General features: G+C 45.0%; 1 protein-coding gene and 1 long non-coding RNA gene across 5 annotated transcripts; both read left to right on the top strand.

Moving 5' to 3' along the window:
• The first annotated feature begins 43825 nt into the window (after nucleotides 1–43825).
• On the top strand, nucleotides 43826–126820 carry GCNT2 (glucosaminyl (N-acetyl) transferase 2 (I blood group)). 4 transcript variants are annotated; one of them, XM_030314864.1, is made up of 4 exons: nucleotides 43826–45730; nucleotides 71418–72176; nucleotides 120408–120500; nucleotides 125614–126820. In XM_030314864.1, exons 1-4 carry the CDS (start codon nucleotides 44806–44808, stop codon nucleotides 125802–125804), a joined length of 1968 nt encoding a protein of 655 aa, XP_030170724.1. In that variant the 5' UTR covers nucleotides 43826–44805; the 3' UTR covers nucleotides 125805–126820. The 4 variants fall into 4 exon arrangements, with proteins under 4 accessions (XP_030170724.1, XP_030170727.1, XP_030170725.1 ...); XM_030314865.1 differs by lacking the exon at nucleotides 71418–72176 and having other exon boundaries at nucleotides 44051–45730; XM_030314866.1 differs by lacking the exons at nucleotides 43826–45730; nucleotides 71418–72176 and adding an exon at nucleotides 95294–96914.
• Nucleotides 52546–71411, top strand: LOC115513602. The gene is made up of 3 exons (XR_003968757.1): nucleotides 52546–52556; nucleotides 58422–58427; nucleotides 70153–71411. It is a non-coding gene; the product is annotated as an uncharacterized LOC115513602 (long non-coding RNA).
• Nucleotides 126821–144179: the final 17359 nt, after the last annotated feature.

Raw genomic sequence — 144179 nt, 5'->3', positions numbered from 1 at the left:
TAACCTTTATTTATTTTTTTTAGAGACAGAGAGAGACAGAGCATGAACGGGGGAGGGGCAGAGAGAGAGGGAGACGCAGAATCAGAAGCAGGCTCCAGGCTCCCAGCCGTCAGCCCAGAGCCCGACGCGGGGCTCGAACTCAGAGACCGCGAGATCCTGACCTGAGCCGAAGTCGGACGCTTAACCGATTGAGCCACCCAGGCGCCCCTGTTAAGAGCAACTTTAGAGTTACAATGCGTTTGAGAGGAAGGAACAGAGACTTCCCACCCACCCCCTGTGCACATACCTCGTGGCCTCCTCCGTCACCGCCATCACTCCTCGGCGTGCTACACTTTTCACCAAGGATAAGCCTATATTAACCCATCATGATCACCTAACGTCCGTAGTTACGTCTTGGTGTTGTACATTCTTTGGGTTTGGACAAATGTACAGTGACATATATCCATCCTTAGAGTATCATACACAGTATCTTCACGGCCCTAAAAAGGATACGTGTTCTTAGCCAGCCATTTCTTTCCAGACGTATGCATCTCCTAACGCTGACCTACCGTTGGAACATAGATAATAGTATTTTCTTTCTCCAAGATGCATTTTTTCTGTCTTCTCTTTTACTTTTTATGTTTACAGTTTTATTTATTAATTTTGAGAGAGTGAGAGTGCGGAGAGGGGAGGGGCAGAGAGAGAAAGGGAGAGGGAGAAAAATCCCAAGCAGCCTCTGCACTGTCAGTGCTGAGCCCGATGTGGGGCTCGAAGCCACGAACCGCGAGATCATGACCTGAGCCAAAACCAAGAGTTAGTTCCCTGACCGAGCCATACAGGCACCCTTCCGTGATGCGGTTTTTAAATGAGTGGATTTTATTTGGTAATATGTTGAAATAACATTTCTCTTATGTCTATATTCTTTATAAGAGTCCTAGAAATCTTACATGCAACCAACCTTTTTTAGCTCTCTAAGTGAAACATACGTATTCATTAAAGAAGCTTTTTATTAAACAATTATGTGCTTGGCATGTTGCTAGAGATATAGCCCCAAGGAGGTCACTCAATGATCCTGGTTGTTAGCACAAATAATGTAACATGTGGCGTGTGTAATAATGGAAGAATAAAGTGATTTTGGAACAGAGTCTGGAGCAACTGGGAGCGAGGGAGTCAGGAAAAGACTTTACGGAGGAGAAAACGTGAATGTTCAGGAATCAAGATGGTGGGAAGGAAGGGTGACATGGGAGGAACCCAGAACAGGAGTTTGTGTTTGGCAGGTTTGGGGAGCAGTAAGACATTTCACTGTGTCTAGAATTGGTGTTTTAAGTGCATCTGGGGAAGGGGGCTGGGAGGTGATGTTTAGTTCCTAGCTGCTACCCCCAAAACTTCTCTAACAGTTTTCTCATATTTTGTAGAATTCCAGTGGAGAAGAGAATTTCAACCCACTTAAACGATTCTCTAGCGTGTTCAGTGGCGGCCCGGGAGACACGTTGGCTCCAGGCTTTGTCCTCATCCTACAGGGCTTCCAGCCCCTCAGAAGGGCGCTTTTGTGTTCCTAGGTGGGACTCTGGCATCACGTGACTACCACCTCTTGTATCTCCCGGTAGTTGCTCAAACTGGTTTCTCAGCGAGGAAAGGGATTTTTTTTTTTGCAGGCCTGGGAAGCATGTGAGTCAGCCCCTGGTGTTGTGTGACTGTGGACTGAAGGGAAAGCCCCAGCTGGGTGGTTTCGGCCAGACCGACTCCCCTTGGCTTCCTGTAGCACGCGAGCTATAATAATGACAGCTGCCTTCCACGGAGCACCTTTAAGTGGGCGCTTTACACACGCCATCTTGCTTTGTCCTCAACACGGGTAGTGCGAGGCGATGGTCTCATCCTCATTTGGATGATGACGCAATGGAAACTCAGATGTTAAGTAGTCTATTCGGTGCCTAAGAGCCAGAAAATGGTACTGCGTTATGCATTTGTGTCTTTCCGTGAGTAAGAATTGGAAGGGCTGCTTTAGTAGACATCTAACGAGACAGTTCAGCGGCCCTTTACCAGTTGATAGCTCCAAAGGAGGAGAAGTTCTGGCCCCTGTTCGATACTCCATAGAGAACACGTTTATCCGTAGCCCTGGTGGTAAAGGGGAGTCCCTCAGGTAGGTGGCAAATGGAGATTAATCACCTATGGAGAGATGCTTCCTCACAAAAACTCTGTGAAGTAGTCCCTTATCCCCATCTTGCAGATAGAAAGACCAAGGACACACAGCCAGTAGGCGCTAGAGTTGGAATTCTAACCCAGGACTGGGGGACTCCAACGTCTCCTGCGCATAACCACTCCGCTAGAAGGCCAGCAGGGAAACTTGGTGTTCCTGCTACCAGCTGGCTGAGCAGAGCCACTGACGAATCACGGAGGGAGCAAAACGTGTTTTAGTCACCCTCCCGCCTTCTAGCAGGCTCCACACCCCTGTTTCCACCTCCTGTGCCTGAGCACCCAATAGTGTCGCGTTACTCTTTGGCCGGCCGGAGGGGAACGCTGTGCCCCAACTGAGTATATCAGACAGGTTGGCCTGTATTTTGAAAGGAATCTCTACTTAAAATTGACAACCCCCACAACCTATCCACCAGAAAGTTCCTCTTGTCTCTATTTTCTTTTTTTTTTATTTAAAAAAAATTTTTTTTAACGTTTATTTTTGAGACAGAGAGAGACAGAGCATGAACGGGGAAGGGTCAGAGAGAGGGAGACACAGAATCCGAAACAGGCTCCAGGCTCTGAGCTGTCAGCACAGAGCCCGACGCGAGGCTCCAACTCGCGGACCGCGAGATCGTGACCTGAGCCGAAGTCGGCCGCCCAACCGACTGAGCCACCCAGGCGCCCCTCTTTTTTTTTTTATTTTTAACATTATTTTTTGTTTTGAGAGACGGAAAGAGAGAGTGAGAAAGAGAGAGCAGGGGAGGGGCAGAGAGAGAGGGAGACACAGAATGGGAAGCAGGCTCCAGGCTCCGAGCTGTCAGCACAGAGCCCGACGCGGGGCTCGAACTCACGAGCCGTGGGATCATGACCTGAGTGGACGTTGGGCGCCCAACCAGCCGAGTCACCCAGGTGCCCCTCTTGTCCCCATTTTCAAAATGTATCCAGAAATTGACAACCCCTTACTGCCTCGGTCACTGCCAGTTTGGTCCATCGTCTCACACCTGGATTAATACGATGGTCTCCTCGCCGGTCTCCCACTTCACTTCCGCCTTTGCTCCTGCACGGAAAATGTCTGCAGTCCCTCTGGCTGCATTTCAGAGGCTCGACAGCCACGTGTGACAAATGGCTTTCCTATCGTCTTTTATCATTACAGCGGACAGAGTGATCCTTTTAAAATCAGAATCAGGTCGCGTCTGCTCCAGGCTTCTCGTGGCTCGTTTCAGAGTAAAAGTGAAATTTACAACGGCGTGCACGTGCCTGCTGATGTGGCCCCAGTTACCTCTCCTTGTTGCCCTTCTCTTCTCCTCATCCCCTCCCTTTCTGTCCTTCACTCATGTGTCTCCACACTGCCACGTGCTGTTATTTGATAGTGCCGAGCATAATCCCACCTCAGGACCTTTGCACGTGCTATGGTCTCTGTTGAAGAGCTTTTTCTCCAGAGATGCTTAGGGCTTCCTTATTCACCTCATTCAATTCTCTGTTCAATTCTCTGTTGCACCTTAATGAAGAAGCCCCTCTGACCACTCGATTTAAATAGTCCATAGTCCCCATTGCTGCCTCACACTCTCTATTCCTCTTCCCTACTTTGACTATCTCCATAGCAACTGAAGGGTTATATATAAGTTTGCTTATGTGTATATTTAGCTTTATGAATGTAGGAAATCTGTGTTAGTTTCTGAAGCATTTCCTGAATAACAACAACAACAACAAAAACTAGGCCACATCTCCAGCATGTGGCTACACGTTGGATGCTCAACAAATATTTGCTAAAAGAATAGTGAAGTCGCAGATGAAATAAGGTGTCGATGGCTATATCGTATTGCTGAGATATTTGCGTTTTATTTAAAGTTTACACAGAGGCACTTTCATCTGAAGAAATGGATGATGAACACTCAGATACTTTCTTTTGTAAGTCAAGAAAATATTTTTGGTGGGGAGGCCTCTCAAATTACAGCGTGCCAGAGAAGTTCTTTTCTTGTTACCTGCCAGCTGGACTCAGCGTGTGAATCAGCGATGGAATCTTAGATCTAATGGTGCTGTCCGATGGAACTTCCTGTGACAAGAGAGAGATTTTTTACTTGCACTTTTTTTTTTAACCTTTATTTATTTTTGAGACAGAGAGAGACAGAGCATGAACGGGGGAGGGTCAGAGAGAGGGAGACACAGAATCCGAAACGGGCTCCAGGCTCCGAGCGGTCAGCACAGAGCCCGACGCGGGGCTCGAACTCACGGACCGCGAGATCGTGACCTGAGCCGAAGTCGGCCACTTAACCGACCGAGCCACCCAGGCGCCCCTTTACTTGCACTTTTTAACAGGGTAGCCACAAGCCACATGTAACTGTTGAGCACTTGAAATACGGCTAGTGTGACCAAGAAACTGAATTTTCTATTTTATTTTTTAACAACTCGGGGAGCTGAGTCTAGATGATGGCCAGAAGTGGGCTCTGAAGAGAAGAACCAGGGGCCTCCCTGCAGGCTTTGTGAGAAACCTCAGCCCCAGCTTCCCTGATGGTATACACCAGGACAGTAACATTGACCTTGCAGCTTCCACCAAGGTCTAAGAGGAACTGAGACGACAGGATTCCTTTTTCTTTTTTTTTTTTTCAATTTTTTTAAATGTTCATTTATTTTTGAGAGAGAGAGACAGGGAGTGAGCAGGGGAGGGGCAGAGACAGAGGGAGACACAGAATCCAAAGCGGGCTCCAGGCTCTGAGCCATCAGCGCAGAGCCCGACGCGGGGCTCGAACCATGAGATCGTGACCTGAGCTGAAGTCGGGTGCTTAACCGACTGAGCCACCCAGGCGCCCCATTTTCTTTAACTGACTAGTCGTCTCATATCAAGTTCTGGAAGCTCAGTATATACTCTCCAAGAGTCTCACGACCCCATTAGATAGCATCTTCTCTCTGTTGTCAAGAATAGGAAACTGATTCACAGCATGACTGTCATGAGCTGAAGCCTCAAAATGATTCATAGAAGATGTAAGGCTAGACTTAGCAAGATACCAACCCTTGCTCCCTTAGCAGGTGAGTGGGTCAGTGACTCAAGTTCAAACCTACAAGAACCTGGGGGTAATAATTAGAGCATTGATGGTTGGGTGGGGGTGGAGCCTCGGTGGCTCAGTCAGTTAAGCATCCAACTCTTGATTTTGGATCGGGTCACAATCTCACGGTTCGTGGGATTGAACTCCACATCGGTCTCTGTGCTGATAGCTCTGAGCCTGCTTGGGATTCTCTCTTCCCTCCCCCTTCTCTGCCCCTCCCCTGCCCCCTCTCTCTCAAAATAAATCAATAAACTTAAAAAAAAATTAAAAAGAGCACTGATGATGTGCTATAGAGTGTTCCAAGTGGTTTACATCGTGAAGTACATCCCGGCATTTCCTCTTTCACAAGTTAAGAGATTGAGATACAGAGAAGTCAGGTTTGCCAAAGATGACACGCACTGTGGAAAAATAATAAATGTTGTTGTTTTAAAAGCTGTTACATTCCGGACAGCTTTGTTAGGCAGCACTAGCTAACTGATACTGGAGCTTTCGGGACTCCGGCCGTGGCAGGATCTTTCACCAAAGATGACCCAGAAGGTAAAGGCTGAGTGAGGACTTAAACCCAGCAGTAGGATGGCCGAGCCAGTGAGCCTGCCCAGGGCGCTCCGTTACGTCTCATGTGGCACCATCTGGGAGGGCACACGTGGCCTCTATTCCCCCTCCTGTCATCCACCTTGCGCAGCTTCGACCACGCGCTCGTTCCCACTCACAGCCTCGCAGTGTGTCGTACACCCAGAGCAAGTCTTTCTTCTTTTTCTGCCATCAATACCTGCCCTTCTTCCTGCCAGTAAGTGGCTCAAAGAAGAATCACAGAATGTCGAAATGTGCCAAGGCCATTAGCGTACAAGAAAGAGTTGTGGTTTTCTCAGTGGGAAGATCACCACCAGACTGGGCTGATGGCGACTGAGGGGCAGTTGGAAGACGTGTAGTCTAAAGATGGCCATTAGATCATGAGATAGCAGATCTTATCGAGACTGGGACCCTGACCTTGGAGCCAAAGGATTGGATGAGAAGCAGGATGCTACAGGGTCCCCCCAGAAGGCGTCAGCATCAGGAAGCTTCTGCATAGCAGAACACCCAAAAGCTTAGCAGCTTTGTTGTTTTGCACAGTTCTGAGGGTTGACTGGGTGGCTCTTGTCTGGGCTTGCCCAGGCTAGGGTGGTCTCACTCATACGTCTGGGGCCTCGGCTGGAAGAGTTGAGATGATGGAGGCCTTTCTCCACACGGTTTCTCATTCTCAAGGAAGCAAGCCAAGACTTGCTAACAGGCAAGCTGCTGACAGCAGCAAGAGAAGGTGAATCTCGATGTACGAGCACTTTTCAAACCTCTGCTTGGATCACGTGTGCTAATGTCCAATTGGCTAACGCAAGTCACCAGGCCAAGTCCAGATTCCAGGGATGGAGACACAGTCTCTTGATGGGAGGGAGGCGCTGCAAAGCCACACTGCAAAAAAAAAAAAAAGGGGGGGGGGGCCCACAGTGTCCCCGGGGGAAAGAATGTGCAGGCAGCTTGCAATCTACCGCGGTTTCTGAGCTCAATGGTCATATACGAGTACTACCCAGGACGTGTTGGAGATGTTGTCACCTTCTGATTTCTTTACCGTGGAACCATTTTCGCCTAAAGGGGAAAATAGAAATCACACCTCAAATCTGAAATACAGCAACTCTGGAATGATAGCTCAGCTTGATGGGAGAAGGTTTTGGTGGAGGTATAGAGAAAGGCGCTGCATTGTGGTAGTCTTAGAGAAAATTCCAAAGAATCCCAAATTCGGTAAACTTGGCAAGACCAGTTCCTAGTAGTATCTTTTATTTCGAATGTTTATTTATTTTTGAGACACAGAGAGAGAGACAGAGTGCCAGCAGGGGAGAGGCAGAGAGAGACAGAGACACAGAATCCGAAGCAGGCTCCAGGCTCCGAGCTGTCAGCACAGAGCCTGACGTGGGGCTCGAACCCACGAGCCGTGAGATCATGACCTGAGCCGAAGGCAGACGCCTACCCGTCGGAGCCACCCAGGCGCCCCTAATTGCTAGTAGTAACTCTAAGAATTGCGATAGTTCAGGGGTACCTGACTGGTTCAGTTGATATAGCCTGTAGGTCTTGTTCTGTGGGTCATGAGTTTGAGCCCCATGTTGGGTGTATAGATTGCTTAAATAAATAAATGTAAAAAAAATACAACAGTTCAGTCCTCTGGGTTGAAAGAGAATGAAATCCCTGAGTGAGCCTGCTGATTGGGTTATGATGAACATTTCAGTTAACTTATCTGTGAGGCCAAACCCCCTCTTCTTACCTAACTTCTCCTGACCCTATAACCCCTGTAGCGCTCTAGGGACTATGTGACCCCATCTCCCCATCCGTAGCTGACTGAGTGTCAGAGGTAGATGCCTGATACACAGCCTGGTCCATATGCGGCTGAGCAACGAAGAAACTGAACCAAGAAACACAGAAGTTTGGGCATATAAGAGGGACATTTGAATGACAGTGGTGGAGAGCTCCGTCGGGACCATGGCAAGAAAAGTGTAGGCAAACTCAAATGATATGAAGGCAGAAACCACACACAAGCACGACGAGAGTATTCAGAGGGGAAAATGCACTGTCCGTGCAGAAATGAGCATGTCCGGATGTTTTCTTATGTCCTGTCTCCCGACCAGCTCCTCTTAGCTTTACCTTGAACATGGCTATAACGATTTATTTGTTTTTAGGTTTATTTATTTTGGGAGAGACAGAGAGACAGTGGCGGAGGGACAGAGGGAGAGAGAGAGAGAGAGAGAGAGAGAGAGAGAGAGAGAGAGAATCCCAAGCAGGCTCCTTGCTGTCAGCGGGGATCCCAGTGCGGGGCTCAAGTTCTCGAACCTCGAGATCATGACCTGAGTGGAAATCAACAGTCAGACGCTTCACCAGCTAAGCCACCTGGGCACCCCGGCTATAATGATTTGATTCTAGATTCATTAGCTTTTCCGACTCTAGCACTTATGACATTGATCTGCTGTCTCAATACCCCTGTTCCAATGTTTCAAAAGACCTTGACTGGTCCAGCTCACCTTTCAAGCCAAGCCGCACAACAACATAGCTGTTGGAAAGCCAGTCGTGGCTCCTGTCGGCCCACACGGGCGAAGCACGGTCCCTCCTCAAAGATGCTGCTGCTGAACAGGTGAAGGCAGCCATGTCTGGTATATAACCCGGCTCACAATTTTATGCTCATGTATGCATTCACCCATACATGCATGTCTGCAAGAAGCATTTATTGAGCACCCCCTCCGCCCCAGATCCTTCTCTGAATTTCCAAACACCCACAACATCATGATGGACTGGTAACTTCTGTCACTGGGCATGATTCCTTTCGTACAAGCAGAGCCAAGGAGAAGCATTTGTGTGCCCCCAAACTCCCAGCTCTCTCTGATGTAGTTCCCCTCTATAGGCAGAAAGTACATTTTATAAACTGGCTGGTTGCCTCATCCTCCAACTCATGGTATCTCGGCCTGTGTCCCGGGCCGTCACGTTAACAGCCAACTGGCGCCCATGCCCATGAGGTGGGGTTCTGGAGCCCCTTCACTTTGGCAGGCAGCTCATGGGAGCTTCCGTGGAGCCTGGAAAGAGGAACCAGAGATTCTAGCCGCTGTGCCAAGTCTGTGTTACTCCTCCTTGCCGTGGCCTGCCTCAGTGCTGCTGTCGTCATTTCTTCTGTGTCTGCTCTCTCTTGCTCATTGGTGTGAGTGACGGCTTCTGGAACAACTTCATCAGCGAAAAGAAGTCAGGAAGGGAGTGAGCTCAGTCGGGCTGGGGTCGGAGTGCTACACAGCACTCTGGGTTGCACTTAGTGCCATCCGTTCTAAACCTGCCCAGGGAGTACATTCTGGAGCCGAAGCTTCCCTAGTGTGCTGTGATGGGCAGACTAATGGTCCCCCTTAAAATGTCCACGTCCTAATTCCTGAAACCTTTGAATAGCTTACCTTATGTGGCAAAAGGGACCTTGAGACTATGCCGAAGTTAAGGAACTTCAGGTAGGGAAGATTATCCTGGATTGTCCGGGTGGCCAATGTCATCACGTGGGTCCTTACGAGAGGGAAACAGGAGGGTCAGAGTCAGGAAGGAGGTGCAATAAGGTTGGGGTGATGCTCTTTGAAGATGGAGAAGGGGTCCAGGACCCAAGGAATACAGGTGGAAAAGGCAAGGGAACAGTCTTTTCTAGAACCTATAGGAGGAACTGACACCTTGATTTTAGCCTGTAAGGCCCATTTCAGACATCTGACCTCAAGACGGTCAGATAATAAGTTGGTGCTGTTTGAAGTCATTAACGTTTGTGGGGATTTGTTACAGCAGCAACGGGAAACTAATGTGTCAGCAAAGGTGGCCGGCTGGGCACGAACACAGACATCTTTCCTCTGGTTGTGTGAGCTGAGATCTTGGTGGCCAGCAACAGAAAACAATGCTTGCGAACACACACAGAGAAAGAACTGGTTGATAGACTACCAGGGAGTTCACGGAATGGATGGGAAATCTGCGGATCCAGGCTTAAAACTAGACAGGACCCGAGGGAGGCCAGCCAACAGGGGTCACAGCCAAGGCTACACGACAGAGACGATTGGGTAAGCGCATTGGCCCAGGACATCACTGCTGTTGCCGTGAATGACTTCTGAATTGTCTTGGAGTCATTGCGTCACTTCCTTAGAATTCAAGCACTTGGCCGCAGCATCTAGATGGCAGAGCTTGGATCACTTGCTTGGGCTCTGGCTGATGGAGTGGGAGTCCGATCCCCCCACTTTCGTTTCCACAGCAGGAGGCAGGGCACTGAATCCTGATAGTGCCAGAGAGTTTGCAGAGGCAGAGGGAAGTTTGCCCAAACATCTGATCAATTCTGAATACAGCAGCCTTCCTGAGCTGCTCTCCTATCTTCAACGCACCCCAAAGAGGTGCATTGAATTCTGAGGGTGGAAACGTAACCAGGTTCTGATGTCCAAGGGACTGAGAGCCCAGGCAGAGGGCAGATCTAAGTGGGAGACAGTGGGGGAGTGAGGTGGACACCAACGGCGGATGGGGGACAGGCACATTATAACAGTCCCTTGTGGGGTGCCTGGGTGGCTCAGTCGGTTGAGCGTCCAACTCCTGATCTCGGTTCAGGTCATGATCTCATGGTTTGTGGGATCGGGCCCTAAGTCAGGCTCTGTGCTGACAGCGTGGAGCCTGCTTGGGATTCTCTCTCTCCCTCTTTCTCTGCCCCTCTCCCACTCATGCTCATTCTCGCTCTCACTCGCTCTCTCTCTCTCTCTCTCTCTCTCAAAAATAAATAAATTTCATTTCCCTTCCATTGGTTCTTAATATAGCCCCTGATGATTCAATCGGACCCTGCTGAAACCACAGTAAGGGCTCTTGCCCACATCCTGCCCACTCCCTCCACTCCCTCTTCCTCCTGAGGAACCTTGGTGATTCCCTGTGCGCCCACTACCCCGTGCGTGACGTGTCCCCTCCACTTGTGAACCCTGAGTAATAAACCATCTTTCCAATGGCCATTGTCTGAGCTGTTGGCCTCACCACACTCGAATGATCATAAAATTCATACTTCAGGACGTTGAGTCACATTTCTGTGGGCGTTGGATGAGTAAAATTTTGGTGCTGATTGAATGGTGTGCAGGTATCAGTTTTATCTGTGGCTCTGCCGATCTTGGGAAATCACAGGACAAGGGGTCCGTCTAACTAGCTCCAAAGAGGTTTGCCGTCAGGCATTCCAAGTTACCGTGGGGTTTATTTCTGAGGAAGCACCAGCCTTCCAGGGAGAACCAGCACCCCTACGGAGGTAACTTCTGGTAGCAGTCTCCACCAACCAGTGGCATGGGCATCACCTGGGCACTTCTCCTGAATCAGAATGTACATGCTACCTCTGCCCCCAACAGGTGATTCTTCTCCATTCAATAGTGATCTATTAATCTGTGTTCCATGAATCCGTGATCACGTCTACAGCGTCCAGAGCAAGATGCTTGTGCATCTGACCACCCTCCTCACCAGCAAGGTTTGTTCTTTCTCCTGTGCTACTCTCTGAGCTCCAAATCTATGTCCCTGAACTCCACATCACTGCCCCATTTTGCTACAAAGGATAACAGTTACACGGTTCAGGATTTAGTGGGGTGACCCCGGTGTGTGGTCTAAGATGTTTCCTCCGGGGCAGAAGCCCCACCCATTCCCTTGTGACTTTCTTTGTCTTCTCCTTTTTATTGTGGTAGAGTATACACAACACAAAATTTTTCATTTTAACCATTTGTAAATACATAGTTCAGTGGCACTTACGTATGGTCACATTGTGGTGCAAATATCCCCGCCGTCTATCTCCAGATCCCATGTTCTTTACCCTTCTAGCTAGAACATGACAGAGATGAATATCTCCATAGGTGGTAACGCCACAGAGGGGTTCCTGCTTTCTCTGTGACTTCTAAGATCCTTGCAGAAATCTCTAATGGGCATGGGAAGCCTAGCCTAGGCCACGCCAAGAAGGTATTTCCCGAGAGATTTAACAGGAGGGTCTTCTCCTCCGATCCAGAATCTGTTCTTCAGCCGTGCCAATGCAGAATCAAATTTGTCAGAAAGTCGAGAGCAAATCTGTCTGTCGGGAATAGACATTTATCAAACCCTCGAGACTGATGGGAGATCAGAACACCGCATACCTACCCTGTGCATGAGAACTGCAAATTCTTCCCGGCCGGGGCAGGTAGACTGAAATACCACATGGAAAATGAAACGTAACCAGGAGGTGATTTGATGAGCCCATCATCAAATCAAGAGGCATTGCTAGATCTGAACATCTAATGTCCCAGCCTGCTGCTCTGTCTCCTCACGCTGACCCCGTCCTTGACCAAGCACTGGTTCCCCAGGACAATTCTCAGATGTCTTTTCCAAGACTTTGCCACCCTCTCTTCTCTCCTTGGGAACATTAATATCAGCAGTTAGGGTCAAGTTCTGTCTCTTGCCGCCTAGGCTGGTTTCACAGTCTCTCTCTCTCTCTCTCAGGGAAATATTTTATTTCCCAGTTCTTGGGAGAAGCTCATGGAAACTGATACCAGCCCTATTATTCAATGGCTTCTTTCTTTCCTTTCTGTGGTTTTATTTTTCACTTCCTGGGCTCCATTAGTGCCTCTACTGAGGCTTTCATTATTAATGTACTTTTGCTATGAATTGGGTTTGCTGGGGGAAGGGCATGTTCAGCATTGCTCAACCTTTGGCCTTTTGACATCAAGGCTATTTTTCAGAGCTCTGTGAAAGTCTCTGCCTCCCACAATACCGTTCCACACCATCTGTGTCGTCACCACTCCTTCCCTTATGCGCATGCTCATTATTTCACATCTAGTGATTTTCAACCAGAGCTCCGCTTTCCACGTTTGGGTTCTGTTTCCTGTTTTCTTCGACACCGTCCTGCTCCTCCTGCCCTGTAGACGTTGCTCCTGTCCCTCGCCTGATCCTTGGAACCTTTTCTCCTAATACCTTAGATCTCAGCTCTGGCTGCACTGTTCACAACCACCCGGGGGGAGTTCTGACAGTCCAGATGCCCGGGCTTCATCCAGACCAATCTGTTCAGACATTCCAGGGTGGGGCCCCAGCTTGGGTACTTTTCCAGCCCCCCCAGACGTTAGTCTCCAGATGATTCCAGTGGGTGGCCCAGGTGGAGTCATACGGTGACCCAAGGGACTGTCTCCACCAGCTGCCTCCAAGCTCCCTCTCAAATAGGGTTTGTGTGTGCGTGTGTGTGTGTGTGTGTGTGTGTTTTAATTGAAGTATGTTTGATGTATACTGTTGTGTCTGTTTAAGGTGCACAACACATTGATGAGATACATTCATATATTGCAATATGATTGCTCAGAGAATTATTTCTTTTTCATTTTTCTGCTTTTTTTCCTTTTTGAATTTAAATCCAAGGCAGTTAACGTGGAGTGTGATAATGGTTTCGGGAATAGAATTTAGTGATTCATCACTTACGTATAACATCCAGTGCTCAGCCCAACGAGTGCCCTCCTTAATGCCCACCACCCATTTAGCCCATCCCCCCACCCAACACCCCTCCAGCAACCCTCAGTTTATGCTCTGTATTTAAGAGTCTCTTATGATTTGCCTCCCTCTCTGTTTTTATCTTACTTTTGCTTCCCTTCCCTCGTGGTCATCTGTTTTGTCTCTTAAATTCCACATAGGAGTGAAATCATAGATTTGTCTTTCTCTGACCTATTTCGCTTAGCATAATGCCTTCTAGTTCTGAGAAGGAACTAGATTGTTGCAAATGGCAAGATTTCACTCTTTTTGATTGCTGAGTAATAGTCCTATATATATATATATATATATACACACACACACATCTTCTTTATCTTTTTTTTTAATATATGAAATTTATTGTCAAATTGGTTTCCATACAACACATATTCTTTATCCATTCATCTGTCAAAGGACATTTAAGCTGTTTCCATACTTTGGCTATTGTCGATAGTGTTGCTATAAACACGGGGGTGCATGTGCCCCTTTGAAATAGCACTCTTGTATCCTTTGGATAAATGCCTAGTAGTGCAATTGCTGGGTCGTGGGGTAGGTCTATTTTTAATTTTTTGAGCAACCTCCGTACTGTTTTCCAGAGTGGCTGCACCAGCTTGCATTCCCACCAGCCGTGCAAGAGGGATCCTCTTTCTCTGCATCCTCGCCAACACCTGTTGTTGCCTGAGTTGTGAATTTTGGCCAGAACTGTTTCTTTCTTATGGTGGGAATAAGGGATCCTTTGCTTGGCTCTCCAGAGATAAACTTTGAGAAGCCCATGAACCCCTAAACATGTTTGGTTTTAAAGGGAGGGCTCACAGCTTTCAACCAATTCTGAAAGGGAGCTGTGTCTCAAAAAAAAAAAAAAAAAAAGGAAATTGCCTCGAATACCCTTTATTCCCAGACGAGATCTTAGCCCAGGAGCTTTCCAGCTTTTCTGGCACAGAAGCCCTTGCTTCTCTCCTATAAGCATGGTGGACAGCAGGTGGCAAGGCCGGTCACAGCAGGTGCTTTGCCTCCGTGATCCCTCGATGCTCACAATTCTTCCGAAGTCCTTGTTGGTAATTTGTTGCTCTCATGTTTGCTGCTGAATCTCCTGCACTGCGGGTCTGTATATCTGCTGGCCCAAACTTTCCCCGTGGTGTCATAATGCTTTCTTAATTCAACCTGTATGGGCAGGGATTTTTCATTCTAGACTTCTTATTAGGTATAAATGAATGTTTCTGGGTTTGGCCCTTGTCATTGTTTCTGATATTTGTATTGTACGGGGTGGATTTCTACAAGAGGCCATACCTTGAACTTTTTCACGGAAGAGAAAATCCTTCTGTGCCCTTTCTCTCTGTCATCCCCCCAGAGGTAGGGGACAGGAGGGTCAGTGATGTTTATTGAGTGCTTAGGCGTAACTGGGGGCTGGGCTTCAGCTACTTGCTCAGGTTTGATGACCCTCTGAGGAAGCCAACAGTATTTGCTAATGTGGAAGTTCCCCTTAATTTTTTTTTTTAATTCATGCTGATAAGTCATTTTCAAGGGAGGATGAGCTCCATTCTGTCCCATCCCCCGACACACCAATCCCATATACACCATCTCACCTGCTTCCCTATTCAGGAGTGAAGCTCTCTGCACTAAGACTCCTGTTCCTTGGTATGTTGTTAAACTCTACCCTTGTCCTGATTCTGCCTTATCCCTGTGGGGCCCAGCAAAGTACCTATATGGGGTAGGTGCTCAGTCAGTATTTGTGGAATGATTGTTAACCTCCAAGTACTGCCTCTTTAAGAACAGAAAAGGTACACTCGTGGGACATGGGCTCTGGACTTTCTTCTTCTTTTTTTTTTAATGTTTATTTATTTTTGAGAGAGAGAGAGAGAGAGTGAGCAGGGGAGGGGTAGAGAGAAGAGGCGACAAAAGATCCAAAGCGGGCTCCTTGCTAAGGCAGCGAGCTGATGTGGGGCTCGAACTCATGGACCGTGAGATCATGACCTGAGCCAAAGTCAGCCGTTCAACTGACCGAGCCACCCAGGTATCCCGGGCCCTGGGCTTTCCAAACAGTCCCTGAAAACCAGTGCTTGGCTAATACTGTTGGTACAGCCTCCTCATTTCCATACCTTTTCCTTTTCTCCACCCGGTTTCAAATGGCTTTAAGATTCTGGATCTTGGGGCGCCTGGGTGGCTCAGTCGGTTGGGCGACCGACTTCGGCTCAGGTCATGATCTCATACTCCGTGGGTTCAAGCCCCGCATCGGGCTCTGTGCTGACAGCTTGGAGCCTGGAGCCTGTTTCAGATTCTGTGTCTCCCTCTCTCTCTGACCCTCCCCCGTTCATGCTCTGTCTCTCTAAGTCTCAAAAATAAATAAACGTCAAAAAAAAAAAAAAAAAAGATTCTGGATCTTTCTTGGTGACCCCTTTTGCTGATCCCCGGTGCTTGATCTCAGGAAAAAAAAAAAAACCCTCGAGATTCTCATGCACTCTGCTCATGCCTGATGTGGGTGTTCCATCTCCGTTCCTGCTGTGTGACAGCTTCCTGAGCCAATTTCCAATCTGTGGTCTCATGGTTGCTTCTGCCATTCTGAAAGGGCTCTGTGTGAAGCCTTTTCCGTTTGATGTGTTAATGAGGTAGCGAGTGTGCTCCTTGCTAAGCCGGAAGAATTCATAAAGGAGATTCCCCCCCACCAGTGGCCAGAGTACGGAAAGGTCAGTAAACGACAGCCGCGATTGCAGGGCTCCAGGCTCCAAAGGAGTGCAGTGTTGGAAAAGTTTTATGACTGATGTTTGTCCAGTGATGAAAATGCCGGAAGATGTGTGAGACGGGATACGACTTAATGAGGAGCACCCATGTTCTGGGAGAAATCAGCACTGTCTCCCGGGATATATGACATTCGATGAGGATAAGGGATATAAGCATTTATCAAGTGCTTTCTACTTGCCAGGCACTGTGCTAAGTGCATGATCTTATGAACTCTCACGGTAATCCAGGAAGGTAGGCACTCTTTTGGTCCCTATATTAGTGTGGTTTTAAAAGTTTTCTTTGTCACATTTATTTATTTTTGAGAGACAGAGTGAGACAGAGCGCAAGCGGGGGAGGGGCAGAGAGAGAAGGAGACACAGAATCCTGAGCGGGCTCCAGGCTCTGGGCGGTCAGCACAGAGCCGGACGTGGGGCTCGAACCCACGAACCATGAGATCGTGACCTGAGCTGAAGTCGGACACTTAACCGACTGAGCCACCCAGGCGCCCCTGGTCCCTATATTCGTGTTTTCAGGCTGCCATAGCAAAATGCCACAGACCAACTCGCTTAAACAACGGAAATTTACTTTCTCACAGCTCCGGACGCTGAGAAGTCCAAGGTCAAGGTGCCAGCAAGGTTGGTTTCTGGTGAAACCTCTCTTCCTGGCTCACAGATGGCCGCCTTCTCACTGTGTCCTCACATGGCTTTTTCTCTTTGCACGCGCGCACACACACACACTCATACACACACACACACACACACACACACTCATTCTTGGTGTCTCTTCCTCTTCTCATAAGGACACTGGTCATACAGGATTAGGGCCATACCCTTATGACCTCTTTAACCTTAATTATCTCTTGAAAGGCTCTATCTCCAAATATCATTATATTGGGAGTGAAGTTCTTCAACATGAATTTTGGGGGGCCCAGTATAATCCATGACAGTCCCTCTCCTGGGGATAGTGAAAGTGAGATGGAGAGAGGATAAACCCCTTCCTTGCCCAAGGTCACAGCGAAGATGAGAAAAACAGAGATTTGAAACCACATCTGTTTGTCCTCAAAACCCACACTCCTGGCCACCCCACCACACTGCCACGGGTGTCAGAACAGAGGTGGCCTCACCGACCGCCTGAGGGTAGCACACACTGCCTGCTGCCGTGCTGTCTTCTGGGCCTGCGTCATTTTGTGCGGGGCCGAGGCACTCTCTCTCTGTGTTCTGACCGGCTTAGTGAAGCAGGTTCTAAGCATGACGACTGTCCACCCGTGGACATGCGTCAGGAAGAGAAGCCTTTCCATCCCTGGAAGAGAAGCCTGGTTGCAGCGGGCACAGAGGCCAAGGTTCCCCGGGTTCATCTCGTCCTCCAGGTGTTCATCATCAAGTGTCTCCATATATCGGCGGAGGGGGACACGCTTGTGCGTGAGTTAGTATTTCTAGCCACAACTTCCTAGACCCACAGTGACATCGGTGTGGCCTATTGTTGCCGGTGGGGACTTCCACCAGGATTTCCAGTTACTCTGAGTTCTTTGAAAGGCCCTTCTGGGGCGCCCGGGTGGCTCAGTCGGTTGGGTGTCCGACTTTGGCTCAGGTCATGATCTCACGGTCTGTGAGTTCGAGCCCCACGTCGGGCTCTGTGCTGACAGCAAGAACAAGCTGGTGGGGGGGGGGTGGTAGAGAGAGAGGGGGACAGAGGATCCGAAGCAGGCTCTGTGCTGACAGCAGCCAGTCTGAAGGGGGGCTCGAACTCACGAACTGTGAGATCATGACCTGAGCCGAAGTTGGATGCTCAACCGACTGAGCCACCCAGGATCCCTAAATGTTTCTTTTTTTTTTTTTTTAACATTTTTATTATTTTATTTTCGAGAGAGACAGAGTGTGAGCAGAGGAGGGGCAGAGAGAGAGGAAGACACAGAATCCGAAGCAGGCTCCAGGCTCTGAGCTGTCAGCACAGAGACCGTGGGCTCGAACTCATGAACCATGAAATCATGACCTGAGGCAAAGCTGGATGCTTAAACCGCTGAGTCATCCAGGCGCCCCTAAATGTTTTTTTTTTTTTTAATTATTTTTATTTTGAGAGAGAGACAGAGAGAGAGTGCGAGGGGAAGGAACAGAGAGAGCGAGAGAGAGAGAATCCCAACCAGGCTCTGCACTGTCGGCATGGAACCTGACGTGGGGCTCAAATTCCGGAAGCGTGAGATCACAACCTGAGCCAAAATCGAGAATCAGATTCTTAACCCACTGAGCCAGCCAGGTGCCCCTTCCTAATGTTTTCACTGTCCATAATTCCACCAAACAAACAAACGAAAAATCTGAGAATTTACTTTGTGAAACAACTTCTTGGTAAATTACCTTTTAATTACATGATCTTGTAAATCTGTGTTTTCACAGACGATGGCTACTTAAAACAGCACACACTGGTTAGGGTGATCCGTCAGCTGGACTGCACGAGCCAGAGGGCGTATTAGAAAGGTAAAGCTTTTCACCAAGACCGCACAGAGGAAGGAGGTTGAGGAAACACTGGCGAAGGTGACCTTTAGCCAGGACTTGAAGAATGCGTCCTAGCTCACCAGGCAGGGAGGTGAGGAGAGCAAGATAGTTGCAGGAAGGAGGGATTCCTTCATAGGTCTCCATTCTCCTTTCTTCTTTTTGCCCTTGGACTTTCCACTTTGCTTAATACGCCTTCAGGATTTCTTGGTCATTGGTAGAAACTCTCAGAGCTGAAGATCTGGGTAACTCTGTACATAATAGATGAATAAGGGCGCTTGCTCCGGTCTTCTTGGGAAAGGGGTGAGAATCCAATAAATACAACTAGTGTCTGTAGGGTGACCCTAGTCCTGTTACTTCCACAGTTGAATGAAAACGGAGGCTTTGACAAGGTACCGTGGTGGGGTCTCAGTGTCTGTTTTTACATACTATTGAAGTACATGATAAAAATATGTGCATCATAATAGCAAGGTTAGGGGCGCCTGGATGGCTCTGTTGGTGGAACCGGCCACTCTTGATCTCTTGATCTTGGGGTTGTAAATTCAAGCCCCACACTGGGTACAAAGATAACTTAAAATTTTTTTAAAAATCAGGATTAAGGGGTGCCTGGGTGGCTCAGTCGGTTAAGCATCCGACTTTGGCTCAGGTCATGATCTTACGGTCTGTGAGTTCGAGCCCCGCATCGGGCTCTGTGCTGACAGCTCAGAGCCTGGAGCCTGTTTCAGATTCTGTATCTTCCTCTCTCTCTGCCCCTCCCCCACTTGCACTCTGTCTCTCTCTGTCTCAAAAATAAATAAACATTAAAAATTTTTTTTTAAAAATCAGGATTAAAAGTGAGATAAAGGCAAAAAAAAAAAGTTTCTAAGGTGTAAGTAGACAATTACTTTAATGATGTTTCCAACACAGGGACAGGCTATTGGGGTAAAAAAAGAAAAGTTATTCATGAAAGCAGAGGCGAGCTGGTCTGGGGTGGCCCCACAGCCCCAGTCCTGATCAGGCTTAGTCTAGAATGCAATGGCTAATCCTAATGGGGAATTCCAATTAATTAGCCAACTAAATGGATTCTGAGGCAGTCTGGTGCGGCTAATAGGTTAACATGTTCACATCGATCTCAGGAGCACTAGGACCTTGGTTCCCTATCACTGTATGGATGGATGGGACCTCTACTTGCCTCTGGGATCTCTGGAGGCACCTGGAAAGGAAGGTACATTCCTCAAGTGTGTTCTCACCACACCCACCTCCCAGGGTGGGTTCTCTAGAACCAACCTCAACTGCCTTCTTGGAATGCAAACAAAGTTGAAGGGCAGAATGGTCAGACAAGTTTGATCTTGCCCCAACTTGAACTTTGGCTTGAGAAAATTGTGGTCATTTACACTCCCTCCTTTCAAAATGGCCGAGAGATTGTCTCCTGTCTCTTAGGGCTGGGCAGCCATGGCCGAGAGATTGTCTCCTGTCTCTTAGGGCTGGGCAGCCGTTGTGGAATCCTGGCTCTCCCCGTCTACCGGCGACGTGAGGAAGGAGTGTCACAAAGGACTCTCAAAGCTTCACCAGTCCTATTCTCCATTGCCATTAGTTCTGGAAGCATTGATCTTACTTCTCATAAATGTCAAGTGAAAAAGGGGCCCTCCTGACACCTGCATCGATAAAGGGAAAAGACTGAGCCTGACTGGATCCACTCAGGGCTTTTGCTGCCCCAGCGGCTCAGTTGAGCCTCCCAAGGGCTGGAAAGCTTCAGGGCTGCTGCATTGACTTCTTCGCTGGAAAAACGTGCAGAGGCCCGTGCCCAATCCTTCAAGAAAAGCAAGAAAGTGGCATCGAGAGTCACAGCCTTCCTCGCTGCCCAGTGAGCACCTGACAGGAAAGGCAGAAAGGGCATCATAGTGCTCTGAATCACGGTGGGTCACTAGAGAAGCCTGCTCTGAACCATTTGTATGGATTCTGAACATTTTATGCTGCCTAGGTCTTGCTTTAAGATTTACGTATATACAAATAAAAAAATAAAAAAGATTTACGTATATACATATGTATACACACACACACATATACGTATATATATAGGTATGACTCTTAGGGTTGGGTGCCATATATATATATATACGTATATGTGTGTGGGTATACGTATATATATGTATATATACATCAGGTGTTTATTTGGCTCTCCGCATGAAAGCGTCAGTCGTGGAATAGGAAGTTTAATTGAATGAAATGAAATGGTAACTCAATTTACAGTAGCTTCTCCTAGGAGCGTCTTGATTATCATTAAGGTCTCTGGCCAGCCTTAGAAAGTGCCTACGGAGCAGCGGTCACCTATTTGTGAAGTCACGTCCTGGCAGCTGAAAGCCAGGCGGCTCCTCACATTTGCTCATTACTTGGCTGCTTTCGAATCACCATACACATGGCTCGAGTCCTGTGATCTCATCGCCGGGGCTAGTTGGCTCCATCAGGCTGGTACCAAACGTGTTAGGCTAGCGCTAATGAATTCTCGCAGGCGACGTTCGCCGGTAGCAATCACTTGCGCTTTCTGGCAATGAAAGCAAGAAATATCTGGAATCCTTAGACTACGAAAAAGCCATGTTTTCTCCAGAGCATACATACATACATATTTCTCTGTCTCTGTGTGTGCTATGAGGTGCATATGATCTGCTCCAGAGCCTGGTCTGAAGTGGGTTGTTTTTGTCATTGTATTGCACGCTTTTGAGATGAATTACATCTCCACGGCATCGGACAGGGAGCCCACCCCCAAGCACACACAGCCCTCATTGACCTACTCACCCAAACTTACGTTTATTTGGAGCTCTACAACCTGTCTCCTGTTCTGAGAAGGACAACTGTTATTAGCATAGAATAATGCCGCTTACATTTTTTTTTAAGTTTATTCATTCATTTTGAGAGAGAGAGAGAAAGAGAGCATGAGTAGGGGAGAGGCAGGGAAAGAGAGGGAGGGAGAGAGAATCCCAAGCAGGCTCCACAGTGTCAGCGCGGAGCCTTCGCAGGGCTTGAACCCACAAATGTGAGATCTTGATCTGAGCCAAAAATCCAGAGTCAGACGCTTCGTCTACTGAGTTACCCAGGCACCCCAGAACTCTGCCCTTCTTACGAGAGCAGCAACCCAATAAAGCCGAGACAGTTTTTTTGTACTTTATTCCAAACTTTTCTAGAATGTTATCAAATCAGATTATCAATGGATGCCACGATTAATGAAAGAACACCCATCCTTATTCTCTTTATGGACTCAAAAGACCTCACGACAATTTTCTACTTAGAAGCTGTCAATGTTTAAGCTGCCCCAACAGAATGTTAAATGTCAGCCAATTGGCATTCTCTGGACTTGGGGCTTGACCTTGGAGACCTGAGTGCGGGACCAGAGGATCTGTCAGCGGTGCTGGATCGTGTCTGAAAGCCATGCTGCATCCACAGTGCCCCTAAATATCTCACTGTGCAACAAGGGTCCGAGCTCTGCTTTTGCCTGAATAAGAGCTACTAATCCAATTTTTTTAAAAAATAAATTCTATTTTGGAATGACCTTAAATTTACAGAATAGTTATAAAGAAAGTACAGAGAGTTCCTATATACCAGTCACCTGGTTTTAGTTTTCCACTAATGTTACAATCGCACGTTACTTTGGTAGTACCTTTGTCAAAACTAAGAAATTAACACTGATACATTGCTACCGAACTCCAGACTTTATTTGATTCCACCCAGAGTCCCACCCATCATACCTTCATCGCATTGAGTTGTCCGTGTCTCCTTGGTCCCCTCTGGTCTCAGAGTTACTGTTCTGCCATGTTTTCGTGACCTTGATAATTTTGAGGAATACTGGCCGGGTATTTTCTAGAATGTCCCTCAATTTGGATTTGTCTGATGTATCGTCTCTAAATTATCCCGCAATTCTGAGTTTTGGGGGGAAGGTTGAAGTGAAACGCCCTTCTCATCACAGCTTATCAGGGAGTCCCCGACATCCATACAATGACACTGAGGTGTTAATTTTGATCACTTGGCCAAGGTAATGTTTGCCAGATTTCTCCACAGTAATGATTTTTCTCTTTCCATACTCCATAATTTGGAAATGAGTTACTCAATCCAGCTTACCCTCGGGAATGGGGTTTTGAACTTAAGCTCCTGAGGTGGGAATAATTAGATTGGGTTTTTTTCGAGAAGTGGGGATCACTCTCCTCAATCCTACTCTCTGTATAATTTGCCACTTATCTGTATTACGTGACAGAGGATGTGTCTAATATAACACAGCTGATTTAGGGAAGAAATTGGGCCTGTAGGACATGAAGGAGAACAGGAAATAGACTAGTGAGCATTCGTATTATATCCACTTTTTTTTTGCTGTTACAACTAAAGATGCCCTGCTCAGCCATACCCTGAACAGACTATGCATGAAGATATGCCTTGATTTCTCTTCATTATTTTTTTTTAATGTTCATTTATTTTTGAGAGAGAGAGAGAGAGAGAAAGAGAGAGAGAGACAGCACAAGTAGGGGAAGGGCAGAGGGAGAAGGAGACACAGAGTCCGAAGCAGGTTCCGGGCTCCAAGCTGTCAGCACAGAGGCCGACACGGGGCTCGAACCCATGAACCGTGAGATCATGACCCGAGCCAAAGTCGGACGCTTAACTGACTGAGCCACCCAGGCGCCCCTGATTTCTCTTCCTTATTAATGGGTTTGATACTTGCAAATTCACCTACTCACTAACATTTGTAACCCCAAATCAGTACCCGTGGTCATCTGCCCACATGTGCAGAGCAAAAAAAAAAAGTGAGTCTCCAGACTTGCACATTCCCAGCCAGAGTCAAACAAGGCAACACTCTGATGCTCTGCCTTCTCGTTTCTTCTGTCAAACAGAGACGACCAGACTGTTCAGAGGTGTATGTAAAGCTCCAGACCCTGGGGTCAGTTGAATAGGGATTGAATCCCCACTCGGGCACCTGTTAGGGGGGTAGCCTCAGTCTGTTCACTTAACATTTCTGAACTTTGTTTTCTTTTTTGTAAAATAAAATAGAACCTACTGGGATGAGTTGTCTTTAAGATTTAAGACAATAATCTATGTGACATATATATACACATATGATATGTATCTCTTTATATCTTTTATGTATGATACATGTATCTCTTCGAGGAGCAGTGATTCACTGTTAGCTAATTCAGACTTGGTGGTGCCTTTATAGAAATAACTCCCTCCAATAATTAGAATCTGCTGTATGGTACTACTGGAGTGGGTGGGTCTTACAGATGTTATATATTTAACATTTGAAGAAACTCCCAGGGCGCCTGACGGGCTCAGTGTGATCAGTTTTGTTTTGTTTTGTTTTGTTTTGTTTTAACAAAACGAGACTCTGACATCAATGATTTTTTTTTTCTATTTTCCCATAGACCTCCTCTGTTTTTGTTTTCTGTTTCTACTTTAGTGGTTTCTGCAGGTATTGTTGACAATAGGCAAAAGTTTGAAACAACCCAAGTGTCTATCAACAGATGAATGAAGAGACAAAACATGTAACATACATACAACGCAATACTATTGTGCCAAAATAGAGTGAGATTCTGACACATGCCTCAACATGGATGAGCTTTGAAAACATTATGCAGAGTGAAAGAAGCCAACCCCCAAAGGACAAAGATCATTTGGTTGCACTCATATGAGGTATCTAGAATGGGCAAATTCATAAAGACAGAAAGCAGAATAGAGGTTAGCAGGGGCTTGGATGGAGATGGGGAGATATTGTTTAATGAGTACAGAATTTCTGTTCGGGATGATCAGAAAGTTCTGGAAATGGTGGTGATGGTTGAACAACATTTTGAGTGTATTTAATGCCATCAGATTATACATTTTAATCTTATGTATATTTTACACAATAAAATAAAAACTAGATTGTTAAAAAAAAAATGAGGTTGGACAACACTGAATCGAATACCACATGGCATCTCAGAATCTTTTTTTATTTTATTTTCTCTTTATTTAGAGAGACAAAGTGTGAGCAGGGGAAGGGCAGAGACAGAGAGGGAGACACAGAATCAGAAGCAGGCTCCAGGCTCTGAGCTGTTGGCACAGAGCCGGATACAGGGCTTGAACTCACAAACCACGAGGCCATGACCTGAGGACGTTTAATCAACTGAGCCACGCAGGACCCCTGGCATCTCAGAATTTGTTAGAATTGTCAGTCTTGGAGAAGGGGAGTTAGCACGTCTCAAATCACCTGTTTTTGCAGAAGTAATCCACAATAAAAGTTGATAAATAACTTTTAGGCATTTAAATTTGAAATATAAGACAGCAGAACAAAATAGAACAAGCATTGATCTTGAGCACTGTTTTCATTAATCAGTCCAGGGTTCCACTCTATAAGCATTTGGCCAGGAAGGATATAACAGGCGGCCTGCGTGCCGCACTCTGTGGCCCAGAGGTCAAAGTCAAGGAGAGGGCAGATGGAAGAACTAAAGGAAATGAATGCTTCTACCCACCCTCCCCCACCCCAGCAATCTTTCTCGGCTCTGGAAAGACTATGTAGAAAGAAAGACAGTGTTTTATTTCTTCCTGACTAATCTCTTAATTTCATTAAACTGAATCAAATTATCCAGGACACAGAAAAGAGCTTAATAAAAAAATCAGATACTATTTCTTTTTCTTCTCATTGATATATGCCACCAGAAGTCTCTGGGCAGTTCTCTTAGGAATTTCAGATCCACAGTCATTTTGAAACAGGAGGCCCACACTTAGTGCTCCGCGAAACTCGCCTCCACTTTGATATTTCTGGATTCCAGTATTTACCTCTTAAAGACGAGACGAAACAAAATGCTTCCCCCCCTGAATAAAAGCAACGCATACTCCGGAATAGAGTGAAAGTAACAAAGCTAAAACTGTAGATGGGCAACAGACCATTATTGCCTGTATTGAAAGCCACCAGTTGCAGCCTAAAAACTTCCGGAATGGTCGTTGGAGATCAGAGCGGAAGTTCACCACCACACCACCTACAGCCCAGGTGGTCGGAGTACTTAAGATTCAGGTTCACTGTGGGGCGCCTGGGTGGCTCAGTCGGTTAAGCATCCGACTTCGGTTCAGGTCATGATCTCACGGTCTGTGGGTTCGAGCCCCGCGTCGGGCTCTGTGCTGACCGCTCAGAGCCTGGAGCCTGTTTCAGATTCTGTGTCTCCCTCTCTCTGACCCTCCCCCGTTCATGCTCTGTCTCTCTCTGTCTCAAAAATAAATAAAACATTAAAAAAAAAAAAAAAAAAGATTCAGGTTCACTGTGACCAAGATGGCAATGTTCAGTCGGTTAGTCAGGAAGATGTGCAGGATGCAGGAACTGTTTCGAATGCAGTCCGAACTCCCAAGGGGTTTCTTCACATCATAGAGCATGCAGAAAATGAATGTCAGACAGCAATTAGTGAAAACTATCAAAACAACGTCAGACGCCGCATTCAAGGCCTTGAGCCGGCTACCCGCACCGAAATCGACTGGAACGAGATCCTCAGCTACAGGACTGGCAAAGAAATGCAGAATGCTTAAAGGCTGAATGTAGGATTCTTCAGTCTGTGGAAAGAAAGGATTCAACATGCAGTCCTAGGATAATAAGTGATTTATAAACAAGAATGATATTTTGCTAGGGCTTTCAAAGTTAACAGGTTTTCTAGCTTCCTGGAATACTGTTGAACGTTATAGCATCATCTTGATTCTTTTGTGTTCTCTGCCTTGTAATTTTCAGTTTTCACTATACCCACTTGTACTTGTTTTTTTTTTAATTCTGTCACGTTTAACAATGGAGAGAGAGAGAGAGCTATACTGGAGTCATTTTACTGTTTAGAAAATTTTCCTAGCCATGAAGCCCTGTTATTGAAGTCGACAGTTAACAAGCTCGCTACTTTTCTACCCCTATCCTTCAAAGCAATTCCGGTACTTTAGTGCTTTCTCCTGATCCACCAACAGCTAAAGAGGTTATGCTACAGGGGCTCCTGAGTGGCTCAGTCGGTTGAGAGTCCGACTTCAGCTCAGGTCACGATCTCGCAGTTTGTGAGTTCGAGCCCCGAGTGCTCTGTGCTGATGGCTCAGAGCCTGGAGCCTGCTTTGGATTCTGTGTCTCCCCGTCTCTCTGCCCCTCCCACGCTCATTCTCTGTCTCTCTCTCTCAACAATAAACATTAAAAAAAAAAAATTTTGGGGGCGCCTGGGTGGCGCAGTCGGTTAAGCGTCCGACTTCAGCCAGGTCACGATCTCACGGTCCGTGAGTTCGAGCCCCGCGTCGGGCTCTGGGCTGATGGCTCAGAGCCTGGAGCCTGTTTCCAATTCTGTGTCTCCCTCTCTCTCTGCCCCTCCCCTGTTCATGCTCTGTCTCTCTCTGTCCCCCAAAAAATAAATAAACGTTGAAAAAAAAAATTAAAAAAAAAATTTTTTTTTAAAGGCTATGCTACAATGGAAGACACATTCATCCTTCTCCCTCTGACTGCTTTGATCATCATTTACAGCATCTCATAACTACTTTTCAATAGTTTGGATTGGGCTTTTCAGGTCCTTTTGTGGGGGCAGAGGAAGTTTTCTGGAAATTCCATTATAGCCAGCTTCTCTGGAGAAGTTGTTTTAAATCCAAGGACTTGAACCACATTCCCTGCGCGTGAACGTGTTTGCTTTTTTCTCTTCCCTCATTGTCTCCTTCCCACCTGGTACCATCATAGTTATAGACATCTGCATTTTTAGAAGAGTTTTACCCATTTATTATTATTATTATTATTATTATTATTATTTTATTATTCAAGAGCTGCTGACATACTAGGGATGTAGTACAGTATAAAACTTGAAAAATGCAGATGTTGAAGCGCTGACAGTATCTTGTGCGTTAATACTTTGTGGCGGGATTGTACTACAGGCAGATGCTTCAAACAACTACGTAAATCACAAAAGCCAAAAACAAAGCCAAGTGAAAAGGATACGCTCCAGGCTTTCTCTTGTAACCTGTTATTTAAGGGAATACAAGTGATTTGTTCTAAAGAGGATGTAAAACTTGTTCCAAGTTACTCTTCCTCCTTCCTGCCCTGCCAAGAACTTAAATGTAACCGTGATACAGCAACCCTTCCCGGGTATATTGGCAGGTGTATGTGTGATCTCAGAATACACAGGTGACATAGATATGCTATGACAGCTGGTCATGGTGGATTCATTTACACTGTTTACACTTCTATGACCCGGCCTTAAGGGAAGCTGAGTTTTTTAAAAAAACAAGCAGTGGCTTACCTACCTATCCAAATACATGTCAAAAAAGAAAGGTGTTTGTGTTTCAGCTTTGTTTTTGCTCAGTACTACAGTCAAACAAGTTTGTTTCCAAGGGACCTGGTGAGCTGTGTAAGCATTTTTGTTTATTTCAAATAAACTATGTTTGTATATTGAAAAAAACCTGTAATCCTATAACTTAGAGATGACCACTATTCACAAACCAATGTACATGTGTGTGTGTGTGTGTGTGTGTGTGTGTCTAGAAAGAATCTATCACTCACCCTTGTCTCCCAAGCACTGAACCTATTGAGCTCAATCCCTGTTATGCAGAAGTTATCCAATAAATCGAACTAAATATTCCTGCATAAATGATGGTAAAATTATACACATTCAATTTTATATCATACTCCCTTTGTATCACACCTTGAGAATAAGCAAATCTATAGAATCAGGAAGTAGATTAGTGGCTGTTGGGCTCTGAGTTGGGGGAAGGTTAGAGCAGTGACTGTTAACAGGCATATGATTTCTCTGGGAGATAATAAAAATGTTATCGAATCAGATAGCGATGATGGTTGTACACTTCAAATGGGGGGATTCTATGGTGTGCGCACAACATCGCCTTAAAAACATTACAAAAAACACATCGTAATGGCAATGACCTGTATTTGTAGTAAGTTTAAATTTTCAAAGTCCCTTCCTTTTCGTATATAATTTTAATCTCATTATAATCTTATGAAGGACACGGGGCAAGTTTATCTAATCTCCTTAACAGGAGGTGGGATTGAGACCCAGAGGGACTGACTCGGTGATTTTGCCAACATCACACAGCAAATTAGAAATAGAGCCCAATTAGATGTAGAATAAAAATATGGCAGTTCCCGTCCAGTGAACTTCTATTGTCCAATGTCATAGTAATGAGTCATAATCAATATCCGGCTAATCATTTTTATCTCTTTTATATAACATTGTTATTAAATGATGACTCATTTCTTAGGTGTTTGCTGCTTGCCAGGTGGCTTCATTCAGTATTGACTAGTCATTATACGAATCTCGTGAAGTAGGTAACATTAGCTCCATTTCATGGCTTTTAGAAATTAGCTTACTGGGGGTGCCTGGGTGGCTCGGTCGGTTGAGCGTCCAACTTCGGCTCAGGTCATAATTTCACAGCTGGTGAGTTCGAGCCCCAGGTTGGGCTCTGTGCTGACGGCTCGGAGCCTGGAGCCTGCTTCGGATTCTGTATCTCCCTCTCTCTCTGCCCCTCCCCGACTTACACTCTCTCTCTCTCCCTCTCTGCCCCTCTCAAAAATGAATAAATATTACAAAAAAAAAAAAAAAGAAAGAAAGAAATTAGCATACTTGTCCAAGGTGCCTCACAGAGGACATTTGACAATGTCCGGGAATATCTTTGGTTATCACAGCTGGGGGTGTGCTACTTGTATCTAGTGGATGGGCCAGAATTAAAAAAAAAAAAAAATGTTTTTTAAATGTTTATTTATTTTTGAGAGACAGAGAGAGACGGAGAATGAGCAGGGGAGGAACAGAGAGAGAGACACAGAATCTGAAGCAGGGCTCCAGGCTCTGAGCCGTCAGCACAGAGCCCGACGTGGGGCTTAACCCACGAACCATGAGATCGTGACCTGAGCCAAAGTCGTTTGCTTAACCGAATGAGCCACCTGGGTGGCTCTTCTTTTTTCTTTTTTCTTTTTTTTCCTAATGTTTATTTATTTTTGAGAGACAGAGACAGAGAATGAGCAGGGGAGGCACAGAGAGAGAGGGAGATACAGAATGGATGGGCCGGAATTTTTATGCTAAACTTCCTGCAGTGTATAGGACAGCCCCACAACATAGAATTATCCAGCCCCAAACATCAACAGAGCTGAGACCGAGATACCCTGCTTGAAATGATACAATGGCATAATATATGTGAAAACACTGTATAAATACAAACTACTCTGTTTGTTGTTTTACTCTCTAGTATGATAGTAATTCCCGGGAACATTCGCCAACACCAGGCCCTCACCTGGTGATTGCTGGATAGAGCGGTGCCTGCTAAAATGTTTTGGTGAACATTACCTGATCAAAAAAAGTCAGTCACAAGAAGACAGAGACTGCGAGATATCACTTACATGCGGTAGCTAAAGTAGTCACATTCATAGAAACAAAAAGCAGAATGTGGTTACCAGAGGCGGTGGGGGGGGGGGGGCGATTTGGAAAGTGTTCCGTGGGTACAGAGTTTCAGTTACGTAAGATGAAAGTTCTAGACCTTTGTTGCACAATAGATGTATGGTTCACGCTCTGTACTGTGCGCTTAAAGGTGGTGAAGAAAGGAAGTTTTATGTTGTGTGTTTTTATATCGCGAAGGAAAATGATTTGGCGAGTCGTCAACGTCAGTGACTAGGGACAGAATTTGAATCTTACAGGTTTCGGACCTCAGTACTAGGGGTTAGAAAACGATTCTGTGTCAGATTTTCCTGGGGCAGTAGGCACACCTGTTCCAGCCAATCAGACAGAAATGCAAGCATTTGTCAGCCGTGGAAGGACGGAGTGCTGGTGACGGAGGGAAGAGGGGTGAAAAGATCCGCAGTGGGACCTCATGGTGGAGACATCAAATGTATGCTTGGAAGTGGGCTCGTGTGCTGGGTTCGTTCTTGTTTTTACCAGAAATATTCTACTGACAAGATTGGGCACCTGGGTGGCTCGGTCGGTTGAGTGCCGGACTTCGGCTCGGGTCATGATCTCGCAGTTCGTTGATTCAAGCCCCATGTCGGGCTCTGTGCTGACAGCTCGGAGCCTGGAGCCTGTTTCAGATTCCGTGTCTCCCTCTCTCTGACCCTCCCCTGTCCATGCTCTGTCTCTCTCTGTCTCAAAAATAAATAAACGTTAAAAAAAAAATTAAAAAAAAATAAAAGCACAAATGTTACCTTTGGCTTGGGTTCTGAGGATAGAAACTGAATATAAGAACAAATCTTATGAAGATCATCTCAGCCCTTGTTCAATTGTCTTTCCGTTGGGGGGTGAGCTGGGATAGGCAAGCGCTTGTGAAATGTTGTTTTCTGAAGTCTTCTCTGTCGGACAGAGGAAGGAAACACTTTGGAAAGTGGCTGACTGCATTGGCCAGCTGGTACTCTTGGGGCCGGCGTTCGATAGCCCTGTGAATTGAGGCAGATCCCTTCTTTCTCAGGACGGCACCTTGCTTTCCCGTGTAAAGCGGCAGCATGGGATAAGATGACCCTGCCTTCCTTCTTATTCTCTTCTGTAGCCGTTTAACTTTCCTAGAAAGGACTAGAATTGAAAATGTAATAGTCAAACGACACGAAAATAATTACGACCAAACTTGAATTTCGAGGCGAGCGGGCCTAGGACGTTAGGGGAAGACTGCATGTTTAAGGCATCTCTAATTCCGAACATGATAACGTAAGTGATGGTGCATGACCCCAGACTTCATCTTCCTGCTTTCGTACTCCCTCCTGCCTTCCCTTCCTGCCAGCACACTATGAAGGATGCCCGATAGCACCCCACACCCCAGAGCTCGCTTGCTTTTCTTCCAGCTAAGCCAAACTGCCGCTCGTCCCATTTTCTCAGACCCTCTGTTGAGTGGCATTGGTTGCTAATGGCTTAATGAGATGGAGAAAGGGAAGCTGTGTCACCCTTCTTGGCGAAATCACTTAAATCATGGGCTTCCTAATGAGACCTCTTCAATAGCATTCTGGACCCCTTGGCTGGCTGGTGGGACTGAGACCTTGAGGGAGACACGCTTTCCAGAGCCCCGCCGATGCCCCATTGAGCACTGTTCCTATGTCTTTGAAGACATGTTCTTTCCTCCAAGTTATGCCCACTCTAAGGGGGAACGCAATGCTATAATGGCCTGAAAATTCTTTTGTCCTCTCATTCACGAGATTTTCAACAACAGAGAGGAAAGGAAAGACATGTCAAGCTACATGGTACAGGGCCATTGTGTGGCAACACCACATCTTGTCGATGTCTGTGAACGACAGAGTCAGGCAGAGTGCTGTCCTATGAATTTCCCATTCTCTAGGGGTGCTGGGAGACTTTAAAAGTGACCATATGCAGATAATAATAACCAGTAGTTGGAGAATATTTTCCATGTGTCAGAGTCTGCACAAAGTGCATGCCACTTATGAACTCATTAACTCACAAAAAACCCCTACTGGTATCGTCTTTATTTTACAGAGGCTAAAACTGAAACAGAAAGGTAAAGCAGCTTGCTCAAGGTCACCCAGCGAGGAACCAGCACAGCCACATAAGCCTCTCTTGAAAACCCGTGCCCTGCTATTAAATATGATGTTATTCTAGCATTCACAAGGAAAAAGAGTAAAGCAAGGGAAGTAATCCAAAAGTTGTAAAATTGTACGAAGTCCACAACAATCATCTTGACGTGAAAAAAATACGACTTCTAGAGACGTCAGTAATTAACAGGGGAGGGATCAGCAAAATTTTCTGGTCAAAAGCCAGAGAGTAAGTGTCTTAGGCATTGGTGGTCAGATGGCTTGTGTTACAACCAGTCAACTCTGTGCTTGCAACGGGAAGGCAGCCAGAGCCGATTTGTGAACAAACGAGTATGTATGAGTTCCAATAAAACTCTGCTGATGGACCCTAAAAGGTGAACTTCCTATCATGTCCATCCATCACAAAGCAGTTTTTTCTTCAGATTTTCTTGCAACAGCTTAAGAATGTAAAGCCATTCTTAGCTCACGGGCTGTAAAAAAGCACATGGAAGCCTGCATTGAGGCCCCGTCCCCACCCCCTGCCATAGTCTGTGTAGAGGGAAAAGGAGACACCAGACTTAATTCAATGATGAGTGTCTACTATAAGGTAGGTGCTGAAAATACAGTGATCAGTAGACAGAAGGACCTTCCATGGGCTAATGGTGGAGCAAACAAGCAATTAGAAGGATACAAAGTCCTATACGGAAGGTGGAAGTTCTTCTAACCCAGACTGGGGAGAATAGGGAAGGGACACCAGGGAAGTAGAGCCCCACGGGGACCTGATGGGTGGGTAGGACTCAACAGGAAAAGGTAGGGGAAGAGAATATTCCTGGAGGAAGACCCATGTAGTCAGAAGAGTTAGACTTGAGAATCGATGCTGCCATTAACTCATTATTGGCTACCAGGCAAGTCAATGTACATGTGGGCTTCCATTGGTGCCTACTGGTGTGCCAAATGGGTATAATGTCGATGCTTACCTCACCAGTTATCAGTGAGAAAATGGAGACCAGAGTGTGAAAGAATATTAGCTACAGTTCATTGTCAGTGTTCCCCGTGAATTGAATGAGTTGGTCTGAATAATCTGCAACACTCCCTCCAGTCCGGAAGTTCTATGAATTCCTGATTTTTATTTTTTATTTTTATTTATTTTTTTAGTGTTTATTTATTTGAGAGAGAGAGAGCGAGAGAGAGAGAGAGAGAGAGAGAGAGAGAGCGCATGCACATGAGTGGGGGAGGGGCCGAGAAAGAGGGAAACAGAATCTGAAGCAGGCTCCAGGCTCTGAACTGACAACACAGAGCCCGTTGTGGGGCTCGGACTCACGAACCGTGAGATCATGACCTGAGCTGAAGTCGGATGCATCCAGGTAACCCCTTGATGTTTATTTATTTATTTAAAAAAAATTTTTTTTTAATGTTTATTCATTTTTGAGAGAGAGACAGAGCAGAGACAGAGCATGAGCGGGGGAAGGGCAGAGAGAGAGGGAGACACAGAATGTGAAGCAGGCTCCAGGCTCCAAACTGTCAGCACAGAGCCTGAGGTGGGGCTCGAACTCACGGACCACGAGATCATGACCTGAGCCGAAGTAAGACGTTACACCGACTGAGCCACCCAGGCACCCCCTCCTTGATATTTATTTTTAAATAAAGATAAACACTGCTATTGAGCAATTCTGGATGCCGTCAACGTTAATGTCAATAGTGACCTGCCTTACCATAGCTGAAACTGCCCAAAGTTGAAGAAATATACTGTCCCTTGTATTCAGAGATGACATCAGTGATTGTGATGGTGGCCCTGGAGTAAAAGGGCTGCAAGATGGACAAACGACCCCCCACATGGGAAAACCCCCTGGAATGGGCAGCTGTGACAGATTCGTCAGGGTCTTCACTGGAGGTTGACCTGGACGAAGGTAGTCAACACTGCCCGGCTCTTGCTCTGTCAGCCCCAGTGGCTCATGTTCTCAGATCTGCTCCCCACCTTCCTTGTAAGAGAGGAGCTACAGACTTGCGGTTGATCCCCTTCAGTGAGTGGCACCATTTCTCCTCTTGCTCAAAATCACAAGTGGGAGTAGATTTCCCAACAATCTCAGGATAAACGTGAAGACTGACGTCAGCAGCGGTATGAAGTCCAGCAAGGGAAAAATAAAAAGAGATGATGGGGAAAATGAAGGTGAAGGTGTTTGGGTTTGTTGAAGGGCTTCTAGCCATTTCTGTAACTGTTGTGTTCCTGTATGCCAATTTAGTTTCACAAAAATACCCACGAATGAGGAAAACCTCAAACTTCAAAATTTCTCCAGTGTTTGCAGAAGTCCATGACAGGATGGTGACAGGAAAGGAAAACTTCTGGGATGAAAATATACCGGCGACACTGCAGGGGAGAGGAAAACTTTCCCCTCTTCCCTTCTAGGTGCTTTGGCTGGTCGAATAATTAAATTGACATAAGAGAGATGAACAAGGAGAAAAACAACTTTAATTTCAGAGGTGCGGGAGCTCATAGAAATTTGATACTCAAAGAAGTGACCCATGGAGGCAGCTTTTATATCTTTTAGACAAAGAAATAATGAATGCGTGAAGAATTCAGAAGATGAAGTTTGGGCTGGGGTAGTAAATTAGTGACAAAGATACAAGGTTTGCTTATATGGCCTTCCTTCTTGGCCCTAAATTCCTTATCTCTGGTGATAAGAATGTCTCCCCTTCTCCTGGTACAAGGAGGGTAACTTTCGCATGAGAGATTTATCTTCTGCTTTCAGGGGAAAAAGGAGAGTCAGTGCATTCCTCTTGAACTACCTTTTTTCAATCTTAATTCAAAATAATCAATATGCCCAAGAGGCATATTTGGGGCAGGCTGTTCTGAATCCCATCAACACCACTGAGAAACCTAACTTGTCAACAATACTGGATCCCAAATCACTACCTACTGAAGCCTCTGCCTGAAGGTGAAGCTGAGTTCTCTTTGGTATAGGTCGTGGTTATCCCCAAAGGCTTGAATATATTTGAAAGGCTCTTTGAGACTATTTGCACACCTCAAAATTTCTACTATGTTCATGCAGATGGGAAAGTCATCTCCACTTTCAAAGATGCAGTGGGAAGGCTATCGAGCTCTGCTAACCGTGGATATTCCTGTGTGTTTCTTTTTAAAAGCTATTTGAATTAGGGGCGCCTGGGTGGCTCAGTCATTTAAGCGTCCGACTTCGGCTCAGGTCGTGATCTCACTGTCCATGAGTTCAAGCCCCACATCGGGCTCTGTGCTGACAGCTCAGAGCCTGGAACCTGCTTCCCATTCTGTGTCTCCCTCTCTCTCTGCCCCTCCCCTGCTCGCACACTGTCTCCCTCTCTCTCTCTCTCTCTCAAAAATAAACAAACATTAAAACAAAAATTTTTTAAGCTATTTGAATTAAAGAGCAAAGGAGTTGCATTATTGTTTTTCTTTGCAATTCAGCGGAGGTGAATTTTTAATGCATATTAGCCATTTTTCCGTGTCTGAGTTACCAGTTTTCTCCATGGTGGGCGTGGAATTTAAATGTTGTCTTGCTAATTATGGAGAAAAGTAGGTTAGGTGGGTCCCTAGAAGAAATGATAAGGGTATTTAGAGGAGAGAATGCAGCTCCTAACGAGCAGGGAAGGCCTGAAGTTATTTGAATGGGCGGGACCTGTTAAGGAGTATGGTGAAGTAATTAGGTCATCGCCAAGGAATGGAAAATCCCTTCGGCTGACATCATTTGGCTTGACTGGCTCTTTAAAATGAGAGGACCCAATCCTTAGCCCTCAGAAGAGCGACTTCTTCCCCTCTTCCATCTTCATAGGCTGGAAGGGTCTGAAAAACTCCGATGTATACGAATACAGATATCTGGTGACTTTATTCCTTTGTTGGTAAAAGATGTAGACTCCCATAAAGCATTTTATTTACCTCTGGAGCAAGAGTCCTACGGAGTGGGCTCTGTTTTTTATACTTTTGCAAGTGGTACAGAATGCCAGGCTGTGAAGAAGTTAATGAGGAAGTTGAATACAAATAAGGAAGTTGAACTGTAGATCTGTGTCTACACAGAGCACAGTGTAGGATGAGGGAAAAGATAACCAACCAAAGCAGTTACAATTTTTCTCTTCAGATTAGAAAAATAATCCATGACTATAAACATGGAAAACAGGAATAAGTATATAAGGACAATAATTTCTCATTATCCTTACACTCAAGAGAAAATTCTATTAAAACAGTTGGGCTTCTTGGGGCATCTGGGAGGCTCAGTCGGTTCAGCATCTGACTTCGGCTCAGGCCATGATCTCCCAGTTCCTGGATTCGAGTCTCATGTCAGGCTTTGTGCTGACAGCTCAGAGCCTGGAGCCTGCTTCCCATTCTATGTCCCCCTCTCTCTCTGCCCCTCCCCCTCTCATTCTCCCTCCCTCTCTCTCTCTCTCTCTCTCTCTCTCTCTTTCTCTTTCTCTCTCTCTCTCTCTGTCAAAAATAAATAAACATTAAACACACACACACATACACACACGGTTGGGCTGCTTTTAGTCTTTTCAGGAGAAAGTTGTTTTAAGAATTGCTGGGGCCCCTGGGTGACTCAGTGGGTCAAGCATCTGACCCTTGATTTCAGCTCAGGTCATGATCTCACAGTTTGAGATTGAGCCCCGAGTCAGGCACGGAGCCTGCTTGGGATTCTCACTCTCCCTCGCTCTCTGCCCCTCCCCCAACTCCCCCTCTCAAAATAAATAAATACACTTAAAAAAAAGAAAGAATTGCTGATTTGCTATTCCTTTAGCTTCTGTTGACTCTACTACAAATTTTGAGTTTGAAAACCTATTGGATTTTATAAGTTGCTTCTAACCATTAATGGGAAAAGAGGAACTTGGGTAAAAGCGTAATAACACCTAGCCTGTTCCCTGGAACGTGAATCATAATTCATTCCTGGAAGAGTACCTTAAGAGCACATAGGCCCTCCTGTTTGCCTGGCCTGAGGCTCGGAGTGAAGAAGTAACTTGTTCAGGTACAATTTGCATTGTGGATGGTAGAATCTTCCCTCCTAACTCCTAATCTGGGGCATTTCCTATGAATTGCCTCCTTGTGATTCCCCTTCCTTCAGTGGGCTGATGTGTGTGAGGAGAACGGATCTAAATTCCTTAGAACTCACTCTGGATCTGAGACTATAGGATTTCCCAACGGAACTAAATTTAGGGGGGAATCTTCAGCACAAATGATCTGTGAAGAGAACCCCAAAATCCCTTCTCTGGCAAAAGCGAACTTTGAGTGGGGGAAATGGAGGGTAGTCTCTGAAAAATACCAGAGAATAATGCTTATGCATCCTACCTCAGGGAGCCCTCGTGGGAGCTCCGGTTATATCAAGGACGACTATTTCCCTATGCAACTTCTTATAACCTCTCTCGGGTTGGAAGCCTTAGATTCAAAGCCCTTCGGGATTCTGTAGGGAAGGGATCAGCTGGTAGTAACCCGATTACAGTAACTTGAGACATCAAAACTCCAGCCACAGTTCCTTCTTGTGTTCCCAGGCCAGCCCTTTGAGGGTGGGACTAAAGGCGAACAAAACTTTGTGCGGCCACGTTCCAGCTTTTATTATTCTACTTCTAAACACCAAGGGTAATTTGGTTAGGCTGCCTTTAACTTAAAGAGAACAGGTATTTTCTGTAGGGTGTTTCTGGGCAACTTTATCCTCCTGGGAAGGAGTGAGAGAGAGAGAGAGAGAGAGAGAGATTAGTTTGGGGAAAATGACCAGAGAGAAGAGATTGAAGGAAGAGGCACACTGCACTACCTCTATTTAAATTTTTTCAAATATTTTTTTAATTATTTATTTTTGGGAGAGAGAGCATGAGTGGGGGCGGGGGATAAGGACAGAGGCAGGGGCAGGGGGAAGAGAAGGTCCAAAGCAACTCTACGCTGAGCAGCAAGCCCGACAAAGGGCTCGAACTCACAACCCACGAGATCGTGATCTGAGCCGAAGTCTAAGCGCAACCGACCGAGCCACCCAGGAGCCCCGAGTTAACCTCGATTTAATCCTGAGAGCCGTGTACGATCCCATACGATTGTACTCGTGTGGGCTGCCTTTACGTTGTAAATTTCCAGAACCTAGCATCCGGCCTGGCCTAAAGGAAATCCACAAAACATGTTGAACAAGTGAATGAGCCCTTTGATAGTGGTACATGGGATTTCCATGCCTCAGGGTTTCTCAAAGAACAGCTCGGGTTAGCGTGGTGTTTCATTATGTGATGTTCTTCCTGGGGACTGTGATTTTTCATTTGTCTTGGTAAATCGTTGGTGTCCATATATGTTTAATTACAACTTTAAAGTTTTTATTAAAGGACAACATTCATTTCTAATTTAATGGTTTACATTATGTTCCCCGGTTTCCTTGAGGCAAGGGGAAAGTGTTTCCAGAATTTAATAAAATGCTTGGCACCGTCTGGTGGTTAAAACGTACTTTACTTAATCAGTCCCCACAACATTCCTGTGAGGTATGAACTTCAGCTGAGAATAAGGATCACTGAAATGGAACGCTGGACCAGCTAGAAAAAGCACGTAGTTTTGCAAGTGATTTCTACGACAATCCATCTCGCAGAACTACAGACGGATCCACTCAGTAAGTTGGGGTTTTGCCAAACGGGGAGCTACTGTTCTATTTTTCTTATTTTTGCAAGCTGGGCCCTTGGCGAGCGCGTTAGGAAGGCGCGTCCTGAGGTTGTCGTCTTTCTACAACGTTGGCTTTATTCAATCCTGAGGCGAGGTGAACATACTTGTAAAGCAGGTTGGGGATTCTAAACTCCCGGACGTCTCACCGCGCATTTGACTTGGCTTCCACCCCAGCACACGAAACAAAGCACAGCACAAAGTCACGCAACAAACAGGATGCAATACGGAATACGACGCAAACGAACCACACGCGAAGTCAATCCGCGGGCGCGCCGTTGGGGTGACCCCTTGGTCTGGTCTGGGTCAGCTCTCGGTGTGTACCACAGCGGAGGATCTCTGTCGTGTTCAGAGATCGACCAGGCACATAGCCTGTGGTGGCAGTTGCCTTTCAAACGCGGTCAGACGTGTAAGAGCCGACGTGTGGAGCATTGGGCAATTTGCCGCGAGAGTCCTTCCTTTTTAAGAGTTTAATCAGGCCTTTGCAGGCCTCTTCTGATCCTATTGATGATCAGCTCTGGTTCTTCCAGGTTCGTGTAGCCTTACGAATTAACCGTCCTTCGTCCTGTCAGTCTGTGCTGCACGGGGGGGTATCTGGTCTTAGCTGCAGCACCCTTGGCTGCTTTCCTGATCGCCTCACTACTTGACGTGAGTGACTCCATCTTGCTCTCTACAAAGCCTTTGACCTCTTGTAAAGAAGATTTTTGTTTTTCGAGCGAGAGCACGCACACGAGCAGGGGAGAGGGGCAAAGAGAGAGAAGGAGAGAATCATAAGCAGGTTCCACGCTCAGCGCGGAGCCCGACGCAGGGCTCAATCCCCCGACCTGGAATCATGACCCGAGCGGAAATCAGGAGTCAGATGCTCAACCGACTGAGCCACTCAGATGCCCCAAGAAGGTTTTTCCCATCCAGTGGGGTATTGGCCAAAGAGGGAATAGGCATTAAGAGTTTCTTGTAGACTGTGGGCTTTGGGAATTAAAAATGGGGATGCTGTAACTCCAGTGTCTGGGCGTCCTACAGATGAGGGGCTCACTTCTTTGCACTCTGTTCTGATCGAACAGCATATTGCAGTCGGAAGAAGGGAGGCTATGCTCTTTCAGCCTGTTATTCTCAGTGATCAGAAGCACAGGGTCTCCCCTGTCGTAGGATCACTTGCTGCAGCAGAGGCCTTACGTTCCTCTAACTTCAAAATCAAATTGACGACTTTCTGAGGAGAATAGAGCAGAAAAGAGAAAGCAGAGAAATCTAGAAAGGCACCAGGATTGGACGGACCCCTGTTCTATTTTCTCTCCTGACACCCAACCTCTAAAATCCAACCAGAACCCAAACCTGAGGATTTTCTGAACTGGGGGGAGGTCCGCTGTTCAAACATCCGAAGTCCGTGGGCTCAGACTCCTCCGTTGGCCCTTGGCATTGAAACTGAGGGTTGCCCATTATCTCTTCGTGTGTAAATGAGCTGGAAAGTGTTTGGGCTCAGAGACTCAACTTGACACTATTGAAGTGCTGTTCACTTTCAACATGTTTCCTCAGCTCTGCATCGTCCCAGTGATGTTTAATTGAGTGCTTGAAAAGAACCAGCTTTTCCGTGCCTTTCCACACTATCCTATGTCCAGGTATTCTGTGTTAAACTACCACAGCCTTCCTCATTTCCTCTCTGCACCCTGCTTTTCCAAGCCTTTCCCTCAAGGTCTGATGCCTCCGGCCAGCCCCAAGCTGGGTGCTGTATTCCTTCTAGAATCCTCTCAGCTCCACCAGGAGGTTGATGTTGCCTAGATTTGGGATATGAAAAACCAAGACTCGGAGGTGTGGGTGACATGGCTAGGAAGGAAACAGCCGTTGGGAGTTAGAACAGCTACAAGGGTGTTTTCTCAAATTTACCCACAAGGAAGCTGTGAAGTGTGAGACTAAATGTGTCGTTCAGGGGCTCCAAGCTGTCCACGTTGGCGTTGGTCCAACTGGAGACTTTCTGACACGCGAACCCGGGCTCTTTTTGTCTATTTAAAGCCCTGTTGCTTCAGGCTATTTCCTGTGGTTAGAAAAAAGCACCGATGAGGATTAAACAGGGTCCTGAATTTAACGATAGTAAATACAGAAATAAATAGAGGAAGACAGAAGAGGAAGAGAGGAGAGCCAAGGCAGGGCAAGAGCTGGAAGAGTGAAAAAGGGCAAAATGTCAACTGCATGTAAAACCAACTTAATCCAAGACGCTTGTTTCCTGCGACCTCACCCAGGCTTTCGTAGATTCCGAGCAAGTCTCCATGTGGCTTCCCTGGTTTTGCTCACTTGGGCGCAGAGGTGATGTCACGACGATACTACGCAGAAAGCGCTTTGGGCATCATGTGGCCCCCAAAACAAGTAAGGTGAAGATCACGACAGCTTATCCACCTCCGTAGAAACGAAGCCCTTCTGCTCCCTTCTACAGACAGTTGTTGAGATTACACTCTAAGTGCAGTTTTCTTAGAGGAACAGAAATTCATTGATGTCCAGGGGTGAGAATTTATAGTACGTGTAATACTAACAAAGCAAGCATAGGTTGAACTGTGGGACATAAATATGCACCCTGCAATTTATTGAGTGACCAAGCCACAGGTCTGTACTGGTTCCCACATTTTTCAGAACTCCATCCCACCCAGTCGCTGCCTCCAACTTAGAATTTGGGACACGAACGTCGATCTAATGCTCAAGCTGGGATGGAGAATCATCTGTTCTTTTTGGTCACCCATTACCACTCCCTTCTATTATTTCGCACAAACGCAAATGCATCAGAGCTCAGGACTTAAGAGAATGAATGGTGCACAAGAGAGAGTATGTGAACGAGAGGGGAAGGGGCAGAGAGTGGGAGAGAGCGAATCCCGAGCAGGCTCTGTGCTGGAAGCACAGAGTCCCACACGGGGCCCAAACTCACAAACCATGAGATCAGGACCTGAGCCGAAATCAAGAGGCGGATGCTTAGCCAACTGAGCCACCCAGGAGCCCTGATACTAGTCTTTAAAAATGTTTAGCGTTGTTGAAGATTCTATTTGACATAACTGTGAATGCTTCTCTGGCGTCAGCGGGCTTTGTAACAGTGCCAAAAAGTTCAGGTGAGGTGCAATTAAGGATTCAACTGCAGCAAAGCACTAAATTATAAGTGGTCTTCGCTCTGCAACTAAAAATTCAGGGAGCTGTAGATTCAGAGAAAAGTCAGCCAGCCGTTAGAGATGCATTTCCGTACAAATCCAAACCACAATGAGATACCACCTCACCCCTGTCAGAATGGCTAACATTAACAACTCCGGCAACAACAGATGTCGGTGAGAATGCAGAGAAAGGGTCTCTTTTGCACCTCTGGTGGGAATGCAAGCTGGTGCAGCCACTCCGGAAAACAGTATGGAGGTTGCTCAAAAAATTAAAAATAGAACTACCCTACGACCCAGCAATTGCACTGCTAGGCATTTATCCACGGGATACAGGTGTGCTGTTTCGAAGGGACACCTGCACCCCCATGTTTATAGCAGCACTATCAACAATAGCCAAAGTATGGAAAGAGCCCAAATGTCTATCAATGGATGAATGGATAAAGAAAATGTGGTATATATATACCATGGAGTATTACTCAGCAATCAAAAAGAATGAAATCTTGCCATTTGCAACTATGTGGATAGACCTGGAGGGTATTATGTTAAGTGAAATTAGTCAGAGAAAAACAAAAATCATATGACTTCACTCATAGGAGGACTTTAAGAGACAAAACAGGTGAATATAAGGGAAGGGAAACAAAAATAATGTAAAAACAGGGAGGGGGACACAACAGAAGAGACTCATAAATATGGAGAACAGAGGGTTGCTAGAGGGGTTGTGGGCTAAACAGATAAGGGGTATTCTCGAATCTACTCCTGAAATCATTGTTGCACTGTATGCTAACTAACTTGGATGTAAATTAAACAATAAATAAAGTAATTAATAAAAAAAAACCATTTTTTCATACAAGTTTTCAGTGAATAAAACTTAAAAGGGCACATCGAAGGAAACACGAGCCAATAAAATTTTTGAAGAACAGAAAAGAAAAAACAAAAGGAAAGAAAAGACATGCATTTCCCGGGGCGGTGCCTGGGTGGCTTAGGCCATTAAGCACACAAGAAATATTATGTAAACAGGTATTTGGGTTGATCCAATTCTATTTTGGGTCCTATTGACAAGACTGTATGCATCTGAATCATGCTCTAGAACTGGATTTAGAAAACAAGTAAGACTTGACTCACCTAGTTCTGGAGAATTTCCACAAGAATGGCCCTATCATCGTTTCCTGCTCCTGAGGCTTACAAAATAAAATTGACAATCACCTCACCAACGCGTCAGCTCTCAACTGGGGTGGGAAAAACTACACGAGATACTAACTCCAGTCTTGTGTTCTAAGGTGATGATTGGGAAGACAATGCCCAATGAGGACCCCGTGGCCCCGTGGCAATGATAATAAACGCAAGACACGGGCTGCACACGGGCATCGCCCTGGTGTTCTCGGGAAAAGTCAGAACGTGTCTGTCTATGGGCAAGAGGTAAATAGATTTCCCAACATGAAAACACTGTGTTTACAAAGTAGTCTAAAATATTATGTTGTCTTTTAGAAAAAAAATTTTTTTTAATGTTTATTTATTTTTAAGAGACAGAGAGGGAGATACAGAATCCAAAGCAGGCTCCAGGCTCTGAGCTGTCAGCACAGAGCCCGATGCGGGGCTTGAACCCACCGGCCGTGCGATCGTGACCCGAGCCGAAGTTGGGCGCTTAACCGACTGAGCCACCCAGGCGCCCCTATTATGTGGTATTTATAACGAAGATGCATTGAGAAAATAGAGACGTCGGCTGTACCCACGTGTACATACACAAAGATGAGAAATCCTTAATACTTGGAATCTCACACTAATGTGATCAGGGAAACAAGGGAAATGAAAACTAGAGCTCTCTCGATCAATAAATATTTGATCGTCTAGCCCGGGCAGACAATGGTGGGAGCCAGAAACAGACAAGAGAGATGTGAGTGCAGCGCTAACTTCTGTGAGTGGGCGCAGCACGCTCTCACCGCCACATGCATCAAGCTACCAAATAAAGTAAAAGTGATCCATGCTGTCTTTGACAGATCATCTAACTGGCATAGACTCACGGAGCAAAGAATAAGGGAAGTGTAAAAAAGGTTGCAAAGGAGAAGTGATGATTGTGTCATTTTCTTGACTCATGATGGGGGAGGGGGCTTTTGTTCCCTCTCCTCTCTGCAGCCCTGGGTGTCGCTGGGCGTGGCCATGAACTCTTTATATGTTATCTCATGACTGATCTATGAAGGCGGTAAAATTCATTTTTTTTACGCAGGGATACTCCTTTGGAAGCACTCGTACGTTTGTAAAGCCTCTCTCCTTGAGTTCTGGAACCTCCCAGACCGAGACAACCTTTCTCTCCTACCTCTCGGGGTCAGTCTACTCCAAGGGTACCCAACTTGGGCCGGGTGTGAAATCAACCTGACATTTCACTAACTTCAGTTTTAGCCTTTATACAATTTCTGGGTAACCACAGCTGTTCCTTTTGGGGGTGGCTTTTTTTTTTCTTAATTAACCTTTATTCACCAAGTCCCCCCAGTCGCTTTGTGTAGTAAGTTAGGCGGTGACGTAAGTTTGCTAATGTACCTTTTAAAGGACCTCACCTCGCCGCAGAGAAAATTAAGCCCTGGAAAGAATTTGGCTCAGCAGCCGGCCAATATAGGGAGGAGGGTGTGTGTGTGGAAAAAGACAGGGTTAAGCAATTAATTTTTAAGCACTAAATATTTATTGACAGAGTGTCTCTCCAGGCAGTGTTCACATGCTTAGAGCTGAAGCTTTTAACTTGGCAGTGCTGTTTAAGCAAACAAAGTCAGTCAGTTGAACGCAATGATTAACAGGAAGTTGGGGAGCTGACACAGTGGGCAACCTTTGGCCGGGAGAAGAAGCTACGGTAGAAATCTTAGAGGGATCACTTGCGGAATGGTGACCTCACCCTTCGGTGATTTTAATGTGGGGACGGGGGGACACATTAGAATCAGAATCTTCCCGAGGCGGCTGGTTTTCGTGTGGTAACAGGTGGCAGGTTCACCGGAGAGAGAGCAGAGCAGATGTCCCCAGGAGCTACTTCAGAAATGTGTCATAGAGAGGTTGAAATGAAACACAGCCGCGAATGAGCCGGAAAGGAAGAAAGAAAAAGGACAAAACCGTCGCCTGGAAGGGCCCAGAGCAGTCGATCAGAATTGCGAGTCCCCAGAGGATGATTTATGGATTCCGGAGGCAATGTAAGTTAAATATATCTACACTCTGATCCGATCTCAAGAGGCGTTTACTCACTTTCTGGCTTTGAATGATGGTCTCTTCGAAGCATTGTCTTTTTAGTGTGTCTCTTATCATGGCCCTGATCTTTGTATTTGTTTATAAGAACGAGTTAAGGGAGGATAAGCGTTTTCTGAGGGCATCTCTGTCCAATGCCTCGCTGTTAGCAGAAGTCTGTCATCAGATTTTTAAGGGGAAGGTTTTTTACCCAACAGAGAATGCCCTGAAAACTACCCTCCGTGAATCTACCTGCTATGACTACATGGCTCAAAGTCACTATATAACAGAAACGCTCTCTAAGGAAGAAGCGGGGTTCCCTTTGGCTTACACAGTGACCATCCACAAAGACTTTGGCACTTTTGAGAGACTCTTTAGGGCGATTTACATGCCCCAAAACGTCTACTGTGTTCACGTGGATGAAAAGGCGACGGACACATTTAAAAATGCGGTGAAGCAATTACTAAACTGCTTCCCAAATGCTTTTCTGGCTTCTAAAATGGAGCCAGTGGTCTATGGTGGGATTTCCAGGCTCCAGGCCGATCTGAACTGCATCAAAGATCTCGCGGCCTCCGAGGTGCCATGGAGGTACGCCATCAACATGTGTGGGCAAGATTTCCCCCTGAAAACCAACAAGGAGATAGTTCAGTATCTGAAAGGATTTAAAGGGAAAAACATTACCCCGGGGGTGCTGCCCCCCAGTCATGCTATCGGACGGACTAAATATGTCCACCAAGAGCTATTACACCAAAAAAACTCCTACGTGATTAAAACGACAAAATTAAAACCTCCACCTCCCCACAACATGACCATTTACTTCGGCACTGCCTATGTGGCCCTCACGAGGGAATTCGCCAACTTTGTCCTCCAAGATCAGCACGCACTCGACTTGCTTTCCTGGTCCAAGGACACCTATAGCCCCGATGAACATTTCTGGGTGACGCTCAATAGGATTCCAGGTACGTGTGTGTCTCTTAACTTTTGTTCTTGTGAGTAAACGTTGCACGATCCGTACTGAATAAACCGCTTTCAAAAATAGTAAAAAAAAAACAAACCAAAAATGTTGAATGGGGAAGACCGTTACCGTTTTAAATGTTAATCAAAAAATCTTTCCAGCAGTTCTGCTCCCAGATGTAACTCATGATCCGACTCATCTCCATGCCACAGATGAGGAAACTGAGACACAGTGATGAGCAGGGCAGAGCTAGAGCTCAACCGTCTGACTTGATTTTGCTGCTATGCCTCGCTGCCTTTTGGGTTGAGGGGAAAGCTGGCTGTGCCTATAAAAGATCAAACCCAATTCTCCTTTAAGGGTGATGTTATTTACAATCGGGAGTAAAGCTCATAAAGTAAATTTGAATGGCAGTTCGGACACTTTTTTTTTTTTTAATTTTTAACGTTTATTTATTATTGACAGACAGACACGGAGTGTGAGCAGGGGAGGGGGCAGAGAGAGGGGGAGACACAGAATCCGAAGCAGGCTCCAGGCTCTGAGCTGTCGGCACAGAGCCCGACGCGGGGCTGGAACTCACAAACTGTGAGATCGTGACCTGAGCCGAAGTCGGTCGCCTAACCAACTGAGCCACCCAGGCGCCCTCGGACATTTTAAGAATACTTTTGCTCCTGTTGCAAATTCCCATCCTTTCAACATGGGAGCAGGGGACGACTTCAAAAATTTTTATTTGCAAGTTCTTTCCTGGAATCAAACCAGACATTTAGAGGGCCTTAAAGGAATGTGATTGCATGAATGTGCTCAAGGTACCCAGCTAGCACGCGATCCTGCCAATTGTATAAACCAGGTCTCGTAAGCCTGGTATTCCTTTAACTTGATTTCAATTAGCTCTCCGTGGTTACTAAATTAACGGTACCTTCCCTTTGGTCCACGTTCTAAATGAGTTGAATGATCTTAAGTTGTTTACACTGAACTGATTCAGTCCTGCTAGTTCAAATCAAAATAGGCATTCAGATTCACAGCCAAGGGAAAAGCAACTGGAATCAATATGATGATCAGATTCACGGTTACTTGAGCTTGTTGCTTCATTAAGGCCAAGTACCATTTCCCAAAGGGCCTGACCACCTGGGTGGACCTTGCCTTAAGTGTTCATTCATTCCGTGTCCAGGTAATTCTTAGAGATGCCCAGGGCTGCGAACCAGGTGCCTGTTTTAGATGTTGGTATACAAAACTTCATAGACCTAGAAACCTGTTTTTTCTCCCCAACCACTTGAAAACAACCTCTTTATTTATTTTTAAGATTTTTTAAAATTTTTATTTAAAAGAAAAATTTTTTTCAATGTTTATTTAGTTTTGAGAGACAGAGACAGAGTGTGAGCGGGGGAGGGGCAGAGAGAGAAGGAGACACAGAGTCCGAAGCAGGCTCCAGGCTCTGAGCTGTCGGCACAGAGCCTGATGTGGGGTTTGAACTCACGAACCGTGAGATCACGACCTGAGCCGAAGTCAGACACTTAACCAACTGAGCCACCCAGGTGCCCCTAAGATTTATTTTTAATTGAGGTATAATTGATATATAACCTATTAGTTTCGGCTGTAAAGCATGGCTTACTGTTTGTAGATATTGCAAAATGGTTACCACTATAAATTTTATTTTTCCCGTGATGAGAACTTGTTTGTATGTGTGATGAGAACTTTTAAGAGCTTTCTGAATAGCAATTTTCAAATATATTGTCAGAGAGGAAAAAATTTACCTCTTCTCTTCAAAGTTCTTCTGGCTGGTCTAAAAATTCATTTGACATGAGAGGAATTAATGGGAAGGGGGGAAAAAAAACCCAAAATTTAATTACGGCATGAAGAGACCCAGTAATGAAAGTGAGACCCAGAGAAATGACGAGGACATCCAGCTTTTATCCATTTTAGACAAAGAGACAATAAATCTGTGAGGAATTGACAGGACAAAGAAAACTTATTTTGGGGAGCTTCAATCAGTAAGAAATTCTAAACAGGATTTGGGCTGAGGTAGTGAATTAATAGAAGTACCAAGGTTTGTTTATATATTCTTCTCAGCTCTGAATTTCCTACCTCTGTTGATAAGGATGTGTCTTCATCTCCTGATACAGGGAAAGTAGCTTTCACATGGGAGATTTACTTCCTGCTTTCTGGACACAAAGGGGAGAGGGGAGGATCAGGATGTTGTTTTTGCACTGACTCTTTCTTAAGTAACTTTTATTCAAAATAATCAAAATGCCAAAATGGCACATTTTGAAGTGGACTGTCCTTGGCCCCCACAATACAAAATGCTGTCATTAACCACAGTCACCATGCTGAACACGCTCCAAACTTATTTATTTTAAAACTGGAAGTTTGCAACTTTTGACCACCTTTACCCATTTTGCCTACCCGCCCCCCCCCCCATCTCTGGAAACCATAAATCTGGTCTCTGTATCTGTGACTGTTGTCTTGGTGGGGGTGGTGTTGTTTTTTCCAGATTCCACATATAAGTGAGATTATATGGTATTTGTCTTTCTTTGTCTGACTTACTTCATTTAGCATAATGTCTTCAAGGTCCATCCATGTTGTCAAGAATGGCAAGATTTCTTTCTTTTCTATTTTTTTTATGGCTGAGTAACATTTATATATAAAAAAATACTAATATATATAAAAATTTAAATATATATTTAAAAATATGTTATTTATATTTTTATATAATATATAAATATATATAAGTAATAACTATATTGTTTATATATTATTCATATATTTACATAAAAATATAATGTATATTTAAATATATTAATATATAAATATAATCTATGTATTATAAATATATTTTATATACATTAAATATATATTTAAATATATATTTTTATATGTAAATGTTACTCAGCCATAAAAAAATAGAAAAGAATGACATCTTGCCATTCGTGACAACATGGATGGACCTCGACGACATTTATTTATTTGTCCATGCACCCACTTACGGATACTTAGGTTGTTTCCATGTCTTGGCTATCGTAAATAATGCTGCAGTGAACATGGACTGCCATATCTTTTTCATTTAGTGTTTTTGTTTTTTCAGATAAATATCTAGAAGTGGATTGCTGGATCATAGGATAGTTTTATTTTTAATTTTTGGAGGAACCTCCATATTGTTTTCCCTGGTGGCTGCACCAACTTACAGTCTTACCGACAGTACAAGAAGTTTCCCTTTTCTCCACATCCTCGTCAAGACTTGGTATTTCTTGTCCTTTGATAAACAGCCATTCTAGCAGGTGTGAGGTGATATCACATAGAATGCTTTTTAAAATGTGGTTTTCCAAAAGCTGGAAGACGTGACGTTGTAGAGATAAAAGAAATCAGGACTCAAGAAAGTGTGGTGGGGGAGTCATGACCATATGGTTGTCTATGTGGAATTCAGTGTCCAGAATGAAGGAGGTAAAAGCCCCACTTCTCTCTTACATGTTGCTAGGATCAAGTATGATGCAGACTGTTCAGGTGTAATCACCATGCTTTAAGGGAGGCATTGACAAAGCAGCTTCCAAAGATAGCTTTGGAAAGAGGCCAAACCCCATTTTTTCTCTACAGAGGACCGAGACAAACAAAAAGCATATTCGATCTGAAAAAGATTTGAAGAAGAATCGCTATCTTCACATAATGAAAAGATTTGTGCATTTGGGAGAAGAATCCAGGGTTAGTGGTGGGAGATATAAAAACCCATCAGTCTGGGATTAGAATGGGTAGTTTCCTCAGTGGTGCACAAGCCCAAGGGACATGGAGACACAGAGAAGGAGAAATGCCGTAAAGGCGCCTCATTTATCAAGTGTTAGACAAGATGGCCTTGTCTTTTCCACTCCGAGGATCTGCGATTCTAAAGGAGGATTCTAATCAGACGCCCCAGCTTCTCAACCTGATTTATCTGTTGGAAATGGACTTTTACACCTCTGGTTAGCAGTTACAGATCAGTGAAACAATGGAAAACAAATGTGCTCCTCCATGCTTTTCAAAAATGTAGAAGAGTGAGCCCTTGAAGTCGTTTCTGTCTTATGTGTATGTCGGATCCTTTCTGGAAGCCAGTGTCCCTTCCCTGGGGCGGGCCTGAGTATAGTGCTTGGTCATGAGGAGGGAAGGGAACCAAAAACTTAAGTGGCTGTCTTGTTTAACTACTGCTCTTGCTGTGTGGAAATCTGAGTCCGTTCTATTTTGAGGGCACTTCTAGTTGACATACGAATTGGTGGTTGGTTGTTTGGGACATTTTAAGATTATTGTAGTTGACTGTAGCGATTGGGGGCTTATTAGGCTTCTCAAAGGAGTCATAGGTCAGGGGAAAGAAATCTCACAGACAAAATGGCCTCATGGGGAACTAGAGCAACGCCACCCAGTAGAAATATACTGTGAGCCATAAATGTAATTTTATTTTATTTTTATTTTTTAATGTTTATTTTTAAGAGAGAGAGAGAGAGAGAGCGAGGAGGGGAGAGGCAGAGAGAGACGGGAGATGTAGAATCCGAAGCAGGCTCCAGGCTCCGAGCTGTCAGCACAGAGCCCGATGGGAGGGGTGGCTCGAACCCACGAACCATGAGATCATGACCTGAGCCGAAGTCGGACGCCTAACTGACTGAGCCAGCCAGGTGCCCCCATAAATGTAGTTTTAGATTTTCCAGCAGCCACATTAGAGAGCAAGAAAAATCAACAGGTGCCATTAATTTAAGTAATATATTCTATTTAACCCTGTATACCCCAAATATCATTTGGACATGTGGCTGGGAGCTACGGTAACGGGTGTACATGTACCAGGCGCCCTCCCCACTCTGGGTAAAATGGTCGGATGATAGCAACGCCATCGCAGCAACGTTGAGGAGTCAGCCACGCTTGTGTCCCAGCGTCTTCATCCCTGTTCCCTTCCTTTGCTTTGCCTGCTTCTTTTTCCTTATCTGAAATTCCTACCCCTGCCTCAGAGCTTCCACTCGTCTCTGGTGCCCCCTGCCCCATGGCTTATACTTTCTGCGTCTTTCCACTCTGCTGCCAGAGTCTGTGCCGTTCTGTTTACACCAATTTCTCGCTGTGTCCCCTTCAGATACACCCAGAGTCTCGCTTTGCGTCACGTGGGAACGGCACGGGTGAGCATCTTTGTTCTCATTTCGCGTCACTTCGTAGGGTGCCCCGGCCTTCTCTATAGATGACTGACCTTCATCTGGGTCCCAAGTTGCTGCAGTCATCGTGACCAGGGTGGCCGGGTCATGTGGCTTAAAGCACAAAACGAGACGTGGCCCCCCCTGTCCATATAGTAAGTTTCCTCTGGAAAGCCTCAGAAGGGAAGAACTTGTGCCTCGTCCAGAGGAGAAGGTGCTCAGGAGGACAAAAGGGGCACAGAAAGGGGGTTCGCGTGTGGTCTTGAAGTGATTGCTCCCCACCCGCCACCCCCAATAAATAGAAATTTTAAAAAATAAAGAAGTTGCCTAATAAATTTCACAAGCTGTTGTGAAGTCAGGGCTTCCTGCCCTTCCTGCTTCCTCTCTCTACCTCCATCTCCCGCCCCCCTCTAAACTCTCTCCTCCCCCACCTCTTCTCTTTACTCCAGTCCGCAACAAGATGGCACCCTCTTAATCCTCTGACATAGCTGAGCATGGTTTCCAGTTCCGGAAAAGATCCATCTGTAGACACCTCCACTTTCCTTGTGAATTACTTCTGAGTTGCTCACCTGGGTTGCGTGGTTTTGCCTGGGTTAGGGACTTTTAGGGGGTGTTGTGCTGGTCGAATGTTCCTTGGATTTAAAGATTTAAAAACTGACCAATGATTTCTGCCTCACTTGCTACAAAGGAGCATTCGTAATATGATTCCGTGGGAGTTTCTTTGGAATTCACATTAAAATCTGAATGAGTGAAAAAAAGAAACCTGACAGCAGGTTTTGTTGGAGATGGGGTGGGGGGTGGGGGTCGGAAAGGAATGTCATGGTGCCTGGGGGGATGAAACAGAGAAAGGAAGAAAACTGGAGATCATGGACCTGGAAGGCAGACTCCCTGCTTCTCATTTTTCTCTCCCCCTGGAGCCAGCCTATGGACCAGAGCTGATGGTTTTCTGTGTCATCCATGTACCCCAATGCCCTTGGTAGGGGAGGCCTGTTGCTGTAGATTCCATACTAGTTTGACTCTACCATTATCTGAGATTGACTGACCTCTTTAGTTCCAGTCTTTATAGAAGTGCGATGTTGAGATGCCAAGCTCTTGAGTCAGGGAAGAGCGGATCTGAGTCACAATGGTCCTGGGAACTCATGCTTGTGGCCCCAGTGACTGGGCTGATATCTTCTAGACCCAGACCGAATTCATGTTCCTCAAACGCATTATGTTCACGGAGCTTCCAAGATCCACTGGGCGTAAGGGGTGGGCTTGCAGGGGGAGGAAAGTTTGGGGAGGTAAGCCTTACAGGTAGCTTGAACAATCTCTTCATGTATCTGTTAGAAAATACCAATTTTTGTCAACTTCCAGGAAAGGGAATCGGTGAATGGGGAATCGGTTCTTTTCAAGGAAATGTGGTCCTTGAGAAGAGGATAAATGGTGTGACAGACTTCACCTTTATGTAGATAATCAAGGAAATGCTAGTATTAGGGTTTTTTTTCTCCAGAAGAGATGGGGGCACGTCAGGGGGAAGTAGTTTGTAACCTGTGAATGGTCCCATCTGTGCTGCATTTTTGTCTGCCCTCCTTCCCTGATCAATGGATTTGTTCTTGGGGTGTTCTGTGGTTCATATTCTCTCCTGAATTTTTTATTTATCCTTCCTCATGAAGTTAGGCTATTTTTTCCCGGTTCTTTTCTCTGAAAAGGATAATTCAGACCTGTGTCATCTTGCCAATTTCACCCTGATAGGAACAGGGCACCTAGAAATACAGTGTCTTCTATGTTATAAGTTATGGAATAACAAGCTTACTTGCTTCTGATGACCCAACGGAACCAAGGACCGCTGGAGATTTTGACTGGCTTTTTTTTTTTTTTTTTGAGTTTTTAAAAAGATTATAATTTCTGCAAATCAGAAATTGCCCTACGATGTAGTTTAGTTGATTAATGTGCATTTTACATAGCCCCAAGTATTACTCTCAAAAATGGTTGGCCTAATAATGATGATGTACATGAACAAGTTTGCTTTGTTAATTATGCCATCTTCTGGGATTTCTGAGGAAGAACCAGAGACATGACCCTAACTTCATTAAATTAAGATACTAATATTTGGACTTAATCAATGTAATGAAAATATTATGGATACTTAATGTTCAGAAATGACATCTCTTTCTTCGGCGACTCATCTCAATTTTATACCGAGGAAGATCAAAGTCGATTGAAGAGAAAGAAAAAGTAAGGGCCATCAGGCCTCACGGAACTGGAGTCAGGGGTCAATTAGAATGCATTCCAGACTGAAGAGGTCTGTGAAGTGCGTTGAATAAATGATCTAAAGATCTGTTTACCCCGGGGAGTCAGAGGTGGCTGCTATTTGCTGGTGGGATTTAAAGCAGACATCTTGGCTCCTTGTCAGCCTGTTGGAAGGATCTGGCACATTGTAGGAGCTCGGTGTTCAAAAAGAGGGGACACAGACTAACTTCTTAGATACTGATTTTTTGAAGGTTGAGTGTTACTATTCCAAAACTTCTGTGTGTGACAACAAACAAAGAAACAAATTAAAAAAAAAATACCAAAAACCATGAACGTTTGGTTTGGAAGGTGCAGGGATATTTTGCTAGAAATGGGGTCTGTGGCCCACGAGGTGACCCTCCCGCTCCCCCAGCTGTAGCTTTTCTTAGCCATGTCAAATGTGTAGAGCCTTAAGAAGTTGGTTTCTCTTTCCTCTTATTAGGAAGGAGGGTTCCGTGACTGGTTGAAAGCCTCCCACTCTGCTAGGCTTCTGTCATCCAGATTGGTCCAAAGACAAATGGTCTCTCCACCCTTGCTGGGTACCATCCCCTTGTTCTAGAATGTTCTTCACTCTCCCTATTCGTGCTCGGCACTTCTTAAGATTCAGCTGATATGTCACTTCCTCAGAGAAGTTTCCCTTCTCCTTTCCTCCCCCACAGAGGCAGTCACCCTCCCCACCAACTCTACTCCTGGGTGGATTCTAATGTCTCCTCCCTGCATTTTAACTAAATGCGTGGATCTCAGGCTCCCACCTACCACACGTGCCCCAGATGCGAGAACGTGAACTCAATGATTGGCACCAGGACTGAGACATGTGCCTAGCCTTATCATTCTGCAGAGTTCCCGTATAATGTTGACTGAGGAGCGGATGAGTCGGACAGAGGAGCCCTGTTGAGCTTGTCTAATACAAGATTTTCTACAGATGAGGACAATCCTTTTTTTTTTTCACATTTTTTTTCCGTTTCTTAATTTAATTTTATTTTTTAAATTTACATCCAAATTAGTTAGCATCTAGTGCAACAATGATTTCAGGAGTAGATTCCTTAGTGCCCCTTAGTGTCCCCTTTAGCCCATCCCCTTTCCCACTCCCCCCACCCGCCGCCAGTAACCCTCTGTTTGTTCTCCATATTTACGAGTCTCTTCTGTTTTGTCCCCCTCCCTGTTTTTATATTATTTTTGCTTCCCTTCCCTTATGTTCATCTGTTTAGTCTCTTAAAGTCCTCATATGAGTGAAGCCGTAGGATATTTGTCTTTCTCTGACTAATTTCACTGAGCATAATACCCTCCAGTTCCATCCACGTAGTTGCAAATGGCAAGATTTCATTCTTTTTGCTTGCCGAGTAATACTCCATTGTACATATGTACCACACCTTTATCCATTCATCCACCGATGGACATCTGGGCTCTTTCCATACTTTGGCTATTGTCGATAGTGCTGCTATAAATATGGGGTGCATGTGTCCCTTCGAAACAGCACACCTGTGTCCCGTGGACAAATGCTTAGTAGTGCAATTGCTGGGTCGTAGGGTAGTTCTATTTTTTAGTTTTTTGAGGAACCTCCACACTGTTTCCCAGAGTGGCTGCCCCAGCTTGCATCGCCACCAACAACGCAAAAGAGATCCTCTTTCTCTGCATCCACACCAACATCTGTTGTTGCCTGAGTTGTTAATGGTAGCCATAAAAGGTATAATGTGGTATCAGATGACGACAATTCTTAAGCTTTGCAGAAAGTTTATTTTCTTTTCACTTCTGGTTCAGCTGTTAAGCGGTCCACAAGGCAAGGGTCCTGTCCCCCAACTTCCCATCTCCTTTTCCAAAGGATAAGCCTATGCTGAATCCGCTGGAAAACACTCTTGGGAGTGCAGTTGGCCTGTGGGAGTTCTTAGCCATTGGATTGCTAAGGTCAGCATAATTTACCCTCTTTATGCATTTTGGAGATGGAAGTTGTACCTTTCAGTTTGGGTCTGGAAAAGTGAAATCAACAATGAAGGGAATTCGCCAGACTCATTTTGGCCTTGAGAGGCTTTGTTTTAAAATATCCAGAAAATAAGGGCGCCTGGGTGGCTTAGTCGGTTAAGCTTCTGACTTCGGCTCAGGCCGTAATCTCCGGGTTTGTGAGTTCGAGCCCTGCATTGTGCTCTGTGCTGTCAGTGTGGAGCCCACTTGGGATCCTCTCTCCTCCTCTCTCTCTGCCCCTCCTGTGCTCTCTCTCTTAAAAATAAACTTTATATAAAAAATAAATAAAATATCCAGAAAATATAGTCAAAGATATTTGACTACAACTTGAATTCTCTGTGTAATTGTAAGGCCCCAAACAGGCCCCTTGGCCTTTATGCCAGATCTTCCCCTGGGCCCTTCTTTGCCTGGAAAAATCCTGATTTTCTTTGAAGGGTGGAGCTGAGTTGTACGGTCGCTGTGAACCTTTGACAAGCCCCAGCCCCAGGCCGAATCCACCTTTGTCCTCTGTGCCCCGGCTGCTCTGTTTTTGCCAAATAGATAGCCCTTATCTTTGGTTTTGTCATTTTAGCAGCTGCCTGGCCTCATGGAATGCAGGCCTGGAGGGTCCTGAGGGCTTTACCTTTTTGCCAGCCTCAACCCACACAAAGCTGGGTGTCAGATTGAATTTAATTCACCTTATGTTGTCACTACGAAATAAATAGGGTGTTGCTTTCAGGCAAATCCAGAAGTTTCCTACTGTCCATGTCTGGACAGCCTACAAGAGGCTGATGGAAATTGCCAGCTGCTTTGTCAACCCTGGGTTTAGGTGCTGTAAAGCCTTTCCAGAAGCCATGAGTCCTGACAATGTCAGGCACTGGACAGATAACCTTTTCTCTTCCCCTAAATTCACAGCTTCTTTGAGGCAGTGTTTACATATCGCAAAATTGAGGTATGCAATTCAGCCATCGGGTTCACGCACCTCGAAGCACCAAATTCCCCCATTTCAAGTCTTCAACTCAATGAATTTTAGGATATTTATAGAGAAGTGCAACCATGACCCCAGCCTAATTTAAATCATTTTCGTCACCTCGTGTGCATTTACGGCCACTTTCTATTTCCACACCCAAACCCCACTTTTCTGTCTGCCTGGGTGTGCCTTTTTTGGACATTAAATATAAATCAAATGATATGTGTTTTGTCATGTCTGGCCCTTTCTACTTTGTGTGCTATTTTGAATCAGTACTTTACTCCTTTTTTTTTTTTTTTTTAATTTTTTTTTTCAACGTTTTTATTTATTTTTGGGACAGAGAGAGACAGAGCATGAACGGGGGAGGGGCAGAGAGAGAGGGAGACACAGAATCGGAAACAGGCTCCAGGCTCGGAGCCATCAGCCCAGAGCCTGACGCGGGGCTCAAACTCACGGACCGCGAGATCGTGACCTGGCTGAAGTCGGACGCTTAACCGACTGCGCCACCCAGGCGCCCCTGTACTTTACTCCTTTATATGGACGACCTACTATTCCATAATATGGTTATAACACATTCTGTGTATTCATCCGTTGATAGAACATTTGGGTTGTGTCCACCCTTTGGCCCCTAGGAATGATGCTACTGTGAACATTCCCGAAAGAGTCTTTGTATAGACACGTGCTTTCTTTTCTCCTGGATAGATTCCAAGAGTGAGATTGCCGATCCATATGGTAACTCTCTGTTTGGCACTTTGAGGAGCTGTCAAGCTGGTTTCCAAAGCAGGTGCAACCTCTCACGTTCCCAAGGGCGGTCGGTGAGGGTTCCAATTACTCCACAGCGTCACCAGCCCTTGTTGCCGCCTGTCTTTTTTATTTACACCATTCTAGAGGGTGTGAAATTGTATCTGCGGTGTAGGTTTGCCCCACTCAAACGAACAACAACGTTGAACGCCTTTACACGTGCTTGGTGGCCTTTGGTGTATCTTCTTCGGAGAGGATGAACTCCCTTTTGGACATTATTTCTTTGAATCTTGGTATTATTGCAATCCTATTTTATAGACGGAGAAACAGAGGTATGGAGAATTTGCAGTACTTGCCCAAGGACACCTGGCGTGGAAGTACCAGAGCCAAGGTGGCTAAATTCATTTTGAAGATGGTGTGGATTAAGAGATGAATTTGTCCAACACTGAGTTAAGGACACATTGCATGGCCAGAGCGTTAGGGTTTCTGCCTCTTGAATCCTCTGACTAAACAATCGGCTAAGACTCTTTTAAAAAATAAATATGGCGGGGGACCTGGCTGGCTCCACTGGTGGAGTCATGTTGATCCCCTGGTCGTGAGTTCGAGCCCCATGTTGGGTGTAGAGACTGCTTAAATAAATACGTTTAAAAAAAAGAAAATCTTTAAAAAGTAAGTAAAGCAACCCTTGTAATTGAGACGCTCTTCGAATACGTGGTTGCGGTGATATGACCCTTTTTCTCTGGGTTTATGCATACCATAATTCCTCCTCTTTTTAAGAACCGAATGGCTGCAATTCCTTCCTTTTTAATTTTTTTTTTTCAACGTTTATTTATTTTTGGGACAGAGAGAGAGACAGAGCATGAATGGGCGAGGGGCAGAGAGAGAGGGAGACACAGAATCGGAAACAGGCTCCAGGCTCTGAGCCATCAGCCCAGAGCCCGACGCGGGGCTCGAACTCACGGACCGCGAGATCGTGACCTGGCTGAAGTCGGACGCTTAACCGACTGTGCCACCCAGGCGCCCCAATTCCTTCCTTTCTAATAAAACCCTGTTGGCTATTTCAGTCCACGTCCTTATCTTTGCTCTTCTCTAGAAGTGAGAAGAAGGGTTTGTGCGGGAGTCCTGGTTAGAGTTTCTACAGCTTTGAGTCTTTGTTCCTTTCATTTCTCAAGAGTCACCCGATGGCTGTGGTCTCCATTTTGGGGTGTGTTCACTGTCATTTGAACACCAAGAAAAGCAGGAGAGGGGTTTGTTTAAAGCCACATCGGTCTACTGCTTCCAATACTAATTCTTGTGTTACTGAGCTTGACAAATTTAGGGCAGTGTCTGACAGGGTTTCGTAACCATTTTTTACCTCAGAGGATTTGTAAATGTGTCTCTGTGTGTAGTTTTCTCCTTATTAGGAACGAAGTGAACTTCAGATTCCTGCAATGCATACAATCCTGCCTCACCCCCTTCTTGCCTTGGTGAAAAATCGTAACAATTTTTATGGAAGGTAAAGCCACCCTTGTAGAATTTTCCATTCACATGCTGAGCCGTGTGCAGCTGTTTTTAGCAGCTCTTGGGACTTTACAGGGCTCAGTCCTGTTTTGTCTGACTCCAGTGTCTTCGGTCTCATGAATCAGGCAAAAGCCAGGCGAGGGATGAGGCTTGAGGCTCTGGTTGTTTACTCTCTCTGAAGCCATAAAAGGGAAGGTTGAGACAGGAGGGGAAAGGAAATCAATGACAAAGCAGCACTGGGGATGAAAGAACTCGCAATGATAGGTCGCTATTGACAAAATGAGAGAGTAGAGACCTTGACTTGTTCTGAAGGTCATAGTACCCAGCACAGCCGAATGCACAGTGCAGCTGGAAACAGCTGGGCCTTTTTCCAAAGTGTGAGCGTGCTTTTAGCTTCTTCCCGAACTGTCTCCTGTAACAGCAACCTCTTTCCTGGTTATGGTTTGTGCTCGCAGCTGTGCCTGTGTGTGCCAGTGGGCTGGCGGTTGTAACAGACAAGCTGCATGTTGATATATATATATATATATATATATATATATATATATGTGTGTGTGTGTGTGTATATACACATATATTTTTAAACTGGTGCCAGACAAATCATTGTTTTCAATATATGTCATGGGGTAAAAACTGCGGAAAAGTATTCCCTTAATAAAGCATCCTGCAGTAGATCCTACATTTCAGAATCTCAGAGGGGCAACATTTCCAGTTGCTCGTAAAATGTAGGGAAGAACTGAATCCAGTAACGGAGCGTCAATCTTCAGGTAGCATCATTATCCTCTGTTAATTCCACAAAATGGGGATATTTCCACATTCTGGACAGCCCCAACATTGGCAGTTTTGTTGACGTCAGTAATGCACATTGTATCAAAGAAGAAATTCTGTAGACCAAATGCTTTCTCAAGGAGAAAGCAGAAAGACTTGACATTGAGGCTTCATTGAGGGAATCATTTAAGTGCCACAAAAATCCTCTGAGGGAGGTAGATATCATTACTTGCAACTTGCAGATGTGGAAACTGAGGCCTCGGAAGGTAAAGTGATTTAATCTAGGTTTGTTTGACTTTTAATTCAGGATCGGTCTAATCCGCCATGCTGCCCTGTAAGAGCTCCCACAGCTGAAGCAGGGTATTTAAAATTTGTTTTTTTAACGTTTATGTATTATTGAGAGAGACAGAGCGTGAGCAGGGGAGGGGCAGAGGGAGAGGGAGACACTGAATCCGAAGCAGGCTCCAGGCTCTGAGCTGTCAGCACAGAGCCCGACGCGGGGCTCAAACTCACAAACCGCGAGATCATGACCTGAGCTGAAGTCAGATGCTTAACCGACTGAGCCACCCAGGCGCCCCTGAAGCAGGGTATTTAATGGAAACATGACTGGGGGAAAGAAAGAGAGAGAGAGAGAGAGAGAGAGAGAGAGAGAGAGAGAGGAACCAAAAACCAAACTCTTAGTTAAAGAGAACTGATGGTCACCAGAGGGAAGGTGGATGGGAGAATGGGTGTGGGTGAAACGGGTGATGGGGATTAAGGAGTGCACCTGCGATGAGCGCTGGGTAAAACCGTTGAATCGTTGAATCGCTCTATTGTGCACCTGAAACTAATACAACACTGTATGTGAACTCCACTGGAATTAAAACCTTTTTTTAAAAAAAAAAACCTAACCAAAAGATACTCTCCTACGTGCTCTAGCACAATGATCCAATGACACATCACCACTCTTTCAACCACAGACCCTATTCCAGTCTTACTGGTTATCCTAAAAATGTCCTTCATAAACCTGGCATCTGATCAACACTCTCAAGCTGCCCTAGCGGTCCTACCTCTTTAGTCTCCCCAAATTTGAAACAATTTCTCCGTCTGTCGGTGTCCTCTCACATCTTTCATTTTCGAAGAGTGCAGTCCTGATGTTTCCTCATGATTAGATTCAAGTTATGCCTCTTGGGTAGAGATACCAAAGAAACGATGCTGTGGAAACACGTTAGTTGACATTCATCTATAAGGTAGAGCCTTCTCTTCTTCCCGTGTGTTTGTTTGTTCATATCCCTGTAAACATGGATTCCAATTTCACTCACTGGGTTCCAATCCATTACAACTTGTAGTTATCTTTCTGCTGAAATTATCCCAGGCTTAGCCAACGGGGGCTCCTTCAAGCTGGCTGTTGTGTCCCTTCAACACCGTGATTCTTTGAGAACTTCTTTCCTTGCATTTAACCTGTCTTGGAACCAGTCATTTTCTTCAAGGAACCCAGTTCCATTTCACAGAGAACGATATTTAGAAGCCACGGTCTGGGCCCTCAAGCGCATGATTACTTCTACGTCCTTTCAGGGCTCTGAGCTAGAAAAAAATACACATGTGTGTGTAGGCATAACATCTGTCTACGCACATGACACACACTCATGCGTGTGCATTCTCGAACAGGTACTCCAAGTCAGTCACGTATTCACACACACATGCCCGTCTGTAGTTTAGGTTTCCAAATACATATTACAACCACAAGTTCACACTGAGATCTCCGGTTCCAATCCAACAACACGGGGTTTCTTCCCTCCACTTCCTTCCCTGGCAGTGAGGAACCCAGCCCTGGTTCGCCTCAGTGCCTTCACGGATTTCCTTGCTCCCGCCCTATGAAATCAGTCCTCCTCAGGGTGCTTAGCTGAAATGCCCACCCCACAACGTGCTCCCAGGATCCTCCTCCCCCTGGCTGTAGCTTTAGCCCCTGGGAGAGACCGGGAGCTCGGAATGAGTTTTGATACTTTCATAAACTTAGTTGTGTTGGGAGGCCATTCAGTACGTCAACATGTAAAATACAAAGTTTGGCTCCAACTCTACCTGACATCATGAGCTTTGGTAATATGTTGGGCCTCTCTGAGTCTCACTTGCTCATCTGTAAAATGGGGCTAATAACGGTGCTTACTTTGCAGAGTTGCTGTGAGCCTTGAATGATGCTGTCTGTGAAATGCTGACCGACGACTTGGCACCTGCCGAGTATCATCTCAAGTGTTATCTTTATCAGTGTTGTATGGGTCAGAGACCCAGCAGGAAACCCACAGCGTACTTAGAAATTAGGCTAAGCAAGAAAGACTTACCACAGGGACTATTTCTGAAGGTGTGGGCAGAGTGGAGGGAAACTCTAAGGGGTATTACAAAACCGAGGGCCAGTAATAGTGGAACTATTACCATTTCTCGACCTGAAAGGAGTGGTTGGAAAAAAGTGCTGTGGCCAGGGGCCCTTTGAGAAGAACTTCAGTCAAAGGAGGCAGCTCTCCTGCTGAGGATGGCAAGAAAAGAGCTGGGGAGCCAGCCACTTGAGCCTGTCTTGTGCCCTCATTGGCAAACCCAATGGGAGCCAGAGCTGCTTGATCCACTCCCTATATGTCAGCCCTCTTACAGGGTGGAGAACAGAGGGAGGCATCTGCAAGGGCCAAATGGAGGGGTGTCTGGCTGGCTCAGTCCGGAGAGCATGTGACTCTTGATCTCAGGGCTGGGAATTCGAGCCCCACATTGGGTGTAGAGGTTACTTACGAATAAAGTCTTTAAAAATATATCAATGGGGGTGCCTGGGTGGCTCAGTCAGTTGACCGTCTAACTTCGGTTCAGGTCATGATCTCGCGGTTCATGAGTTCAAGCCCCACATCGGGTTCCCTGCTGTCAGCCTGTCCGTGCGGAGCCCACTTCAGATCCTCTGTCCCTCTCTCTCTGCCCCCTCCCCTGCTTGTGTTCTCCTCCCCCCCACTAAATAAATATATATATATATATAAAGGGGCGCCTGGGTGGCTCAGTGGGTTAAGCATCTGACTCTTGATTTTGGCCTAGGTCACGACCTCATGGTTCATGAGATCAAGCCCCATGTCAGGCTTTGCACTGTCAGCACAGAGCCTGCTTGGGATTCTCTCTCTCCCCCCTCTCTCTGCCCCTCCCCTGTGCTCGCTCTCTCTCAAAATAAAAAAGAAAAAATAAAAAAATATATATATATGGGCCAATAACAATAAAAGGGCCAAATGAAAGCTGTTCAACTCCATTATTCAAGTTGTGGAGCAGGGGCATGTTTTGCAAACTGGTGACTGATTCTGGCAGAATTCTTGCAATAGTGTATCAAACCCCTGTCAATATACCAATCATGTGGATGGCCTCAGACTTAGTCTTCCTGTGAAAGGAAAGCTTAAATAAAAAAAAAAAAGAAAGAAAGAAAGAAAGAAAGAAAGAAACTTGGCAAAAGTCACCGGGACAGCAGGTGTCTGAGAACTGCGAAGGGCTGGGGATCCAGGAAGCGTGAGACAAGATCTGAGCACCTGGTGTCCCCAAGTCAGAACGGAGGAGGAAGAAGCGATTGGGCACATCCGGGTACTGATGCCATTCCGGGGCCTGCGTGCAGAGGCGCAGGATGGCACAATGACTCACATCCCAGCCCTGGGTCACCCCTCCTCACCGAGTGACCCCAGACCGGGAGGTTCTTGAGTGTCAATTCCACGTCGGGCAGGTGGGCTGGTGTCAGGAGCCAGAGGGGGAACCCCCTTAACAGGTTGCTTAAGGAACAAGTAAGGGGGCTCCAGTACGTGGTACTGGAGAGTATTTGGCCGCAGGCGATGATAACTCGTGAGCGTTCGTTATTCCAGGACTTCTGATCCCCAGTCACCTGGAAGGTTCGCCTGGCAGAGTGTTTCTGGCAGAAGGACCAAGACTCATTTCATTCATTCATTCATTCATTCATTCTTGGTGAAGAATTTTATAACATAGGAAAGCGCACAGATCAGTAAGGAGTGTTGGGCTCAGTGCGGTGTCACTGACAAAACACACCCAAGTAACAACCATCTAAACACAGAACGTGACCAGTATCCCAGTCACTACCCTGATGTCTAACACCATAGATTACTTTCAGCTTCGTTTGTCCTTCATTAACATGGAAATAACGACATGTACTCTTTTTCTGTCTGGCTTTTTTTGCTCGGTGTTGTGTCTGTGAGATTCACGTTTTGTGTGGCAGGCAGAGATAGATATATATATATATATATATATATATGTATTTTTTTTTCCAGGCAGTTATATTTTTTCATTCTCATTGCTGTGTAGACAGAAGGAGGTGCATGAGGTGAGGAGGGATGATTTTGCCCCCCAGGGACCATTTGGCGATACCTGGAACTATTTTTGGTTGTCACCACTTGCGGTGGGGTGGGAGGGGGGCAAGGAGGCTACTGGCACTTAGTGGGTAGAGGCCAGAGATACCGCTAAACATCCTACAATGCAAGGGACAGCCCCCACGACAAGGCACATTCAACCTAAAGTGCCAGTAGTCCCAAGGCTGAGAAACCCTGATGGCATTTGGGTTGGTGGGCCTTAGGGTCTACTGTGAATATGGCTGCAGCGAACATTGACTTGCACTTCCTTTGATAAACGTGTATGCACTTCTATTGACGAAATCCCCGGGAAAGGCATCACTGGGTCGTAGGACCTGCCTGTGCTCAACTTAGGTAGATTTTTTGCATTTTCCAGAGTTGTGTTCATTCCCACTTTGACCAGCAGTACATGAGGTTCGGGGTGTTTCACACCTGCACCAAGATTTGGTATCTTCTGCCTTTTTTTCTCCCTTTCTCTCTTTTTTTTTTTTCCTCTTGGTTGTATTTTCTTTTTCTTTTTTTTTTTTTAGTTTATTTATTTTGAGAGAGAGAGAGAGCATGTGTGAGCAGGAGAGAGGCAGAGAGAGAGAGGGAGAGAGAGAATCCCGATCAGGCTCAGAATAGAACCCAACGCAGGGTTCGAGCCCACGAACCACGAGATCATGACCTGAGCCGAAATCAAGAGTCGGATGCTGAGCCACCCAGGCGCCCCTCGTTCTTGTTTTTTAATCTCTCTCCTACACCCCTCCTCTAATTCAACTTATGGCATATTAGATGCCCAAAACATCAGCTTTTGTCAGTAAATAATCCTGTTCCATATTTTTGTGGGAGACTGGGATTATGCACAGGTGTGCTTGCTGTATATGTTGGTCCCAAGAGCCTGCTAGAAATGCAGATTGTTAAATTCCACCTGGAAGTTACTACCTCTTGCCTGCAACCTGTATTTTAACAACCCCTCCAGGTGATGGGATGCTTGACAGAAGTTTGCATACTTTTGATCTGGATGATTCTTATCCCCAAGCCACGAGAACACCTAGTTTGGGCTGAACACTTTTATTTATTTATTTTTTTTTTAATTTTTTTTTTCAACGTTTTTTATTTATTTTTGGGACAGAGAGAGACAGAGCATGAACGGGGGAGGGGCAGAGAGAGAGGGAGACACAGAATCGGAAGCGGGCTCCGGGCTCCGAGCCGTCAGCCCAGAGCCCGACGCGGGGCTCGAACTCCCGGACCGCGAGATCGTGACCTGGCTGAAGTCGGACGCTTAACCGACTGCGCCCCCCAGGCGTCCATGGGCTGAACACTTTTAGAAACAGATGTTTTAGTTCTTCCAGGGTTAAAGAATTCACTTCCACATGTACATTCAGTGGTAAGTTTCATCAGTGGTAATTGGCCGTGACTTCTTTGGGGTCATTTGTTTTTCATTTTCTAAGCCTCCAGCTACGGGGAGATTGCCTCCTATCTGCACATGCTTGGACATTTGCCTATTTGAATGTGTGTAGACTGTGTTTTGCAAGTATTTGCTTAGCACTCTTTAGCATCCAGGAAGTGTTTCCATGATCCCTTCACTCCATCAAAATCGGAGGCAGATCACTTCACCTCACACTGCTGTGATGTGACCCATCTAGCTGGACCATGCTCTGGACCTGCTCTCTAGGTTTTAAGATTCTGCACGTTAAACTTCTTCCTGCCTCCAAAATGAGAGTTTTAATAATGCTTTGGGTTCCACCATCTAGAAAACAGCTTCTTCTGTTGCTAATTAGATGAAGGGTATAGAAAGCAAAATGATTGTGTCTCAGGAGAAGGTGGATTTTCCCCAGTGAACCCCAGGACTCCCCAGTTATGGGACAATTGTTGTTTTAAAGATGTGCTTTGGAAATGTCTCCTTTCTTCTCTTTAACATCATGATCATTATCATGAAAAACACAAACAAAAACCTCCATTGACAAACTATCTGGTCCCCCAGAACAGAGTTATGTAGTTGGCCATCCAAAGGGAATTAGATTTTCTGCATTCTCTACTTGCCTGTGAATTCCTGTGAATTCCTGTGAATTTCCTGTGAATTGCATTCAAGGGAAAAACATAAATCCCTATGTTTTATTTTTTTAAGTTTAGTTATTTATTTTGAGAGACGGGGTGGGGGGTGGTGCAGAGAGAGAGGAAAAGAGAATCCCATGAATCATGAGATCATGACCTGAGCCGAAATGGACGCTTAACTGCTTAACCTGAGCCAAGTTGGATGCTTAACGGACTGAGCCCCCCGGGTGCCCCCCACCTACATTTTATAATTAAAAATGAATCCCTGAGTCATTTGGCCTGCTTCAATAACAAAGGAAACTACACAAAAATGACCTTCCAAAGGACAGCCATCAGCAAACCCAAGAAATGATATAATCTCACCTCATTCACCCAACCATTTCTGCCAGCGTGTGACTTATGCTCTCAATGCTCCTTCAACAAACTTCATTCTGCTGTTATTTAACATTTTAAATGTAGTATGCCTACTGAAGCCTGTATCCCCTCAATGTCTCTCCCAACTAAAGGACAACAGTTAATTGGGAGTGGAAAAACAAGTCCCAGAACAATGATGAAAGTGTAATGAAGTTTACATGAGTACACGCGATTAAACAAAGAAAAGGTACAGGAGGAAATGCAAACACAGTTCAGTGCTGATGTGGGACATTCATAGTTAGGTCTCTCTAGGTGTATGCTGAAACAGGAGAGTGAAGAAAGGACTATCGGGACAGTAAAATCACACATCTAGAACTAGACGTAACTAGAACATCCACTTAAGAGAAAAAATCATGAAGGGCTCTCCTCGCATAGCTCTCCTATGCTATTCCAATATGTAAAATAAAACGGTGGGTATAAATTAAAATAGAAACAGAAATAGAAATTTATATTATAGGTTTTAACACTCCTTCCCCATCGCTAAATTCTGGACCTCTTAAACAAGCATTGAACGCAGTGTGTGCCCAATGGCCCGCCGGCTGTAACACAAGGGAAGACTCTTGGAGTTGCTGGACCACGGTAGGAACAGGGGGGAGATGTCCCTGCCGTCCTACAGGTCACCTTCTAGCTAGGCCTGGTACTCTGAGGTCACGGCTCACTGATAGGAAGGTTTTATGTGCTGCTCAGCCCGTGAGGTTCTAGATTCACAACTCTGCCTGGGAAATTTCTCCACATTGGGCTTTCTTGTTTTTGCGTTCTTGCTCCCTCCCGTAACGTCTCCAACTGGAATGAATGCCTTCTCCAGATTCTGAGTGTAGGAACACACACGTTGGAGGTGCTTTCTCACCATCCCAGCTTCTAGGGAGCTTTTTCTCCTCTGAGCACCCCCTACGTTTAGTGGCTACCCTCTTGTTTGGAACGGATCCATAGTCTTCTATGTTTCATTGGTTATGCATTTTCAGCTAAATGTATTTTGAAGCCTAGGGAGGAGACGATCTCCTGCGGGACGATGGCCATACTTCACATTTCCTGGATTCGTCACTGCTGCTTTGTGGGCTCACCTTTCACATTCTGAATTACAGCTCAAAGGGCCATAATTTTAGCCAAAAGAAACCATAGAGAACATCTTTTTTTTTTTTTTAAGTTTATTTATTTTGAGAGAGAGAGAACGCACACAAGCACAAGAGTAGGGGAGGGGCAGACAGAGAAAGAGGGAGAGAGACACAGGCTCTGTGCTGTCAGTGCTGAGCCCCATGGGGGGCTTGATCTCACGAACCATGAGATCGTGACTTGAGCCAAAACCAGGAGGCAGACGCTTAACTGACTGGGCCACCCAGGCACCCCAGGAGCATCTTTTTTTAAAGATGAAGCAAGTGGGGGCCCAAGATCACATAATCAGTTAAAGGTGGAACAGTAACTAGAACCCAGGTGTCCTGAGTTTTGCACCATGACCTGTTAGCAATATTGTGGGGGTGAGTGGGCACCCCTTCTTGATATTCAAATGAAAACACATCTTGCATGGTTTCCCACAGAAATTTGATTGAAAGTTGTGGGTTTTTAAATATCGTTTCATCTATCTGGTCAATCAATCTGGTCAGTTTTTGTGTGTCAAAATAAAAGACACCAGTTGTTCTGTTCCCAGTTCCAGCTAAGAGCGCATTTACCCATGAGCACCTGGAACCATGGGGGGGGGGGTGTGTGGTCTTTCATTCATTCATTCAGCACATACAAACAGGTAAATAGTATAAATAAGGTAACGTACAAATTTCTACATTACAACGTTGAGGGAGTGAAAAAGCAAGTCTAGACTTTCCACTAATTTCGTAGCGACCCTGGGACTTTAAATCCTTCTATCTGCATTTCTTTATCTAAGGAAAAACTCAAAAGATGCCATATCTGATGTTCTGGTTCATTAAAGCCTTGGACTTGTTTCTAGAAGACACGTAATTAGGGTGTAGTCAGCACCTTTACCTTATACTTTCAGAGGCTTTATTTACATTTATTATTTTTTAAACACTTTATTTTTTTAATGTTTTATTTATTTCCTTTAAGACAGAGAGAGAGAGCACGTGTGCATGCGCACAAGCAGGGGAGGGGCAGAGAGAGGGGGGAGAGAGAGAATCCCAAGCAGGCCCCACACCTTCGGCGCACAGCCAGACGCAGGGTTCGAACCCACGAGCCCTGAGATCGTGACCTGAGCCGAAATCAAGAGTCAGACACTTAACCCACTGAGCCACCCAGGTGCTCTGATTATTATCGTTATTAACGTGATTATATTATCATTATAAACGTAAGCGTTTATGGGCTGACGTAAACTTCTCACCGTGGATTATTTTGCTCTCGCCCTTCCTCCTGTTCTCCTATTGGCACGTGTTGCCTGGGAATGCTCCTCCACCTAAAAATGTCTTTGGTGGTGTTCCTTTGCAGCAAGATGAAGGCCAAGTGCTTCATGCAAGGTCTTTTACGACTGCCTGGTTAGCCACAATTTCGGTTGTGCCACTGCCTTCAGCTCAGCCCTCTTTAGGTCTCCCCCTTCACATGGGAAGCCGATCAGTGCTGGGATGTCAGAGGATACTCTTTCTCCTCTTTGATTATTTAAAAAAATTTTTCTAAAAATATTTATATTTATTTTTGAGACAGAGAGAGCATGAGCAGGGGAGGGGCAGAGAGAGAGGGAGACACAGAGCAGGCTCTGAAGGTGGCCCCAGGGGAGAGTCAACACGTCTAGCCTGATTAATTGGCTGGTTCGGGAATAACTGCTTCCAAAGGAGCCCCGAGGTTTGGTTGCTAGGACTGCAGGTGCCAAACCGGTCCCTGCCTGTAGTCAAAGGCGTGTAGGGAAGGAAGGCTGAGCTGTTCAGTCTCAGTAGTGAAAACACACGCCGTGGTGTGTGTTCTGAGTAAGCAGGTCTTCTGGCCTATTAGGAGGGAAAGGTAACAGGTACAGCCTTTCTCTATTGCAACATGAAGTTTCTTAAAAGGTTCTCCTGTGAGCTTTTTTTTTTTTTTTTTTCTAAATACCAGAATCTGGGGGGAGGGGGGCAAATTGGCCCAAGGACAGCCGAAAGGGCAGAGAGGAAAAACAGCTATATGTTTAACACGCAAACAATGCCATTCGAGGTAATAGATTGAATATAGAAACATTAGGATCGCTCCTAATTGGGCTGGTGTGTGTTTATTTCTTAATATAATGGCATTATAATGTCTGTCCCCTAAGCCTGTGTAGATCTGAAACCCTGTGTTATCGGCCAGTTGGAAACAGCAATGTAAACAGACTCGGTTGGCCTGATTAAGTTATGCGTCTGTACCCTGAACACTTTGTCAGACTGCAAATGCATTAATATTCACTCTAAGCCAAGAGGCTTTGCCAAACGAGATGCTGAAGTTACTCTCTGTTGTTTTGAAATAAAATATACAATAAGCTAATCTTTAAAGGTATTATTTGGAAGAAGAGAAGCTCGGCACTGAGCTTTCCATTATCACGCGCTCTCCATCATTTTCTTTGCTCTATTCCGTGGAAGACACTGAGAATTAGACTCATCTGCTTTACCCACATAAGGGTTACCTTTTCTCTTTTCCACTTGGCCTAAAAATCTGAAGGTGGGTTCTACATGGAGTTTATCTGTGGCGGGTCTTAAAGAACGGGGAGGATTTAGTAAAGGAGAGAGGAAAATAAGGTATAAGTTGGAAGAATAAAAAATGGGAACAATGGACACTGGCAGAAAGAAAAACTACAGGGCTCGGTTGATGGAGCGTGTAACTCTTGGGCTCTGGGGTTGTGAGTTTGAGCCCGGCGTTGGGCATCGAGTTGACTTGAAAACAAAAACAAAAACAAAAAAACCACTGTGTTCAGGAAATGATGTGGCATTTACTTGGAGCAGGGTGATTTCGGATCGCGGGGGCTCACATTTGTTTTCCTATCCGGGCCAAAGCAAGGAATCAGCATATTGTCCTATTAGTTTCATTAATAGCAGTGTAGAGGCTTTTCCAAAGGAAGGAGAGAAAGCACCTTGGAGGGCATCATTTCTTCACGGGGAGGGGGCTCAATCTGCATTGTGAGTTAATGCCACAGGGTGGAGGGACTGGGGTTCTGAATTCAGAGAGCGAGGAGAGATGGGAAAGCATTCTGTGGTTGAACTGGCATTTTCGAAGTCATTTTAAATAAAATATATTCATCTATATTAAAAAAAAAACAACAGCTGGTGGGAAAGTGAAGGGTTGAAGACAAGAAACTTCTAAGTCGAAGAGCTTGATATTCTTTACCCAAAACACTGCTATTTACAGGTTGGGGGAAATCGCGTCCATCCTAGGTGGTCAGTATCCGACTGAGCCGATATAAAGGATGTATCTGAGTATTAGACGATGTTCTCTGGGTGTTTAAAACCCGAGTGACCCCTCCCCCCGCCCCGGGGTCCCCGAATCTGAACGTCACTTGTGGCCAGGATTCAAGTTCTTTCCGGTGGAGCTCTAGGGCCTTAAGGAAATCAGGGGGTGCAGCTGGGGACGTGTTCTGTGACCCCAACATTCTGTGACAAGCCCGCAGTGGATGCGTAAGCCGGTGGGGGCGGGGGTGGGGTGGGGTGAGGGGGTGCGGCTGGCACCTACCTCATGGCACCTCACCTATGAGTCACAGGACCAGGAGCCTGCGCTGATTCCCCCAAGGACTGGAAGTCCTGTGATCTCTGGTTTTAGAAAAGGGTAGGGCGGGGCCGGAAAGCCAGGATGGATGATGTTGTTTTTTTTTCATTTTAGATCTCTGTCACCTCAGTCACTTTTGTCATTAAAGCATTGGTTGTATTCCTTAAAGCATTTGAGCATGGAGGCCGCGTCACCTGGAAGAGTGGGGGGACCCCTGGAAGGGGGGATTGCCACGAGCCACAGGAGGGGATAACCCCGCAGCCCGTGGATGGCCAGCAGGAAACGGCACGCCTGCCAGAACACATTTCAGCTTTGCCTTTCACTGTGCTAATTCCCTGAATGGCAATAACAAGCGGGGGGAGGGGGAGGGGGGGAGGCTGGGGGGGGGGCGTGGTGCGGGAAACACATGGGAACTGAAAGAAAAGAGATCTGAGAAACGAAATCCGCAGGGGAAAGGAGTTGCTGGTGTTTTAGGGCCACAGCCAGCAGATGCGGGCAGGGAAGCGGAGGGAGGGGAAAGGCCGGGCTTCTGGAACCTGCTGCTGGGCTTTAGACAAAGGCGGTTTGAGAAGCCGAGACCTCGAGGCGGGACCGGTTGCTGGTTGCTCGTATCAGCACGGGGGCCGGAGCCAGCAGCGGGACTCCCGGGCCTGAAAGGGGATCGATTCCCAGCGCGTCCTTCAGGCCAGGAGTTCCCGGAGGATGTGTCAGAACAAGAACGCAGAGGGAGAAGTAAGCTTGGGGGAGGCCTGGCAGATTTTGCCCGTCGTGGACAACCTGCTCCTCCGGGAGGCATGCTGCCTTCATCCATGCGTTACCTCTTCGTAGTTTCTGTTTCCTGCGTCGTCCTTCTTATCGTGCTCTACGTGTTTGGGTTCCGGGGAGCGCCGGGCTTCCAGAGGCTAAATAATTCAGACACTTGGATGCTGACTCAGGTTTGCACATCCTTTATCAAAGGCAGAACGCCTTTCCTGTGGAGAAACAAACTGAGGATTCAAGACAAGTCTTCTTGCCGGGAATACCTGACCCAAAGCCACTACATCACAGCCCCTCTGTCTAAAGAAGAAGCCGAATTTCCTTTGGCGTATATAATGGTCATCCATCACCATTTCGATACCTTCGCAAGGCTCTTTAGAGCGATTTACATGCCTCAGAACGTCTACTGTGTTCACGTGGATGAAAAGGCGACGGTCGAATTTAAAGGCGCGGTGGAACAATTACTGAGCTGCTTCCCAAATGCTTTTCTGGCTTCTAGAATGGAGCCAGTGGTCTATGGGGGGATTTCCAGGCTCCAGGCCGACCTGAACTGCGTCAAAGATCTCGCGGCCTCCAAGGTCCCATGGAGGTACGCCATCAACACGTGTGGGCAAGATTTCCCCCTGAAAACCAACAAGGAGATAGTCCGGTATCTGAAAGGATTTAAAGGGAAAAACATTACCCCGGGGGTGCTGCCCCCAGCCCACGCCATTGGACGGACTAAATACGTCCACCGGGAGCACCTGGGCAAAGAGCTTTCCTATGTGATCAGAACCACAGCGTTGAAATCACCTCCTCCCCATAACCTCACCATTTACTTCGGCTCTGCCTACGTGGCTCTATCAAGAGAGTTTACCGACTTTGTCCTCCGTGACCCGCGGGCGGTCGACTTGCTCCGGTGGTCCAAAGATACTTTCAGTCCTGATGAGCATTTCTGGGTGACGCTCAACAGGATCCCAGGTATGTGCGACGCCGTGTTTCAGGGGACAGCAGCGTGCCGTTACTTGGAAAGGCCGTTCGAGAGCCTGCTCCCTTTTAGTAGACGTGCAAGATGAAAGGGAACATCTGTAGTTCTCTCTGATCCTTTCTGGATGCAGAATCAGGTTCTAGCACGGCCAAGGAATACCTTTCAGAGGTATGGCTTTACAACTGATCGTGTTCTTTTGCGTTCAGCTTACTAAATCTTTACCACAATGGGTATTACTGTTGTCAGTCCATAGTGGTCTTTCTTTCCCCCAAATTTGCCAGACCCTCTCTTGCCAGCGCTTCTCCTTCCTACCCCATCCATCAGCCAGATATCTACAGCTCAGCGGAGCTGAGCTGACCCCTCCCCTTATTCTTCCTTCAAAGGGTGTATCACCCCTTGGAATAATCACATTGACGTCTTTGTATGAGGTTGTTCTTGGCCTCCTCTGCATTATTAGCTGTGCGAAGTTGGGGTCATTTTCCTATCCTGTTAACTGCTAAGCATCCTCAGTGCTTAGAACAGATAGTAAATGGTCAATAAATATATATTAGATAAGTGAGTGAGTGAATGAACGAATGGCCAAGCATGAAGCTTTCCACCAGAGTTGTCTCCCTCAGACCCGGCGAGTTGAGAAATGGTTGGACTCGTGTGTATACCGTATCACACGGGTAGGGTTTTTTTTTTTTTTTGGAAAAGAAAATACATTTTGCTTTAGCTCAAGAATGAGATTCTAGGAACAGCTCCTTCTTTTCTCATCAGAACATTTCCACCTTTACTAATGGACCAGATGGATTCTTTTTAAAACTACATGAAACATGAGAGAATCTCTTCTGCAGGAAATCTCAAGCTTTGGTCTCCATGAAAAATACAAAATGGACCTCTGATGAACTCAACAGCATTATTATAGCAGGAGAAAAACAATCATTGTTCTGGTTTTGGGGGCCTGCCAAGTTGGAAACACTGGTAGGTCCTCTCAGGCTGCAGGGCAGGGCCTGCTGGGCAATAAACATGCCAGCATTCTCTGGAAAATACCACATTTGGGCTCTGAATCTCAGGGCGACTGGCTTGGGGAACAGGGTTTGCTCTTGTACTGTGCCCTCTGTCTTTCCTGGCCTCCCTCTCCGTATGGCCGCCATCTTCCCACCTTCTGTCTGTGGTTTCCATCATTGTCATATAATTTGGGAGGGATTCAGTACTTAGAGGCTGGTTTTCACATTTCAATATTTATCCCTTCCTTTTTTCACTATTCCCTTTTGATTTATAACATTTGGTACCCGCCATGCGGTTCCTTACATCTGGTCTGAGATGAAGGCATTTCTTAGCAAAAGCCTGAATCGTCACATCTTGAAAGAAGAAAAACACGTATTTAGGCTGGGGTTAAAAGTCTGGTTACTGTGACAGATGGATGATCAGTCTTCTCAATGTCAAACCAATATAAGAAAACCAAGGAGGGTCGCCTGAGTGGCTCAGTCAGTTGAGTGCCCGTCTCTTGGTTTCAGCTCAGGTCATGATCTCACAGTTCCTGGGATTGAGCCACGAGTGAGACCCCGCATTGAGCCCCAAGTTGGGCTCCTCGCTGTCAGAGCAGGGCCTGCTTGGAATTCTCTCTGTCTGTCTGTCTGTCTCTCTCTCTGCCCCTCCTGCACTCTCTCTCTCCCTCCCTCTCAAAGTAAATAAATAAAGAGAAAACCAAAGGAAAAAAGAATCTTCCACCCCCCCCCCCATTTTCCAGCCCTAGAAAAATAGACAAGATAGGAGACCAAGACTGATATGTAGACAGGCAGAGGAAAGGAAACCATTTTTGCTATAGGCTGTGGTATGGTATGCTGGCTTCTGCCTTCTCGGAGAGATAGTATGGCTCCATGTAAATCACATAATCTCTTGGAGCCTCAAATCTCCCCAACTACCAAATGAGAGCCCAGGTAAGAAGACCCCCTTCATCTCTGCCTTTGCCTCTCCTTGCGGAAGACTCAATGCCCAGAACGACATGAACACTTCATATACAGCTATGAGGAATTTGTAGGAAGGTGGAAATGCTGGTGAGTCTAGATTCCCGGTTGCCCATTAGCCTTGGCAAATGCATTCCATCTCCTTCGGAGGTGAGAGCTCCACCAAGAGCATCCTCCAGGGAGAAAAGCAAGCATGGTCCAGGGTCAGTGGTCTGTCAGATCTGATTCTACAAGGGATGCTTTTCAGGATAATGTGACGTCTCCTGTGGCTTTGCTTCCTTCCTTTCTTACATGCGGGATGGCATTCTGGTTTAGGGAGAAAGCAGAAGGATATCCTGCTTGTACGTGGGGCCTTCATGAATTGCAAGGTATTAAAAAAAAAAATCATCGGGTGCCTGGGTGGCTCAGTTGGTTAAGCATCTGACTCTTGGTTTCAGCCCAGGTCATGATCTCATGGGTCCATGAGTTCGAGCTCCAGGTAGGGCTCCTTGCTGACAGTGCAGAGCCTGCTTGGGATTCTCTCTCTTTCCTTTTCTCTCTGCCCCTCCCTTGCTCATGCTCTCTCTTTCTCTCTCTAAATAAATAAATTAAATAAAATAAGTATCATCAAATGCTCTAGCCCGTGTTAGATATCTCCATCTTCAAAGGCAATGTAAAATCCAATCACACCCTCAAGTAACTCCAGGATTTTATGCTTGAGTCTCCTTTGGGACTTAAGATTTGGGATGTGAGTCTGGTCCTTCATTACCAGATAGCTTTTAACCATATCAGCTCTTTTTTTTTTTTTTTTTTTTTTTTTGAGAGAGAGAAAGAGTGCATGTGAGCAGGGGAGGGATAGAGGGAGAGAGAGACTCTTAAGCAGGCCCCACGAGAACGGAGCCCCACGCAGGGCTCAGTCTCACAACCCTGGGATCATGACCTGAGCCAAAATCAAGAGTCGGACTCTTAACCAAATGAGCCACCCAGATGCCCCAGCTCTTCTATGTTCGATGTCATGTTATAAGAGGAAAAGTCCTTCAGTAAGTATAGCGTCAACATCGTTTTTGCAAAACGTGCAAGTACAAACAGTGTTGTTCCTTTCCTGTCTCAAAAGTTCCTTCTCTCTTCTGCCTAACACCCTAACTTAAAGTGGTTGTGTTAGAAATACCATGCACAGGTACATCAGCTTCCCCAAATCACCCACAGTTGTCATAGGACCAAGGAAATGACTAGTACCCTACAGTTACATGACATCAGAAAACCAAGTGAAAATAGTTTATGAGACTCAATAGAAAGAATATTCGCAGAGGTAGCACTGAATTACGTAGCTTCACCTGGCATTTTTTTTTTTCAAGTTGTGTTTCTATTGAGAAAATGATTTCTTTCTTGGTCTTCAACCCTTAGGCTTGTTCCAATCTGCATTAGAATTAGAAATGGTGCTAGGGGCGCCTGGGTGGCTCAGTGGGTTGAGCGTCCCACTTCGGCTCAGGTCATGATCTCACAGTTCGTGATTTCGAGCCCCGCGTCGGGCTCTGTGCTGACAGCTCAGAGCCTGGAACCTGCTTTGCATTCTTTCTCTCTGTCTGTCTCTCTCTCTCTCTGCTCCTTCCCTGCTCACACACTGTCTCTCTCTCAAAAAGAAATAAAGATTAAAAAAAAAAAAAAAAAAGAAATGGTGCTAAAACAAGCCAAAAAGAGTCTCTCGGGGTAAGAGGGCCAGTCTCACATCCTTCTTCAGGGAAGGCCAGGCAGAGTGGCTATCAGCCCATTCCATGTGGCTCTTGGAGAGACAGATGGTCTAGACCTCTCCCTTCTGGCCATATTCTCAAAGGAAACCCTCCAGGAGCACAAACAGAGAGCCAATAGTCCACCTTGAATTCTGGTGCATGGTTAGATTTTCTAACTCATCAGATCTTTGTAATCATTTGTGTCACCTCAAGAAACCACCATTTTCTCTAGCTTTTCTGGTTATTCCTATAGCATTGTCTTTGGCCTCCCCGCCCCATGGTGGAATGTTAGAGGCCATTTTGATTTTTGCTTTAAATCTTGTGAAATTGCTCAGTACCCACAGAAACAGCCGCTAGGCTTGTTTCTTACAGTCCATTCCCATGGCTAAATTGTCTTCTGGTCGCACTTCAGGGCCAGTCCATCCCTAATGGAAAAGGCAAAACTTACTTTTTTTTCAGCTATACTTTCCCCCCCTTCTCACTGTGTAAGTTTATTCTTTTGACTTTTTGCTCGTGCATTCATTACTTTGACCTTTCTCATGCCGTGAGGTTTTTCCTCCATAAGAATGTTTTCGTTTGCCTCTCTTCCTTTTTCCATCTGTATACATTTTTTTTTCAGAGCCCCTTCTTCAAATAAATTATCTCAACCTCAGCAGTGACCACATGATCACATTTCCTCATTTTTCAAACCTAAAAATAGCGTGTTTCCTACTTCGATTTATTTTGCTTTTTTAACGCCGAGTTTTATTTATATGTGCACATTCTTTGGGAATGTGCTATGACTCTTTAAGTGGCAAGCGACAGAAACACAACTCAAAGTTGCTTAAATAGATGCAAGAGCCTACCGGGTCACAGAATTGAGATGCCCAAGAAAGGACTCCAAAAAATCTGGATCAAGAGTGGAAACAACATATTCAGGAATTCAGGACTCTGTCTGCCAGATGGTCTCTCTGTGGTGTGAAAAACTGTCTCTTTGTCCAGAGCTAAAGGTGGGGAGGCGGGGTCCCAGGTATGGGACTCCCAGTGCTACAACCAGGAAAGCCCCAGGTGAATTGGGCCAAGTTGGTCACTCTCCCTGCCTGTGGTGGCCCCATTCAGACAGACTCCCCCCACCTGCTGTCAGAGATGGCCACAAGTAGCTCTCGTTTCTTGGTTCTGACAGTTGGCACTCTTAGGGGACAAGAGAGTCTTTTTCCTGAGAGTTCTAGCAACAAGTTTAGGGGAGACCTCGTATTTGTCCTGCTTGGTGCAAATCACTATCCCTAACCAAATCAAGGGGGTGAAGGATACTGACGAACCTTTGTTGGGTCACTTTCCCAAGGGGCAGGCTACAGTTGAAGATGGTTCCTTAGGGTGACTCTGGTCAGACTAAAGGACGCTCCCCACTGCAAAATCGTTCCTTGTCTTGTAGGTAGAGTGTTAATGAACATCTCCATCTGGTATTAGAAGGGCAAGATTCAGGTTAAGACCTAAAGCTTTAAGCCCTTGAACAATCGTAACTTGGAGAATACTAATTAAATTACTTCTGTGGAAGTGGTGTCATCTCAATAAACATACCCCTTCTGTCTCATAAAAACATTTTTAATAATGTTTCTTTGTTATGTTTGGATAGTACTTATTTTGCAAAAGTACTTACATATGATCTCGTCTAATCCTTACAAGACCCCTGTAAAAGGAAGGCTACCATCCCCATTTTGCAGAAGAGAAACTAAGATGAAAATATGTGACTTACCCAAAGACAAGTATTTCATATAACCTAGCAAGAAATTAAAAAAAAAAAAAGAAAAAGAAATTTCTAGAGGAAGGAGAGATAAGATCTGTATTACACATTTAGATTAAATTATACCTGGTTTTATGAATCCTTCATTAATTATTATAAAAACTGCAAGTGTCCAGAAGATGAACCTTAGGGGATTCGGAGTCTTGTCGAGCTTGAGGAATGATGTATAATGGGACCCACCCAAAAATATTCTCTCTTGTTCCCTAAGTCATCTGGATGGTTAGCCCCTCTTTCTGGAACTCGGGGCTTTTTTGTGTGAGCAGGAGGTCCAGGAAAGAGGAGGGGACTGCCCATCTGCCCCATCTGGGTCCGCATTATCTCAGCTTAATCTTCTCAAGAATCTCGTCTAGTCAGTATTGAAACGCACATTTTGCCATTTTACCGAGAGGTGAAGAGGGAATCGGAAGGGTTGAGGAACATGCTCTGCTCCAAAAGCAGGAGGCACAGTGAAGGATAGAATGGATACAAGGAGCACCGCAAATCCAACGCACTCAGAACACAACTTACACAGTCGCCTTTGTGTGTCCTCTTCTAGCTCTTCCCTGCAGGCTGGGTTCTCTCTCTCCGTCGTTCTCACTGACCCATCCTGGGGGATCTGGCTTTCCCTGGAGCTTGGGTTCCAAGAGTTGGGGAGAGCCAGGCTGGAATCCTAGCTGCCCCATCCCAGCCACAATACCCGGTGTTTATACAAAAGCCCAGTCTTCAAGTAGCAAAGCCAAGGTGGTGAAAGCGTGGAGCCTGGAGCCAAACTGCCTGCATTTGAATCCCTGCTTTGCCGTTTACAAGCTGTGTGACCTTGGACCAGTGACCTGAATTTGGGGACCTCAGTTTCCCATCTGTAACGCGGAAAATAATAATTTTGTATCAAATACGTGAGGCTTCAATGAGTTGGACTATTGCCCAGCCCATATTTTAAGCGTTAATTTTTATCGTTGTTATTGTTGTGATTCTGGCCTTCGCCTCTAAAAGGTCGTCTGTAATAAATATCTATAAAATGTCATCATTTAATAAATGTTGAGCACCTAGATACCGTGCTAAGTACTGGGATACAGTAGTGCATGAAACAAATAAGACCCCTGCTCTCGTGGAGTGTATGTTCTAGACGTGGGACACGGATAAAAAAAAGCAGACAGATAAGATAATTAGAGATTCTGTTCAGTGCTCTGCAGAGAACACAGGCTGATACGGAAAAGGACCTGCTTTGAATGGGGTGAGTCGGGGAAGCCTTCTTAGTGGACGTGGTACATGAACTGAGGTGGGCACCTCGTATGACAGCCACGGGGACGATGTGACCTGGCCACCCCACCTTCATAGGTGTTACTGGCAGAAGAAGCAAGGCGATGGGTGTAAGTTTTTGGCATAGCGCTGACTACAGACTGAAACTGGCTGTCAGCCTCCTCTCTGTTTCTGGTGCCGCCATCTGTCTTCTCTTGTCTCCTACAATATAGTCTTGTTTCTTTCTTTCTTTCTTTCTTTCTTTCTTTCTTTCTTTCTTTCTTTCTTTCTTTCTTTCTTCTTCTTTTTTAAAGTTTATCGGTTTATTTTGAGAGAGGGAGAGAGAGCACACACAAGCAGGGGAGGGGCAGAGAGGGAGGGAGACACGGAATCCCAAGCGGGCTCTACACCGTCAGCGCAGAGCCCAACGCGGGGCTTGAACTCGCGAACCGCAGGATCATGACCTGAGTCGAGATCAAGAGTCGGATGCCTAACCGACTACACCCTCCGCCAGGCGCCCCTCGTCTCGTTTCTAATTACATCAAACCCGTGAACCACACGGGTTTGAACTGCGTGGGTCCAGTTACAGGTGTGTTTTTTTTTTTTTTTACAATAGAGCCCTATAAATGTATTTTCTCTTCTTTATGATTTTCTTCCTAACATTTTCTTTTGTCTAGCTTACTTCATTGTCACAACACAGTCCATGATACATATGATATACAACATATGTGTTCATTGGCTGTTTGCCATTGGTAAGGCTTCCAGTCAACAGTAGGCTACTGGTACTTATGTTCTGGGGAGTCAAGGGTTATGTGGGGCGCGCCTGGGTGACTCAGTCAGTTAAGCGTCCGACTTCAGCTCAGATCATGATCTCGCGGTTCGTGAGTTGGAGCCCCGTGTCGGGTTCTGTGCTGACAGCTCAGAGCCTGGAGCCTGCTTTGGATTCTGTGTCTCCCTCTCTCTCTGCCTGTCCCCCACTCATCCTCTCTCTCTCTCTCTCTCTCTGTCTCAAAAAATAAATAAACATTAAAAAAAGTGTTATGTGTGGATTTTCTCCTGCACAGGGGGTTGGCACCTCTAACACCTGCCATTATTCAAGGGTCAACATATTTTTCCCGACTGTATTCTCAGCCTGCTTTCATCCATCTCCATAGTGACAAGGATGACATTTATAAAAATTGATCATATGATCATCTCTCTCCTTGAAGACCTTCAAGCAGATCCTCATCACCTCCAGCATGATGTCCTAGCCCCTTCACTGGGCGCAGGGCACTCATTGCCGTCTGGTCTCTTAGGCTTTCCAGCACCTTCTCTCGCTATGTGCCCCATCCCATGCTGTACTCCAGCTCTACCTGGGTGACTTGTGAGTCCCAAATGTGCCACTTCCACCATCCCTGCCTCGACTCATGCCAGTTGTCCTGCCACGACCTTCTGGGCTTTTTCTCCTTCTCCCTCACTTGACTGACATGGGCCTTTCTTGTAAGAGTCAACTTACGGTCACTCTCTGAAAAGACTTTCCTAATTCTCACTGCCACGGACTCACTCCTCCCGTATCACACTGTACTATTATTAGTCTTGCAGTGCTGTGTTTGTGTTCCCAGCGGACTTCGAGACTGAGCTTCAAAGGTAGAAGCTACACCTGTTAATTTTTGTTTCCTTTACGCCTAACACAACCCCTGATACGTGAGCAATGCTCAACACAACGGAGTCTCAACTTTTATTCATTCAACTTGCACAAACTCAACTGTATGCACGCACACATGCGCACACACAGGCCCACAAGTTGTGTAAATTTAAATGGTTTGGGCCATCCCACCCTGCCTTCCATTCCATGCAATTTGTCTGGGGTTTCGAGTGAGCCCGAGGTGGATTCTGTGTATTCCCATGACGGGTCTTCGTTCCCATGGCTCTCTAATGTTAATGATACCGTGTACATCTCATAACACATAGTTCCTCAGTTCCAGCCAACTTCTTCGTCTGGGGCTCGTTAGAAGAAACTACCATCTAGGTCAAGATTAGAGGGAAAATCGGCCATGTTGGAATTAGGGAGACTCTGTGTCGTCTTAATGTGGCACGTCCCCAAGGGATTTCTCCAGAGGAGTTTTGACTGTATGTCGTCTCCTCTTTACACTCTGACTTTGCAACCTAGACTCCCTATAAGATGTGTACAGTTCTTTGAATTGAATTTATTGTACGTTTATTGTATAAATATGTACATTTATTGTATATGTGTACATTTATACAATACATTTAGGTAAATGCATCGTATACGTTCATTGTATAAATGTATATATTTCTCTCTCCCAACACTTCCCTACAGCAGCTGGTGCTTGTCACAACAAATGCCCTCCTTAATCCCTATCACCTATTTCACCCATCCCCCCACCACCTCCCCTCTGGTAACCACCAATTTGTTCTCTATGGGTAAGAGTCTGTTTCTTGCTTTCCCTCTCTCTCTCTCTTTCTTTTCCCCCTTTGCTCATTTGTTTTGTTTCTTAAATTCCACATATGAGTGAAATCATACCGTATTTATCTTTCTTTGACTGACTTATTTTGTTTAGCATAATACTCTCTAGCTCCACCCATGTCATTGCAAACGGCGAGAGTTCATTCTTGTTTATAGCTGATTCATATTCCGTTGTATCTAGACACAACTTCTTCTCTACCCATTCATCCGTTGATGGATGCTTGGGCTGTTTTCATAATTTGGCTATTGTAGATACTGCTGCTATAAACATCACGGCGGGTGCATGTATCCCTTTGAATTAGTATTTTTGTATTCTTTGGGTAAATACCTAGCAGTGCAATTTGGGGATCGGAGGGTGGTTCTGTTTTTAACTTTTCTGAGCTACGATTTCAACACTATGTAAAGGTTGTCATGTTGCCAAATGTGTGAAAGGGCATTGCTTTTACAATCCCTCTTTGAGGAACTTGGATAACGGATATTATCCATCCAACTATGGATAATACTGTTCTTTTCAGATGCTTGGTCGCCGACTATTGAGCCTTGGTTAATAGTTGATTTTAGAGTCACTACTCTCAGAGAAATTCAGAATGACGGGGAAATTTTAATTTGCAGTGACTGTCCCCCTTGAATCTTTCCTCAGCTTGCTTTTTGGCTCTTAATGTTCTTTGTTACTTGGTGATTCAAATCACTGTTTGGGTTCTGATGAATCATAACACTGTATCATGCCCCCCACATTTCCCTCTTTTTTGGATATCTCTTCCTGAGGCTCCCACTGGCAACTGCTGATATGTTCCCCCTCCCACCTCCCTACTCCCCACAAATCCACTTCTCCAGAGTCTCCGTGACTGGCACTGCCATTCTTTCCTGGGAGCCGACTGCTTTGTGCCCCATATCTAATCAGCACATTCTGTACATTCTGTCTGGGATGGTTTCTAGCGAGTATTACCCAACTTGTTCCTATCACGGCCACTCTAACTCCAGCCCGTCATGCCTCTCAAATGGATTGTTAGACCCGTCCAAGTGCCCTCTCTAGCCCGGGTCTCTGTCTCTTCAAACCATTCTAACACTCGACATATTTTTCTAATTAAGGCATGGCTCTAAGAATAACTTCTCAATCTCACATGCTGCAGGGAGTTCCCACAGCTTATTGATTTGCTCACTATAAACATCTCATGGGATGTCGGATATCAACATACTCCTAATAGATACCACCTCATTATCACCAATACCACCTCACTGTCAATTCTCACTGCTGCTTTCTCTGAAAAGAATATTCCCGAAAAACCACCTTCCTTGTGTTCCTGCCTTTGGCACTTTTCTTCAGCTCATTCTCTCTCTACCGGGGCCACTCTTCTCCATCTCTCCCATTTAAATAATGGCCTTAATATGTCTGCTTTTAATAGCCTGTCATTTGGGAAGCTTTTCCTGATCTTTTTTTTTTTTATGGCGAAAAATTTTAGATTTAGATGTAGCCAGCTGGACTCAGTTTAGACGGTCCCAATTTTGTTGCCAATATCCAAAAGCATCATAATTAGGAGCCAGTCAAACATATGCCTTCTTCTTTCCATCAGGCCTGATCTGGGTGTTGACCTTGGCCACGTCAAGGTAATAGGGTTTCTTCACAGTGTCTTTAATCTGGTACTTGTTGGCCTTGACATCCACAGTGAACACAAGTGTGTTGTCCTCTATGCTCTTCATGGCCGACTGGGTAGTAAGGGAGAACTTGATGATGCACAGTGGTCCAGCTTGTGTCTTCTGGGGGCATTCTTCCAAAGATATTTGGGCCACCTTCAGAGGCATTTGGGTCATCAGAAGGTAGATGACCTGCAGATCTTCCTTGTGTGTGTGTGTGTGTGTGTGTGTGTGTGTGTGTGTGCGTGTGACTGTGAACATCTTTCAGCACCATTTTCTTGGACTTCAAAGCCTTTGCTTTGCCTTTGCCTTTGGGAAGGACAGGAACTTCCTTCTTCACCTTCAGCACCATCTTTGTGAAAGGCAGAAATAAATTTTTTTATTCAAGTGTAATTAACATGCAATGTTATATTAGTTTCGGGTGTACAATGTAATGATTCAACAATTCTGTACGTGACCCAGTGCTTGTCAAAGTGTGCTCTCAGGCACCTGGGTGGCTCAGCCGGTTGGGCATCTGCTCAGGTCGTGATCTCATGGTTCGTGAGCTCGAGTTCCCCATCAGGCTCTGTGCTGAGTGTGGCGCCTGCTTGAGATTCTTTCTCTGCCCCTCCACCGTGTGTGCACGTGCTGTCTCTCTCTCTCAAAAGAAATACATTAATTAATTAAAAAAAATAAGTAGATTCTTGATTCCTTTTATCTGTGTCACCCGCCCCACTCACCCACTTTCCCCCGGCAACCCCCAGTTTGTCCTGTGCATTGAAGAGTCTGGGTTTTTGGCTTTTCTTCTTTCTTTCTTTCTTTCTTTCTTTCTTTCTTTCTTTCTTTCTTTGTTTTTCTTTCTTAAATCCCATATATGAATGAAATCATTTGGTATTTGTCTTTCTCTGGATGACTTATTTTACAAAGCATTATAACCTGTAGGTCTGTCCATGTTTTCACAAATGCAAGATTTCATTCTTTTTTATGGCTGAGTAATATCCCATTATATATGTATACCATATCCTCTTTATCGATCCGTCTAGAGATGCGCACTTGGGCTGCATCTGTATCTTGGTTATTGTAAATAATGCTGCAGTAAACATAGGGGTGCATATGTCTTTTCAGATTAGTGTTTTGTTTTTTAGGAAACTCCATACTGTTTCCCACAGTGGCTGCACTAATTTGTGTTCCCATCAACAGTGTACATGGGTTCTTTTTTTCTACATATCCTCGCCAACATTTGTTATTTCTTGTGTTTTTGATTTTGGCCATTCTGACAGATGTGAGGTGATACCTCATTGTGGTTTTCCCTTTATTTTTTAATTTTTTCATTTCATTTTTTTTTTTTTTTAATTTGGGAGAGAGAGAGAGGGCGGTGGGGGAGAAGGGCAGTAGAAGAGGGAGAGAGAATCCCAAGCCCAGTGGGATCTATGCCCTGTGCAGAGCCCAGTGTGGGGCTTGATCCCACGATCCTGAGACCATGACCCAGGCCAAAATCAAGAGTTGGACCCTCAACCGACTGAGCCACCCAGGTGCCCTCATTGTGGTTTTGATTTGTATTTTCCTGATGATTAGTGATGTTGAGCATCTTTTCATGTGTTTATTGACCATCTGTATATCTTCTTTGAGAAAAAGTATATCTCTTTAGGTCCTCTGCCCATTTTTTGATCAGATTGCTTGGGGTTTCTTTTTCTTTCTGTTTCTTTCTTTTGTTTTGTTTTGTTTTGGTGTTGAATTGTATGTGTTCTTTATATATTTTGGATATTAACTCTTATCAGATATATCATTTGCAAATATCTCCTCCCATTCAGTACGTTGTCTTTTGTTTTGTTGATTTCCTGCACCATACAAAAGCTTTTCATTTTGGTGCAGTTCTAATAGTGTAATTTTGTTTTTGTTTCCCTTGTTTAAGGAGGCATAGCTAGAATTGATGTTTCTACAGCTGACGTCAAAGAAATTACTGCCTATGTTTCATTCTAGGAATGCTACTGTTTCAGGTCTAACGTAGGTATTTAATCCATTTTGAGTTTATTTTTGTATATGGTGTAAGAAAGTTGTCCAGTTTCATTCTCTTACACGTAACTGTCCAGTTTTCCCAACACCACTTGTTGAACAGGCTGTCTTTTCCGCACTGTACATTATTGCCTCCTTTGTCATGAATTAACCGACCATATGAGGGTGGGGTTATTTCTGGACTCTCTGCTCTGGTCCATTGATCTGTGTGTCTATTTTTGTGCCAGTACCTGCTGTCTTGATTACTACAGATTTGTAGTATATCTTGAAATCTGGAATTGTGATACCTTCAGCACTGTTCTTCCTAAATGGAAATAGTTTTTAATATGCCCCTCAGCCTGCTGCCCAGTCAGTTGCAAATCATCACCCCTTCCACCTCCACCCCCATCACATACACACACACACACACACACACACACACACACCCTAGATTACTTTGCTGTGTCCTGAGGGATCAGTTTCAGACAGCATTTTCTAGCCATGTTCAGTCCTTCTGGGACATTTCTGACATTTCCTTTCTACTCCTGGTCAATAGCAATGGTACTGTTCTCTCTCCTTGTGTTTCCAAAGCATCTTGCTCACCTTGGGAATACTTCACAGTGCCAACCTTATTTGGGGAGCAGTGCTGGCCCTAGCCAGACTATGCTTCAATCCGAGATCGACCATCCCTGATCTTACCAAACTGGTGCCTTACTCCACACCATAGAAGTAAAAAAGAACAGCCCAACAGCAGAAGCCCCTGCTTTAAAGGACGTATCTGGGTTTTCATAAGGCTACTTATTTGATGAAATTAACTCATCAGTTGGTGAACAACCTTAGAAAGTTATATCCAGGGGCACCTGGGTGGCTCAGTCAGTTGAGCGTCTGACTCTTGATTTCAACTCAGGTCATGATCTCACGGTTCGTGAGTTTGAGCCTGTGGTGAGCTTGGAGCGTGGAGCCTGCTTGCGATTCTCTCTCTCTCCCTCTCTCTCCACCCCTCCCCTGCTCTCTCTTTCTCTCTCTCTCAAAATAAATAAACTTAAAAAATTTTTAAAGAAAAAAAGAAAGTTACGTCCAAAGCAGTAAATGTATTAGTCACTTTCTGAACTAACCTTGTGTTAATGTGGTTTCTCATTGCCACAGCTGCTTACAAGCCCATCTTTTGAAATCTCATCTCCTGACCTGCAGAGTATATCGTATTCTTTCTTGAGCTGCTTTTGGTCAAAGCCATGAGCATCAGAAGGTTTTCCCCAAAGTATATTTACCCCATATCCACGTCAGTGCCATGTTTTCTGAGAATAGGTGGATGATATTCCTTCCCCATAATTTTTCTTTTCAAGCCAGGTTTAAAGATCAGAACTTAACTGTGAACATATTGAAGGCTGATGCTACCTTTTTTTTTTTTTTTTTTTTTTTACTAAGCAAACCAAAGATATTCAGATCATCCTAACGTAATTAGCTTCCCGCCATCATTAGTCTCTTCTCTTGAGCCATCCCCTTCCTTAGCCCCACTCCTCACAGGATTCCTCCTTCATGAAAATCTAGGATTCTGTCCTCAATTCAAATCAGAGCTCCTTGGGGGTCTACAGAAGGAAAGCCCTCCTGCCCGGGACCCCAAACACTCTCCTACATCCCACATGAAAACTGCCCAGTTTAGACCCTGAAGTCCTGGTGGGGTGTTCAGTGGGGGGGGGCCTCCCGGAAAGGCTGCTTACCCCTCCCCCCATGTGGTTTCTCCTCTCCAAGGACTTTGGTCTGTCTGAGCCAAGCACCCTCCACCCCACCTCCAAGTCTTCTTGGATTTTATCTCTGGTCAGTTATCCTACCACGTTTTGGACTTTCCCCTGCACTTTAAGTGAATTTAAACAAAACTCCCCAGTGCAGTTTTCCTGTAAAAACAGCCTCCTCTTTATTCTGGGAAGAATCTAGAATAATCACAGCATTTAGAGCTGAAAGAAGCCTGAGGGAGCATCTAGTTCCAATTTGCGCTAAGCTTGTACAAATCTGGAAATTGAGAGTCGGAGAGATCAAACGGCTGGTTGACTCTGCTGCTGTTAAATGAGTTAACGTTTCCTGGCTTTACTGGCCATTTCTTACACATGTTAAAATAAGTGCTTCCATTCATAAGACCTTCATACTTTTCTATTCGTCTCCCCTTAACAGAAAGAAGACCACTCGAGTCACATGTGATGTGGAGGGGAGGGGACTTCAGACACAGTCAACACTGCGATAGCTGCTATCTTCCTTTTAGGTTCTCCCTGCATTATATAGGTTGTTCCTAAGACATTCTCCTACCCCCTGGGGAACATCTGTGTAGTTAGAATAATGTATGTGGGTTCTTTTCAGCTCACTGTAAAGCTGTCCAACAAACGCTGATCATTTGGTGATTTGGGATAGGTAAGGAAGGGCTATATGGGTTTTATGCACTACAGTTTGCAGACTTTTGATGATCTGCATCTCTACTCTGCATTCCCTCTACTCCCTCCACCCGGATCAATGGTTTAAACATTTCTTTTCCTTCCACACTCATCCAGTTATTGAATACTCTTTTTTTTTTATTTTGCTTAACATTTTAATTTGTTTTTGAGATGAGAGATAGAGACAGAGCGTGAATGGGGAAGGGGAAGAGAGAGAGGGAGACACAGAATCGGAAGCAGGCTCCAGGCTCTGAGCTGTCAGCACAGAGCCCGACGTGGGGCTCGAACTCACGAACTGTGAGATCATGACCTGAGCCGAAGTTGGACGCTCAACCAACTGAGCCACCCAGGCGCCCCGAATACTCTTTTGTCAACTATCTTGCAGCTGTGAGTGGGTAGGACATCTGGTGTCTAGGGTGATTAATTCATCCTGGTATGCCCAGGACTTTCCTAGTTTTAGCACTGGTAATCCCACATCCCGAGAAATCCCTCAGTCCTGGGCAAACTGGGACAGATGGTCACCCTAAGTGCTGCCCCAACACATTCCTGCTTGCTTCCCAATGCCCAGGTCATCTTGAGATCAAGAATTAATGCCTTAGATATTTGTGTTCCACAGAACAGCACCGATCAGTAAATTGGAAAACTGTTATCATCAAAAGCACTCAGTTCTGCAGATTCCAAAACACTGAAGACACATCGAAGGGTAGTGATTGAAACTACACTATCATTCACGAGGGCCCTAACCAAAGCAGACTGGGGCCACACCTCCTCTATTTATAAGAAATTTTCCTTTTCTTTTCTTTTTTCCTTTTCTCTTTCTTTTTTTTCTTTTTTTTTTTTTTTAGGAGAAAGGATAGAGTTTAAGGAAATCATTTCAAAGGATAAATTGGTAAACATAAAATCTGAATCAAAAACCACTTTAACCACTGGGAGAATCAAATACAAAGATCTTCTTCAGTTACGCGCAAACACAGGACATATCCTGGAGACAAATTTGTTTGGCTTTAACGTCTAGGAAAGAAGAAATGTCTGCTTCTTTGGGATTGATCCAAGCCCTCTGCCCTAATACACTGTCTAAGCTCAAGTTAATGACAGGTTCTGTGGGAAAGAAGCTAGTAGGAGAGTGGATTAAATAAACTGAACTCAAGTCAAGAATTTAATAGGGCTATTAAAAGTAGAAGTTGGAGGAAGCCACACCCTATTTCTATTTTAAAACTGTTTTGTTTCCACTTATTTGAAAATGTTCAAAAGATAAAGAGTATCTTCAAGATACAGATCTCCCGCAGCTGCTGAATGGTAAAACACTGGGTCTTAGTAGAAATACCAACCCCTTGCAACATCAGTTCAACTTTCAAAAATATGCAGGTGGAGGAGTTTGGAGGCAGTTGGTACGAGAAGGGTAGCAGAAGCATATCCCAGATTTGGACAGACCTTGAACGTGCAAATTCACTTCATGAATCTGCCATCTTTTTTCTCAAAGGAGACATTTGGAAACCGACACGTTGCATAGAAAGACAACCGTCACTATTCTGTTCCTTGAAGTTGAGCAGAATATAACCAAAGATAACATTTTTGTTTGTGTTTCTTGTCTGGTTTTCGCTTTTGTTTTTGTTTGGACAATTGACCCCGGAAGGGAAAGAGCTTTGCTACCCCAAGAAGGCCTCTAGGGAAGTAGAAAAGGGAGTGCGACCCCAGAAGAGTGAGGTAAGCTAGGGTGACCGTCTGTGGAAGATCAGGAGAAGATTCGGAAGAAGGCTTCATAGCCAGATTGACTTTCCACCACTTAGAAAGACTATTCCTTTTTAACAATTGGGAAACTAAGGGACAGTGATCCCCAAAGACTTTTCCAAGGTCACATAGGAGGCAGCAGAGCTTTGTTTAAACCCTGATCCAGGGGCACCTGGGTGGCTCCGTCCATTAAGTCTCCCACTCTTGACTTGGGCTCAGGTCATAATCTCATGGTTTGTGAGTTTAAGCCCCACATTGGGCTCTACGCTGACAGTGTGGAGCCTGCTTGGGATTCTCTCTCTCTCTCTCTCTCTCTCTCTCTCTCCCCCTCTCCCTCACTGGTGCACGTGCTCTCTCTCTCTCAAAATAAATAATGTTAAAAAACAATAAAATGAAGTCTTAAAAAATATATAACGCTGCTCCAAAGCCTTGGTCTTCCCCCACTATGCTGTGTATTTGTCTCTGTGGTAACCTTTTTGTGGGGTGACCCAGCAGGCTGGCTCTCTGAAGAGGTAACCATTTGGAAATGGTTTGGAAATACAGGCTGAAGAAGCCTGAAGTGTAGTTGCCCCACTTTGGGGCGGGGGCACAGGGCAGAAGAGGCCAATGCCACCCATGATAACAGTGACCTTGAGGGCTCCCACCTATCCTTTGGGATCTTTCAGGCGGCAGAATGACCCCTCAAACACAGGTGTTCTGCTTCACTGTTTAGTATCTAGGAAGTAGACGGGGCAGGTATGTTCCTGGGTGAGCCAAGATTGGCAACAGAGAGATGCCTTAAGACTTGTTGAGTAATTCTTACGTGCAAGGCATTGTTCTAAGCTCTTTTTATATCTTGAACCTATTTAAATCTCCTTAAAGCCCCATAAGGTCAGTCCTCTTAATACCTCCATTTTATAGAAGAAGGAAGGAAACTGAGGCATACAGTCCAGTGCTGTGCACTATAACCCAGATGATGGATGTAAAGGGGCTTCAGGCAGGTGTAATTGGCCCCATTTCACATTTCTTTGTCTGGAAAGATACAGAATCTATAGGTGATTGCAAAGATTCCAGTATTGCAAAATATAGGCCTGGAGGAACCCGATTGCAGTCTAGAACAGGGATCGCCAAATGACACACAGCCCATGGGCTAAGTCTCACCCGTTTCTTTACTCTCCACAAGCTGAGAATGACTTTACATTTTTAAATGGTTGGAAAAAACCAAACGAAGACTATTTAGTGACATGGGTGTTATATGAACTTGAGATATCGGTGTCCACAAATAAAGACTTCACAGGACACAGGCACATATTACGGCTACTTTCGAGCTGCGGTAGCAGACGTGAGTGGTTATTACATCAGAAACCAAATGTCTCACAAACCTAAAATATTTACTATGGGGCCCTTTATAGAAAAAAAAAATGCTGACATAGAATCATGTGGTCAACATAATTGCCTAATACTTTCAGGGAAAAATTTTTGTCGTAATTGTGATTGCTAAATAATTAAAAGCCTCCCCTTTTGTGCAGAAACTGGTTACTTAAAAAGAAATTCTGAATAAACATCCTTCACAAATGACTTTTTAAATAGAATGTGCAGCAGGTATGCATAAGATAGATAAATACGTTTATATATCTTTTCACTAAATGTTAGCGCTCTGCTTGTTTTCAGAGACGGTCTGCTTGGCCCAATGTTTGCACTGATCCTTATGATTGTCAAACCCTTTCATAGACATTAACTTATTTGATAATTTACAAGTGCTGGGGGTACTGATCGGCAGTAATAAAATGGTCCCTGAGCTGAACGGATGGCAGCCATCCTTGAACTGAATGGTCTTGCAAGTGCTCTGCTTCTGGATTTTTTCTTGAACCTTCTCACCCGCAGCCCATCACCTTGCTGACAACAGGGTGCCTGGGTGTCCCCGTGCCACATCCCTCTGTTAATTTGTGACTTTTTAAAACAATATTTATTTATTTTTGAGAGAGAGAGAGCACATGAGTGAGGAAGGGGCAGAGAGAGAGGGAGACAGAGAATCCCAAGCAGGCTCTGCACTCTGAGCACAGAGCCTGATGCCGGGCTGGAACTCATGAACCATAAGATCGTGACCTGGGCTGAAACCAAGAGGTGGACGCTTAACTGACTGAGTCAGACAGGTCCTCTTGAATTTGTGACTTTTTAGCTGCTTAGGTCTGAGTAACTTTGTTACGACTATGCAACTATACTAAGAGCTCATGGCCTAAGACCGGAGAGGGGTTCAACGCACATGAACAGGACCTTTGATGCTTAAAACAAAGATGATAAATTTGCATCTTGAAGGCTCCATGCAGCCTTCAGGGTGCATGTACATGCATGCACTTGTGTTTTAAAAATTTCTTTTTTTTTTTTTTAATTTTTTTTTTTAATTTTTTTTTTCAACATTTATTTATTTTTGGGACAGAGAGAGACAGAGCATGAACGGGGGAGGGGCAGAGAGAGAGGGAGACACAGAATCGGAAACAGGCTCCAGGCTCTGAGCCATCAGCCCAGAGCCTGACGCGGGGCTCGAACTCACGGACCGCGAGATCGTGACCTGGCTGAAGTCGGACGCTTAACCGACTGCGCCACCCAGGCGCCCCTTAAAAATTTCTTAAGTACTTGGTCACATTCAAAGAGTCTGGGAATTTTTTTTAAGGGTAAAATTCAGATTTCTCACTTCTGAAAATATTTGAAGAGTGGGGCGCCAGGGTGGCTCAGTCAGTTCATGATCTCACGGTTCATGGATTCAATCCCTGCGTCGGGCTCTGTGCTGATGTCTCAGGGCCTGGAGCCTGCTTCAGATTCCATGTCTCCCTCTCTCTCTGCCCCTCCCCCACGCATGCTCCTTTTCTGTCGCTCAATAATAAACATTAAAAAAAATTACAGGCCCCGTGGCCAGCGTGGCATTATTGGCCAGCGTTGAGAGGGAGCTGCTTGCTTTAGGTGGGACATAGGCTCTTCGCTGCGGTCACCACCCTCCCTCTGTGTCCATGACACCTCACCCAATGTGAGCTGCCACTTGTGAACTTACCAGCCCTGTCTTTCCCTTCCTCCTCCAGCTTCACCTACTATTTTCATTTCTCTTCCCCGACACATTCACGTGTGTGAATTCAGCCCACAAATTTGTGATCGTTGGTTGCTGGGAGATCCTTTCTTGTTTATTTTCTGTGTCTCCCGCGTAGCCAAATCATTTGGGGTTGCCAGACTGACACAGCATGGTATACATTTGGCGGAAATGAGGGGACCCGTCAAAAAGCGTTGTCGTGAGCCAGCAGCAATAATTAAGCTGAGAGGAGTGATCTGTGGTAGAGAGGTATGAGCACTTGGAAAGGAGTCAGGCCCGGATTCCAAGCCTGCCCCTGCCGAGAACCAAACCAGCTTCCACGTTTACCCCTCATGGCTCAGCTGGGGCAGACACATGGCTCCTAAGTTACTAAGAACCCAGTGACTGTAAGGGAGAAAAGATCCGCCGTGTTCTCAGAAACCTTTAGGTAGCCTCGCCTCGTGTTTTCGTGCAGAGCTGAGCTGATGATGTGTTGTTAGCTGCCTCCTGTGCTATCTCCTCGTTTGTGATGTTAAAGATTATCCTGGGGTACGGAGAGGCAGGGGAAGGTCATACAAAAAGCCCGCTTGATGACAGTTTGCAGTAGGTTAAGCCAACTGCAGTGACCAGAGCAGAAATAATGTACTGGTTGGAAGTTAACAGCTTAGCCCGCCCCAATTATTTGCTAGAAGAAAATGCCTGAGCAGTTGCCACAGATACCAAGCAAAACAAACCTACCCGCTGGGCTAACTGCTTAGCAGGGCATCACCTCGCAATCTCACGTTGCTCATCTAAACCATTGTACATAAGGCAGGACAGACCAGAGAGGCATCTCCCGGGTCGTGCTGTTTGGAGCTGTAAATCACATCGAGCCTCTCTCGAAGCCCTGCTTGCAATCTGCGTTGAATAAATCCTGATGAAAGATTTGTTGAGTTTGCTTTGTATTGGCATTCCATTGGGGCTCTACTGTAGGGTCAAGGCTCAAGGCAAAAAGAGGGGAAAACCACCCCGAACCTACAATGAGAGCCCAGAATTCCCTCCCCCCACCCCAGCCCTCCCCTACTCCTGCTCTCCGAGAAAGTTCTGCCAAGGACGTATTTTACAGAAAGGGGCGTGGCTCTACTAAGAGTGAAGGGAAGTGAAGGCATCCACATGGGCTATTCAATTCTTCCCTTCCTATAGCATATTTCTATTTTGTGTCTGGGGCGAAGGGGGAGAGTGATGGGGAAGGATAAGAGTGGAATTTAACCTCCCCTGTTTCAGTAGAAATAAAGCAACCCACTGGAAAGCCTTAAGAGGGTAAAAATTTCTCTTTGCCATTACTAAGAACAGAAGTCAAAGTATCAGTTCATTAACAAGGTCAGGAGATGTTGGATATTTTTCTAAAGAGAAACAATAACAATAGTTGGTAATGCTTATTGAACATGTATGATCATAAACATAAACCCTCAACAAGAGTCATCTCTATTTTTTCTTAATTTTTTTTAATGTTCATTTATTTCTGAGACAGAGAGAGACAGAGCATGAGTGGGGGAGGGGCAGAGAGAGAGGGAGACACAGAATCAGAAGCAGGCTCCAAGTTCCGAGCTGTCAGCACAGAGCCCGACACGGGGCTTGAACTCATGGACTGTGAGATCATGACCTGAGCCGAAGTCGGTCGCAGGTCCGACTGAGCCATCCAGGTGCCCCCAGAGTCATCTCTTTTTATGTTCTTCCCAGCCATGTGAAACGGAAACCACTGTGACTGTCCATCTCACAGATGAAGAAGCTGGGGCTCAGAGAGGTTCAGTAACTTTACCCTGGTCTCACAGCTGGTCAGCGACCAGCAGGGATTTGAGGCTCAAATGGACTGGCTCCGGCATCTGGACTAGGGAGCTGCAGAGTGAAGCTTGCTGGCTTCTCTCCAGCTGAATGACTTGGGAAAAGAATGTTCTTCTTGGCCTCGGTTTTCTCATCTGTAAAATAAAGGGTTGTATTAATTAGATATCTTTAAGGTCCCCGCCAACTCTTCGGGTCTGTATCCAAATCCGTATCCATCACATCCGTGACACTGTTGTCATTCATTAGCTCAGCCCATTACAGTAAGCTGGGGAGTCGGGGGGAAGGGGAGAGGGGTGGGACAGGAAGGGGGCAAGGAGATGGCTGCATTATACACCAAACACTTTCCTTTTTTTTTTTTTTTTAATTTTTTTTTCAACGTTTATTTATTTTTGGGACAGAGAGAGACAGAGCATGAACGGGGGAGGGGCAGAGAGAGAGGGAGACACAGAATCGGAAACAGGCTCCAGGCTCCGAGCCATCAGCCCAGAGCCCGACGCGGGGCTCGAACTCGCGGACCGCGAGATCGTGACCTGGCTGAAGTCGGACGCTTAACCGACTGCGCCACCCAGGCGCCCCCACCACTTTCCTAACAGAGGCAGCTGATCCTGCCCAGACAGGTGGGACGGGAGATGGGCGCAGGCATTTTTAGCATACCACTGGGACTGTCACAATGGATTTTGTAGTTGGACCGGTCCCTTTGCCCCACAAGCGTCCTTACCGCCCTCATAGGTCTACAAGGCACTCCACATTTGCTGAGTGCTCCAGGCACCTGGCACAGGTGAGCTGTGACAACCCCTGTGTAATGTGACCGGACCTGCTGGGCTTCTCTTTCTTCCTGCCTCCCTTGAATTACACTGAGTGATACTTCCAGGAATTTTGCAGCGGCCCCGAAGCCTTTGTTCTTTCTTCAGAATAAGGAAGTGGGAGAGGTGGCTTGGTGGGAAGGAGACTTCTTTGAGTTCTGTGAAATGAACTCAAATCTGAAGCTGTCAGACTTTTCAAAAGACCCAGTGGCTAGTCACTCCACATTTCGTAGATAAATACCGTGTTGACAGCTCAAGTTATCTGAAGCTCTGTGTGAAAGGGGAACCAACTTTTCTCTCTGGGAACGAGGACTCTCACGTTTCGGTCTGGTGTGCAAACTAACGTGTGTTTGTTTCATTTACGATTTGTGTCATCCACACGGACCCTTCAATGTTACAAGTCAGTCACCGCTAGGTTCCTTCTGCCATACCCCAAGAGGGTGATGCTTTTTTCCCTCTTCCCATAGCCTCCACAGACTCGGTGGCGTATAACACCATGGGAAACTGGCTGATTTAATCCGGGGAACACGTACCTCACCAGTCTTTTTTCTTTTTCTTTTTCTTTTTTTCTTTCCTTTTTTTTTTTTTTTTTTTTTTTGCAGCTGATAATCTGCTGAACACGTGTTACAAGTGCATTTTTTTCTTATCTGTGTCTGCATGTCCAGAGGTAGAAACAACACTGACAAGCAAAAAAGAGGGGCAGAGAAGCAAATAAACCCGAGGGGCAGAGGTCCTCAACCTTGTGGTTTCCCCGGGGCGGCTAGCAGGTCGCGGGGCTCCCTGGGGGGGCAAAGTGGGAGCATTTACTCTGCCAGGCGAGGAGGGGGGGAGCCTGGGAAGAGAAGGGAGATGGTATCGGAATAGATTGGATGGGAGGGGGGCGGGGTGAAGCCGGGGAGACTCAGCCCCGGCGTAAAGGACCCGTCCTTCCAATGCAATGCAGTAGGTAATTTGCAAGGATCCGCCACTCGCATTCCGTATGCAAATGAGGAGGGCCTCTGGGCGGGGCGGAGCGCGGCCGGGATTCAGCACCCAGGGTCGGAAGAGCACGCCGAGCCCGGGGAGCATCGCTTCTTCTCCGGCCGGCGCCCCGGAGGAGGGACGCCGCGCTCCGGGAGACAGTAGACGAGGCTTGAAGCGCTCACGGCCCGCTGCGAAGCTGTCGAAATCCCAGACTGCGAAGAGCCGTCAGTTCAGCCTCTTCGCGCCCGAGGTTTCAGGGGCCGGTCATTTCTCCATCCCTGGAGAGAGATCCCTTCCCCGAGGAAGTGAAAATAATGAACTTTTGGAGGTATTGGTGTTTTGCTTTCATCCTGCTCTGTGTGGTTATTTTGGTGATCCTTTACAGCAGCCAGTTAAACGTGCCAAAGAGTTTCGGGAAGGTGAACGGTTCCAGTCCCAGGTATTCTCCAGTGCAAGCCTGTGATGACGCCTTAGGAGCTAAGTCAGCCTTTCTGTGGGGGCAGACCTTACCATCCCCTTTGGGAAGCGTCCCTTGTAAGGACTACCTGATCCAGAATCACTACATCACAAGCCCCCTGTCGGAAGAAGAAGTCGCTTTCCCTTTGGCTTATGTCATGGTCATCCATAAGGACTTTGACACTTTTGAAAGGCTCTTCAGGGCTATCTATATGCCCCAGAACGTCTACTGTGTTCACGTGGATGAGAAAGCCCCGGCTGAGTTTAAGGAATCTGTATGGCGGTTACTGAGTTGCTTCCAAAACGCTTTTGTCGCGTCAAAGAGAGAACCTGTGGTCTACGCAGGCATTTCCAGGCTCCAGGCCGACCTGAATTGCCTAAAAGACCTTGCGGCCTCCAAGGTCCCATGGAGGTACGCCATCAACACGTGTGGGCAAGATTTCCCCCTGAAAACCAACAAGGAGATAGTCCGGTATCTGAAAGGATTTAAAGGGAAAAACATTACGCCGGGGGTACTGCCTCCGGATCACGCAATTAAACGGACTAAGTATGTCCACCAGGAGCACATAGGCAAGGATGGCTCTTTTGTGAAAAATACTAATATTTTGAAAACCTCGCCTCCACATCAGCTGACCATCTACTTTGGCACCGCCTATGTGGCCCTTACGAGAGAGTTTGTCAACTTTGTCTTCCATGACAAAAGGGCCATTGATCTACTACACTGGTCAAAAGATACTTACAGCCCCGACGAACATTTCTGGGTGACACTTAACAGGATTCCAGGTAGGTGCCGGTTGCCGTTCCAACGTTTTCTTATTCATAGATTGAGTCCACTAACATGGAACGCTCCTAAGAGAACAGACCCATTTGAAATTATTTGGGAAAAAATGTTAGCCCTTAGAAAACTCTTAGTCTGGTTGATTTTTAGTGACAGTTTAGTGCCAGCTCTGTCGTCTTGTAACTATGTGCAATATGGTGATCTAAGAAGTATGCAGACTATGGGAGGTCTGGTCTGTTTTGATCATGTATCACATAGTAACCGACTTGTAGCTCAGTGTTTTGTTGTTGCTTTTGTTTTAACTGAGGTATAATCGACATGTGCTAGCTCAGTCTTGTGAATGAATGCTTTTCATGCTTTTCTGGATAAGCACAGCTACAACGTGATGGAATTGATTTTTCATAAGCAGTCTAGAATGTATGAGCTCTAATAGGTAGTGTTTCTTTCAGAGCATGTTACGGGGTGTTAACACTGATCCTCAAAGTCAATGCTCCAAGTCGATGGGCTGTTTTTCGAATCTTAGAATCTTTGGATGTTGATAAATGATCTCTTCAGTGAAATGTCTCTAGTCTGAGATCTGATCAAGTGCCCAGGTCTCGACCGACTGGGTTCAACACGAGCGGTCTGGTACGGTGTTGCCTAGAAGAACCGGGTAAAATGAGTTGGAATAGACAGAGTTGATCAACAGCGGGGGTCGATCCAAAGTAAATTCTCAATTTCCAAGCCACAGATTATTAGAAATTCCAGTTTGCAGCCGCTTGGCTTTATATACTGTTAAGTCTTTTCCATTGTTTATGATAATCTGGAAAGGGGCCCAAGGGGTGCCGGGCGACTGAAGGCAGAAAACAGAACGCAATTCCCTCTTTGATTCAGGACTGAGTATCTTTTCGAAGTTCTGTTCTCCATATGCTGCCTGAGAACACCTGTGTGGCCTGCACCACCTGTTCCTGGTGATGCCTCCATCGACTAGTTTCCACTGTTGTGCCAGCCTGGCTATGGGTACCAGCCCTGTGCGAGGGTGGCCCGGTGCCTGCTGTGTGTGAAATCACTCCCTGCGCTTACATGTAGGACTGCCGGTGACACATTGGAACGTGGTTGGAAGCCACCTTCATCTCTGAAGTAGATTGATATGGTTGCTCCTTTCTCAATCACTCCGCATTCCTCAGAGCCGGACTGGAGTCATGGTCTCAAAAGTCTACTCAGGGCAGAAAGAGGACTGGCAAGGGGACTGGGAACAGAGACATACGCTATCCAATGAGCTGCTAAATTGTCAGATCACACAGACTTGTAGGAGCAGGAGTAAACCAACAGTATCATAGTGTAGTGAGTGTTCATCCTGATTATTTACAAACGACTGTCTTAAACACACGTAAACAGGGGCGCCTGGGTGGCTCGGTGGGTGAAGCGTCCGGCTCCGGCTCAGGTCATGATCTCGCGGTTCATGAGTTCGAGCCCCGCGTTGGGCTGTGTGCTGACAGCTCAGAGCCTGGAGCCTGCTTCCGATTCTGGGTCTCTCCCCGTCCCCTGCTCATGCTCTGTCTCTATCTCTCAAGAGTAAATAAACTTAAAAAATTAAAAAAAAATGTGTAAATATATGATACGTGGTGTCTAATATTGTTTTCTGTTGGTATAGTTTGCTGCAGAGGTATGTATTTCATCATTTCTTTCTTTTTAATTTTTAAATATTTATTTTTTGGAGACAGGGGTTTATTTAACCCTAAATAAATAGGGTTATTTATTTTTTGCAAGCAGGGGAGGGGCAGAGAGAGAGAGAGAGAGAGAGATACAGAATCTGAAGCAGGTTCCAAGCTCTGAGCTGTCAGCACAGAGCCCGACGCAGGGCTCGAACCCACGAAGCGCGGGGTCATGAGCTGGGCTGAAGTCGGTTGCTTAACCTACTGAGCCACCCAGGTGCCCCCATCTTTTCTTTTAATTAGGAGAAATGATCATTGTAATCCTCACGAGCAGAGGAAGAAAAGGAGGTTTAGAGAGACTGAAGTAATATGCTCATCTTTACACGGCTTGTCCAAGCAAAGCTGGGATCTAATCCTGGATTTGTGTGACCTGAAGTTTGAACTTGCACCAGCAAAGGAGGGAATAGTCATTTCATCTTTCCTGTATATCTGAAGCAAATTCCCTGTAGAATCCCAGAAGGGAGACAGGACAGGGGAAGGGTGGGGGAAAAAAATGAGGGGCCATGGAGGTAAGTTCCAGCTGACCACTTTAAGCTGGAAATAAGGTTAACAGGAATAGAGAGAGAGAGAGAGAGAGAGAGTCTGTGTGTGTGTGTGTGTGTGTGTGTGTGTGCGCGTGTTGGAACACGGTGAACACGCTGAGGCTTAGCAGGGCCGCTGTGCTAACTGGAGTCATGGGAAGGTGTCCTTGTTGGAACTGATGGCCAACCCCACACAGGCTTCTGTGACAGCTTCCCCAGTCCCCATCTGGAACAGGCTTTGGTCTGGCTCTTCCTTCTGTGAGCCAGTGGAAATGGCCAGTGTTCTTACAAAAGGCTGGGGTGGGGGGGGGGGGGGGGGGAGGAACAAGCAGGCTGAGACTTTGAACCTAGTCCCTGTGAAGTGTATCGAGACTTTGTCTTCACAGTGAATAGAAGTCTTCAAAAATTAGTAGAACATTTTGACATTTATATTTTTAGCAGTCAACAAATATTTATTTAGCCCTTAGTTGTACCAACTACTGTTCCATGGACCAAGAGTGCCTTTTGTAAGAAGACAGACATGACCTCAAGGAGTTTGTTTCCGGATTTAGAATTTTAGTATATTGGACTCATTTCCCCCCACTCCACCACTCAAAAAATGTGTTGTTGTTGTAGTTGTTTTTTTCTTTTTCTGAATATCTGCCCCTGTTTTTAAAACATTTTTTTTTAAGTTAGCTTTCTAAAAAACAGGAAATATATTCAAAAGGTGCCAGATCTCTTTATTTTGCACTCCGTCAGTTCCTGATAGATTGCTTCCTTCTGTATCCTTCCAGAGATATTTTACTACGTTTACAGACAATAAAATTAATGAAACATCATGCGTGGAGAACGGTACACATCCTTTTTCTCTTTAATTGAGGTAAAATTGGCATAGGATTAGTTGCAGGTGTACAACATAATCATTTGATTTATGGTCACACTACGAGGTGACCACCATAAGAAGTCTGGTTACCACCTGTCGTTATGCAATGAACCCCCTTCACCCGTTTTACCCACCCCCAGACCCCTTCCCTTCTGATAACCACCCATCTCTGTATTCTATGAGTTTTGTTTTGTCTGTTCATTTTTTTTAATAGTATTTTGTCCATTTATTTATTTATTTATTTATGTATTTACAAGAAATCCCTACACCCAATGTGGGGCTCGAACTTACAAGCCCGAGATCAAGTCACATGCTCTACCGACTGAACCACCCCAGGCGCCCCCACATATACTCTTTTTCTCCCACAAATACACAGACGAAGAAAAATGATCTTTATAGCAGGTCCCCTACTGTCTGTAAGTGAGAAACAAAGGACGACACAATGCGTTCTTTATTTGCACAGATCATCGGCCGACATTTAGGAAGCTGCTTTTGACTTAAACGCTTTAGTTTTCCTTATTTTTTTTTCAACGTTTTTATTTATTTTTGGGACAGAGAGAGACAGAGCATGAACGGGGGAGGGGCAGAGAGAGAGGGAGACACAGAATCAGAAACAGGCTCCAGGCTCTGAGCCATCAGCCCAGAGCCTGACGCGGGGCTCAAACTCACGGACCGCGAGATCGTGACCTGGCTGAAGTCGGACGCTTAACCGACTGCGCCACCCAGGCGCCCCAAGTTTTCCTTATTTTGAAGCAATTTGTCACCTGGATCCAAACAAGGGGTGGCATAATTTTTGATAGTAAGGGTTAGAGAAATGGCAGGTAAGATACCGCATGGAGGTATAATTCCACAAGAGCTAGGCCAACAGTGGTATCAGTGAAGAAGATAAAAGTATCAGAAAGACCTTGTAGAACTGGCAAGCCTCGGAGTTCCAGTCAGAATGTCATAGGGCAAAGTTCCTCCGTAAGAAATCTGGTTTCCGGGTAGCCACCCCGGGCCCATCATGCAGTCGCATCTGATTCCAAGAGAAAGCACCTGCTCCCTACCTGGACGCCCGCAGTTCGTTTCCATCTTACGTGCGCCTGCTTGGAGTTTCTCCCCCAACTTGGCGCCCCTCCAGCCCCGCTGTTAGTATTGCTGTTAGATTCCTGGCCTGCTCCCCTTTCGTGCAGTGGGCTTCTCCTGTCTTCATTTGATCTGGGCTGCTCCTTCGCTACTGGATTAGGGGGAAAGAAACACGGGTATAAGGAAATGAAAGGTTAAGAAAAGACAATAGAAACTTGAAACATTTCTCCAGGTGTCGCTCCCAGCAGATGTAAACACTGAGCTATTTAGAAGGTAGGTGTTCTCTACCCGAAAGGTTACCTACCGGGCCCTTAAATCTGGGCGTGGCTGGGTCAGTCCCAGTGTTTTTCAAAGTATGCATTGTGTTCTCTGTACATCAGCCTAAGTTTAGAAATCAGTTTCTAGAACCACAAAGGATGCATTCAGTCATGCCGGTGACCGACCGAGAATTATAAATATTGATGGACTGGTAGGATCATGTCTCAAAAATGTCATTAGAACAGTCAGCTCTGGGGCGCCTGGGTGGCGCAGTCGGTTAAGCGTCCGACTTCAGCCAGGTCACGATCTCGCGGTCCGTGAGTTCGAGCCCCGCGTCAGGCTCTGGGCTGATGGCTCAGAGCCTGGAGCCTGTTTCCGATTCTGTGTCTCCCTCTCTCTCTGCCCCTCCCCCGTTCATGCTCTGTCTCTCTCTGTCCCAAATAAATAAATAAACGTTGAAAAAAAAAATTAAAAAAAAAAAAAAAAAAAAAAAGAACAGTCAGCTCTACCATACAGCTATTTGTGTGTGTCTGCGGCCAGATGAAAATCCACACTGACACTTATTTGATCAATATGGAGGTAAATTCTGGTTGAAGGAAAAATTGTATAAATCAGAAACTTCCATGGGTTCCTATCCATATAACAGAATTTTAAAACGATACTACGTTTGTATAGCCAGATCATAATATTAAATACGCGTAATAAATTTGGACATGATTTTTAAAATATTGTGTTGGTGGTTTGGGCCTTCTGGCTTGTGTTTCCTCATGGAGGAAACCTAGACCCTTTGAGGACCAGAAATTTGGGGGAAGATTGAAAATTTACAATTCACTCTGGCTCTTGAGTACCTAGACTGATGGATGAGTCTGGATCACAACGTGCTGAGTTCCTAGTAGAGAAACTTTAGACAGGTTGCATACAATCTACATAGTTGAGCTATGCCGAAGCTGTAGGCAGTTGAAGGATCATTTATGATGCTTCCGGTCATTGGTGATGCTATAATATTTGGATCATCTTTACTGGGGAATCTGTGCCCAAACATACTTTGCTCCCCACCCCCGTGAAGGAAAGAATGCAGAAACACTGCTCTCGGTTAGCTTTTAATTCCTAATCTCTAGAACAACATTCTGCAAGACAAAAGCAATTGGATTAAAGTATATATGAAGATTTAATTAAGTATAAATACCGTTATGATTGGTAAACATTCACTAAGCTGAACTTAATGTGACTTTATTCGAGCACAAAGGATTAATACAGCATCCATTTTAGAAGTGGCAAGACCATTTTTTCCAATTTTCAACCTGGCATCATCTCGACCAAGACAAATATTTTCTAGAAGCAGCAGTTGCCTTTTTTTTTTTTAAAACAAAAACATAGTATTGCATTTCAATGACCCTTTAAGCAATAAAATAAACTATTTTGTGTATCAAAGCCATAATAGATGTATAATCAATGTCAAAATTATCTTCTTAACCTAAATGTCTCAACTCCATTTCTCTGAACCACTACAACGGCATCTCCTTCCATCCCCCTTTGAGTCGAGGTGATACTCTGAAAAGGCTTTGGAGCCAGACAAACAGAGTTTAAGCCCTGGCTGCCCTTATTTGCTAACTATGTGCTGCTGGTTTTAGTGTCTGCTGACCCTCAGTTTACCCATCTGCGATGACGGGAATGACGCATAGCACTTAGTTCCCAGAGCAGTTATGAGTATTAAATAAGATAATGTATACAGTGCAGTGGTTCTCAGACAGACTCCCAGGATCTGCCTGTTGGAACACAGATAGCGGAGCCCTACGCATAGACTTTCTGATTCAGGAGGCCTGGGGCAAGCCCCAGAATCTGTATTTCCAACAAACTCCCAGGTGACTTGATGCTTCTTGTCTAGGAAGCGCACTTTGAGAACCACTGGTGGAGACCATCTTTTACAGACACTGGCCCCTTTTTAGATTGGCAGCAAATGTTGGTTCTGTTCATTTCCGTCAGAGGTTCTCCTTGACTGTGAAAAAAAGGCAGTCACCAGGGAAAAGGAAAGCGAGCCTATGTAAGGAAAAGCGTGATGCTGGTTGCATTATAGTGGCTGTTATAAAAGTGATGTGCAAATAACTGACGTTTGGGAAGTATTCGTATTGAGCAAATATCCCCTGGGCTCGGGACGAGGCAAAACTGCTGATGAATTTTAGCTTTGCCCTTGTTAGCTTGGTGATCATGGGTAACCCTAACCTCAAACTTCTCATCTCTACAGTCATGGTAACAGCAGCTACTTCTTAGCCGTTCTGAGAAGGAAATGAAAAACTTGAGTGTAAAGTGAGAGGTTAAGAATTTGTCCACTGAGGGACGCCTGGGTGGCTCAGTGAATTGGGTATTCGACCCTGGATTTCGGCTCAGGTCACGATCCCGGGGTCGTGGGATCCAGCCCCATGTTGGGCTGTGCACTGAGTGAGGAGCCTGCTTGGGATTCCCTCTCTCTCCCTCTCCCTCTGCCCCTCTTCCTCACTCCCATGCTCTCTCTCTAAAATAAAAAAATTATAACAATAAAAAAAAAAGTTTGTCTACGTAGGAATAAGAGGATCCTCAATAAGATAAAATTTAAATATATTCTTACCAGGGTCTACACTACAGTTCCACCACCATGTACCAGCTTAATTTGCTGGGATGGGTACTCATTCTTTCTAACTTTGATTTCCCTTAATGTTACTGGGTGTAATTTTTGAAACTACTAACACTGCTTACTTCATCCTCCCACCAACACTGTGAAGTATCCTCCGTGAGAAGCATTTCCTCGAAAATTCAAAGGATGTCGATAGTGTCTTCAGGACTTTATTTTTGCAATCACATCATGGGAAAGAAACGGGGATTGGGATTCATAGGTTGCTTTGTTTTCTTAAGCCATACCGTGAACCCGAAGGGACTTAAGGCAGTATTTATGTGGAACATAATATAATTTCTCAGGAAAGGAAATCAGCATGGCAAGGACCTGAAAGAAATGAGAGCTTTTTCACAATCACTCTGTGCAGGTTTTTGCTGGCCCAGCCACATCCTTCCCATTTTGGGCGTTCAACTTCCTCAAAGTTAAAACAGACGTCGTCCCTCCTAGCTGCTTACACCGGGATAATTTATAAACTCTAACATGAAATTCACCAACACACACCACCATAACCCTCTCGTGCCCACTGACCGGCTTTGACAACTACCACACAAACTCAAAGCAAGAAAACACGATTTATAGAAAATCATGGAGTAGACTCCAGTTTTCAGAAATGAGTAAGCTGCTTCTTTTCAAAGGAAATATAACATTCCAGTAGTCCAGGCTAAGGCTTTCTATGTATCCCATAATAATGATTTGCTGAGAAGTGAAACTCTTTGTATCCAACTTAAACTTTTAGGATATGTTACATCAACCAGACTACGTTTTCTTCCTCCTCCTCCTCCTCCTCTTTTTCTTCATCTTCTTCTGTTTCTTCTCCTTCTTCTTTTGTTTCTTCTCCTTCTCCTTCTTCTTCTTCTTCTTCTTCTTCTTCTTCTTCTTCTTCTGTTTCTTTTTCTTCTTCTTCTTCTTCTTCTTCTTCTTCTTCTTTAATTTTTTTTAATGGACAAAGCTGAATCTACAAATTCTGTAAGCATTAGAAGCAAGAGTCAGAATAATGATTGCTAACAATGTCCATTCTCTTGGCCTCCCTCTTTCTGTAGGGAAGATGGGTAGAGAATGTTACTAAGAGTAGTAAGCTGATTGGTGACATAGACTGTTCATGGGCAGTGTTCATGGGCATGCTTTTTTTCATCTCTTGTTGCTACTGTATACTGCTTCCTCTATTTAGGAAAAAAAAAAAAAGGCCAAGTTGACCATCTTTCTATTTTATGAGTCCCTGTATGTTTGACTTTGGAAATGACAGAAGGAAAAATTTTGCCTTCAGCTAAATCTTAATGTATTTTCCATCACAAGTCCTTGTAGAGCCTTCTCTGTTGGGTTTAATTATCTTGTTAATTTTTCACATATATCATTTAATCTGAGATTCCCCAGGTTTCAAGCTTCTGAGCTTTGTGCGAGGTTTCTCTCATCTTGCAGGACAGTGTGGAGGGGAGAATACAGACTTAGGCATCCCAGCCTTGTCAGCTTGTAGGACACTAGCCGAATGACTTAACCAAACTGAGCCTCAGTTAATTTTGGTTTTAGGACATTGGAGACAGTTGGGAAGGTGTTTGGGAATTTATTAAAAAATAAGAATTGTATATTGGGCAGTTCTGATTCAATTTCCCTCCCCCAAATACATAATACATATATATACATATGTATGTATTCTCCAGATATATACATCTGTGTGTGTGTATATATATATGTATATATACATACGTATGTATATATATGTATATACACATACAGATGTGTATATCTGGAGAATAATGCATTTCACAGCATTGGCTGTGACTTGCTAGTATTTCTCTTCAAAGATGTTTGTAGAAGAGCCGGAAGAATCTCTGGATGGCCTCTAAGGATGAGGTCTTGGATGACCCCAAAAGACACTCAAGGATTAGAACACATAGGTTCTTCAGACTCCAGCCACTGAACCATGTAAGAAAGGCCAGTGACCTACATATGCACATTACAAAATTATCTTCTAGGTTCTAGCCTCTTGTCCTTGATTAGCTGTTTGACCCTAGACAAGTCACTTCATCTCTTAGAGCCTCGGTTTCCTTCTCTATAAAATGAGGAAATTGAACTGGGTGATCTCAAAAAAGTTTTCCTGCATTATTTTGCTTTAACTCTGGAGCATGCAGTGGAAGGAGCAAACATTTTAGAGGCAGACAGGCTTAGGTTTCAGGTACCTGGTGTATGACCTTGAGCAGTTACGTTATCCTATATGGGCTTCAATTTACTCATATGTAAAATGGAGACAATGCCGATGATTTACAAGATAATGGAGAATGTAGCTCCCAGCTTGGCCATTGGTGATTCTATGACCAATTCCATCCCTCCCCGCCCCCTTCCAGTGGGATTACTGGAACAATGGCCTCTGGGCAGTGAATTTCTCTCCTTGTCACAGTCACTGTGTTCTTGTCTAGATGCCAGCTACCACTCCTGCCATGACTTAATGAAACTCAGGCCAATCGCCTTAGGCAGTGGGGAGAAGTGATTTTTGTACCATAAAATTCTGACCACATGAGGATATTGGGTACTGAGTACTAACACAATATCCCCATTTGCCTGGCTGTTTTAGTATAGCACATTTCTCCTTGTTTCTGGAGGGTATTTGGGGGGCGTGCCTATAAATGCTGAGCGAGACAGAGGCTGGGTCGTGTATGAACTGTGGGGGAAGGGAAGAGGCTCTCTGGAACCAGACTACTTGGCTTCGAGTGCAGCTTTGCAGATTCCTAGTGTATACAATGTGAGGCAAATTATGTAATCACTCTGAATTTCAGTTTCTGTATTTGTAAAATGGGGACGATAATAGTACTACTGTTATAAGTAAATTACGTGTCATAATATCAGTTGCTGAAAATGCCGCATGGTGCCTAGTAAGTATTAAAAACTGTCAGGGTTTTTTTGTTTTGTTTTGTTTTTTGATTCCACCCAATTGTCCGCATTAAGAGACAACAGGCTCTGGGAGAAGGCAGTTTCCCAAGATGCAGAGGCTTCTGAGATTACTACCAAAGATCTGGAAGATTTTCTAGAACTCAGACAAAGTGCGAGCAGGGGAGAGGCAGAGAGAGAGGGAGACACAGAATCTGAAGCAGGCTCCAGGCTCCAGGCTCCAAGCTGTCAGCACAGAGCCCGATGCGGGGCTGGAACTCACCAGCCGTGAGATCGTGAGCTGAGCTGAAGTTGGACGCTCAACCGACTGAGCCACCCAGGTGCCCCACAACCATTCTGTTTTTCACTTTCCATACAGTACTCGATCAATTACATGAGAGAGTCGACACTGTATTACGAATAAGTTTTGTGTTAGATGAGCTTGCCCAACCGTAGGCAATATGAGCATTCTAAGCATATTTAAGGTAGTCTAGGGTAGGCTTTGAAGTCCCATAGGTTAGGTGTATTAAATGTATTTTCAACTGGATATTTTCAATTTACAGTGAGTTTATTGGGACTTAACCCCATTGTAAGTCAAGGATGATCTTTAAATAGCGGGAATGTCACAAACTTAATTGGAAGAATAACCAAAACTGAATTCCACTTTTATTCCAGAAACACATATGACCGACTCACAAAACTTCCATTGTGAGTCCTTTCAGTCAGTCATACAAGAGCAGCCTAATGAGCACGTCACAACATCCCAATATGATCTCTTACCAGAACTCATTCAGGGGGCACCTGGCTGGCTCAGTCAGTGCAGGATGGGATCCTTAATCCAGGTTATGAGTTCAAGCCCCACATTGGGCGTGGAGCCTACTGAAAGTCAAACAAACAAAAAAACTCATACAGAAGAGGATTTGTCTGGATTTGTAAATGACTTTAGAGTTTATCTTTTACTGGGCTCCTGGGTGGCTCAGTCGGTTGAGAGTCTGACTTTGGCTCACGGTTTGTGGGTTCGAGCCCAACACTGGGCTCTATGCTGACAGCAGAGAGGCCGCCTTGGATGCTCTGCCTCTCTCTCTCTCTGCCCCTCCCCCACTCACTCACACACACTCTCTATCTCTCAAAAATAAATAAACATTAAAACAAAGAGTTTGGGGCAGCTGGGTGGCTCAGTCGGTTAAGCATCCGGCTTCGGCTCAGATCGTGATCTCACGGTTCGTGAATTCGAGTCCTGAGTCAGGTTCTGTGCTGACAGCTCCAAGCCTCGAGCCTGCTTCGGATTCTGTCCCCCTCTCTCTCTGCTCCTCCCCCGCTCATGCTCTGTCTCTCTCTGTCTCTCAAAAAATAAATAAACATTAAAAAAAAAAAAAGAGTGTATCTCTTACTATGAATTAAGGATATTAGTTATTGGTCTTGATCTAAATATGTCCATAATTCAGAGTTTCTAAAATACTGAAAATAACGACCGCACAAATGAAAACACCAGTATCGAGTCCTTAAGAATAGAGGCCTCAAAACCTCACAGCTGGATAACTCAAAACTGGCACTTCCATTCCTAAAACGACTCTGGGCGGAGGACGAGAGTCAAGGGCAAGGAACTGAAGGGGCCAACGTTTCTTTGGCTCACGTTTTATTTTATCACCTTCGTACACATTCTATAACTTTCTTAAACTGAAAAAAACTTGTTTAATGTTTTATTTATTTTTGAGAAGGAGAGACAGAGCACAAGCAGGGGTGGGGCAGAGAGAGAGGGAGACACAGAATCCGAAGCAGGTTCCAGGCTCCGAGCTGTCAGGACAGAGCCCGACGCGGGGCTCAAACCCACAAATCACGAGATCATGACCTGAGCCTAAGTCAGACGCTTAACCAACTGAGTCACCCAGGCGCCCCACTTTCTTAAACTTTTTATTGAACTTTTGCATATAGACAAAACTGCACTTATTAGAATTGACCACTGAACTCTCAAACTGATCCTTACCTGAGTAACCATCACAAGAACCCATGTTAGGCTAGTACTCCAAAAAACCCCGGTCACTTCCGAAAGTGACAACCATCCCCACCCCCATAAATTACTTCTGCCTTTCTTTGGGTTGCTGTGTAACTTCTAATTGCAGCCCAGTGCTTTTTAGCCAAATGTTCAGCTTCAGGAGATGTTTCCAGAAGAAATGCTAGGCCTACTCTGTGGCTTTCTGTATTTCTAAAAACAGCTGCAAACTCCATGGGGTGAGGGGGTGGCAGGGTAGGGGTGGGGGGGGAGGTCCTCCCCCATGTATCCGGGGCACATCCCAAGACTCTTCCTCCCGTGTTCGTTCTCTTTTGAAAGTTTGTTTAGATGTTTCTCATTTTTGCAGAAGAGTACTGTAAACAGAAGAACTACTTGTCCCGTTCTGTATAAAAGATTAGGCTTGCTATAGATAGGCACTTAATTCCCAGAATTGGCAACCTGTATATACACCCCAGTACGTGCAGCAACAAATGCAACTTATCAGGGACCTTCAGCTCCTCTGGACCTGTCTTGGGTTGAAAATAGGGATTAAAATCAGACAAGACTCCTAAACAGGCATGGTTTTTATTTGGCTGCTTTTACAAGGAATTGGAGGAAACGTTCTACCACTTGCAAATGAATTCTTGATGTACATCCAACTGGGTGTAGCCTGGTGCCTTGTTTTGAAGGTGAAGAAGGCCCTGTGTCCTGGGCAAGACGAAAATTCGTCTAATGGATTTGCCGAGAACCTCTTCCCAGACAACACAGCAATACAGGGCATGCTATACTCAGTTGATTCCAATAGCAAATGGCCCTGACGAGAAATCTTTATCATGTAAGGGAACGGAGCTCTAAACAAACACATCTAAACAAATAGATCACAGAGAAAATTACTGTACTTAATGTTCACATGCTGCAAATAACAGAATCTCTCAAGTTTCTAGAATCTAATAAAACTTCAGTCCTAAGGTAACCATTTTTTGAATTGATAAACCTTAGAAAGCAGTAAACACGTGCGTAGGGAATGCCTAGACTCATTTAAGGAAACCCAACCCATATATCTCAATGGTAAAAGCCACTTGTGTGGGGTTATTTGCAATCATTATCCAATATAGGTTAGTCAACTAGTTAATAGGTATGTTGAAGTCTTTTTTTTTTTTTTTTAATGTTTTTACTTATTTTTGAGAGAGAGACTGAGCACGAGCAGGGGAGGGGCAGAGAGAGAGGGAGACACCATCTGGAGCAGGCTCCAGGTTCTGAGCTGTCAGCACAGAGTCCGATGTGGGGCTCGAACTCATGAACCACGAGATCATGACCTGAGCCACCCAGGTGCCCCGCTATGTTGAAATCTTAAGGTGACATGGAAATATTTATTTGTATAAGAAGATGCTTTACGAAATAATGTTTTCTTTTTCTTTTAAAAAAAAAAATCCCATGGTTAACATACATTGCTACATTAGTCTCAGGTGTACAACATAGTGATTCAACACTTCCATACATCATCTGATGCTCATCCCAAGTGCCCTCCTTAATCCCCATCCCCTATTTAATTCAACCCCCCCAAGCCCTGCTCCTCTGGCGACCATCACTTTGTTCTCAATAGTGAAGAGTCTGCTTCTTGATTTCTCTCTCTCTCTCTCTCTCTCTTTTTTTCCCTTGGCGCATTTGTTCTGTTTCTTAAATTCCCCATGAGTGAAATCATTCAGTATTTGTCTTCCTCTGATTGACTTATTTCACTCAGTATTTCACCCTCCAGTTCCACCTTTGTCATGGCATATGGTAAGATTTCATTCTTTTTTATGACTGAGTAATAATCCTTCATATGTAGATATACCCGTTCATCAACTGATGGACGTTTGGACTGCTTCTGTAATTTGGCTTTATAAATAATGCTGCTATAAACACTGGGGTGCATAAATTAATGTGTTTGCATTTGGGGGGTAAATACCCGGTAGCAGAATTGCTAGATCATAAGGTAGTTCCATTTTTAAACCTTTGAGGACACTGTGCCAGTGTGCTTTCCCACCAACAGTGCAAGAGGGTTCCTTTTTCTCCATATCCTCACCAACGCTTGTTGTTTCTTGTGAAATAATGTTTTCGTAATGGTTGTTACCAGTAGGTGTAGGATGGTGTGGTGTTGGGTTTTGTGTTAACTTTTCAGTTTTGTTCTTTGTGCTTTTACGCATTGTATGGATCCATTCCCATAACCAGGGTTCAATTTTTCACCAACGATAGGATAATATTTTTAAGAGGACAAGAAGGAAATATTCACAAGGCAAAGGTGCCACGATGACTAATTTTGGGCACCTGGAACATAACTGGTCCCTTTGCAGTGTTCTGTACTTTTAGAGCCTCTAAAACTTTAACTTGCTTTCTTTGGTGAAAAAGAAAATCTCTCCTTACTGAGGCACAACGCGTGGCGTTTTAGAAGCTAAAAAGTCTGACCCCTATGAAGGGATGTTCAATAAAACATTCTGTGAAAAACAGGTGCTCTCAACCCTGGCTACACCTTAAGATTAGGGGGACGTGTTGAAAAACATTAATGTCTGAGCCTTACCCCTGACCGCTGAAAATGGGAGACCAATTTAGGAATTCCCCCGAGGGTGGCGGGACCGCCAGGTGTGCGTGGACAGCGATGCATGATGAGGTGGGCAATGTGAAAGACGAGGTCTGGGAACCCACTTTTACAAACTACGCGTTGACAGGGCCAGCTAGACAATATGAGTGAGTGAAGCATGGTGGGGAACAGGGCAGTAGGAGAATCCCTGGCTTCTCAAAGCCCCAGTGAATTGTTGTCGAGGGACACTGGCAATCTAAACTTCCGTGGGGAATTTTTTTTTTTTCTTTTTCAGTGTTCAACCCACACTTCTGTGAGGGTCGAACCAAACAGGCCTACGATCGATCGCATGTGGCCTGTGAGCGGCCAGTTTGCTGTTCGTAGTCTGGGGACAAGATGGCAACAGTCCTTCTGCGTCATGGTCAGTATTCTGGCATCGCCCTGGCCTGAATGTGACCTATAATGTGGTCCGAGTGGCCTGAATGTGATCTATAATTTCGGTTCTGGGGAGCTCGCTGGGGCGAGCTGCTTGATTAGCGACCATCCAAAGCAGGAAATTAAAAATGCTAGTTGAGAGTCAAGCTCTTGGGAGAGGAGATAAATGTTAAACTGGGTCCAGGGGGAGCAGAAGCAGCGGTGAAATGAGAAACGGAGCCAGGAGACAGAATTCTAGTAAGGGGTAGAATGGGCACCCACAGGAGAGGTTTGGGATGATGGCCAAGTGTGAATTTGCTTTCGTTTGTCGGGGATGAGTGGTTGGTGGGTTTAGCATCTCCAAGTGGCTTGAAAAAACAGACACAGGGCAGACAGTTCAAAGTAATCCGACACCTCCCCTCTTGAGGGGAGGGTTCGGGCTACTCAGAAAAATATTAATAAATAAATAATTTCTGAATACTCTAGGCCAACAGCTCCAAGGACATCTCGTTCATAGCTCTACCCTCAGCATCTATTCTAGAGCATAGGAAGCATTCGGGAAAACTGAATAATTGGGTGAATTATCTTGAAACAAAATCAACAAGGTATTTAGCACATCCACACTCCTGGGCAATTCACTTAAATTTCCTAGGCTCTAGTATACATGGCATGCCAATGAGAAGGAATATATTAAAATATTGAAACATACTAAAATTTCTAAAAGCCTTTTGAGTCTAAGATTCCGGTTTTTTTTAAGGGCACCTGGGTGGCTCAGTCGGTTGAGCATCTGACTCTTGATTTTGGCTGAGGTCATGATCCCAGGGTCCTGGGATCGAGTCCAGTGTAGGGCTGTGATAGCACAGAGCCTGCTTGGGATTCTCTCTCTCTCTCTCTCTCTCTCTCTCTCTCTCTATCTCTCTCTCTCTTCCCTCCCTCTCCACCTCCCCCCCTCTCTCTCTGCCCTTCCCTCCGGTTTTTTCTCTCTCTCAGGATGGATAAATAAACATTAAAAAAAAATAAAATACAATTCTGGGGTTTTTTTTTCCTTTACTCATTTCATCTTTTCCTTTTACAACCAAAGATGAGTCAGTTTGTTGGCAATTATCTGAGCTGAATGCGGTGATGTTGTTTTAAGGATACTATGCCATTGTCTCAGACTGCAGAGCTGTAGAAAACATCCACCTGAAACAAAGCAGGATCTCTTTTAGTAAGTTTGTGTGTTACAGATCCTAAGTGATTAATGAACAACAACCAAAATTGTATCTTTTTATGGCTAAATATGAACGTAATTAACAATGAGACAAAAAGGCTACAAGTTATTTAACGGTACATTTCCCGCTTCCTAGATAATTTTCGATTTTGTTGTTGTTGTTGTGAAAGCGAATCACCACTGAACACTGTGCATCTTTTTCTTTTGTTGCTTTATTCTTAAAATATTCACAAGTACAATTCCTAGGTCAGCAAAGCAATTAAGTCTCAGAGGTATGTAAATAAACTCATTAAAAATATAAAAGTACCATCGAAGAAAGTTTTATAAACTAAAAACTATATGGTCATTTTACATGCAAATATTTGTTCGTGATTTTATTAATAGTGGACAATTTTGTGCTCTCAGTCAGGGGCAGTTTTGCCCTCTGGGGGACATTTGGCAACATCTGGAGACGTTTTGGGTCGTCACGGGGGTGGGGGGTGAGGAGTGGGGAGTAGGAGGCACAGGGATGGGGACTGCTTTGTAGCATCCGGTGGGTAAAGGCCAGGGATGCTGGTATATATACATCCTCCAGTGCTCAGGAAAGTCCCCAGAGCCCAAATTATCCAGCCCAAATGTCAGTAGCGCCGAAGTTGGTAAACTTGCTTCTGGTTATAGTAAAGAAGCCATCTCTGCCACAGCTACCCTGTCCCCATGATTTTAATAGGTTATGTTTTCAACCATTTATTTTGTTAAGTATGCCAGGCACTGTGCTAAGCACAACACATACATTATTTTATTTAACATTAACAAAACCCCGTGAGGTTTTGAAGATTAGTGTGTGATGTCTTATAGAGATTGCCCAACTGTTCAAGGTCACCTGGCCAGTAATAGCAGAGATAAGGATTTGAAATGTTGACTCTGACCTGAGAGCCTGTGATGTTAATCATTACGTATAAATAATGTCAAAATAAACACCTTCATATATAAACACTTAAAAAATGATTTCCTTAGCTTATTGTGAAGCTATTGGTTTAAAGGGCCAAAGGGAATTGAGGGCGATGGTGACTTTCCCCACGTATTTCCAAAGTGATTTTCCAGAGTCATGCCGATTTACAGCACCACCATTGACTTGTGAGAAAACCCTTGTCTGTACATTGGCATTAGCATTGACTTTTGACACGTAAAAACAAAATTTGGTAAGTTGAAAAGTACATATCTGAGCTTAAGGAGTAAGCAGTTGCTGGAATTGTTACCACATGGAGGTCTCGCAAAATGAGGCCCGCACTGCCTAAGAACAATAAGGAGAAAGTCAAGTCAATATAAATAAAGTTTGCATTTCAAAGAACCATGTTCATTTATTCAACAAAGGCACTTATTTGACTAATAATGGCTAAGCTCCAAGAAAAACAGTCTTGGTTACTCTATAAACTTATCTCAAATCTTTTGTTTACATTAGCCTACGAAGAGCAAATCAGAGAATTGGATTTTATAGTTTAAGATGGTTCCTCTGATAATATCGGTGTATTCTGTTTGCCCCTTCCTAGAAATAATGCAAAATAGACCCTTCCTTGGACGCTTAGGAATGGAGGGTGGACTTTATCCATAATACCTCATAACTACCCTCCCAGAATCCTGCACAATAATAATCATAATCATAACAGCAGTAATAATGACACAGTCATCAAGTAAAGTATTTTTATTTCTGTTTTTTTTTTTTAAATTTAAGGTTTATTATTTATTTTGAGAGAGACAGAGACAGCAAGAATGGGGGAGGGACAGAGAGAAAGGGAGACAGAAAATCCCAAGCAGCTTCCGCACTGTCATTATGGAGCCTGATGTGGGGCCCAGACTCATGAAACTGTGAGAAAGTGACGTGAGCTGAAACCAAGAGTTGGATGCTTAACCGACTGAGCCACCCAGGTTCCCCCAGTACAGTATTTTTAAAACAGCACTATTTCCCATTTAGTGGTTCCAGAAATCACTTGAGTCGGTTTTGACCAGAATTTTATTATGAAAAAATAACATAAAATAAACAAGTGCCTTACTTACATGTCATAAGCCTGAGTAATTTGCGAAACTTTCATTTACTTTACATATGTGTCTGTGCATATGATGATATATGATTGTTTTGGGGTGCCTGGGTGGCTTAGTCGATTAAGCATTTGACTCCTGATTTCTGCTCGTCACGATCTCACAGTTGTGAGTTCGAGCCCCACTTTGAGTTCTGCGCTGACATCTTGGAGTGTGCTTGGGATTCTCTCTCCTCCCCCACCCCCCCCCCCCGGCTTGTGCTCTCTCTCTCTGAAAATAAAATAAAATAAATTGTTTTTCTGTAGATTGCAATCTAAAAGGTTGAAAAATCAGAGCGCCTGGGTGGCTCAGTGGGCTAAGTGTCCCACCTCTTGATTTTGGCTCAGGTCATGATCTCATGGTTGTGAGATCAAGCCTGGAGTCAGGCTCCGCACTGAGCCTGCTTGGGATTCTCTCTCTCCTTCTCCCTCTGTCCCTCCTGTGCTTGCATGTGTGTGTTCTCTCTCTCTCTCAAAAAAATTAAATAAAATAAAATTTTAAAAAATGTGTGTAAAAGGTTGAACAACCACTGATGTGATCTATGCTTCATTTGAAAGAGAGACTGTGTGATGTTAAATGGTGTTCCAGCATACATAGCTGGTTAGCAACAAAGCTGGGATAATAATTAAGTTCCCCAATCCCAGCGGGAAGGCCAGTGTGTTCCATGGGGAGGGGGGTGGTAGATGATTCTGCCTTGGGTCAATCTCTGGGAGAAAAACAGGAAATAGTTATGCTTAGTGGACACTTTTAGAAGAGAAGGAGCATCTGGACGTTGGCCCAAGTGATGGGATCAGTAGCTTTGGGGTCTCCATGTATGTTTTAACCCAAGGCACCTTCAGTTACTGAATAGTGGTCACATGGCACATTTAGACCATTCAATCTCTTGCTTGCCATTATCTCCTCAAAATAATAATCAAGCGATGCCTGCAAAGTATTCACATTGAGCTGATATTCGAGCTGTGACCAGAAGTCTTGTTGAGGGTCTTATCACTTCCCGACGCTAGTTGCACCAGTAGGACGGATGTGGAGAATAAGTGATTGGTGGCCACTTAAACAATTGCTGGAAGGCAAACTGAAGCTGGTTGGCCTTGGCTGAGAGAATTGAATAAGTACTTTTTGATATCAAGAGATAGAACATGATTACACCTTAAAGTACAGTGGCTTGTTGGAAAACCAAGGTGGCAAGCAGGCCTGTCCTGTCGACACCCAAGCTAAGCGGTCCTACCGCCATCCCTGAAGACCGAGTTGAGGGGCAACCCTTGACCATGGGCACTCATTGACCTCTTTAACATTGACTGAAAATCCCCGGTGGGCCAAATGCTGTGAGGTCAAGGCACAGTGCAGACTGGTCTTCTGTTCAACATGGCTTCTCCTCACACGGAGGAGGCTGATCGTCTCCAAGGAAGTGACTTGAGAGGTCTTCTCAAACACACGTATTCCCGGCAACGGGGACGAGTTTGTTAAATTAACCAAAGGATGGAAGGTACACAGTATGGGATTCCTTCCCAAGGGCAAAGTGTGAGGAAAGGGGAGAGAGAAGCTAACTGGAAACCTGCTGAAGGCTGAGGGAGGGACTTCAAGGCGAGGAGACACAGGAGCTCTGTCCTCTTTGCAATGTCGGTGATAGCCCAGGGCTTCTCAGACTTCGTTGTGTGCCAGGCTCCTCTGGGGATCTTATGAAGATGCCGATTCTGGTGCAGGATGTCTGGGTGGGGCCTGGTAGTCTGCGTTTCTAACAAGCACCAAGGGGGTGCCCAGTCCGACAACCACCACACTTGCAACGCTAGGGGCTCTGCCCACTCCTGCCAGTTATTCCTGTGCCTCAGGAAGGATTCTTTGCAAGAAAAGACAAAATAGAATTTGACTTTGTCCGTCTCCTTGGTTCTACTTTTTTCCTTTCAATTTTTTTTTCATTTTATGTATTTGAGAGAGAGAGCGCGCGCGCGTGAGCAGGGGAGGGGCAGAAAGAGAGAGTGAAAGAGAGAAGCCCAAGCAGGCTCCACACTCAGTGCAGTGCCTGACTCGGGGCTCGATCCCACAACCCTGGGATGATGACCTGAGCCGAAATCAAGAGTCTGACACTCAACCAGCCGAAGCACTCAGGCGCCCCTCTCCGATTCTGTTTTTCAAACTATAATTTTTGTAGGCACGAATGTGAGTAGTATTTAAACAGGCATGTTGGAGATTTGTCATTAAACAGAAAGTATAGAAGTTGAGGTTTATAATTTCATGAGCAGGAGGTTCACACGTGCTATGTGTTTAAAGACATTAAAGCAGCCATTATGGGGCGCCCGGTGGCTCGATTGGTTAAGCATCTGACTTCAGCTCAGGTCATGATTTCACAGCTTGTGGGTTTGAGCCCCGTGTCGGGCTCTGTGCTGACAGCTCAGAGCCGGGAGCCTGCTTCCCATTCTGTGTCTCCCATTCTCTCAGCCCCTGCCCTGCTCACCCTCTGTCTCTCTCTCAAAAATAAATAAACATTAAGAAAAAAAAAAAAAAAAAGACAGCAGTCATTAATTGTAAATGTCACCACCTTATCTCTAGAATAAGGAATGTGTTTCTGAGGAAGAGTCAGTTTTTGGTGAACAGTATTAACGAAAAGGAGAGGGAAAAAAATATCTTGTTTTGTAAAAAAAAAATGTAATGTAAAGGAGGGTAGGGACTTTTTCTCATGGCAATGCGTTCTTCACCCTCTTCTGCTGTAGTTATTTAATCAAAATACACTCATAAAAATCACATCTATGTAGGGGCACCTGGGTGGCTCAGTCGGTTGAACATTCAACTTTGGCTTGGGTCATGATCTTGTGTTTCGTGAGTTCAAGCCCAGGTCAGGCTGTGGGCTGACAGCTCGGAGCCTGGAGCCTGCTTCAGTTTCTGTCTCCCTCTCTCTCTGCCCCTCCCCCCCTAAAAAAAAAGTTAATAAAAACAAATAAACAAACAAATAATCATAAAAAAATCACGTCCAGGTCAGCTAATCTTGCTGACACAATTAAATATACCAAATTATCTCTTTGGTTTCTGGACGGCCCTCCCCCCAACCCCCAACTCAACCAAGGCAAGTTTTATTCTGAATTCTTTTAAAATATGTACTAAGAACAAAATAAAGAAGTTTCTTTTGGGAAAGGCAAATGCTAAAGTAGTTTTTAAAGTAATAAATGCAAATCAAAGCAATAGGAAAAATTATTGCTTAATAAATACTGTTTTTCTTCACTACTCAAGATTTATAAGCAAACTTTTCAAGTTTGGCAACAAGAAAAAAAGAATCAGTGTTATAGTGAGCCCTTGGGGGTAAGGATTCATGCTATTTACAGGAAAGGCTTGCATAATTTAATTTTGGTTGGGAGACCTTGGTACAATTCTTGATTCAGAGCATCATATAATTATCATGTGACATCAGGGCAGAAGAACAGAGCTTTTTTCTTCTGAAAATGCACATTTTTATTAATGTTTTTAAAGAGGAAACATGTTTATGTGCCCATCCACTTAAACTTCTTGAAAATTATTGGTTTTGCCCAGTTTCGTTTTTCTTATGAAAAAATACTTATCATCTTGAGTAAGTTTTTGTCTAGTTAGTATGTGTATTAGTTTTCTATTTGCCATTGTAACAATCTACCACGGACTTAGCAGCTTAAACAACATAAATGTATTATGATACAGTTCTGTAGGACAGAATTCTGACACGGTCTCACCAGACTAAAACCAAAACGTTGGCTGGTCTCTGTTCCTTTCTGTAGGGTCTGGGCCTTTTTCAGCTTCTAATGACCGTGGTCCTTACCCCATTCCTCTACGTTTAAATAGTAAAAAAAAGACTAACTCTTTACCTCCCTCTTCCACTGTTAAAGACCCTTGTGATTGCATTGCACTGACCTTGATAATTCAAAATAATCTCCCTATTTTAAGGTCAGCTGATCAGCAAACTGAATTCTCTTTCACCTGTAACATAACATATTATCAGGTTCCAGAGATTAGGATTCGGACTTCTTTGAGCGTATGTCGAGGGGAGTGGTATTATTCAGCCTACCAGATCTTGTAGGAAGGGACTGTTACCGTTTGGGTACACATGTCATACCTGTGTCAATACATTAGAATCACATTCAGATTGCATTGCGCACTGGTGAAAATTGCCGGAGCTCTTATGAAGCAAAATATTTCTTCTTTTGTTGTATTTGCATTTGATTCCCACGTACTTATTTTCCAATGATGGGAACCTTGGGGTAAAACTATTCGATAGGAGTAGGCAAAAGTTACTGAGATAGAGAGGGTTATTTAAAATAGTTTAGCACAGTGTTTCTCAAATGGGGCAGTTCTGCCCCCCACCCCCGACCCCGGGGACATTTGGCAACACCGGAAGATGTTTTTAATGGTCACAACTGGGGGGCGTGTACTACTGGCATCTGGTGGGTGGAATCCAGGGATGCTGCTATATTACAATACCCGGGAGAGGCCCTACAACAATGAATTATCCAGCCTAAAGTGTCAATAATGCCAAGGAGGAAAAGCCCTGCTTAGCAAGATGGAGACACCTAGAGCTGTCCTCTCCTCTTTTCAAGGCTTCCTACTTTTCAAAGGTGAATCCGGTAACTAATTGGGTACTGGGTCGGCAACTAAACGTCTGGCCAAAAGAACACCTGAAAGAAATAGAGAAGTTGGGGAGGTCAGGGCACACCAGTCTTCCTAGGAAAAACTCAAAGCTCACAACTTCCTGCTTGGGGTCAACTGTTCATCTTCTTTGGGTGACCGGCAATCACGTCTTGTCTCCTCTCTCTCTGTTCCCAGGGCCTCACACAATGCTCGGCAACACCAAATGCTCAAGAAGCACTTTAACAAATAAAGAAGGATCGTGTGTTAAGGGATTTGTTTGAGTTTATATGTAGTAAGCAAGATATTTCCCTTCTGTATGCCTCGTACTGTAAGTTCACTTAATTAGTGCTTAGCACCTAGGGTAGCCTGTTTCCTGAGCTTTCATTTTAAGATCGAGGTCACATGGAAAGTCCGAAATAGCTGTAATATTAGGATTGAACGTGAATTCAGCTCAAGGCCATTGAGAGATGACCCAAAACTCCTCAACTTGTCCATCTGCATTACGGTTTCCTGCTACGGTATTTCTTAACCTCTATTTTGCAGGCTTGGGCACACATTATGAAAAACCAACTATATGTGCGTATGTATTTTTACTGGTAGCAAGGCAGAGCTCATAACCATCAGCTACTCACACCACGAGCTTCTGAGGTCTTACACCAGTGATGGAAAATCTAACGCGAAAGATAACGTAGTGAAAAAGTGAACATGATGTGGAGGCTTCACTGATGCAATCGACACCCTTCTGTCTTGGTTCTCATGTCTGCTTTTCTCCCTTATCAATGTTGCAGGTGTCCCGGGCTCCATGCCAAATGCATCGTGGACCGGTAATCTCAGGGCTATAAAGTGGATCGACATGGAAGATAAACACGGCGGCTGCCATGGTGAGGCGCTCACTTCACTCTTTGAGGCCACACTGCTTGTTGGTGTTGGCATGGAGGTAGCTGTGGAATACAGGGGTTCTCGCAGACAGAACTGCTTGTGTATTTAAAACAATCCGAGTTCCCGGAGTAGCTAGAGGCTCTAAGACATGGGCCTTGAAAAGGAGACTTCGGGGTCTCGCCGACATGCTCCAGCTCATGATTCCTGAGGGGGTTGAGAGGTGGGCTCGACTTATAATGGTATTTTCTTGCTAGTTTCTGCTGTCTTCACATGATTTATTTCTCTTTCTTTTGGGAGTGCGGTGGTTAGGAGGGGAAGTGGTCAGGATGAGAAGTGACGTCATGGTCTCACCACAGACCCAAGCAGGCTCCACGCTGCCAACGCAGGGCTCCAACCCGAGAACCGTGAGATCGAGACCTGGGCCAAAACGCAGACTCGGGCGCTTAACCGACCGTGCCACCCAGGCGACCCTGCGATAGAACTTTCTAAAGAAGGGTTTTTATCAGCCCTGGCATACGTTCCATTCACACTGTCTGGTACCTACTCAGCATGGTATTCATTCACTAGGATGAATGACCGGATGGCTTAAATAACAGGAACTTATTCCCTCCCAGTTCTGCAGGCTCGAAGTTCGAGATCAAGGTGGCTGTAAATTTGGTTTCTTCTGAGAGGCTTAGAGATACCGCCTTCTTCCCGAGTCCTCACGTGTTCTTCTTTCTGTGTGCGTCTCTGTCCCAATCTCTTTTTATACTGATACCACCCATATTGAATCAGGTCCCATCCTGTGTGACCTCATTTTCACCTGATTTCCTCTTTAAAGGCTCTGTCTCAGATTTACACCGCACCCCCTTCTCGTGTCTTCCTGAGGTCCCCATCCGCTGAAGATGGCAACACCCTCACGTCCCATACACCCTGCTCTCCAACATCTTCATCTTAATCAGCCAACATTTTCCCCACAGGACATCTCCCGCCCCCTGCCTGCATTCTCATCACAGCCTGCCCTCCTTGGAGCAGGAAGAGAGTGGAGAGAAGGTTGCTTTGCTCTTTGATCTCTGGGGGACTTCTTTAGAAAAGAGATCATCGCCATTAGTCGAGGTCCCAATACTTGAGATGTCTTGCCTTTTCCACAGTCCTCCTGTAACCCTGTCATCCTCCCTGTGGGACTGCTGTGGTCACCTGATCTGCTTCTCCACCTCCTCTCCAGCTGTAACACTGGAAGACTTCAGCCGCCACGGCAGGGACCCCTGTGACGTCATTACTTTGCGCCTCTGTCCTCTACCACGGAAGCTTCTGTTCTGTGTGTCAGCACCAAGCCCTGCCCCTCCCTAGAACCTTACTCTCATTCTCCTTGTCCTCACCTGTATCCAGGCCCTACCCCATAGACAAGGTACAAGCTAGTCAGGTTTCCATTTTTATAGGGACCTTTACTTATCACACGACAGGTGGGCCCACGAGAGTAGCTCCAAGCCAGGAACCTGCAGAGGGTACACAGCTTGGGTAGCCCAGGCCTCTGAGACAAATGTCTCATTTTTCTTTTCTTAGTGCCTGTGATGCCGTTGAACATCTGAAAGCCTGATATGGTTCTGGACCTAAAAATAGTTTGTCCCCCAAAACCACTAGATGGGGAAAAGAAAAGACATAACCCAGAGGAGGCAGAACAGTGCCTGAGAGTCTGGAGTACAATCCGGACCTCTCCCCCTTGGTCGTGAGTGGTGGATTTATTCCAAACCCGTGGATGCGCACCTACTTTATAGGCCCTTAGAATCACAGAGACTACTCTAGCTCTACGGTCTTGAACTTGGAGTTCCCATCTCTGGTTACAATTTCTTGTTACTCGGCTGGTTTTCTTCACTGACTTACAGACTTTATATCTTTACTGTCTTTCTCCCCAGAACAGAAGTGAAGCCCCAAGAGGGTTAGGATTTTTGACCAGTTTGTTTATTGCTATATCCCACACCTAAAATGTGTTGTTGTTTGAAATGCATTTGCTTTATTATCATTATTATTATTTTAAGTTTACATATTTATTTTGAGAGGAGGGGGAAAGAGCAGAGGGAGAGGGAGAGAGAGAATCCCAAGCAGTGTGGGGCTGGACGCGGGGCTCAACCCACGAACCTTGAAGTCATGACCTGAGTCGAAATCAAGAGTCGGTTGCTTAACCGACAGAGCCACCTAAGTCCCCCATGTGTTTGCTTTTTTAAAATTGGGATTGGGGCGCCTGGGTGGCTCAGTCGGTTAAGCGGCCGACTTCGGCTCAGGTCACGATCTCGCGGTCCGTGAGTTCGAGCCCCGCGTCGGGCTCTGTGCTGACAGCTCAGGGCCTGGAGCCTGTTTTGGATTCTGTGTCTCCCTCTCTCTGACCCTCCCCCATTCATGCTCTGTTTCTCTCTGTCTCAAAAATAAGTAAACGTTAAAAAAAATAATAATAAAATAAAATAAAATTGGGATTGCCAGAGTTTCAACGGTCCCAGCTTCCTCCTTCTGCCAGCATCCTTCTGAGGACTCCTTATCCGGCCTGTATACTGGGTCAGCCGTCCCCTGCTGTTCTCACGAACAAACCAGGCTCCCCTGCCATTTGACCCTACAAGGCCAACTCACACATGGAATCACTTCCACCATCTGCTTTTGGCCATTTGTGTTTCCCTGACCAGAGCATTGCTGGGGACTGTTCCAGAACTGTCCCGGTGCCCTTCCCGACGCACTTCTTTTCATCTTTCCTGCTTGCTTTGAACTCTCAATCCTATGCCCAAACGGCCTTTCGGACCCCAAAAGGTAACAGTTTCAACCTGAGGAAGAACTTTCAAGACACGTGACCCAAATCCCCTTACCGGATTGTCACGCCGTCCCCTTCCGCCATCTCAGGGTATTTTGGACACACGCTTCTCATTGTTCCTTCCTGTCCCGAGAAGGAAAAGTCACCCGTCCCCACAACCAGGGTCCCCATCCGGGGTCTCGGTTATGTGCGGGTTTCCCTTAAGGGATCCCCTTGTTTTCTTGCGTCCCAGTGGTGCCCTCGTGCTGGCCCTTTTCCTTCTCCTTCAGTGTCATGATCGCCTGTAGCCTGAAGACCCCGTTGTCTGTGAGCCTCTAGTTCACGCGCCCTGAAATGGTCTCTCCACTTTGTTTTCTTAAGCATGGATGTGCTTATGCACCTGCATTCCGTTCTCACTCCCCAGTTATCTCCGACTGTCCACAACTCTGGCTTCTGTCCCCCATCCATTTCCCCTCTCTATTGTGCTTCCTGCCAGCCGTGTTAAATGAATCACGATTAATGACATTAATCCTGTCAGCCTCTCTCTGTTCTGTTTCGAATACCCTTCCTTTCCCGCTCATGGCAACGCCATGAACTTGGAACCAGCTCTCTGGTTTACATTAAGTTATTACTGCGGCCTTGTGGTGGATTTCTAACTGTACCCTGCAAAGCTCTGTAAAATTAATGCTGCTAAAGCCCAATTTACCCTCTGATTCTTCCATTCAAACTCTTCAAAGACTCTCCCTATTTATGGGATTACAAAAGGCCCAGCCCTTGAGTTTAAGTCAGTCAACCGTAGTCTTCCCAGTGCGCGCCAAGAAACCTCTAGAAAAGGGGTTCAACTTCCTCCCATTCCTTTTCTAACCCCCTTGCCAACCAAATTCTCTCTTGTAGAGAAAATCCCCCCCCTGCACATTTTCCCCAAATGAAGCCACCATCCATGTCCCTGATGCCACCACCCCCCCCAACCCGGCCAAGTTCTGTCCTTCCACTAACTCTCCACTCATTCGTCTCCATCCTTTCATTCAACAGCTATTAATTCAACACCTAATACTTCCCAGGAACTGTCCCGGATGCAGGTTGGGACAGAGAGGACAGCAAAAGGGCCTCCGGTTCCAGCTCTTCGGACCTTCCATCCCAGGCCAGGGAGAAATTCAATAAGCCAAATATTTGCGTTCGTGGCCCTGACACACCAATCTATCCATTGGTAGCGAGAGCCAAGAGAAAAATGAATTGGGGAAGGCGGAAGGGGGTCAGAGGAGGCTTCCCTGAGAACTCGGCCTTGAGGCAGATACCTGGGGTGGTGAGAGAGGGAGTCTGCGGGAGGTCTGGTGGAAGCTGGCGGAAGGGGGCTGCCTGGGGAGGAAGAACTATGTGGATTCTCAGGTAGAACATGCCTGGTGTGCGGTGGGGGGGGTTGGGGGGCGGCCAGCAAGGAGGCCACTGCGGCCGGAGTGAATGAGCAGTGTTGGGAAGCATTGTAATCAGGTGAGCAAGGGGCCGGAGGTCAAAGGCCAGACTCAGGAGCTTTCGATGCCATTGCTGGGATTTTGGCTGTGCGTGCACGTGAGATGAGGAGACATCACGGTGTGCTTGCGAGCAGAACAATCCCCGTGGCCGTGGTGCTGAGAACATACCAACAGGTGGAGGTGGGGACAGTAGAACCCAGCTGTTATTGTGACAGTTCTGGCGGGAAGGTAGAGGTGGCACGGGCCGGGATGGGAGTAGCGGACGCGGTGCGAAGCGATCAGATTCTGCGACGATCTTGAAGGTGCAGCTGTCAGAGTTGCTACCAGAGGTGGGGGCTGTGAGAGAAAGGGGGAGAAATGCCCAGGGCGCTGAAAAAATAGGAGTGGTGTGGGTGTCACGGGAAAGACGCGGCGGGGATTGGGAGGGGAGTCAAGCTGGCGTGTGGAGACATGTCACATCAGTGGGGTTGATTCTCCTCTAAGAGGAGACGAACGTAGGCACTTGGAGAGACTGAGACTAAGCCCGGGCTCAAAGAAGAGGTCTGACCGGTGCCTCCCAGCAAGACCTCTCCCACCCGTCCGCTTCTGGAACTTCCTACCCATAACCCTCAGGCCAGAACACATGAATCGGCTCACGATGCCTGTGGCCGCTCTTGCCTCATATCATTGAACCCTCCTGTTGTTCAAGCACGGATGTGTCCCCCTTAGCTTTCCAGAAGGGGTTTCACTTCCTTGTGGGCCGGGCCGACACGACCCTGTGTCATACGGAGTCCCAGAGCACCGGGCACAGCGTTAGCTACTCAGTAGACAGGCCCCACTCTCCCGCTGCGCCCCTTCACCACCCCCAGCTTTCCAGACCAGACATGTTCTGACGGTTTCTTCTCCCCTCTGCAGGCCGCTACGTACATGGCATTTGTATCTATGGAAACGGGGACTTGAAGTGGTTGATCAATTCGCCCAGCCTCTTTGCTAACAAGTTTGAGCTGACTACGTACCCCCTCACTGTGGAATGCCTGGAACTGAGGCTTCGAGAAAGAACCCTGAATCAGAGCGAAACCGTGATCCAACCCAGCTGGTACTTCTGAGCCACCGTAACCCGCGATCGGAGGGCAGCCGTGGCCTTTTCTTCATGAGAGAACCCGGCCTCGCTTACGGTAACGGTTGTAGCCGCGAGGTCACGGCTGCAGGACCTGGCCGGGCTATTATGTGTTACAACACCCGCCGGGCACTGGGAACTGTGCAATCAGGAGGGCTGCGCAGGTCGATGCTGGCATGTTCGGCATCCTGGCCTTCTCTTGACGGTCGTTCCACGTCGGGCTCGTGATCGGATCCGTGGCCAGTGGAACTGGCGTCAGACCTTTGCACCAGATACTCATCAGAGCGAGATGCTCTCGTGGAAAGGAGAGCTATAGATAATACTGTTTAGGAAAATAGGAACTGTGTTTCTCCGGAGAAGGAATCTCTTATGCCAGACCCGTAGCCACGCGTTCATGGATACCCCTCCTCTTTGCTCAGCGGACCCCCGGGCATAGAAACAGCTTCCTGGGCACCTCAGCAATCTCCTTTAAAACCTGAGCTGCTAGAATGGAGAACTAGATCGTGTTTCCTGAGTTTCAACACGAGCACGGTGAGCTTACCGTGTCTGAAGGTCTGTACAGAATGTAAAGTCGTTAACAAGAGGCGGGATATGCTATCAGACAGCAGTCACTGGCGGCTGCTTCGGCAAAGGGACCCCAGGGAAACGGGACCTTTCTTGTGGGTCAGAACGTACTCTCGTCCCTCTTCCATTGTTTTCCGTGGCGAATGCTAAAAAGTTCCCACAGAATGAAGATATTTCTAGAACTGAGGTGCTGTTGCATGGCTCTCGTCCCAAGTCTCTAACCCTCAGGAATGAATCACTCGCCTCTTGGATCACCACCCTCCACCCCCCACCAAAGTGATCTTACCTGCAAAATGGAATCCAGACTCTATGCCACGACACTTTAAGGACTCCAGAGTATTTTCTGAGTAGCTTTACAATGCTTGGTGCTGATAAGAGTGCCTAGATTTTTAAGAGCTTTCAGCTGTGAGTGAGCTTCTCTGTCGCTTATCCCTTGTCCCGTCCTCTTACCCAATTCGTTCCCTCAGCACACAGTAAATATTTCTTGAGCGTCTGTTATACACCAGATATGTGCTTGAGACAAGGAGAAAAGTAAGACAGAAGCTACTTGCGTCTGAAATTCTTGATAATAGCATCCATGTGGGGAAGGCTGCTCTAGAGAATCTCACAGACTGCTTGTATTTCAACGCATTCACATCCAGGGTCGTAGTTTGGGCTGTCCGGCCAGGGATCTGAGTAGTCAGAAATGAGGGTCTAAATCAGAGATCATTCCAAAGAAAGAAGGGAAGGAATAGACCGAAGCTGAGGCCTGTTAGCGGGCTCATTGCGTTAAAACCTTACAAACACTCTTGGGAGGCTCACACGATTACCCCCATTTTTTTTTTCCTTTTTTTTCTCAACGTTTTTATTTATTTTTGGGACAGACAGAGACAGAGCATGAACGGGGGAGGGGCAGAGAGAGAGGGAGACACAGAATCGGAAACAGGCTCCAGGCTCCGAGCCATCAGCCCAGAGCCTGACGCGGGGCTCAAACTCACAGACCGTGAGATCGTGACCTGGCTGAAGTCGGACGCTTAACCGACTGCGCCACCCAGGCGCCCCAACCCCCATTTTGCAGATAAATTAAGCAAGGCTTAGAGAGGTTGTTGATAAGCATTAGGAAACAAGTTCTCTGAGGATTAGGATGTTCTTACTGGTCTCCTTAGTTCAGTTTCCCGAGAAGGTGAAATAAAGCCATAGTTAGTATACCAGAGAGGGTAGGTTTTAAGAGCAGTGTCAGTGTTAATATGAGAAAATGTCCTGTCACGTCAGAAAAATGTGAAGTCTACTTTTGTATTCCTACATCCATTGAGTTCCTTAATATTTATTTATTCTCACCAAAAAAAAGTTAACTACAGCTAATGATACCCTTAACACGGTTTTGCCCTTTTTCCTCTCACTGTGTCTGTTGAATGTTCGTTGTATTTAAGGGAATGCCTTTGAAGTAAAGCCTTATTTTTGTCCAGCTACCGAAAAAGACGGAACTGTGCAAAGTGGTAAAGGGTTGAAGCATAAGGAACCCATCTGGAGCTAATGAGTCTAAAAATCATCTTTTCTTTCAACTCCTTTAAATGACCCCACCTGAGAAGAAGACACGTTTTACACTGGATCGTTCTCCTCTAGAACGAGAAGACTTTGGGAATAGAAGATGTTTACATGTCTGTTGTTGGTCCATCTCTGTGTCTTAAAAACCTTAATATTGGAAGATTGTAGTGTTTGGGCAAGTGGGTTTCCACTAGCCTCCAGGGATGGCTGAAACTTCTAAACCCATCCTTGTTTTTCATGATGTTCCATGTTCTTGTCTTGGAAATAAATTAATATATTGTTTTCCACCTTTGGGGCTATGGTGTATCTTTATTCGATAGTTGGGTAATATGCACTAAAGACCAAGCTTCACAAGATAATTCTTCTAGCATTTTTTTTTTTAATTTTAAATATGTGCAAAGCAGCGCCTTGCTGCCTCAGTTGGTGAAGCGTGCAATTCTTGATCTTGGGGTTGTGAGTTCGGGCCCAGGCTGGGTGTAGAGATTTCTTAAAAATAAATCTTAAAAAAAAAATAAATACATAAGAATAAATAAACTTCTCATTTTAGAATAGTATTACAGACACATTGCTGGTTGCACTGAAAGTGCCCATATACCCCCAACTCAGTTTCCCCTGCTATCAACATATTACATTAGTATGGCACATTTTATTTAGATTTCCTAAATTTTTACCTAATTGCCTTTTTTTGGTTCCAGGATCCCATCTAGCAGGCCACATGGAATTTAGTCATCAGGCTATGATCGTTTTGCCAACTTCTCTTGTTTTCGATGACCTTGGCGATTTTGATGGGTACTAGTCAGGTGTTTTGTAAAGTGCCCCCCCCCCCCCGCCCGCCGCCGCCCCCACCGTGGTTTTGTCTGATGTTTTGCTCATGGTTAGACTGGAGGAGGAAGACCACAGAGATTAAATGCCATTTCCATCATATCAAGGGTACATGACTTATCAGAGTTGAGGCTAACCTTGATCACCTGACTTAAGTAATGTTTGTCATGTTCCTCCACTGTAAAGTTACTCTTTTTTCCCCTTTCCACTCAGTAAGTACTCTTTGGAAGGAAATCATTATTCGCAGCCTGTATATAAGGAATGGGGAGTTGAGCCCCACCTTCTTTAGAGTAGAATACCCACATCAATTATTTGGAATTCTTCTATAAAAGAGAGTTGTCTCCGAGAAGCTGGGTGGCTCAGCCAGGTAAGCGTCCGACTCTTGATTTCGGCTCAAGTCATGATCTCACGGTCCCTGAGTTCAAGCCCCGCTTCGGGCTCTGCGCTGACAACACAGAGCCTGCTTGGGATTCTGTCTCCCTCTCTCTCCCTGCTTCTCCCCCACTTGCTATCTCTGTCTCAAAATAAATAAAAATAAACTTCTTTTAAAAAGAGAGATTTGTCAGTTTCCCCAGTTCATTCGAATATTTATATCAGTGAGGCTCGTAGATATTCATTTTATTTTATTTTATTTTATTTTATTTTATTTTATTTTATTTTTATTTTTTTCAATATATGAAATTTATTGTCAAATTGGTTTCCATACAACACCCAGTGCTTATCCCAACAGGTGCCCTCCTCAATACCCATCACCCACCCTCCCCTCCCTCCCACCCCCCATCTAGATATTCATTTTAAACTTCAGGTTATAATCCAATACTCCTCCCCTCTTTTTTTTTTTTTCCTCCAATTGTTTCAGCTTTGGCCAGAGGTAATTCTTTTCACGTCGTTCCCACCTCTCTTCAACACACTCCCATCACTGTTGGGCTTTTTCCTTGAACGCTTTCTTATTTTCTGGCACTGCAGAATGTGCAAGCATCTATGTCCCTTATTCGGTTTTGAGGACAAATGAATACAATAGCCATGGCATGAAAAGTCATAGTGATCAGGGGCACCTGGGCGGCTCAGTTGGTTAAGCGTCCGACTTCGGCTCAGGTCACGATCTCGCAGTTCATGAGTTCGAGCCCCGCGTCGGGCACTGTGCTGGCAGCTCTGAGCCTGGAGGCTGCTTCCGATTCTGTGTTTCCCTCTCCCTCTGCTCCTCCCCCACTTGTGCTCTGTCTCGAAAATAAATAAACGTTAAAAAAAATTTTTTTAATTAAAAAAAAGAAGTGCATAGTGATCAGAGGCTCGGACCCTCAGATGAGGGTCTGGCTCACCTCACCAAGTAAGCCATCCAGACTCGCTGGGGTTCTAGTGAAGGACACAGGGAATCTGGACTGGGAAAGAGAAGAAGGAGACACTGAGTATCAGTTATGGCTTCAAGACCAGCGGCAGCGGTGGAAGCTGTAAGTCATTCTACTAATCTTCCCTTTGTAAGTTTTCCCTAAGAAAAGATACTTGTGGGATCTTGGAGGAGCTGCTGCCCAAATGTACAAGAAGAAATTGATCCACGCTGTTCAAGTGTGGATTGTGCACTGCACAAACGAGATCTCCTCGGGACTGAAGCTGTCAGCCCTCTCTGAGGGTCACTGTCAGCCTAAGACAGCGACCCCGCTCCCCCGGTCACCTCCCCCATGGGGGTCAGCCTGCACCCAGTGCCTGGATGAGGCTTCATTGTAATTGTATCTCAGCCCGGCTTCTTTACCTAATCCTGATCCCTTCTCTTCCCCCATAAGTACTGAATCTGAAGAGCTCCCTTGCACACAACTTTCCATTTCAGAGCCTGGTTTTGGGAGAACCTCACCTATAACATGTTCCCCACACAAAAGATACGAAAATTTTCCTGTATTTTTTTTTCTTTCGTAGTTATTTTCCCCTCTATGTTTAACTCTTCAGGATTTCAGCCATCTGTAATTTATTTTGTGGCACCTAATGTGTGTGTGTGTGTGTGTGTGTGTACATCTAATATCTATAACTTATTTCAGGTAGGCACCTAAGTTTTTACTCTGCTAAGGAAAGCCAGTTATCCCAATACCATCTTTTCCCCCATTGCTTTGAAATGCCAATATGATTATGTACTAAATTCTCAATATTTGGGGGTCTTTTTCTTGAATCTACTCTGTTCTATTGATGTTTGGGGCTATTCATGTGCCAAAACCGTATTTCAAAAATTACAGTAGATCTCTGCTCTGCACAGGACAAAGAATCCCTTACAACATTTTCATGGCAATCTTTGCTCATTCACTTTCAGGCAAATGCTAGAAACAGTTTATCAGATCCCTTGAAACATCCTGTTAGGATTTTGATGGAATTTGCACAGAATTCATATTGATTAATTTGGGGGTAATTATACCTTGACAACATCAATCTGTAATACATCTATTTATTCAGGTCCTCATTTATGTATTTCACTAGTATTTTTTAAATTTTTTTAAATGTTTATTTTTGAGAGACAGAGAGAGACAGAGCATGAGTGGGGGAGGGGCAGAGAGCGAGGGAGACCCAGAATCCGAAGCAAGCTCCAGGCTCTGAGCCATCGCCACAGAGCCTGACGCAAGGCTCGAACTCATCAACTGCAAAATCATGACCTGAGCCAAAGTCGGACGCTCAACTGACTGAGCCACCCAGGCGCCCCTATTTCACTAATATATTTTTCTTAAGGTTTATTTATTTTTGAGAGAGAGAGAGAGAGAGCACAAGAGGGGAAGGGACAGAGACAGAGAGGGAGAGGATTCAAAGCGGGGCTCCTGCTGACAGCAGCAAGCCGGATGTGGGGCTCCAACTTACGAACCATGGGATCAGTTGGACGGTCAACCAACTAAGCCACCCAAGTGTCCCTATTTCACTAATACAGGTGTTTCTTATGTAAGTCTTGCACATATCATGTTATGTTTATTGTCCTGTATTTTAAAGAGTTCTTTGTGCTTACTGGGAATGGGATTTTTTTTTCCTTTCCTTTATGATTTTTATTTGGCTGGGGAAACAAACTGGTAAACAAATATAGAAATAAGATAATTTTTACAAGTTACATGAGCTACAAAAGAAACAACTCAAGGCAATGTGATTCAGTGTGTAGTTGTTGGGAGTAGAGTTACTTTATTGTTTTTAATTTTATTTTTTATTTTTTAAAAATTTACATCCAAGTTAGTTAGCATATAGTGCAGCAATGATTTCAGGAGTAGATTCCTTAGCGCTCCTTACCCATTTAGCCCATCCCTCCTCCCAGAACCCCTCCAGTAACCCTCAGTTTGTTCTCCATATTTATGAGTCTCTTCTGTTTTGTCCCCCTCCCTGTTTTTATATTATTTTTGTTTCCCTTCCCTTATGTTCATCTGTTTTGTCTCTTAAAGGCCTCCTAGGAGTGAAGTCATATGATATTTGTCTTTCTCTGACTAATTTCACTTAGCATAATACCCTCCAGTTCCATCCACTTGGTTGCAAATGGCAGGGATTTTTAAAGTGTATTTCTGTGTTGTTGTTGATAGTATAAAAGAAAACAATGATTTTGATCATGTATATGGATTTTCTTAAACTTTTTCATTATTCCTAGTAGTTTTGCAGTGTATTATACCTCGCATTTTGTGGTAATTATCTATAAATAACAGTTTTGTCTTTTCCTTCCCAGTATTAAGTCTACCTGTTTCTTCTTCTTCTTCTTCTTCTTCTTCTTCTTCTTCTTCTTTGTCTTCTTACATTGGCAGACATTTGTGATGCAATTTTAAATGGTAGCAGTGATAGCAATATCCTTGAGTTGTTCCCAACATTAGAGAGCATGTTAACTACTGTGTGCACGATGTTGGAGGTCTGATGTAGGTCTTTCTGGTAGATACTCTTTATTGAGTTAAGAATCAAAATGCCAGAAAATAAATATACATTGAAATATATGATGATTCTAATTAAATACACACACACACACACCTCGGTTGCCATATATATATATATATATATATATATGGCGGTTGCTATCCCAGTTGCTATCTTTTTTTCATTGCTTGATGCAATTAAGAGACGCTTTGGTTTTTAAAATTTTTTTCTTTGCACATATTGTTTCAAAAAATGAGAGGAAAAGGTCCTAATCTTTTTAAACAGTAAGAATTTAGTACAGCAGTCTACGCCAAGTGAGAAACAGGAGCAGGGATCCTTTTGAACAGACTAGTAGGCAAACAATTGGAGTTGGGAAAACTAATGACTAAGCTGGAAGGTTCCTTATTGTAACTACTCCCTCTTCTGGTCAGGGTGGCTTAGGGCTTAAGCGCCAATGGGAAACATACCAGAGGTCAACCTCTCACAGCCAAGTTCTGACTGGTGAAGGAGGACTGTCAGCAACGTCTCTGAGAGGAGGGTGAGAGGCGAGGCTGTCCATGTTCATTCTTCCGTGAGGGACACCTACAAACTTAAAAGTGATGGGCACCCACGTAGCTATCTGGAAGACGAGAGTCCTGTTGTGAGCCCCGGGAAGCCTGATCTACATCTTGGGAAGGATCCCAGGAGCTATATCAGATAAGTGGGCTCCAAAAGTAAAGGGTGCTTGGGAAAAGAAGACAAAATTCGGAAAGTGATGGCCAGCATCCAGTGTCAAACTGTAGAGGTGAATCTCGGGCATAATGTGATCAGGAGCTGAGACTATTAAGAGAAACAGGTGAGAAAGTGCAAGATTGAAGTGATTTTTTTATGAACTTCGGGCCATTTATTTCAGTTAAAGTGAATTCTTAGCGAACTTCAGGTCGGGTGCGCAAAGCAAAAAGGTAGGGTTTTCGAGGGCTTTCTTAAAAATTTCTATTTTGAAATAACTTTAAATTTGGAAAAAAGTTACAAAAATTACAAAGAGTTTTTGTATATCCTTCAGCTCACTACTTCCAATGTTAACATCTTACAGAACCAAAGCTGAATTATCGAAACCAGTTTGTTTGGTTTTTAATTCCGAGTTGGCTGTGTATTGAGAGCTGTGGCCAGCTGCCTCTTACCTTTGCCCAGGACAGAGCAGACAGTACGTGAGTCCCAAGAACATGTAGTGCCATCACATTAGACCAAATGAAAGCAAGGGCCCGGTCTCAAGTGATTTTTTTTTCCTGATGAAAATTTTACTACGAAAAAGAAAACTCTGTAGTTCTCTATTCCAGACTATGGAAGTGAGATAAAAGAAGAAGACAAAAGAGCAGATCCATAGTTATATCACTAAGAAAATGCGGAGGAGAAAACGGGTGCATGGTGGTTAAAGTGCATCTTGCATCTCATGGATCACTGGCTGGAAAACTATCATTTAGATTCATTTTCTCAGGATTTCACTAAGCAGATTTCCTGGGTCATGAAGAGCTCGGAGGAAAAGCACTGATTACTGCCACGTCTACACGTTTAAACTCTGGTGCTCAACACCTTTGGTGATCCCTTTCCGCATACCTCGGAGTGGTCCAGGCATGGAGACTCCACAATTAGCATTCATGTGGTGGCCTTTACAGAGGAGTCCACAGGAAGTGTTTAAATTAGACTTTCCACTTGCATGGCTGCGTATCAGAGATGACCCAGTGGAAGAAGAATGGTTTAAAGAGTAACCACAGTAATAGCACGAGATTGATGGGGGATACGGTTACAAAAAGCAACAGTGTGACTTGACTACATTGTAGACTGGTAGGCAAAGATATGAAAAATGTAGGAAATTTACTAAAACCCTAACGGGGTAGTCATTACCGTGCATCCAAATTTTCCTATCTGGATATGTAGTTGAGAAACTTTTCTAAGCAATGGTGGGACTCTGGGCAAATGCCTTTGGAAAAACAGTCATAAATGTAAAATAAGGGTAAAGAAATAGGTTGTGTTTTCATGGGATTTTTAAGCAAGAAGGTTCCACTTATTCACTTATATATTTCACAAAGAAATTGTGCCAGTTTCACGCGCTGGCAATATTCCTGTGTATTTAAACAGATAGATCTTTTATAGTCACGGTGAAGAGATAGAAAAATTATAAGAATATATCAGCAAGCAAGACAATTTTAGACCGTGATTCAGTTCTGGGAAGAGAATAAAACAAAGCGAGGTGACAGAGATCAACAGACAAAGAGGAAGACAGGGTCCTTTAGATTAGGCCGTTCATCCTAAAAGAAAACGCAGGCCATGAACTCTTACACATGGGTCTTAGCAATACATTTTTTTTTTTTTTTTATCATCTCCTCAGGCAAGGGCATCAAAAGCAAAAGTAAACAGTTGGGACTACATCAAAGTCAAAAACGTTTGCACAGCTAAGGAAACCTTCGGTAAAACGTGCAACCTACTGAACGGGAGAAGATATTTGCAAATGACATATCCAATAAGGAGTTAACATCCAAAATACATAAAGAACACCAGCACCAGAAACAAACAAACAACCCTCCCCCACTCTAACTTGAAAATGGGCAGAGGACCTGAATAGACATTTTTCCAAAGAAGACATCCAGATGGCCAACAGATACACGAAAAGATGCCCATCGTCGCTAATCACCAGGGAAATGCAAACCAAAACCACGTGAGATACCACCTCACGCCAGTCAGAATGACTAGTATCAAAAAGACAAGAAATCACAAATATTGGTGAGGATGTGGAGAGGAGGGAACCCTTGGGCACTGTCGGTGGGAATGTAAGTTGGGTCAGACTCCATAGGAAACAGTATGGAGTTTCCTCAAAACACTAAAAATAGAAACATTACTGTCAGCATGGAGCCTCGAGATTCCCCCCCTCTCTCTGACTCTCTCTCTCTCTCTCTCTCTCAAATAAACATTTGAAAAAGAGATACAAACTTCCAGTTATAAAATAAATGAGTCACAGGGATATAAAGCATAAAGTATACCATAGGGAATATAGGCAAAATATTGTAACAACTTTGTATGCTGACAGGAGGTAAGTGGACTTATCACCGTGATCATGGTGCTTTATATGTTCAAAGATTAGGCTGTCAAGGGGACGCCTGGGTGGCTCAGTTGGGTGAGCGTCCGGCTTCGGATCAGGTCATGATCTCGCGGTTTCGGGCTCTGTGCTGACAGCTCAGAGCCTGGAGCCTGCCTCGGATTCTGTATCTCTCTCTCTGCCCCTCCCCTGCTCATGCTCTGTCTCTCTCTGTCTCAAAAATAAATATCAACATTAAAAAAAAATTAAAAAAAAAAAAGATGAAGCTGTCAGGCAAGGCTTATTTTGAGATTAGAGTCTTGCTATCTGCAATTGAGCACAAAGACTGTAGCTGGATGTTAAGACTTGCTTGTACCAATGTGTTCCTGGGCTTTGCTAACATTTCAGCTAATCTAGAGCTCCTTGGAGGAAAGACCAGTTCCAGAGCTTGGGCAGGGAAAGTGTAAGATGAGTCTGCAAAACGAGGTGGCACGGAAAGTTGGGTAGTGCTCCAAGAAGGATGAGAACCTTTCAAAGGCACCAGAGTCACCTTGAAGGGCCTCTACTGGCTAACATGGGACGCTCTGAGCATCAAAATAAAAATTTAGAGGGGCTCCTGTGTGACTCAGTGGGTTAAGCATCCAACTTCAGCTCAGGTCATGACCTCACAGTTCATGGGTTCGAGCCCCACATCGGGCTCTGTGCCGACAGCTCAGAGCCTGGAGCCTGCTTCGGATTCTGTGTCTCCCTCTCTTTCTGCCCCTCCCCTACTCGCGCTCTGTCTCTGCCTCTCTCTCTCAAAGATTATGAATAAACGTTAAAAAAAAAATTCCCAGAAACTGATTCCGGTTGATTTAAAGGGAAAAAGAATTTATTAAAAGCTGCTAGAGCTGACTTGTACTTTTTTAATGGACTGTGCAATTCAGACCAGCCCTTCTACTGAAAACAACCAAGAAGCTGGATGAAATATAAATGCATCCTTTCTAACAGCATGAAAGACACAGCAAGATGTTGAGGCATTAGTAAGCCAAGATACCAGAGAAATGGACATCCAGAGATTTGTGATTTGAGAAAAACAGCTGAGAGGCTTACTGGCCTAAGACCAGGGGTCTGGAAACTTTTCTTAAGGGGCCAGATATTAAGGGGTGTCTGGGTGGCTCAGTCGGTTAAGCGTCTGACTTCGGCTCAGGTCACGATCTCAGGGTTTGTGAGTTCGAGCCCCGCGTCGGGCTCTGCGCTGACAGCTCGGAGCCTGGGGCCCGCTTCGGATTCTGTGTCTCCCTCTCTCTCTGCCCCTCCTCCACTCACACTCTGTCTGTCTCTCTCTCAAAATAAACATTAAAACATTAAAAAAAAAAGAAGTCCAGATGTTAAATATTTTAGGGTTGCAGACCATATAGTCTCTGGTTCTCTGTCATAATTATTCAATTCCACCATTGCAGTACAAAAGCAGTTTATGGTTAGAGATGCTTGCACCCCCATGTTAATACTAGCACTACTCCTAATAGCGAAGACATGAAAGCAACTCAAATGCCCAGTGACAGATAAGTGGATGAGAAAATTCGGCCTTGAAAAGGAAGGAAAGTCATAGACATAGAAGGTGACTCTGTGGGGCTGGGGAAGGGGGGAAAAGGTAAATTGCTATTTAATGAATATAGAATTTCAGGCTAATAAGGTGAAAACGGTCTGGTGATCTATTTTACAACCATGTGAACATATTTCACACTATTGAACTATACACTAAAAATAGTCAAGAGGGTAAATTTTATGTCATTATTCTTTTTTTAACCGCAATAAAGAATGTATGCAGGGGCGCGCGGTGGCTCAGTCAGTTGAGCATCCGCCAGTTGATTTCAGCTCAGGTCATGATCACAGTGTTGTGGGATTGAGCCCTGAGTCTGGCTCCGCACTGACTATGGCACTTAAGATTCTCTCTCTCCCTCTGCCCTTCTCTCCTGTTTGCACTCCTTCTATCTATCAAGAAAGAAAGAAAGAAAGAAAGAAAGAAAGAAAGGATGAAAGGAAGGAAGGAAGGAAGGAAGGAAGGAAGGAAGGAAGGAAAGCAGTAATAACAGAAAAGAATATCAATGAGGTTGTTAATGTAGCTCAAAATATTCAAAAAAAGGTTTTTAAAGAAGTGGTCATAGACTCTCAAAAAACTGAGAACAAACTGAGGGTTGATGGGGGGTAGGAGGGAGGGTAGGGTGGGTGGTGGGCATTGAGGAGGGCACCTGTTGGGATGAGCCCTGGGTGTTGTATGGAAACCAATTTGACAATAAATTTCATATTAAAAAAAAAAAAAGAAGTGGTCATAAAAAATATGTAAACAAATAAGCGTGGCTGTGTTCCAATAAAATTTTACAACGTTTTTTACAGTTTGCTTGTACAAAAACAGGTCCAATAAAACTTTACAGTGTTTTGTACAGTTTGCCTACAAAAATAGGCAGCCAGCCTGTGAACCATAGTTTGCTGAAGCCTGGGCTGGGGGACAAAAGTCAAAGTCCAAAGAGATTGGTTACGGAAGCCCTGAAGTCATCCAAGCTTAACCCATGCTTGCCCATGTGGCAATGACAATCATACCATGATGGCTGTCTGACCAGCAGCTTATTGTAAAAGGCCTTTAGTTGTAAGACGCATCCTGATTTCAGAAATATTAAAACATGAAAGAAAAAAGTGAACTTTAAAGTTCACTTAAAATTTGCCAAATTAAAATTTGGCAAATAGTATTCTACACCCAGAGACACCATAGCTAAGCTGCAGAAAACCCCAAACAAAACCAAAATAAAAAATCTTAAATAGGAATTGCATGAGGGTCCTGGACTCATCCTTAAAAGCAAGAGTTCAGGGGCGCCTGGGTGGCTCAGTTGGTTATGCTCTCTGCTCTTGATTTTGGCTCAGGTCATGATCTCACGGTTCATGAATCCAAGCCCTGTATAGGGTTCCGTGTTGACAATACAGAGCCTACTTGGGATTCTCTTTCTCCTTCTCTGTCTGCCTCTCTCTCTCTCTTTCAAAATAAATAAATAGAACTAAAAAAAAAAAAAAAAAAGGAAGTAGACAATGAACACCGAATAAACCCAAGAAAGTAGAAAAACAAATTATAAAGGTAGCAGAAATTAATTAAATAGGAAACACTATACTGTAAAGAAAATCAACAAAGTCAGGGGCTAGCTAATTCTTTGTTATTCAGAGATCTCAAACATAAGTTTTTTGAGGGATAGAGTAAGAAATAATTCTATTTCTCTCTGTCTCTGAAAGTCACATTGAATCTTGGCTATAAAGAATTCAACTAGGGGAGCCTGGCTGGCTCTGTTGGTAGAGCATGTGACTCTTGATCCCAGGGTTGTGAGTTTGAGTCCACGACGGGTGCAGAGATTACTTAAAAATTAAATCTTAAAAAAAATTCAAGTAATATTATTTGGTGACTTTAAGTCTATGTTCCAAAGACTAAATTATCAAGCAAAGAGTCAAACTTCAAATGGGAAATGTGTGTTTGTGTGTGTACGTGTGTGTGTCTAAGCAATTGTAACAAAATATTAAATAGGATTAGGCTCTTGTCCATGGAATGGAGAGAGGTCAAAGGGGTGTTAAGTTTCATACAATTAGGGTCATAAATCTCCATAAGAGATTCTTAAGAGATGGCAAAAACAGTCTTTTTCTTTTTTTTAGTGTTCATTTTTCTTAAAAAAAATTTTTTTTTAATGTTATTTTTGAGAGAGAGACAGAGAGACAGAGCGTGAGCTGGGGAGGGGCAGAGAGAGAGGTAGATAGAATCAGAAGTAGGCTCCAGGCTCTGAGTTGTCAGCACAGAGCCTGATGTGGGGCTCAAACTCACGAACTGTGAAATCATGACCTGAGCCCAAGTGGGACACTTAACTGACTCAGCCACCCAGACGCTCCTAAAATGTTTATTTCTTTTTCTAAAACGTTTATTTTTATTTTATTTTATTTTTTTGAGAGAGAGCTCCAGTGCGCATGAGAGCGGGGGAGGGGCAGAGAGAGAGAGAGAGAGAGGGAAAGAGAGAATCCCAAGCAGGCTCCACATTCAGCTTGGAGCCTGATGCGGGGCTCAATCTCACAACTGAGAGATCACAACCTGAGCCGAAATCAAGAGTTCGGATGCTTAGCCAACTGAGCCACCCAGGTGCCCAGCGAAATTAGTCTTACTACAATCAACCGTGATTCTCTAACCCAGAGGTCAGTAATCTTTTTCTGTGAAGAGCAAGAGAGTTAATAGTTTAGGCTTTGTGGGTATGGTTTCTGTAAAAAATACTCAACTCTGCCTTGTAGTGCAGAAGCAACCATAGACAATAGATGAATGTGGCTGTGTTCCAATAAAACTTTATTTACAGAAACAGGCGGTGGGCCTGATTTGTCCCATGGGCTGTAATTTGTGGACTCCGGATATACACATTCCCTCCTCCCTAGTATCAGGCTAAGACTGATGAGGGAGAAAGAGTAGCATCATAAATGTGAATTATCAGCCCGACGGGACTGCTGTGGTTGCCCCCCACCTCCTACTCCCACGCAAAATGAGGAAGAGAAGAGAATCACTTGAAAATACAAGGTGTGCACAAAGGGAAGACTGGCATCTCCTACTCTAGTTAGATCTTTGCCCAAGGAGTGAACTTATGGCTCTGCACTTCAGGAATGAAAGGAAAAGAAGGAAGAGAAGGAAACGAGGAAAAGAACGGGAGAGAATTGGCAGGGCAGCAAGAGATAGTGAAACCGAGGAATGAGCAACCATCTGGTGACAAAGACATGTAAAATTCCCTTAGTTCCAGGGGTCGTTATGGAACGAAACTGAGCTTGATTGGTTTTGCCCTAATTTTATCTAAGAGGATTTGCATCTTTGCCCAAAGACTCCTTTTGAGGAGGGACCAGACCTCTCAGATCAGAGAACCCAGTCAATAGGCAGGCTTGTAGGCTTTCCCAAGAATACACACGATGCTGCAGAGATAGAGTGTCTGGTGACCCGCCATGAAGTAGGGTATCCATAACCAGTTAGAATGAAAAACAGAGAGAGCCACAGCCAACAAAAGGCCACATCAGCAGGAAGATCAGTACGAGACGCTCATCTGTTCCCAAGAGACAGGCAAGATGACGTGTCCTCTCATCCCCATCAAACCACACACTCAGAGGTGACGAAGAGTGAAGGGGGCTCAAAGAACAAGACCTTACCTCCCACCATGCTTCAGCCTCCCTCGATCCAAGAGTTTGGTCAGTGACAAGGTAAGGAAAGCTTTAGATTGGAATGAGGTTACAGCTTTAAAGGGAATGGAGTTTTCTTTTTCTTTCTTTCTTTTTTTTTAAGTTTTATTTTATTTTATTTATTTTTTAATTAATTAATTTTTAAATTTATGTCCAAGTTAGTTAGCATATAGTGCAACAGTGACTTCAGGAGTAGATTCCAGTGATTCATCCCCTATGTATAACACCCAGAGCTCATCCCAAACAAGTGCCTTCCTCAACGCCCCTTACCCATGTAGCCCAACCCCCTCCCATAACCCCTCCAGCAACCCTCTGTTTGTTCTCTATATTTTTTTTATTTTTATTTAAAAAAAATTTTTTTTAACGTTTATTTTTTTGAGATAGAGAGAGACAGAGCATGAATGGGGGAGGGTCAGAGAGAGGGAGACACAGAATCCGAAACAGGCTCCAGGCTCTGAGCTGTCAGCACAGAGCCCGACGCGGGGCTCGAACTCATGGACCGCGAGATCATGACCTGAGCCGAAGTCCGCCACTTAACCGACTGAGCCACCCAGGTGCCCCTGTTTGTTCTCTATATTTAAAAGTCTCTTCTGTTTTGTCCCCCTCCTAGTTTTTATATTATTTTTACTTCCCTTCCCTTATGTTCACATGTTTTGTCTCTTAAAGTCCTCATATGACTGAAGTCATAGGATATTTGTCTTTCTCTGACTAACTTCGCTTAGCACAATACCTAGTTTTTTGAGAAACCTCCGTACTGTTTTCCAGAGTGGCTGCACCAGTTTTCACGGAATGGATTTTTCAATAACCGAAGGTGACCTGGAAGTTCTGGAATCTGCTCAAGGTGCTATTTATTAAGGAATCTGCTACGGAGAAGAAAGGGAGGTTTATTTTATTTTATTTTATTTTATTTTATTTTATTTTATAGTTTATTTAAGTAATCTCTACATCTAATGTGGGGCTCGAACTCATGACTACGTGATCAAAAGTTGCATGCTCTCCCAACTGAGCCAGCCAGGTGCCCCAGAAAGGGAAATTTAAAGTGGTACATTACGCGATTTCACTCATGTGTAGAATCTGAGAAACACAATAGATGAACATAGTGGAAGAGAAGGAAAAAATAAGATAAAAACAGAGAGGGAGGCAAACCATAAGAGACTCTTAAATGCGGAGAACAAACTGGGGGTTGCTGGAGGGGAGGCGGGTGGGGGGATGGGCTGAAAGGGTGATTGGCATTGAGGAGGGCACTTTTCAGGGTGAGCCTTGGGTGTCAATGTAAGAGATGAATCACTTGGTTCTACTCCTGAAGCCAGGGCTACACGGCATGTCAACTAACTTGAATTTAAATTAAAAAAAAAAAAAAAGAATATTTCCAACTATAGCTTGTTAGTTCTCAATCACGTGATTAAAATGGCCGGTGTACATTCCTTGATAGCTTGTATAAAGATGTATACACTAAGTTGTGATTATTTTCCTTTGTTAACAATATCCTGGGGCACCTGGTGACTCAGTCCGTTGAGCAACCGACTTCAGCTCAGGTCACGATCTCGAGTCGTGTGAGTTCGAGCCCCACTTCAGGCTCACTGCTGTCAGCGCAGAGCATGTTTTGGATCCTCTGTCCCTCTCTCCCTCTGCCCCTCTCCTGCTTGTGCTCTGTCAAAAATAAATAAAAAGACATTAAAAATATCCTGTTTAGTTCTGCAGGTATTTTTTGTATGTACTCAAGGGATGATTTGTGTATTGTTAATAAATGTAAACAACAATACTTAAAATGAAGCAGTGCATTTAGGGGCCATGACTGCTGGGAGGAGAAGCTTTAGGGTCTATATCACTGGGTGGAGACCGAAAACTCACTGTCGATGTATAGTAACACTTCACTCATCCGGAGCCCATCTGTTTAGTCTTTCCGGCTATACGTGCCAGTGTTAACGGATTGGAACACACCCTCATACACACACACACACACACACACACACACACATCTATGAAGGAAAACGTCCTTTATACTCTTATGTGAATCACTCAAGTCTTCACTTATTGCTGAATTAGCTAAATGATAAGAGAAAATGAGGTTCCAGTTCCAGCATCAAAAAGGATACATTTGGAGCTTAGAGGTAATTTTTTTCTACACACGTTTGAACTTCTCCATGCAACAAAACAACTCTATGTTTTCACCCAACAAGATCTGGCTACCCTTTGGGTAAGTAAGAGGACCTCACGCTTCTCCAAAATTGGGAGACGCAAAGTCAAAACAGCTATTGTATCCATCACTGGCTCCATTCACATCGCACTGAATATTCCACTGCCTAAGGAAAACATTGTGAAGTTGACCTTCAATGACTTGTATGTATAAAAATATATACCTAATAGGGGCGCCTGGGTGGCTCAGTCGGTTGAGCGTCCGACTTCGGCTCAGGTCACGATCTCACACTCCATGAGTTTGAGCCCCGCGTCGGGCTCTGTGCTGACAGCTCGGAGCCTGGAGCCTGTCTCAGATTCTGTGTCTCCCTCTCTCTGACCCTCCCCCGTTCATGCTCTGTCTCTCTCTGTCTCAAAAATAAATAAACATTAAAAAAATTTAAATATATATATATACATAATAATAATAATGGGAAGAATGAGGAAAAATGGTTAATATATACAGATAAACATAAGCAATGGGAAAACATGCAAAGCTACCATAGTCCTCAATGTTTCTATCATTTATTTAAATTACGTTTAAAAACACATAACAGGGGCGCCTGGGTGGCGCAGTCGGTTAAGCGTCCGACTTCAGCCAGGTCACGATCTCGCGGTCCGTGAGTTCGAGCCCCGCGTCAGGCTCTGGGCTGATGGCTCGGAGCCTGGAGCCTGTTTCCGATTCTGTGTCTCCCTCTCTCTCTGCCCCTCCCCCGCTCATGCTCTGTCTCTCTCTGTCCCAAAAATAAATAAACGTTGAAAAAAAAAATTAAAAAAAAAAAAAAAAAACACATAACATAAAATTTACCATCCTAACCATTTTTAAGCGTACAGTTCGATTGTGTTAAGTATATTCACAGTATTGTGAAACCGAGCTCTAGAACTTTTTCACCCCGTAAAACTGAAACTCTATACCCATTGAACAACAACTCTCCATTTTCCCTCCTGCTAGCTCCTGGCAACCAACATTCTATTTTCTGTTTCTATGAGTTGACTATTTGGAGATACCTCATCTAAGTAGAATAATACAGTGTTTGCCCTTTTGTGACTGGCTTATTTCACTTAGCATAATGCCCTCATGTTCCATCCATGTTGTAGCGTGTGACAGGATCTGCTTTTCAAAGACCATATAATATTCCACTGTATGTATAGACCACGTTCTCTTTATCCATT

This window comes from Lynx canadensis, chromosome B2, assembly GCF_007474595.2.
Source record: "Lynx canadensis isolate LIC74 chromosome B2, mLynCan4.pri.v2, whole genome shotgun sequence".
NCBI lineage: Eukaryota > Metazoa > Chordata > Mammalia > Carnivora > Felidae > Lynx > Lynx canadensis.
Note: the sequence above shows the minus strand (reverse complement) of the source record. Positions and strands in the feature narration are given on the sequence as shown.

Bases quoted from the DNA above. Each gene is read 5' to 3' on its own strand.
- GCNT2 (XM_030314864.1), top strand. From the start codon at position 44,806: ATGATGGTCTCTTCGAAGCATTGTCTTTTTAGTGTGTCTCTTATCATG. The intron at 72,177-120,407 runs GTATGTGCGACG...TCAATGTTGCAG, and splicing joins GACGCTCAACAGGATCCCAG to GTGTCCCGGGCTCCATGCCA. The intron at 120,501-125,613 runs GTGAGGCGCTCA...TCCCCTCTGCAG, and splicing joins TAAACACGGCGGCTGCCATG to GCCGCTACGTACATGGCATT.